This window comes from Pseudonaja textilis, chromosome 5 (genome assembly GCF_049901715.1).
Source record: "Pseudonaja textilis isolate UNSWEBS1 chromosome 5, rPseTex1.2, whole genome shotgun sequence".
NCBI lineage: Eukaryota > Metazoa > Chordata > Lepidosauria > Squamata > Elapidae > Pseudonaja > Pseudonaja textilis.
This window is the reverse complement of record NC_141994.1, coordinates 17,929,755-18,036,597: the sequence shown is the minus strand read 5'-3', so window position 1 is coordinate 18,036,597 and position 106,843 is coordinate 17,929,755. Positions and strand designations below refer to the sequence as shown.

The following is a 106,843-nucleotide window of genomic DNA, read 5'->3' as shown; positions in this document are numbered from 1 at the left end:
ATAGAAACAATAGAATAAAATATAGAAATAGAAAGAACAGAATAGAATAGAATAGAATAGAATAGAATAGAATATATAAAGAATAGAATAAGAATGGAATTAGAATAGAATATAGGAATAGAATAGAATACAGAAATTGAATAGGAATGGAATAGAATAGAATATAGAAATAGAATATAAATGGAACAGAATAGAATTCTTTATTGGCCCAAGTGTGATTAGACACACAAGGAATTGGTCTCCAGTGCATAAGCTCTCAATGGTACATACAATAGTGATAGATCATTATCATAATAATTGTAAAAATACATTCATCATAAAATGTTAGGTGCAACACTTGAGGATACCATAATCTCATGACACCACATGACTTCCCAATGGAGCAGTTACCCTTCTTGCATCCTCCACACACAAAAGAATAACAGTGTTGGAAGGGACCTTGTAGGTCATCTAGTCCAACCCCCTGCTCAAGTAGGAGACCTTACACCATTTCTGACAGATGGCTGTCGAATCTCTTCTTGAAAGCCTCCAGTGATGGGACACCCACAACTTCTGAGGGCAAGCTGTTCCATTAGTTGATTGTTCAGAAAATTCTTCTTTATTTCTAGGTTGAATCTCTCCATCCATTGTTCCTTGTCTGGCCTTCAGGTGCCTTGAGAATAGCCTGATCCCCTCCTCTCTGTGGCAGCCCCTCAAGTATTGGAAGACTGCTATCATGTCTCCCCTGGTTTTTCTCTTCACTAGACTAGCCAGGCCTCCACTTACAACCACAGCTGAGCCCAAAATGTATGCTGCTAAATGGGACATTTGTTGAAGGAATTTTTGCCCCATTTTACAACCTTTCTTACAACAGTTATTTAGTGAATCATTGCAGTTATTACGTTAGTAACCTGGTTAAGTGAATCTGGCTTCCCCATTAACTAATCATTTGTACAATTATTTCATGTATTCTATACCACTGAAAGTAATAATATACAATGGTATTTAGTATATGTATGTATGTATGTATGTATGGCATTCAGCTTTGTTCAGGTATTTTCCCACGTCATTGTAGTTGTGCTTTTAAAGTTGTAGCAACGTTTCGGCAGAATCTCATCTGCCATCATCAGGCAGATATATATATATATATATATATATATATATATATATATATATTGTTTTCTGAGGTTCTCAGGTATTTGTATGTGGATCTTTGGTTGTTCGGGTTTTCTCGCGTAAGATTCAAAGTATCTGAACAGCGTTTGATGAAGTCTCATTCATCATCATCAGGCCTCTGTCTTCGGCTCTTGCTTCTCGGAGTGAGTGAGATTGTACATCACATCACTCCGAGAAGCAAGAGCTGAAGACAGAGGCCTGATGATGATGAATGAGACTTCATCAAACGTTGCCTAGATACTTTGAATCTTACGCGGAGAAAACCAACAACCAAAGATCGATCGATCTATCTATCTATCTATCTATCTATCTATCTATCTATCTATCTATCTGTAGATTTTCACGGGTACAGGTATGCAGGTCTTGCCGTGTTCGGATCTTCCCGTGTAAGATTGAGAGCATCTTGGCAACGTTTCGACGAGGTCCCACTCACCATCTTCAGGCTGGTGCTTTCGGCTTCGTGCGAAAGCACCAGCGTGAAGATGGCGAGTAGGACCTCGCCGAAACATTGCCAGGATGCTCTCAATCTTACACGGAAAAGACCCGAACATGCCAAGACCTGCATGTATATATATATGCGAAATACCACTCACACGCATCATCACAAAATCTCCAAAACCGTAAAGCCTACAAACTTGAAATTTGGCACGTAGGTTCCTCTTGGCTTCTAGGTGCTCACTAAGAAAGGGTTTTTCAAAATGACCATCAGAGCATTAGTATTTCCTATATTATTATTAACATGCTCTGATGCTAAGGAGTTCTACTCCCCCTCCCCACCTGAAAGAGAAATCTATTCCAAATGCAAAACACAAGCGGAAGAGAGGATTTTCAGTTTCAGTTTCACAGCACCAAGCAGCTTTAGTACAGAACAGTTGAGCTAAGCCACGCCCAGGCTCTTTGCTGTCTCCTTGCTCACACAGCAAATACTCTTTCAGTTTCCAAACAGCTCTCAACTCTCTCACACACTGACAGGACACTAGTGACTTGAATACAATGGATGCTGGTAGGCAGAGGCAGATTTTTTTTCCCCCTTATTTTCCTCCCAAAAAACTAAGCCCGACCACATAGTTCATCTGGGACTCGGGAGACAGAGAATAGATGGGGGCGGGGCCAGTCAAAAGTGGTATTTGCCAGTCTCCAAACTATTCAAAATTTCCGCTACCGATTCTCCAGAACTGGTCCAAACCAACTGAATACCACCTCTGATTAAAAGCCAATCAAATTTCTCTAGTAAGTTTTTCATTAAGATAGACTCTGCTTCTGGTGAGTAGGTGGACATGTAAGTACAAAAAAAATTCTTTTGGAATGTGTTAATTCTCTGACTTGAAATCCAGAAAAGCAGGTGCAGCTCAAATAAATGCAAGTATATGTATTGCCCTTGGTGCAAGAATAATAAATGTGACATAATTGTCATATACAACAGGATATTTATTTCTTTAATGAACTATTGGGAAGATATGAGAGCCACATATTGTATGCCTGCCTGTCTGCCTGCCATATAGCTTTTAAATTCACAGGAGAACTGCCAAGAAATACATGTTAAATGTGTTAGAAAAAGGACAAGTTTTTATATGTTCTTTTTCTATCCTTAAAAAAAAGGCTGGAATTTACCTGATGTTCCTAACCCCACTTGGTTCCTGCAGCTTGGCTGTCACTAATATTTCTAGCTTTGAAAAGAACGTGGGTTTTTTTTCAGATTATTCTAGTTTTCTTCAAAAAATATATATTAAAACCTGTCTACTGTTGTAAGAGCTTTTAGATGGAGCACGGTTGTTAGAAATGTTAAACAAACAAGCAAGATCTCAATCAACCTGAAGCTAAATAAACAGACAAGTGCTACGATGACTTCAGGCAAAAGGAAATCTTCCATAATCAACACGAGAAACAGGGATTAGTATTGTGTGAAGGATATGTAGGACAATCATTTTCAGAGTTCATGTTCTTCCACCTCTAGTCTTGCAGATCACCAAATTACAAATGAATAGGCATTTCATTTAATAATACATTTCTTTGTTTCCCATTATATTGAATGCAGTTAGTGAAATTCACAAATAAGTGGCATTGGTTCCTTTGCAAGAGTACAGTATTTCTGCCTTCATTAAAAAGCCGTTTGTCTTTACCAGTTAATTCCTTGAGCTGAAAATAATAAAACACAACATGTCACTCACAACGACTGAAAACGTGACAGCAATGTCACAACACACTGTACGTTATGTCCACAGATTATTGATACAGTTGGTGCTGTAGAAATACATAGAAATGGAACATTGCAAAGCATGCTGTTTCCTGTATAATCTTTTCTGGACAAAGTAAAGTATAAAACTTGGGGAGGGAAATGCTCATAATAGAAAAAGATTGTGGGAGGGAGTTATACATTTTTAAGGGTTTTCTCCTCGTATCTATTTAATTTACTTCATGGTTATATCCACACTTACTCCCACAAAGTTTGGCACGTAATTTTCTCTTTCAAAGTTCTGTGATGTACACAGCATGTAATAATCTTGTTCCACAGTGACGGAGCCTAATGATTTTCCAAACCCCGCCATTCCACCAGTGGTGGTATTCTACTGGTTCGCCCCGGTTCTGCCGAGCCGGTGGCGGCAATGAGCAGCGGAGACCAAACTGGTTCTCTCCAATGCTCAGTGTTGGGCCTGCCCTCCCAGGCTCCCATACTAACCTTTATGTCCTGCTTTTGAAGCACAGCTGCTTTGCGCGACACAGCAATTGCCGCACAGTAGCTGCTGAAGCGTCAGGGAGAGTGCAGGATTGCAGGAGGTGACTCAAAATGCCTCTGCGCAAAGTGTGCGCACATGCAAAGCGCGCCCACCAAGCCACGCCCACCAAACCAGTGGTAAAAATATTTGAAACACCCCACTGCATTCCACCTATGTTCTCAAATAGAATTGCAAACATTTTCTGCTGTTAAGGAAGTATGTGTTAAAAACTATGGAAATTCTAGTCCAGCGCATCCAACCTTGTTTGAGCTAAAAAAAATAAAAACCAAATAGGATGCCAAGCCACCAGGAAATCTGTCTGTTTGTCTGTCTGTCTCTCCCTCTCAGAAGTAGGCTGTGGTGAATTGCTTCTACGTTGCTTCCTGTATGAATACAGGTAGTCCTCTACTTAAGGCCATTCGTTTAATAACGACCTCAGAAAAAGTGACTTACAACCTGTAAATGCACTTATGACCATCACACCATCTTCATAGTGATGTGGGTGCTTGGCAGTTGACTAACGTTTACGATTGGTTGCAGCTTCCTGCAGTCACATAATTGTGATTTGCAATCTCTTTTGCTGATTTTTGGCAAAGAACGCCCACGGAGGAAGCTGGGTTCACTTAACAACCCTGTGATTTGCTTAACAACTATGGTGATTCCCTTCACAGCCAAGGTAAAAATTGTCCTAAATTAAGGCCCAACACGACTTAGGATTGGAAATTCTGGTTCCAATTGTTGTTAAGTCGAGGACAAGCTGGCATATTGTATTCAACATTTCCCAGAAAAATGAATCCAGCCTGGTTTTGCCCAGCTTAGTTACAACAGTTAGCCAACTTTAACGAGCTTTCCCAAACCTTAAGCAAGCTTGAGCTTTATTGGATTATTGGAAATCTTAGGCTTGTTGGCTGGATTGGGAGATCCAAAAATGTTTGTGAGGGGCCAGCTCTTCTGATGCCAGAAGAGCTGCATGGTTGCATTGGCAGGAGCTGACTGCAAGATTCAGAAAACCCCACTGTCTCTCAGAGTAGTAGAGACATGATTTTCAACCAGGCCATGTTACCTATTGAATGAAGCAGTGATGGCTAACCTTTTTGTCATTATGTGCCATAAGTGTGCACATGCATGCGAGAAAGTGCACACGTGCCTGCACCCATAATGCAATGCATGCACAACCCCTGCCCCTGCCCAGTGTGCATGCATACGCATCTCCCACGTGCACCCCACCCCCCATGCATGCACAGCAGATACCCGAAAATCAGCTGGCTGGCAGGAGGCATGTGCGCATGCACAATGGAACTGAGCTGGGGCGATGGCTTGCATGCCCGCAGAGATGGCACTGCATACCACTTCCGGCATGTGTGTCATAGGTTCACCATCACGGGTATAAAGTATATATAGTAGTTGTCAGTTGAAGTTCTTAGTCTTGTCATCTGTTGGAGCGGGAAAATACTTTCTCCTCATTGGTTGTTTGGCAGATCAGTTTCCTATAAAAGGAGCTCTGTCAGCCAGGGAGCTACAGACGCCTCACAGGCAGTATTGATGTCATGCTCTAGGTAGAGTCAGACTCTGAGGGAGAGGAGGAACAGCCAACCGGGAGTGGAGGTGTGGCTCCAAAGGTTGTGGTGGAGGCTGGGGAAGGACAGAGGCCAGCTGGGCAGTCAGAGGAAGAACCAGGCCCATCCCCTCTGCATCCTAGGACATGCAGAGAGGAACGGAGAAGGCAACAACTTGGCTTACGAGAGAGGAAGCGGCCATGATCCTCTTCATTGGTTGCAGCTGGGGAGAATAGCATATAAGAGAGACGATTACAACACAGCGTTGCCAAAAACAAAGCATGTTTTATTTTGGGCTGAAGTTATCTTGGTTGGCGTCCTTCCAACAGACTGTGCTTTGTTATCTCCTTGAATTTGGTAATTACTTATCCTGTTCTGTTGTGGAAATTTCGTCATTGTAGTTTGTTTGGTTTTTTTATTTCACCTCTATCTACTCATTAAGTTCGGACTGTATTGCTTTCCTTTCAAGATTATTTTTGAGCACGTTTTATCTCCAAATGAGAATTACTGAACAGTGGGGCCAAGTTGGAGACATTAAAGGACATTTATTTACGTTTTGGATTTTGTTACATTTGTTTACACTCCAGGTCATCACAATTGAATAAAGAGCTGTTAGAAATCATTCTGGCCTAGCTTCCATTCTTCACTCAGAACATAACAGGCAGTTTCAGCTGTTCACTGGAATGCTGCTTTGATCATTTGCATAGTTTTGCATATTTCTGCCAACCCACACCTTCATCCTAGGTTACATTCCTCGCACATTGCACCTGCTCCTCACCCAATCAGATTTTGCTGCTTGAGCTTGAGTCCAGAAGATTCCACGACGGGGTTTTTTACACATGCGTGCCGTACCGTTCCTCCTCTTTGTGACTTCCACATCAGAAAGATGCGTTCCCCGCTTGTTCCATAAAATTAAAGTCCATCATTTTACTAACTCATAAAGCGATCCAAGCATTGTCAAAGCTGAAACAAAACTCAATACTCAAGTTACTGTCAAAGGTTGATGAAAATCAAATGTTGGCCAGGGTTGGAGCATACTGCCATCTGTACCTGTCAGTGTGGTGCAAAAATATGCCTGTACAAGGTGGATTGGGTTTCATGTCCTTGGAGGAGTCTTCAGCATAATAAAGTGTATTGAGAGGTAGGGCCTCAGTAGTTCACATTTGGATCACATCAAGATGTTGACAGCAGCTGAATTGTCCTTCCTGCTGCACTCTTACTAAAAGCATTTGTCTCGTTCAGGAATGACTGTCAGACAGAATCTGTTGTAAATATAACAAACTGTCCAAAGAATGACAACTGGAAGTCTTTTGGCTCTATGAATAAGAAAAAGGAGTATTGCGATTACATAGCTGTAAGAAGGAAACAAAACTGAATTGTGGAACACTGATAAAGTGGTATAGACTTTGATTTGTAGATACACAAAAAAAAACATCAAATATTGTTGTGGTTCGCCGGCAGCCGGTGCAGACAGACAGTGAGGAAGAAAGGGGACCAGTCAGGGGGTTTGGAGAGGACTTGGACAAGGGTCCTGCGTCCGATGCAGGGATGAGGCCAGGATCATCTAGGAGTGGGGGTGCTGCCTCTGGGGCCTTTGGAGTCTGGCAGCAGCAAGCCTGTTCCCGGTGTGCATCTGCGCAGAGCTGCTAGAAGGCGAGAGCAGCTGAAACAAAAGGGGCGACTCAGGAGTAAGGCTGTGAGGTGATTGCCCCTCCCATAAAGGATAAAAGTCAGACCTCAATGACAAAAGTTTTGCAGGAAGCAAAGTCATTCGATAGATTCCGAGTCCTCATTGAAACTCTGGTTGTTTTTTTCTGGTATTTTGGTTGGTTTCAGTTATAATTGGATGTTTCTGTTTTTGGCAACTTTCCACAGGACTGAAAGGAGTGTGCTTATCTTGGGGAACTGTTTATAATTCGTTCTGTCTGGGAAGGAAAGTAATTCCAGCGTTGCAATAAAATAGGTTTTGCTTTTAAAATAAGTTTGTGTTTAAGTACGTTTGATGAAGCCTGGGTCAGAACAAATATTGACAGCATGTAACTGTTATGATTCTAAGAGATTTAAGAGCTCATTGTCACAAGGCCAGGAGATTATTTTGAAGCGTCACAATACAGGTAGTCTTCAACTTATGGCCACAGTTGAGCCCAACATTCATGTTGCCTTTGGGGCTAATGTCAACTGAATTGTTAATTATGATTTTGGATCAGTAACTCTGTTAAAGGTTCAGGTGTTCGTCTGAACTACATCCCCAGCCCCAGTGAGACTGTTGGGACTGTTCGACCTCCTCAAGTTCTCGCTGGCTTTCCTGTCCTAATGATGTATCCATCTCTACCCTTCCTTCAGCCACAGATTCAAGGCCGGTGCCAGTGAATTGAAGACGGGGAGAGTGCAAGGGCTTTCCAAAAGTCAGCATCAAAAAGGGGTGGCACTTTTAGCTAGTGGACACACCCACTAGCTTGACAGTTTTTAGGCTCTTCTCCAGTGGTGGGATTCAAAACATTTTACTACCGGTTCTGTGGGTGTGGCTTGGCGAGCGTGGCAGGGAAAGGATACTGTAAAATGTCCATTCCCTCCCCTCTCCTGGGGGAAGGATAATGCAAAATCTCCATTCCCTCCCCACCCCACTAACCTGCTCTCCAGCTCCATTCTCCTGTGCAGGGCAACCAAAGAAGTCCCAGCCAATCAGCTGGGATTCAGGAGGCAGAGAATAGATGGCGGCGGGGCCAGTCAGAGGTGGTTTTTTCCGGTTCTCCAAACTACTCAAAATTTCTGCTATCGGTTCTCCAGAACTGGTCAGAACCTGCTGCATACCACCTCTGCTCTTTCCCTCCCCCCCTCCCAGTTATTCTGTACATTACCTCCATCCACCAAAGAAAGCCTTTTTTTCCTCCCCTGCAGCTTGAGAACTTCCTCTTGGGCTATTTGGCTTAGCCTACAGGACTCAGTTCTTGGCAATGAAAGCCAGTGAGAACAGCAACAATTGTGTTACCTGTCTGTCAGGTTTGACGAAGGGTTTCCTTTCTGCCAAATGGTAGCCTTGCAATTTGCTATGCATAGCTCCTTCCTATGCTCTCTCTAGTACAGCCAATTTCCCACATCACCACCCTTTTTTGTGGGTGGGGGAGCGTGAGTCTAAATTGGAGCAAAATCTGTTCTCATATCAGATTCTGCAGCAAGATATTGTACACAGCAACGTATAAAACCAATGGAGTGGACCTCCAGCTGCAGGAAATTAGGGGAAATGTGATCCAGATAATTGGGTCGTCTAAGAATGTCCGGGACTACGTGGCATCTCTTTCTAATTTTGAATTTCTCACTTAACAAAGCTCTCTTTTGGAATTATTTGGATCCATTTTCAATATTCTCCAAAAAGTTTTTAAATGAGAGAAATCACAAACCAGGGCAAAAATGAAAAGCTCTATTCTTCTGTTGGCAATGATGTTGTCCAAGCAGTACATTAGGAATAGCAAAGATAAGTTGTCCTTGGCTCCTCTAACTGCTGGCACCGAAAAATATTCAGCGTTGTCTAGGGTTTCAAGTAAAATCTTACTTACCTTGATGAGTGAAGGATCTGTCAAAGTGGTCCCCGATTCCTCAGCCAATAGCAGAAGATGAGCAAGTTTGATCCAAGAAGCACGTCAGCTTTGTATGTTTTTAAAAATAATTAATTATTTTATTTCTCAGTTTTCTATCCTTCCTTGTTTCTGGTCTATGATCATAATAAAGTTGTGTATTGTTATTATTATTATTCATCACACAGTCAGCCAGATGTTCAAACTGGGTTTGGCATTTTTGTCTACCTATCGAGTCCTTATCATGGATGTTTGATGGTGTTACAGATGTCACCGCAGGATGGAAGCTGTTCCAAGTAAAGCTGCCTTCTGCCATTGACCGATGGCAAATTTGTCAATGCCAATGACGGTGTTCAAGTGGTGCTCCAATTATTTTGGGACATCACCCAAGGCGCCTGTTACTACTGGTACTACCCTTGGTTGCCTTTGCCATAGTCGTTCTATTTCTATTTACACATGTACAGAATAACAGAGTTGGAAGGGACCTTGTAGGTCATCTAGTCCAGTCCCCTGCTCAAGCAGGAGATTTGTAGGTCTTTGTATTTTGTTATCTTCTCCAGTTCTTTCTCTTCTCTTCTGCTCTCTCCAGGCACTGCCACATCCACTATCCAGACTTTTTTTGTCTTTCTTATCGACAACTGCTAAGTCCGGGGTGTTATGTGGTAGGTGCCTGTCTGTCTGGATTCTGAAGTCCCAGAGCAATTTAACTTTTTTCCATTTTCTATGGCTTTTTCTACTTTATGGTCCCACCAGTTCTTGCTTACAGGCAAATGATATTTCTTACAGATCTTGCAATACACCATTGTTGCTACTTTGTCATGCCGCTGCTTGTAGTCAGTTTCTGCAATCTTCTTGCATCAGCTTACCAGGTGGTCCACTGTTTCTTCACCTTCTTTGCATAGGCAGCGCTCACTGTCTGTTGTTGTTATTGTTGTTGTTGTTATCTCTTTTATTCATTAAACATGAAACGCAGTCAATGGAACATTTAAAAATATATCACAAATATCACTGACTGGTGCTAATAGTTGATACGAGTTGCTGCTAGCGTCCTAGGTATCAACGAAGTATTTTCTTAAGATGTACAATGTTCCGAGTAGTGCAGTTTTTTGCAATTCCACTGGTGTTATTGCAGGAAGCTGCAATTTCTTGGTGTATTTTGTAAAATTCTTGGACATGGTACCAAGTGCCCCGATAACAATGGGTATCACTTTTACAGTGATAATGTTTATTTTTATAATCAATTCAAGGTGCCAAATATGCAAAACACTCCTTCCTCCTCTTTTTTATTTTTATTTTTTCCACATAAGAAACAACTCTGTGAGGTGGGTTAGGCTGAGAGATCCACCTATCCATATCTCACTTAACTAATTGCTATATGGGTAGTCCTTACAACCAGTTGCTCAGTGACTTTACCACTCAGATCCAAAGTTCCGATGTTTGCTCCCCACCACAATCTTGTTATGTTCTGGGCAAAGAATGGAGGCGAGGCAAGAGTGATTTCTAACAGCTCTTTATTCTATACTGTGCCTGTGTAGACAACTGGCCAACACAGCTCCTTTTATAGGAAACTGATCAGCCAAATAACCAATCAGGAGAGAGTATTTTCCCGCTCCAACAGAGGATCAGAATGAGAACTTCAACTGACTATATATAACATATAACAAACCTCATGACCGAATTTCAGGTGCTCAGCAACACAGTTACATTGAAGGCCATTTGCCTGCGGTCACATAACCATGTTTAACAAACCATTGGTTGACTTCACAACTATGGTGTTTGCATAACAACCACAGATTTGCAAAAAAAAATTGTAAAATCATTTTAAAATCATTTTTCAACTATTACAACTGGATTACAACTGTGATAGGAAGATTCATTATGTCAAAGACTACCTGTACTCTTCTTGGGACAAGAGAAGGCCCCAAATGTAGATGGAAACTAACCAAGGAGAGAAGCAACCTAGAACTAAGAAGAAATTTCCTGACAGGACAATTAATCAGTGGAACAGTTTGCCTCCAGAAGTTGTGGATGCTCCAACACTGGAAGTTTTTAAGAAGAGATTGGACAACCGTTTGTCTGAAGTGGTATAGGGTAGTGATGGCGAACCTTGCTGGCACCGAGTGCCCAAACCAGAACACGCATGTATGCACATGCATGAGCGTGTGCCAGACCACCAGAAACCTGAAGACCAACTGACTGGTGCCTGGTCAGTTTCAGTTTCAGGCCATTTTTGGCCTGAAAACGGCCTGAAAATTGGCCTGTTTGTGGGGCATTTTTTGGTTGTTTGTGGTCATTTTGGGGGGGCTCTTTTAGAGTGTTTTCAGGTTGTTTTCAGGCTGTTTTCAGGCCAATTTTGGCCCAAAAATGGCCCTAAAAATGGCCCCAAAGCAGCCTGAAAAATGGCCTGTTTTGGGGCCATTTTTTGGGTCATTTTCTGGTGCTCTGGCACCCGCAAAGACCACCTGGCCAATGCACATGTGCACAACTGAAACCAGAGGAGCAGCTGGCAACAGCGTACATTCTCACAGAGAGATGTACAACAGAAAATAATATTTTAATTTCTTACACAGCTAGGTTTTACAAGACTTTTTGTTATGTGTGTTTAAAGTAGTCTAAATGAAACAATGTGATTTTGGGGCGTGTACAACAGGAATTAACACTAGCAAAGGAAAACAGAACTCTACAAGGGTAAAAAAAAAATCCCAACCTAATATATAGTAGACAATGGGCAGAAGTATTTGGACACTGAAGCTATATGAAGTAACTTCTGTATTTAATTTCCTAATATTACATATTTATATATTAATTCCCATAACACAGATCAATTTTTATAAAATCATATGCAAGAGATGGGTACAAATATGTTTCCTTTCAAATACAAGATCAGGTATAACTCATGTTAATATTTAATGAATTAGTGTATCAAAAATAATAAATGAAGTCTAATACATTAAATATAGCCTCACCTTCTGTAAGTACCTTTGAAGATAGGCCACAGCTACATTTCCAAGCTCTTTTCCAGCTAGTTGTCTGAAAATGTTGAATGTCACTAACTGGTCCCAAAGAACCAGAATGGGCCACTGAAAAAGACCATTGTGGCCATCAAGTTTAATTCATGCAGAAATATAACTTGGAAAATGTGTGAGGGACAGCTATCTGACCTCTGTTTGAAGAAATCCACATAAAGGAAAGATTGCCACTTCCTCAGACAAATGGCCACCTTGTTGAGCTGCTATCCGAATAATCAACCAGAATCTACTTTTTAAGACCTTGATCCCATTTCTGGCAATTTAGACCAAGGGTCTTCAAACTTGGCAGCTTTAAGACTTGTGGACTTCAACTCCCAGAATTCCTGAGCTAACATGACTGGAGGAGAAATTCTGGGAGTTGAAGTTCACAAGTCTTAAAGCTGCCAAGTCTGAAGACCCCTAATCTAGAGACTGATGGAGAACAGGTCATGATGCCCTTTGACCTGGGCCTTGACTTATAATCCCAACTGCCTTCAGAATTTATGTTGCTAAGCAGGATGGTTTTTTAAGTGAACTGTCTCCAATTTTAAAACTTTTTTTGGCGGGGGGCATGGTTTTTTAGACAAATCACTGCAGTTATTAAGTGAATCCGGCTTCTCCTATTGGCCTTGCATGCAGGAAGTCAACTGGGAAAGCTGCAAATGTCAACCACTTGACTACAAAATGCTACGACTATCATCAATAACTGGCGGTTGCCAGGCACATGAATTTTGATCATATAACCTTGAGGATGCTGTGACAGTCATAAATGCAAAGACTGGTGATCAGTTACTTTTTTCCCAGTGCCACTGTAACTTTGAAGGGTCAGCAGTGCAGGGGCCTAGAGGTGGAGCTCTCACCTCACATTCAGGAGGCTGTGAGTTCGATCCCAGGTAGAGGCAACCATTTCTCTCTCTGGGCACAATGAGAATATATCTGCTGCATTGTTGTGGTTCGGTGGCAGCAGGTGCGGATGGCTGAGGGGTAGGAGAGCAGGGACTCAGATGAGGGGCCTGTGTGTGATGCAGGGATGGGGCCAGAACCAAAAGGGAGTGGAATGCTGCTTTTGGAGATTGTGGAGGCTGGCAGCAGCAATGAAGAGATCCCTGAGGAGCCCATGTCCAGCGCGTGTGCGCACAGGGCTGCTCAAAGGAAAGAGCTGCAGCAGCACGGGTGACTCGGGAGTAAGGCTGCAAGAAAATGGCCCCTCCCTTAAGAGATAAAAGCTAGCTGAGAAACCGTAGTTCTTTGCAGGAAGCAAAGAAGTTTTTGCACTCACGACTGGTGGACGTTAGGAATATCTGTGTTGGTGTTTGAAGACTCTTTGATTTGAAATATTGCTTAGTAACTTTATCTGGTGTTCTTGGCAGCCTTGCAAAACCTTGGCAAGGCTCTTTCTTATCGGAGCTAATTGGTTTGAAGCAGCCTTTTACACGTGAAGGAACGGGATTCGTAAAGAAACATTAAAAGGTTGTGCTATTACCTTTGTCTCGTGTTTGCTTCCTTGGAACCAGGTTTGGGTCAGAACAGCATTGGTGACAGGAAGAGCATCTGGCCAGTAAACATTCAGCTCCATTTGGTTGGCCAGACTCCACTTTGCATGGGATTGTGGGGTCATTAAAAGAGGATGATTGTAATTTTGAATGGGGCACTAACTGGATGGTGGCAAGTCCAGGATTTACCTGTACTGTTCTCAGTCTGCTCTCCTCTGAGAGGAAAGACATGTCTTCATCTCTCAATGACTCCTTGTAAGATTTTATGCCAATCTCAGGGTCTCCCTGCTCCAAGCCTGGCCTAAATTATCTGAATCGTTATTAAAGGATGGGGTCAAAACTGGTTATGATCCTCAAAATGGAGCCTGAGCAAGGCCGGCTCCATTTATTCCGACTTTACACTTGGCCCTTCCGTCTGTTTTAGCGAAATTTGAACACACTGGTTCTTTACCTTGCAGAATCAGAGACCACTTTGTGTGGCTTAGCCTCCCCCTCCTCAAAACAATCCCATGATGGGTAATTTGCCATTTCAAGAAAAGTGTAATAGGGGAAGAAAGGCAAATGCTGGTTTTTTTTTTTAAAAAAAGCACTGTTGAGTGTTTACTTTAAAAATCAAATAATACCATTTGAAATTCCAAATAAAAAGGAAGTTTGGTATCTCAATCGCTCTACCCAAGCTCCAAAAATAATAATATGAATTAATGATTGACCCGAGGTTTATTCATCTGTTTGCTCTGGTATTCATAAAAATGCACAGTTGCCTTAGAAACCGGTACATCATACAGATTTTCGACTATCCTTGATCTAAAGTGCCCTCTGTTAAAGAAATGCATACAGTTTCTCATGAGAACCCTTTCCCCACTTTCTCCCACCCGCTTGTTTGGAAAGGAAGAAGTAATGAATTGGCTTGACTTTTAATGGGGCCATTTTGATCTTTTCTCGCCTCTGCAAACAGTCTCTGATGGAGAAATGTTGTGCAGTTGCTTTCGGAAGGTTTCTGAAACACCGGAACAGCACCATCCAACGCTTGGTGTTTGGAATGTCATTGGGTTATTTGAAGCATATTTCCCGATCCTTTTACTTGGAGCTGAAATTATAGTGTAAACCAGGGTTCTCCAACCTTGGCAACTTTAAGGCTTGTGGACTTCAGCTCCCAGAATTCCTCAGCCAGCTTTGCTGCCTGAGGAATTCTGGGAGCTGAAGTCCACAAGTCTTCAAGTTGCCAAGGTTGGAGACCCCTGGTGTAAACGGAGGTCCTTCCCTGTTTTTATAGGGTGGGATTTGGGTTGTGTGTTCCTAGCCGCCATCTTGACGTTCCTGATACGCACAAGCCATGGACTGCTCTTGATTTCATCAACGTCTCTTCTCACAGATGTAGTTTTACTTGTGTACGGCAACAAAACTTTCAAGATATGTACTGCACGGCAGTACTGCAGGCTAACTCACTGCCCACTGCCAGCAGTTTGATCCTGACCGGCTCAAGGTTGACTCAACCTTCCATCCTTCTGAGGTCGGTAAAATGAGGACCTAGATCGTTGGGGGTAATATGGTGACTCTGTTAAACACTTAGAGAGGGCTGTAAAGCACTGTGAAACAGTATATAAATTTAAATGCTATTGCTATATGAACTGCATTTACAGGGAAGAATAAGGCAGGATTCAGATATCAGATAACAGATCATCAGAGTTGGAAGGGACCCTATAGGTCATCTAGTTCAACCCCCCATCCAAACGGGAGACCCTTCACCATTTCTGACAAAGGGCGGTCCAATCTCTTCTTGAAAGTCTCAACTGATGGTGCTCCCACAACTTCTGAGGGCAAGCTGTTCCATTGATTGATTGTTCACACTGTCAGAAGGTTTCTCCTTATTTCCAGGTTAAATCTCTCCATCTTTTCCGGAAATACTGGAAGTGACAAAACGGGCCTAGTTTTCATCCTGAAAAGCCTGCAGAAACCTTCCTCAAGCCTCTGGGAGGCTGAAAAAGGCCTCAAACCAGCCAAAAACCAGCTGTGAGGCACAATGCAGGTAAGGGAGTGGCAGGGGAAGGTGGGGAAGTGGAGGATTGCGCGCTCATGCATAGCGGGGCATGCATTGCCTTCTGGGCACTGGCACGCAAGCACGAGCATGTAAGCGCGCACGCAATTTTTGGCACAGGAGCCCAAAAATGTTAGCCACCACTGCCCTAGACCAAGGGTGTCAAATTCAAGGCTTAGATATGATCCGCGGGGCTGTCCTGGAAACAGTGGACTGGCCTGCAGTGCCTCTGCCAGAAAAAACGGAGCTGTAACACACGGCCCTCCTGAGCTCTGTTTTCACAGGCAGAGGCTTGCAGGAGGCCATTGTGGCCAAAAATGGAGCTTGGGAGGGCCGTGGGTGGCCCTCCCGAGCTCCATTTTCACTGGCAGAGGGTTGCAGGAGGCTGTTGTAGCCAAAAATGGAGTTCGGGAGCCTGTTTTTGCTGGCAGAGCGCTCGGGCTGCCATAGGCGCCCCCAAGTGATGTCTAGCTGGCCATGCCCACCCCGCCCCCCTGAGGTCAAACACAACCTTGATACAGCCCTCAATGAAATCAAGTTTGACAGACTGCTCCACTCTTCCTTCTTCTCTTCTCCATCACCTGAGCCAGCCAGATGGGAATTGTTTTACAATCCAACCATCATTTTTGAAGGCTGATCAACTATCATTTTCCCAATCTAGTTACTAAATCACCAAAGAAAAGGTGGTTGGACAGGCTTGGTCCTTTTGATGCAGTATTTCCAAACCAGGAATACCTTGAAGAAAGGTATCAAAAGACCGATCGTGTGTTTCTGAGAAGCTGAGCACCATATGACCCTTCATACCAAGTGGTGTCAGAGCCAACATTTTATTATATATTATTTTTCAAACCCCAGGCGGTTTGTTTTAGAAGGAACATCGCAGGGTGCTTTTCTTTTACAGAAAGGCAAAACATTCTCAATGTTTTTCTAGGACTTTGATCTTACGGCCTAACCATTTGTTTGTTTACACTCCATTTTTATATCATTTTTTAAAATGATTTGGCATTTTATACATTACATTTTACATCAAACTTTATAAATTCCTGCTCTGTAGCACAGAGTGTTGTATTCTTAGATAGAATACACCAGCTTTAAGTGGCAAAACGGGGCATAATTTAGCCAATTTGATGAGGTAATTATGGGAGTTGGGAGTCCACACAGTTGCCAAGTTTGAAAAACACTGGTTTATTGAATGTCCCTGTTTAATTGCTTTTCCTGTTTTTATAGTATTTCATATGATGACAGCTGTTATTCAGCTTGCAGTCTTTTGACACAAGATGTGTTGAATTCTTAGCCATGAAAGCTAGCTGGATGACTTTAGCCAGTTATTCTCTCTCTCAGCCCAACCCACCTCACAGGACTGTTGTTATGGAGGAAATATGAGGAGGAAGGTCTGTTGAATATGTTCACTAACTTGAGTTGTTTGTAAAAATAATAACTATGTAGAATATCAACAAACAAGCAGACAAACAAATAACATCTTTTCAACCAATTAAAAAAATGAAGCTTGTGTCAACATTTGCAAGTGAAAAAGCTGGCTCATTTCTGTTTTTTAATAAGAGCCAGTAGCAAGATTTATTTGTTTGTTTATTGACTGACCAATGGAATGGTAATGAATCTGGCAAGGCTTGGTTTTTATTCAGGAACAGTCATGAAGGGGAGATAGAGTCATTTCAGCTCATATTTCTCTTCTGAGATCCTAACTGTGGGATACTGTGAGGTTGATTTAAATAACCCATCACCTGACATGGTCTTTGAATGTCCTGGTTCAGTAGTGGGATTCAAAAATTTTTACTACCGGTTCTGTGGGAATGGCTTGGTGGGCATGGCAGGGGAAGGATACTGTAAAATCTCCATTCCCTCCCCACCCCAGTAACCTGCTTTCCAGCTCCATTCTCCTGTGCAGGGCAACGAAAGGAGACCCAGCCGATCAGCTGGGACTCAGTGGGAGGCAGAGAATAGATGGGGGCGGGGCCAGTCAGAGGCGGTATTTGCCGGTTCTCCAAATTACTCAAAATTTACACTACCAGCTCTCCAGAACTGGTCAGAACCTGCTGAATACCACCTCTGTCCTGGTTGTATTCAGAGGTGTGCACAGAACATAATCAAGATGGAGGCCACCACAAATGTGATTGAAGTGGTGCAGCATACATAAGAAATATGTGGCGCTTCAAGTGCATCAGTGGTGGGATTCAAATTTTTTTACTATCGGTTCTGTGGGCATGACTTGGTAGGTGTGGCAGGGGAAGGATACTGTAAAATCTCCATTCCCTCCCCATTCCAGGGGAAGGATGCTGCAAAATCCCATTCTCTCCCCACCCCACTAACCTGCTTTCCAGCTCCATTCTCCTGTGCAGGGCAACCAAAGAAGACCAAGCCAATCAGCTGGGACTCAGTGGGAGGCAGTGAATAGATGGGGGCGGGGCCAGTCAGAGGTGGTATTTGCCGGTTCTCCAAACTACTCAAAATTTCCGCTACCGGTTCTCCAGAACTGGTCAGAACCTGCTGAATATCCCCTCTGAAGTGCACCATTGGCATCCCAGTTTGTGGGTGCATTTGCATTTTTGTGAACTCATCTCCAAATCATTTGGCAAGATCAACATGGTTGTCCCTGGTTTCTTTCTTAATTTTTTTTAAGTTCCCAGATTGTATCACGGTCTTTCTTTTTATTCCTGTTTGCTAGCCTCTTACATGTTTTGTTTTCTCAAAAGGGAGATCATTCCAGGAACGCTTTTCCTTGCTGAATGAAGATTGCTGAAAATGAAACAGGAAGAATTGTATTGCTGTGCCTACATTCTTGCGGTCAACATTGATACGAATGGGTTACTTGCTTATATTTTGAAGTATAATTCTGCCTTTGTTCTCCTCTTTCTTTGTGAGCACATGTGAGCAGACAGGAACTAAAATCACCATCGTTGTGTGTTTGGCTTAGATAAAAGTATCTTCAGGCTGTTTGCCATCCTACACTTCAGATTCTTCAACCTCTCGTTGCCAAGGAGTTTCCTCAGGGATATTTTCAAGCATGAGTGTGGCCTCCAAGCCCTACTAACAAAGAATTTAGCAGCCGTCTGTCCTCTGTAAAATGTCTTAGAGAATAATTTGCAAAAAAAAAATTGACAAAAAAAGAAAGAAAGAAAGAAAGAAAGAGAGAGAGAGAGAGAGAGAAAGAAAGAAAGAAAGAAAGAAAGAAAGAAAGAAAGAAAGAAAGAAAGAAAGAAAGAAAGAAAGAAAGAAAGAAAGAAACCTCAGTACTGCTGATCCATAGCCGGCATCCTTGAGTTTTCTTATTCCTCCTACCTAAACTCTTCCATAAGCATCAGATCTCCATGTTGTAAGTTTTCTCACCCTATTCTGCTTCACTGGCTGTTCTTGTCAAAATAAGATACTCATTAGCTAATCACACCATTAAAACATACCAGGAAAAAAAAGAAGCAAAAATTTGCTGCTTTTAGCCAAGGCTACTTATTAGTTATTCCTTAACTAACAAAACCTTCAATTCCCATAGAACCACCTTGTAAAAAAAGAGAGAGAACAAAAGGCTGTATGATTTTTAACGTATTCTCACAATATGATGGAAAAGTATTTTTCTATTTTAAGTTATGAATACATGTTTTGAAAGCCCAGTTAAGATAATTAATACGTTAAAAAAAAGGCCAGGACTTCAGCTGCATAGCTGTAACTGCCATCAACTTTCTTTTTTCCTGCAGGAAAGTCTGCATTATATGTATTTATAGTGATCTGCAGGTTTTGTGTTATTACATGTGTTGCCAAATTATATATTAAGTCATTGTAGGCAGATCAGGAAAAAGCTATACACAAAAATTGTAGTGTTAATAATACAAATAGAGGTAGTATTTGGATCCACAAAGCCGGTATGATTTGTAAACTTCACAATGGCCATATGAAAGCCATTGTACTTGGATTTCATTTAAGTAGTTAAGGATGTATATGTGGAAAAAAATATTTCTAGCTAAAGAACCCAGCTGGAAAGCAATTTTTCTAATCAGATAACTTTGAAACAGATTTTCTCTTTTCCCCTAGACAAGGGCAAGATCTGTTGCAGTTATGGATGGATTAGTGTTCATCAGAATTCAGATTTAATTTTTCAGTTGAAGAGCTTGCATGTCTTTAATTTAAGACAGGATTCTCAGTTTAATTTCATTTCTGAAGTATTAACATTCAAAGGATTCATACCATAAGTGGCATGAGTTTTATTATAGCCAAATGAAATACTTGCTTAAACAAAATATACTTGACATTTCTTCTCTTACCAAATGATCAGTATGTATGTTTTCTTTTAAAAAGCTGTTCACACTGAAAAGCCAAATTCCACTCTAATTTCTAAATATGTTGTAGAAATAACTGCCCACAATGAAGATATCATCTAGTATTTTCTGGTTAAATCTTATTTGAACACATACAGTATTATTAGACATTTTCAAAACCTGAAGTACATTTAAGGAATTGAGGATGTTATCCATTATACTGATGCCTTTTTGTTATTATTACAAAATCTGTTCCAAATTTTGGCAAAGCACTTCAGTTGCAGGGTATAATTTGAAGTTACTCCTCATTTGTGGATAGGTGGTTTTTCTTACCAATTCTGAGGTCAGGAGTGGGACAGTGGAAGGAACGATGTACTCATGTTGGCAATACCTTATCTGTCCAGCTTTGGGATTCATGTGGAATATGCCTCATCATTAAACACAGGGATAAAAGTGACTTTTATTGGACAACCATTCTCTCTATAAATAGTGTTACAGTCTTTGAAATATCCTTCCTGATGTCCATCAGAAGATGATTTGTGTCTTAAACTAGCTTTAATTATGTTTTCTGCTATTTATCTGTTTTACTCACATATAGATTTTTATAGATTATTGTTTTACATATATTAGCTTTTTAAAATGTTTTTTTTTAATTTTGCATAATTTTAAAAATTATTGTTTTTATCCCACCTTCCATAGAGCAGAGTAGAGTAGAGTAGAGTGGAGTGGAGTGGAGTGGAGTGGAGTGGAGTGGAATGGAATGGAATGGAATAGAATAGAATAGAATAGAATAGAATAGAATAGAATAGAATAGAATAGAATAAACAGAGTTGGAAGGGACATTGGAGGTCTTCTAATCCAACCCCCTGCTTAGGCAGGAAATCCTACACTACTTCAGACAAATGGTTCTTCAATCTACTTCCAGTGTTGGAGCATTTACAACTTCTGGAGGCAAATTGTTCCACTGATTAATTGTTCTGTCAGGAAATGTCTCCTTAGTTCTAGGATGCTTCTCTCCTTGATCAGTTTCCACCCATTGCTTCTTGTCCTGCCCTCAGGTGCTTTGGAGAATAGCTTGACTCCCTCTTCTTTGGGGCAGCCCCTGAGATATTGGAACACTGCTATCATGTCTCCCCTAATCCTTCTTTTCATCAAACTAGCCATACCCAATTCCTGCAACCCTTCTTTATATGTTTTAGCCTCCAGTCCCCTAATCATCTTTATTGCTCTTCTCTGCACTCTTTCTGGAGTCTCAACATCTTTACATCGTGGCGACCAAAACTGGATGCATTATGCTGGCTTATGTCTTTAATTAAGATTTGAGTAACTAATGCATATGTCCAATCAACCTTAAGGTGAGTCCTGTAGATCAGGCTCTGCTGCCATCAATCTTCCTTACTGATCAACTCAGCCATTGAAGCTGGAGTATGGTATGAACCAAAAAGAAAGTACAGATAATGTGCCCAAAAGAGTGAGTCCAAGTTCATGGGCATCCCATTGCTAGCAACTATAAATACCCTTCTTTGATTGTGTAATTTATTGGAATGTATAATTATTTTAAATCAAACATGGCCTTGATGCATATCAACATTTTCTTCTTGTAGGCAAGCATGTGTTTTTTTAAAAAAATCTTTTTTTTTTTTTGGCATACAGTTCTATGAAGGCAGAGCTCAGGAAACTTTCAATCGGCCACTATTCTTAGAACATCAAGGCAAAGTTGTTGGCAAATGTAAAATAATATATTAAAACTATATTTATTTTCTAGGAATGTATTATTTTCAATGTATTTTTCCTATTTAATCTAGCAAAGAAGAAAGGGGGGGAAATGGTTGTAACTTGATTATGAGTAACCTCAAGATGTAATAATGTTCCTATCCTCAGTCAAATGCTTTCTAAGTCAAGCAGATGTACATATTAAAATAAATAAGCAAGCATGTAATTTGCAAGTTAAAAAACCTAATGGAATAAGTGAGAAGAGATTTTCCTCCATAAAGAGACCTTTCCCTGTAAACTGGCTTTCCCCAGACTAACGTTCTCTAGAGGTATTGGGATAAACCCTCCTAGAATTCCCAGACAATTACAGAAATTTACATTTTAAATGACAGAAATTGTTTAAAATTGAAAAGCAGAAAGGTTATGCATTATTATTTCAGAGGGTCAGAAGGATCTAGAACGGGGGTCTACAAACTTGGCAAAACCCATGCTGCCTGGGAAATTCTGGGAGTTGAAGTCCACCAGTCTTAAAACTGCTATGTTTGAAGACCCCTGATATAGAAGTTCAACTTGGTTTGGATTTGCAGAAAAGGCTTTCCAAGTTCAATCTGTTAAAAATGTGTTTTGTAGTTTCAGGATCCTTCCAAACCAAATTGTTTCACGGGTAAAGAAGATTATAATTTGCCCTGTATAGATTTTTAGATTGGGTTCATTTCTTCCGGAACACGATTTCACTGGTGAAAATCCACAGAATAATGATCCCCTGAATGCCTCTAAGACTCTCCTCTAGATCAGTCTACTTAAAAATGCAGCAATTTCACTCCCAGAATTCCCTAGCCAGTAGGCTGGAGAATTCTGAAAGAGCTGAAATCCACACATGTTCAAGTTGTCAAAGTTGAGAAATACTTATCTAGATATCTCCTATTTCTTCTAGTTAGGAAGGGTCAAAAACTACTTTAAAAGAAAATGCTGCAGATTATTTTTTTAACGTTGCAATCAAAATGGCATATTATCATGAAAAAAAGTTAAATACGTGTAAAACTTGTGTGTTGATAGGCATTTCAACAATTATGGCCTTGAACTGGAAGCCTTGTGATGGAGTTGTTCTAGCCCCTTTTCTAGGAAACTTCAGGAACTATTAGCGAGAAAGAGCACGAACTTTTAGCTGAGACATTTCCTCACCCTTCAAAAAATAATATATCATTGGGATAGAGGTAAGTCAAGAGACTTAAACTTCTGGAAAAGTTTGGAAAACAGATATGTGGTCAACCTGAAGAAGCCTACTGCTTCATTAGGAACTGGGTGAATTAAAAGGGACTCCATATCTGGCCAGAATAGTGTTTACACTATTGGGCGAGGATATCCCCACAGAATATAATAACAAAAATTTTATGTGCAGAAATGAATAAATTAACATTTGAAATTAAAGAAAACACTGAATATTTTGAGGTATGGGATCTGTTTTATCAATGGTTAAATGAGAGAAACAGGAGTTAGAACCTTAAAAACTACAAGAGAAAAATTAATTTTAATATTAGGGTTGATCACTGTAACTTATTAATTTTAATTAATTTTGATTAGTACTAATAATTAATATGTATCAATATTATGAGGAAAAAGCACTGTTATTATAACATTATTATTAGAGAACACGATTGTTATTGCTATGATGAATATTACTCAAAAAAATTGTAACCAGACAGTTTATATGGATTTTGAACATATTGCTCTTTCTATTTATATTAATAAAAAAATAAAAATATTTTTTAAATAAAAGGGACTCCATGTTTATATTATTTTTTTCATGTTTTCTTGAACATCAACCATTCTCCTACCACCTGTTTCTTGACTTAAGGCCATAACCTGACAGCAAAATTGACCCAGACAGGTTAAGAAATGTCTGCACTTCCCATATTCACACTACTTAGCCATTCCTCTAAAATTACTCATTTCCCATTTGTGAAAGCTTTCTGCTTCTGTATATTGACAAGAATCATTTGATTAAGTTGATCATCCATGGATGTTTAAAGCCCCCAAAAGAGCCGTCTTACCTTTTTAATTTACGAGAAATTGTATTTATGTATCTGGGGTCTCAATATCAAGCTAAAACTTCTTTGGCATCTCACATATACAGCTGCCATACTTCACACAGGTGCGGCAATAAATTTCTACTCTTAATACTCAAATCTGCATTCATTAATCAGCTGACAGCAGAAATAGTAAGATAAGTTGTTTTATTGCAGAAAAGAAGGAAGTCATATATACGTGTGGGCTTCCAGTACTTTAAACAAAGCATGTTCCACACCTAAAATTTCAAGGGAGATTAATTTTTAAAGAAAACCAAAGGAGTCCCTTATGTGAGCTGAAGATTCTGTGTCCTCTTTGAGGAGCAAACCTCCTGGCAGGTAATGTTAATACCGCCAACAAGCCACAATCTTCTTGAATTGAGATACATACTTCAGTCTGACTGCAGCATTAGAAAGAGACTATACTTTTTGTATTGTATGCTGAAGATCCTGGGCACTAAAAGGCTCAGTTTTTTACCATTCTCATCCCTTGTTGTCCAATGTCCCTTTAATGACACTCTCAAATTTAAAAGAAACCAAAACACACAGCCAGGTAAAACAAGGGCCTGAAATTATTACTAAACAATCCCCTGGACTTACTACTGTTGGTCATTGGAATTAGGGGATCTGAAATATTACTAAACAATCCCCTGGACTTACTACTGTTGGTAATTGGAATTAGCGGGCCCAATGCCGGTAAGAAGAAACCCCATTAGCTGGAGTTAGTTTTGACTCCAGATGACAAGATGATTGTTAAAAAATTTCTACAATTTAAAAAAGAAATCATAGCCAAGTAAAACGATCGAGGAGGTGGAAGCATCAAAGACAGCAAGACTCAGATCTGCAAAATCCAGTCTCAAGCACTTAACAAAATAGCTGAGATTAAAACTCACTGAGAGGTTAAAGCCACCAGATGCAAAAAAAACCCCATACTGTATATACAACATAATATTAACTACTGTGAATTTACAGGCATTGATATCCTACTTCTATTTTAGATAGTTTGCTATTTGTCCTGCAGTTAAGCTAGAAACCAGATTACATCCTTGGAAAAGAAGGCTACATGGTCCTTTTTCTCCACATCTTCCCCCCACAACCATGAATACAGAGCTCCCAGATACAGTAGAACCTCGGGTCACGACCGTAATTTGTTCTGTAACTTCAGTCACAACCTGATTTGGTCGTGACCAGAACCAAGACTAACTGAGCATGCACTTACAAAAAAAATGGCATGGAAGGGGAAATCAGTGCAGAAGGGGAAATTGGCCGCGGCCATGTTTGATCGCCACCCAAGTATTTGTTCATGACCAGATTCAAAAATGATGTGAATATTTTGGTCGGAACCCGATTTGGTCATGGTCAGAAGCATTCGTGACCAGAGATTCCACGGTAATATGTGGTGGAGTTTCACTTTGACGCTCTCTTCTCTTCATTAAATAGATCATCAGAACCAATATTCTGAAACAAAGATGTGCACGTTGACAACATTACGGTGTGAGACAACCCCTCCGACAACGTAGTTCATCTCCAACTTCAGGGTGGCATAGAAAGGTCCAATGATGGGCTTCACTTGTCGAACGACCCCTGTGAGTGGAGAAACAGCAACAACAGCAGCAATAATTAACATTTTTAATTGCGGTGACATGATGAGCATTGCTTTGCTTCCTTTTGCTAGATCATCCCTAAACAATGATTCTGAGAAGCTGCTGTTCCATTGCTCTGGTTTTTGGTTTATGGAAAGCTACAAACTCTTTTTCACTTTCAGGATCCATTAAGACTTCTAGATGAGGTCATTGAGAAAACCACTTCTCTGCGTCTCTAGGAAGCAGGAAATTTACACCTGGACTGATGGTGTACCCAGTAAAAATGGTCATATATGTATAAAATGGCTCAGAAAATAGGATTTTGAGGGTATGCATGTCACCTTATTTGTATATGATTTTTTTAGATCATAGTATGTTCAAGAGTGTTTCAGCAGAAATATTCAGTAAAAAATATTTAGATATGAAACAATACTTGGATATTTTAATTGGGATAAAAATGATTGTGGTTTATGAGTAACAGGAATCTAAAGTTTATCTTATTCCCCAGTTAACTAGCATCACATAGTTAACCTTGGATGATCTCAAAAGCTAAACAAAGCTGGACTAGATTACTCCTTAAATAGGAGACCACTTGGAAATCCAAAGGGTTGCAAACTTGTGGGAAAACATCTTCCAAGAATGCAACAGGACAGAAGACCCTTCGTGTGTTGTGAAGGCAATTGAACTGACTTGACTTGAGGGAGTCTTTCTTTGCCAAATATGCTGTGGTTCGCCAGCAGCCTGTGCAGACGGCAGTGGAATCGGACAGTGGGGAAGAATGGGGACCAGTCCGGGAGTCTGGGGAGGACTCGGATGAGGGTCCTGTGTCCGATGCAGAGATGGAGCCAGGACCATCTGGGAGTTGTGTGCTGACTCCGGAGCCTTCGGAGTCTGGCAGCAGCGAGGCAGAGGAACAAGGGGAGCCTGTTCTCAGTGTATGTGTGCACAGAGCTGCCAGAAGGCGAGAGCAGCTGGGAAAAAAGGGGCGACTTGGGAGGAAGTTTTGGAGGTGATTGCCCCTCTCATAAGGTATAAAAGACATGCAACGGTAAAGAAACCTTTGTAGGAAGCAAAGTTGTTCATTCTGTTCAGATTAATCCTTGGAGCTCTGTGTAGACTTTGTACTTTGGTTTGGTTTTTTTATAGTTCATTTGGCACTTTTGTTCCTGGCAGCACTTCAAAGGAGAGAAAGGTGGGTGCTTATCCCGAGGGACTGTTTGGGACTCATTATAGGCTGGGAATGAACATAATTCCTAGCGCTGAAATAAAATAAGAGTTGTTTTAACTAAGCGTGTGCTTAATTACGGTCTCAGGAAGCCTTGGTCAGAACATAATATCCGAGCAACTTCTCAGTTTATGCTGCAGGTTTCTTAATGCTATTTTATTTCTGTGATGTCACATTTGTGATGGTCATAGCCTGACAATTCTCTCTCTCTCCTAATAAATATTTGATGGACCACTTAATTCACATTGAGAATGTGCAGAAATGAAAAGGCCAGCAGAGTGCAGGCAGAGAAAGAGCCACTAATTTCATAATAAAGATTCCTCCCTCCCTCCCTCTTTCTCTTTCTCTCCAGTTTATTCATTCTGCTAAGCGACTATATTTACAGGACTCTTACAACTGTAAAAACAAGGAAACAATACAAGGTGAAGGTGCCTGTGACTGACATTATAGAATCATAGAATAGATTAGGGAAGAATAGAAAGGGATCTTGGAGAATCTCAACCCCAGCCCTCTGCCCAGTGCACGGATCCCCCTAACATCCCAGATAAATGGCTATCCAGTCCTTTCTTGAAAACTCCAATGATTGAGTCCCCACAACTTCAGGAAACAGGCTGTTCTATGAATTAAGACCTCTCACAGTCAGGCAAGTCCTCCTAATTTCAACTTTGGATCTCCTCCCATAAAGCTTCTATCCATTGCTTCATGTTTTACCCTCAAGTCTTAAGGAGAAAAAAAATCTGCTTCCCCGACAACCCCTCATGTTTCGGAAAACTGCTGTCCCCTCTTTCATGACATTAATACGATTATTGCTATTATTGTTGTTACTCCAAATCCAATTAATTAGGACAGCGTCCAAGCACACCATAAACAGGTCTCTGTGGTTGGGCAGAGATATCCAGAAAGTTCTGATCTCTGTGTTCCCCTTTCTCTAGCTAAACCTCTCCGTCTTCTTCCCCATCAGAACCTCTGAGTCCCACAAAAAAAAAAAAAAAGGTTATCAAATTGGGTGGATCACACAGGTGGCCTGCTTTATGACTGCTATGACCTACAACCAGGAGTGGGATTCAAAAATCCCAGCAACCGGTTCGCTGCCCAGTTGCTGGGTGGGTGTGGCCATGATGGGAGTGGCCTACCAGAACTTCCAGGAGGGCCGTTTTTTGCCTTCCCAAGGGTCCGGAGGCTTCCTTTGGGTGCCTGGGAAGGCAAAAATGGCCTCCTCCGGGCTCTGAAGGCCCTCTGGAAGCTGGAAACAGGCCCGTTTCTGGACTTCCGGAAGGCCAGTTTTCCCCCCTCCTAGAGCCTCCATGCAGACCCTGCACTTACCTGCATCAAAAATGGGCCATGTGAAAACTCCTGGGAGAGGAGAGGAGGGGTGGGCAGGGCTGGCTGGTCGGTTCAAATACCGGTTCGGTGAACCAGATGCAAATTTAACATCCGGTTTACCTGAACTGGTCTGAACTGGTTAGAATCCCACCCCTGCCTACAACTGTAATGGACAGAAGGCATTGCTGTCCTAAATCAAGGCCTACCTGCAGATCCTTTAAACACAGGTGTGTCTCTGGGTATGGCCAAAAAAATCAAAATGGCAGCCAAGTCGTTGTAATAGAAGTGCCACCTATTATTTCTTTTTATATGTGCTGCATTAAAAAAAAACCCTCAACAGGACAACTAAGACAAAGCCAGACAAGATATAATTGGGAGGGAGATTTTTTAAAAGCCAAGACTGTGCTTTCTATTAACTCAGGGCAACTGTATCAAAGTTTTACTTTGCAGGAATTAGTGGCCTTGCCTGAATACAGGTGGCATTAGAGAATTAGGCAGAGCTAAGCGGGGGAAAAGCCTTCTAATACTGCAAGCTTTAATAAAACCTTTTTGTACAGGCAGGAAATGAATTCTTCCCTGACAGCTGGTAACGAGAGAGAGAGAGAGAGAGAGAGAGAGATTCTAGTTGAAAATCTGTAAAAGGATTTAAAGAGAACAAGTGGAGGTTTTACTTCTGTTTACCCTAAAAATCGTCCTCTTTGGCTCACTTAGTTTGCTACACCAAACTAATATACAAGGTGGGCTGCAGTCAGCTCAACTCTTGGTCCACCCATATCCCCTTATCGTAATTTCTGGGTGCCGAGAAACCCACCCAGCCTTTGTCTTGGTCCACAGCTTCACCCTCCCCCCACCCCCGGCCTGCTTTTGCAGCCTCTAGATCCCTCAACACAGGCCCCAAAACTTCCCATTGCTTTCTGGCAATTTCAGAAGGTGGCCTGTGGTTGACCTGCATTTCTAAATTCACACCTGGAAGAGAAGGCCCTGTTAGATAAGCCAGTTCCGGTCACCTACCGCCTCCTGGTGGTGAAAACTTACAAGGCAATAATGTTGACTCTTCAAACATCTTTAACGGGGCCCACTGCAAGTGGGTGGCCCCTGGCTTCAGCTGCTGGAGTTTTTGGGAAGCAAGGAAAGGCTTCCTCTAATCTCTGAAGTGAGCCTTCAAGCTGCAAGGAGGCCGTTGGATAAGAAGATAGTCTTTGTGTATAAACACACACACACACTCTCTCTCTCTCTCTCTCTCTCCAAAGAGCGATCAGAAAAGGGTTTGAAACACCTGCTTTCACACAGAAGCTTTCTTTTATACTGCTTACTTCTCTCTTTTATAGCTGACTTTCGGTTCCTAATTCCGATTCTGAATCACGTGGGGGCTCCGGACTCCATTTAATACAGCTCACACATGCCATGTGCCTTCCTATATGTGCACGCAGGGATGTTCACGGGGGATGACTAAAAAAGGAATAGCAAGATGGTAGCCGTGACGATGTCAACAAACCTCAGCTGGGTTTTCACGTGTCTTGCACATAATTGTCTCATGCTGGCTACCATCTTGATTCTTCTTCTTTTTTTTTTTTTTTGTCCACACCCAGTGGACATGCTGGGCAGGTGTCCGGAGCTGGACTGAGGTCTGCTGACCTGGTTCTATGTCTTTTTTTCTGCTTGGCAGATTCACTTGGGCGTCCAGGCACAGCAAAGGGATTGGGCTCCAATTGTACATGCACTGCTGCAGGTGGGCTTTTGGACCCACCCACCCCGCCCCCACAGGCATCCCCACCTGTGTGGAAATATATTTTAGTAGTTTCACCTATTAAATGGAGTATTCTATTAAATGCCAGTGCTTTTTATTAAAAAAAATATGCTTTTTTAATTTTTGCTGGATTGATGCTTTCTGTCTTTTGAAGCATACAATTGTTTCCCGGTTAAGCTGCCCAGTTGTTTCAAGTCTTTTACTGACTCCGGTAATCCCTTGAATTGGGGTGGAGTCGGGGCCACTGAATGGAGCTGAGTGTTTACTGGCCGGATGCCCTTGCTGTCACCAATGTGGAGTTTTTTTTTCAGCAGATATTTGCACATTGTGTCCAGAGACAGAAATATCTGCCACTACCTAGGATCAAACTCATACTCCTGATTATGAGAGCTCCATCTCTAAGTCACTGCACCACTCCCAAATTTTACAGAAATGGTGTGCGTGTGTGTGTTATGTATGTCTGTGTATTATAACTTATCAATCAAGAGCCATACTCCAGTGTTATCTGCAAGCAAAGGGAGTCACATGTGATAAAAAGTGACTTGATTTTTCACAAGTTTGAATTTGGAAGTAAAGTTCTAAAGTCACATCAATAGTATGCTATGTTCACCTTCTTTTATCACCTATATTGTACCAACCGGTGTTTCTCAAAACTTTAGCAAATTTAAGACAGATGGATTTCAGTTCCCAGCATGCTAGCTAGGGAATCCTGGTTGTTGAAGTCCATGCATCTTAAAGCATGTTGGCTGGGGATTTTTAGGAGGTGAAGTCCATCTAGTGTAAAGTTCTCAGGGTTGAGAAACACTGTCTGACAGTGATAGCAATCAACCAATGGAACAGAAGTTGCCTTCAGAAGTTGTGGGAGCTTCACCACTGGAAGCTTTCAAGAAAACGCTGGACTGACATCTGTCAGAAATGGTGTAGGGTCTCCTGCTTGGGCAGGGGGTTAGACTAGATTACCTACAAGGTGCCTTCCAACTCTGTTATTCTGTTCTTCTGCTAACTCTACAGGCTATAAAGAAGGGTGGGGGGGATGTCAGTCTGTCATTGACATGACATCTTGGAAATGTGGAGAGGGGCAAGAAGATAGTTAGAGTGCCACAGGAAGATGGCAACACACAATTTACATAAAAACATGTGCTCTTATACATAGCCCCCTAAAATATGCAGTCTTTCTCCCTGCCTGAGTTTATAATGACCAACCTCTGGGTTGCCTATGTATATATTGATTGTCATTCCTGATTTCATCATTTCTAGGTTAGCAAAACCACTCTTTGCAGAAAATCATCATGCAGACCTTTAATTTCCCAACAGCTCTTCTTTAAAACCCCAAAGCTTAGAAGCCTGCATGGACATGTTTCCCCTTTGGCACCAAGTAACCACTTCTGCGGGAGGAATTTTTGAAATAAATTGGAATGAGCATGACCACAGTGCCATCTTCAGGCCAAGCTGTAAGACGGGTTCTAAAATTACGCATGGATAAGGATGGTTTGTTTCCCTTGTCCAAAATTTCTCAACTTTAGCAACTCTTGTAAGATGTAATGACTTCAAGTCCCAGAAGCCATGCTGGTTAGGGAATTCTGGGAGTTGAAGTCAGTACCTCCTGGAATTGCTAAGGTTGGGAAACACTCCTTAGTGCCCATCACTCAGCATGTTTTATTTTTGTTTTAATTCTATAAGGAACTTCAAACTACACAAGGACACCTAGATTCTGCACATTGCTGGTCCTACTCTCCAATCCAATGATGGGAGGAAATCTCTAATTATTCTTTTTTATTTCTTAAGTCAGAATGCTCCAAGGTCCCTTCCAGCTCAGTTCTATTCAAGAAACCAAATTCTGTTTTTTCCCCCTTCTTCTCTCTCTTTTGCCTATTTTTTTTAGAGCTCTACCCTCAGCTTATATGTCCGAAAGGTGCTTTTTTGTTTTCAAAACAAAACTGACAACTGGATAAAAACATAGTTCAGTTGCCTTTTGAAGGAAAAAAAAATAGCACCTTTGGGGCAAGCATGATCTAGATGACTGAGAACCTCCATAGACCCTCAGCCTGTATGCTCTTTTCAGGTGTTCGGAAGTGAAACACAATCTTTTGAGCCATGGATTCTAGTGCGACATATGCTAGCAGTTTCAAAACATGTTCTGAGGAAACTCTAGCTTTCCTCTGAAACATCTCACCCACTGGTGAAAGAGAAAAGCAAAGCCTTGTGCACTTCGCACATTGTTCACTATTACCACCCTTCCTTCTACAAGCCACAAGAATGAACTGGGGACCTTTCTGGGGTAAAGGATGAAAATGGATAGATGGGTAGATGAATGGATGGGTAGATGGATGGATGGATGGATGGAAGGATGGGTAGATGAATGGATGGATGGATGGGTGGGTGGGTGGAAGGATGGATAGATGGATGGATGGATGAATGGATAGATGAATGGATGGATGGATGGATGGATAGATGAATGGATGGATGGATGGATGGATGGATGGATGGATGGATGGATGGATGGATGGATGGATGGATGGATGGATGGATGGATGGATGGGTAGATGAATGGATGGATGGATGGATGGATGGATGGATGGATGGATGGATGGATGGATGGATGGATGGATGGATGGATGGATGGATGGATGGATGGATGGATGGATGGATGGATGGATGGATGGATGGGTGGATGAATGGATGGATGGAAGGATGGGTAGATGAATGGATGGATGGATGGATGGATGGAAGGATGGATAGATGAATGGATGGGTGGGTAGGTGGGTGAATGGATGGATGGGTGGGTGGGTGGGTGGAAGGATGGATAGATGAATGGATGGATGGAAGGATGGGTAGATGAATGGATGGGTAGGTGGGTGGGTGGATGAATGAATGAATGAATGGGTGGGTGGATAGGTGGATGCTGGAATATCATATCAAAACCATTGGGTTCAATGGTAAAAGCTACAACCCAAAAGAGGAATGCCTTACCCACAGTCATGCCATCTGCATAGCGCTTGATAATGTCAAAGGAATCCCGTAAATTTCCTTCAGTTATATCAAATATGATGTCAGCCTCATTGGTCGCATATGCTGGTGTGATGGCGCGAAGGAAAATGATCTCTGAGGAGAGAGAGAATATGAGGGTCACCTGGAGACAGCAGCAGTGGGAAATAACTGCCCCAAAGACTGGTGTTATCTATTTAACCAGTTGGCAATTGGAGCAATTTAGTTAAAGAAAATAACAATAGGATAGGACATTGGCACTACTTGTTTGGGGAAAAGGAAAAGCATTTTTCCCCCAGATTGTGTTTTACTGTACTTTATTAATTTATTTGATTCTTTTTGTTTGTATTGTTTTTTATTTTTATTTTAAATAAGGTTTTACATTGTGTAAGCTACCTCTATTTGCCATGGGCAAATAGGCGGCAATATAAATTAATTAAATAAATAAAATAAATTTTCTCCCTGACTAGAATATTTGTAACTTGATCCCACAAGGAACCTAAGATTTCAGAATCTCAGTCTGGAACCTAATCAGTAGCCATGCCCAGGTAAGCTAAAAGGAAGGAATATTTTAGGAATTACTTTTTTGGGTCACTGATAGGATAGAGGTTCCTTGTAATAACATAGGACTTTCCTCCATCTTGTGCTTTCTAGAGATCTTGGACTATAAAGACTTCCAATCCTAACCAGTGTGCTCAACAGTCTTATTGGGTAGGAAGGAATCCAAGATACCTAAAACCATCATCATTTCCAACATTATCACCCCATAATAGGTGATGTTCCTCTGGATAATTTTATAAAGCAAGGAAACGCATTACCTTCTGGTCTTGAAAATTCTCGGAAAGTGGGCAGAGAGATGACGGTGTGGGAAATTGTGTGAACAGGGTCTAAGATACAGTTGGCATCACTTGGTCGACAGGATTTAATGCAGCGAATGGTATCTGTTTTCTCATGTCTGATTCTAATGGAAAAGGAAAGACATACAAATTAAGACCAGAAACAAATGTCCCAGTGTATCCATGGAGTAGAGTTAATGGTTGTTGTGATGTGATCAAAACTCTATCTGGTTTTTATGTGGGTTGCAAACCATCTATTGAGCACATCTTCTGGACAGTCCTGCAAATCATCTGTATGGCAAAAATCGAAGATTGTTGCTCAGCAGTGAAATTAAGATTTTGATCTCACTGTGTTATCAACTTATGGAAATGTGTTCAGGCCTTAGACTCTGATCTAGCTATTTGGGAAATTCATTCATGAAATGAATGCAGTCTGAAAAGAGTCTAGGGTACATCCTGCTACAAACTGTTTCCAACAAGGGCAGCAAATCCATAAACATTTTGGAGATGCATTTAAAGTTTTTAGTTACAGCAAAGTCTAGAACAAACCTGCCCTATGATAGCTGTAAAATAACGAACCTTCCTTTAGTAATTCTGTCATTAAGCCATGGGTAACAAGGACATTAAAGGAAGAAAAATAGGAGAAAATTGCTATTTATTTGTTAAACTTGTTTGTTGATGACATGATCCCAACTATCAAATCCTGGATATTTCTGCAAAACATAATTGCAGAGGAATCAGTTTTAGTAGTGATTTTTAGAAGTTAAACTTTAGTCAGCTAAAGTTTTTTTGCATATCCATTTCTGTACAGATCACAGAAAAAAATAGCTAATAAATTAAATATACTAGTGGCATAAAAATATTACAACATTTGGCAGCTTGATGTTGCTATAATTATTCTTGGAAACTAAACTGTCTGGAAAAAAGATATGAAAAAATGGCACAAGAAATATTTGAATACACTAGTTCAAATTGTGGTTGTTAAACTAACAGCAGTTTCAAAATTAAATTTCATATTCCAAGTTTTTTACCAATTGAAATTTCAAAGAAAAAAAGATTTTTTTAGTTTTAATGCTAAAAAAAAAAAATCAAGGGTCAACAGGAATTTTTTTTACAGGTTATATGTCAGGGAATATAAAGGATCCCTCTTTTAAACTATATCATCTCATTTGGGAAACATGACCCACTCAAACTATAAGACACATCTGATATATGGATTCAGAGAGAAGACGTACAGGAATTAGACGGAAACATATATTTGTTTTTCCAAAAGAATCATATAAAAGCATGCAGTGTAAAGAAAATACAAGTAATCCTCAACTTAAGCGAGTTGTGTCTGATTTTGCAATGTTTTGTATCATGGTTGTTAAGGGAAACACCTCACTTGTTATGTGAATCATGTGGTTATTAAGTGAACCTGGTTTTCTCCATTGGCTTTGCTTCTTAGAAGCTGACTAAGCACGTGACCTCAGGAACCTGAAACTTATCATTGTTCTGACCCAAACCTGTTTCCAAGAGAGCAAACCCAAGACAAAGGCAGCAGCCCAACATTTTACTGTTTCGTCTATGAATTTGTTTCTTCACAGATAAAAAGCTGCTTCCAACTAATTAGCTCCAACAAGAAAAAGCCTTGCCAAGTTTTTGCAAGACTGCCAAGACCAACAGATAAGAAATAGTTTACAACACAAGAGTCTTCAAATACCAACTGTAATGTCCATGAGGCTGAGTTTCAAAACATCTTTGCCTTCTGCAAAGGTTTGTTTCATAGCTGGCTTTTATCTTCTTGAGGGAGCCTTACTCCCAATTCGCCCGTGCTATTGTAACTGCTCTTTCCTGTGAGCAATCCTGCACACACATGTACTTGGCATAGGCTTCTCGGGAACCTCCTCATCGCTGCTGCCAGCCCCCACAATCTCTGAAGGCAGCATTCCGCTTCCTAATGGTCCTGGCCCCTCATCTGAGTCCTCACTCTCCTCAGCCATCTGCACCTGATGTTGGCTAACCACAATGATCATCAATGCACCCTGATTGCCTAATTTTGGTCATATAATTGTTGGGAGGCTGTGACAGTTATAAATGCAAGGATTGTTATAAGTCACTTTTTTTTCTCAGTGCATTGGTAACTTTGGTCACTAACTGAATGGTTGCAAGTTGAGGTTTACCTTTTTATTAAAATTATGTTTCAGGTTTGGAGGAAGATAAGTCCAAAATTGATAAAAGAGCACCTCTCCTTTAGCCCTTCGATGAAGCCTCCTGATTTTAATGATCCATTTGAACGTTGTAGAGAGTATGGTTTATAATGCACAGAATAAGAATTTTGTAACAACAATTTCTTATGAAATTGTTAACTAACCAGGATAGGGTTAACCAACCCTCAGTCTCCTGGTGCAAATCCCCCCCTCCCAGTGAAAGGATGGTGATTTCCTTGCTCCCATCACCAAGGAAAGTAAGACATTGGAGGCTGGGCTTATTAAAATTCAATATATTGTGTCATAACAGCCAACATTTCACACCTGAGGTGGCAGAGGCAATACATCCCATTGACTCCTCAGAAGTAATTTACAATTAAAGCCCATTTGCACCCCAAAAATAATAAATAAAAAATATAAGAAGGGGAAGGATTGAGAATACTTTTGTGCAGGCAATCTGAAAAAGACTAAGCTAAAGCTGGATTAACCCCTTAGTTACTTACTTACTGTACTTACTTCTCTCCTTGCCTCCCAGAGGTGGTATTCAGCAGGTTCTGACCAGTTCTGGAGAACCGGTAGTGGAAATTTTGAGTAGTTCAGAGAACCCGCAAATACCATCACTGACTGCAGATTTTGCAGTATTTTTCCCCTGCCACGCCCCCCAAGCCACGCCCACAGAACTGGTAATAAAAAATATTGAATCCCACCACTGTTCCCTCCTTCCTTCTCCTCTTTCCCATCTCTTTCCTTCCTTCCTCCCTTCCATTTTTCAGCCTGTTTTTTTGGCCGTTTTCTGGGCCATTTTGGGGGTTGTTTCTGGCAGTTTTGGGGGCCTTTTCCAGCTATTTTCAGGCCATTTTGGGGCTATTTTGGGGGCATTTTTGGCTGGTTTATGGGCCATTTTCAGACTGTTTTCTGGGGCATTTTTCTCTGGAAAAATGCCCCCAAACACCCCTAAAACAGCCCGAAAAAAGCCCAGAGAGTGGCTGAAAAACGGTCAGGGCCAGGATTAGCCGGTTCAGCAAACTGGGCAGACCGGTTCATACCAGCTGAATCCCACCTCTTCTTAAAACCATTTTTCACACTTACCTTTGTAGCATCCCGATGATCATGTGATCAAAACTCAGATGCTTGGCAACTGGTTCATATTTATGACTGTTGCTGCGTCCTGGGATCATGGGATCCCCTTTTGCAACCTTCTGACAAGCAAAATCAATGGAGAAGCCAGATTCCCCTTAACAACCGTGGTTCTAACTTATCAGCTGCAGTGATTCACTTAACAACTGTAGCAAGAAAGGTTGCAAAATGGGGCAAAACTCACTTAGCAAAGGTCTCGCTTAACAACAGGTATTTTGGGCTCAATTGTGGGCCGTAAGTTGAGGACTTCCTGTATTGATTCTCTGGCCTTTTGCAATTTGACCTCCCCTAAGTCTGCAGTGCCATTCCCTTTCACGCAGCCCCTTGGAATTAAGTTCTGCAAGCACAGCGGTTCTTACTTCTGAAGAAACAAGCTTCAGCTTGGGTTGTACAGCTTTCTCTTGTGTTGCCCTCTCCATATCTTTCCCCTTGGAGAAGAGAAACGGGTGAGCCCAAAATGTTGCTTCGGACCCAGTTGCCCCAATGGTAGGAAGAACAGTCAGACTATTGAGATCTCTGAGAGGAGGTGCAGATTGTTTTGATTGCTTGTTTTAAAGTTAATCAAGTGTTTATGAAACTGATGCCCACTTTTCCATCATTTTCTTGACTATTGTCAGCCCCACAAAGTAGATCCGAGTAGGCAAACAATTCCGCGGGAAAATTAAAGTCATTTTTTAATTGAAATCGTCTATAACAACCAGTCTCTTGCAAGTGGCGATAGTGTGGTGGAATGTAATCTGGATTCCCAGGAGAAAAAGACTGCATTGCATAGGGAAAAGAGAACGTGAAGTACATAGTGTTGGATTTGAAAGAGAGCTAAGAAGAGCTCCTACCCCTCCACAAACTTCTGGACAATGAGATATTCAAGTTAGCTAAGATCAAATTATGGAATTCCAATCATCACCTTAAAAATCATGGTGTTTAGTCAAAGGTGCTTTTTCAACTGGACTTTCTGTTTGTTTTTTTTTTAAGAGGTTTTTGCTTCTCATCCAAGAAGCTTCTTCAGCTCTGAGGAAGGTTCTTGGATAAGAAGTGAAACGTCTTCAAAGAAAAGAAAAACAATAACTAGTTTGCCTCTTGAAAAAGCACCGTTGGATCAGCAGCAGATACAGATTAACAGAGTTGGAAGGGACCTTGTAGGTCACCTAGTCCAACTCACCGCCCAAGCAGGGAACCCAACACCAATCCAGTCTCTTCTTGAAAGCTTCCAGCGATGAAGCTCCCACCACTTCACAGTTTGAAGACAAACTGTTCCATTTGTTCATTATCAGAAAATTTCTCCTTATGTATATTCAGGTTGAATCTTTCCTTGTTCAGTTTCCATCCATTCTTCCTTGTCTGGCCTTCAGGTGCTTTAGAAAATAGCTTGACCCCCTCCTCCTCTCTGTGGCAGCCCCTCAAATATTGGAAGACCGCTATCCTGTCTCCCCTTGTCCTTCTCTTCCCTAGACTAACCATGCCCTGTTCCTGCAATCGTTCTTCATATCTTTTAGTCTCCAGTCCCCAATCATAATAATCATAAAAGGGACCAAAATGCATAAGATAAACTCCTCTTATGTTGAGGCTGCCATCTTGATTTTTATTTATTTTTTGACCAGGAGATACTGCGGTTTGAAAGCGAACGTTGATGGATTTACATGCAAAACTTCCCTAAGTGGAGAAAGGGCAAGTAACCTGCCACATTAAAAAGCATTGAAGGAAAACAGTGATCAGTCTGAATGAAACAAAAGGCAAACACAGCATGCAGGACCGCTGTGCCAATCCAAATTTTATTAAAAGATGCTAAAAACAACAACAAAAAAAAAAACCAAATAGCAACCGCGGAGGCCCAGGTAAAGTCAGCATGCAAGGGGTCAAAGTTGTGCGGTGACAAAGATCCACAGCTCGGCTAGGGAGGTGCTGACCCTTCCATGGCGAGAGACCTGCATCTGAATCCTCAGGAGGAGGTCTCGGGGCTCTGGAATGGGCCGCTGCAAAGTCACGACGCCCCTGTAGCCGTCCACCTTCCTCACGGTGAAAAAGCCGCCCTCGTTCCCACTCAGGATGGCGAAGTGAAGGTGATCCCCGGAAACGACATTGGACGGGCCCATGCGGAAAATGTCAAGGGGGGCCTGGAGGTTGGTGGGGAAAGAGAGGTGGTAGGAAGTGATTCTCAAGGGCAGCTGCTGGCATTCCGTCAGGGCAGGGCAGGGCAGGCGCTCGCAACGGCTGCAAGACAAGGGGATGGGGGGGGGAGAAGAACGGGAAGGGGTTAGCAACCGTTCAGATAGAAGGAGAAAAGCCGCAGGGCCAAGGGGAGCTGGACGCCCACATCCCCGAGGCCTGGAGCGGAGCAGGCAAAGGTCCTAACCCATGCATTTCATGCAGAAGGGGGTAGCTTCAAACTGTGGTTTAAGAACAGCCCAATAAACCATGCAGGCAATGTCCCCAAGCATCTGACTAGTCTTGAAAATCCTCGAGCATGCTCAGTTCATCCGGCCTGGGAAGCTAATCAGGGGTAGTGCTGGGCTGGGAGGCTCCCAGAGTAGAAAACTCGGCTGGCAAGTTGCAGAAAATTAGGGCAAACAGCTTCCCTCTTGCGGCCAAGAAAACTCCATCAATGTGTCCATAACAACATCCAGAACTGAGCTCACTTTGAGGGATGCTTAGGGTTTAGGGCCAGCTTCAAGCTTAGCCGGTTTCATTGTGGCTAGTAAATGAATAAGAGACCACCCGGAATGTAGACTTTTATCCTTCAGAACAGTGTCTCTCATGCTCAAGAACTTTAAGCTGTGTGGTCTTCAACTTAACTGGCTGGGGAATTCTCCGAGTTGAAGTCCACACAGTTCTCAAAGTTTTTGAGGTTGCGAAACTACTCTCTGCAGGATCTCCTGAGGCATTGGTGTCACTCAAGGCCTGGGGCCCAGATCTGGCCCATGGGGTACTTAGACCTGGCCCACGGGGTTGCCTTGGAAACAGCAAAGGATCGGTCCATGGTGCCTCTGCCAGAGAAAATGGAGCTCGGGTGGACCGCATTTAGGGAGGGTTTCATTTTTGCTGGCAGAGGCCTGCAGGAGGCCATCGCGGCCGAGAACAGAGCCTCAATGAGTGACAGCGAGCTGGGTACGTCCACCCATCCCAGGCACACACACACAGCTCCCCAAGGTCAAACACAATGCCAATGCTGCCCTCAATGAAATTGAGTTTACCCCTGTCCTGGGGTATGTTGTTCCAAGCCTATGTTCCAGTTTTTACTTTCTTCTATTTGATGAAGAGAATCTAATCTGTGCTTTTCAGGTTTTTCACTGTTTTTTTTTTTTGTTACTAAATGCTGTTAGCTGCCTTTAGCACTTGTGGAAGCTGTCCAACCTGATGGGTTCTCCATGCCATACAACCACAGAGGAAGTCCAACTGTTTGAATGAACAAAAGCTGGAGCATGTTTCCAAAAGCACCTTTATGTAGCTCCTTTCAGGGCTCAGCAGTGATATTACCCAACCACCAAGCTCAAAAAATAAGTACCAGTGGGTAGAAAGTCTGATTATTTTAGCTGAAAGTAGCAATCCCCCTCCTCCCCAAGAATCAGTATTGTTGGTTTTCTGTTGAGCCTCAGAAGGTACAAATATTTATTCTGTTATTAAGATTTTGTTAAGACCAAAGCAATACAAAATGTAAAAAAAAAATCCAGTTAAAAAAGGGAGATTTTTGCATTCATAGGTACACAAAATAAAAACTGAAGGAGAACCTTTATACCTCTAGGATTTGACCGAATATTTTATCTTGTTCTGGAGCTCATTTGTGGAATGTTTCATAAACTGGGTGTTGAAACAGTGAAACATTGTAGTGAGGAGTTGAGATATAAACGAGACCAAAAACATCTGGGGGTTTAAACACCTTTGTGTTTCACACAAGTCTCATACTCATTTCTGAATCAAATAAATTCCAGGATGAAAAGCCACTAGCAACACATATAAAGATATCATTTATCGTTCTTCTACGGGTAAGGAGATATTATTTTAAAGGATGTATTTTGCCTTATTAGAACATCATTATATTACTAACACTAGCTGTTTTTAACTTGCAAGCTGCCTTTGTTATTTATAATTTATAAAATAAAAGATGTTTAACTGATAGGCATTGCTTCCAGTGGATATAAAAGAGGCACATATATATCTGTGATAAGCCTGCCGGGAGAATTATTACTACTTTTGAATAATAATCAAATAAGTGAGGTTGGCCTCTATGCCAAATCAAAGGACATTTTTTTCACAAAATATTCCCTTTATAATTTGACAATGCTGAAGGCAGCGCAAAAAGTGGGGGAAGTGCTTTTCCCTTCTTTTTTTATATACTAAATAAACCCCCCAATATTTTCACCCATGCATTAAGGACTTCCAATTCACCCCACAGCAAAACTGCAGCTTCTGCAATAAAAAGTGAGGAAGACTGAGCAACAAATGAAGGTGAACATGCGTGTCCTAGGATAATGTTACAAGATCCAGTCTGGATCAGTCACTGGGACCAGAACTTTTGGACTTGTGCTGGAGCTCATCCTCGGGGAACTTCTCTCTGAGCTCTGGGCTGTTCTGTGTTTGGTATTTATAGGGTGGCTGTTTTGTGCTTTTTAGAAATAGATTGGGGTGTTCATGACTGGCTATTAAATCACTGTTTATCATTAATGACAGTCCATGCAATTCCAACTCAAAGAAACACACATACAAATCTGGACCAGCATAGTCTGACTTTAGAAAAGTTAGTCTAATTTGGTTCAGAGTTGAATGGGAGACCATCGGAAACCCCAAGACAGTAGGGCAGGGGTCCCCAAACTTGGCAACTTTAAAACTTGTGAATTCTGGGAGTTGAAGTCCACAAATCTTAAGGTTGTCAAGTTCGGAGACCTCTGCACTTGGGGATAGTAGGAAATCAAAAATGTATCCTCTGAAGAAGGTCATCGTGGTGCCAAAGACATCTCCATAGACAAATTCGACTTAGGGAAGACTTTATCTTTTTGATATCTATATCAATCCCTCAACAGCCTCTTCTTTCCTTGTTCCAAATTCCCAAATAGACATAATTCCAAATGTAGCTCTTAACTACCTGTTTGCAAGCAGGATGCTAACAGTGGGGGTGGGAATCCTTAAGGATAAGCCTGCTGAACCAACCCCATGACAGAATTCCTAGCTAGCTGGAGAATTCTGGGAGTTGAAGTTCACACATCTTAAAGCTGCCAAAGTTATGAAATGCTTCACCGTAGTTCCTATCATCCTTCTGTTCTATGGTCCAGGGTGACCATCACAGTCTAAATTTCATCATCCGGTCTTAATTTTCGCCCTTCTGTTCCAGTGCTGAGCAAACAGGTTAAGACCAAAGAAGGTCACTTGGGCAGGCGGTTTCTTGGTCAACTTTGGTGATGCCACCATCCTCAACCTACTGAAGGGAATTCAGAGGGGCACTTACGTGTCTCCAGATTTGCGATAATTCTCTGGACACTCCAGAGAAAGGCAGCGAAATCCTCCCTGAATATTAAAGCAGGTCTGGTTGTGTGAACAGGTATGAGTTTCAGTAAGACATTCATCAATATCTATAAAAAGGGAGAACGAGACAGAAAGACCAGGAAAGAGAAGTTAGCTGGAGGGCTCTAGCAAGAAACTGTTGATGTTACAGCAGCCAACTGTGATTGGGCGATCCATTTACATTCATGTTCACAGGCTTGAAGGCTCTTCTGCATAAAAACTCCTCCATCCCCATTGGCTGAGGGCTGAGGGACCAATTTCAAACCCTGGGAGCTGTCCCCTTAAGGGGATGTTTCATCGGAAATGTAGTTAATGTCTCTTGGGAGATATCGTTCATATCAGGTGGTCACATCTGTAATCCTGATTGGTCACTGGATTGATCTCTGTTTGGGCTGAGGGAGTTTTTGGGCATTCTTAACTGGACCCCAGCATCATGATGGAGTTTTCCTTTGCTACAACGCTACGGGATGAAGATAACTGTCTTTTCACACTACTGAGGCAACTATTAAGGCAAAGATTGGACATTAGATGAATCTCAACACAACAACAGGCATTAACTACATTTCCCATGAAGCATTCCCTTAAGGGAGCAGCTCTCATTCCTAAACTAACTATATACTGTCTAACCAGCACAATCAATTTAAAGGAAATTAATTTTAATCCAAACAGCTCAGCAGGTCTATCTTACTTCAGTTGAACAGAACTATTTGAGCTGCTTTTTCATATCTGTTTCTTGCTTGGTACAGTTAATCCTCACTTAGCGACCATTAAGCAAAATGGCTGCTAAGTGAAACCACAATCGTGCTTATGATCTCACTTTAAGCTTTCCTTTGCTTTACAAATTGGCAAATATTGTAAATGTGAGGATTGGTTGTAAGTTTGTTTTTTTTAATCATGGTCATAATTGCAAACAGTCGCCGCTTGCTAACCAAGAAATACAAGGTTTTTAATTCTACTCTGTTATTATAATATTGTGATTTCCATTTTTTTTTTGTAGTAAGACACGAATAAATAACAAGCTTGCAGGAATGAAAATATATATGCAGTTCAGGGTTGGGCTGCTGCTGTTCTCTAAGTTGGGTTGTTCTTGTGGCTGTTTCATTATTTTCCTGAAGAACATCAACAGGAACATCAAGCGCAAAATGCTGTGGAAAATGACTCCAAGTTTTACATGCTAGTCTGGAGGACCAGACTCTGAAAGTCAGCAGACAAACTTCTGGGTTCCACTTTCTAGTCTGTCAAGATTCTCAGTCGTCCAGTTCATAGTTGTGCCAAAGGTGCTTTTTCAGGAGGAAACTGGAGTTTCTGGTTTTTTCTTTCTTTAAAGGTGTTTCGCTTCTCATTCATGAAGCTTCTTCAGCTCCCCACTGTCCTGTCAGAGCTGAAGAAGCTTCTTGGATGAGAAGCGAAACACCTTTAAAGAAAGAAAAAGCAAGAAAGTCCAGTTGCCTCCTGGAAAATTCACTTTCTAATGTGTCTTGTTCAGTTTTTCTTATTATTTCCTTTCTTATTTTCTCTCCCCATGGCACTTTATTGGGGGCTTATTTTCTCATTTTTTGTTTTTTTAGTTTTATGCTATTATTTGGAGGGCAGGAAATCTACCCAATCAGCATTTTTAAATGTTTTTTTTTCTTTCCTCAGCAGAGGGTGCTGTGGCACAAATTCCTTTCTACAGATGGAACAAAGGTGATGTGTGACAATCCCTGGGATTTGGCAACCAACCCAAAAGCAAGTGGTGTTTCTTTGGTTTTTCTTTGTGTTTTTTTTTAATTAAAATTGCTTTCTTTTGCAGCTTGAGTTTCTAAGACTCACCCTGACAGTTCCGTGCGTTGGGGGCCAACTTGTAACCCGAAGCGGGGCAGGTGCACTGAAAACTGCCTGCCACGTTGATGCACCGATAAGCACAGATGTGGCCCCCCGTTGGTAACGCACACTCATCAATATCTGAAAATCAGAAATAGAAAGAAGTCTTAATGGTAGATCCCAGTGGTGGGTCTTAAGCCACCCAGTAATAGAGGTCTTGACTTCCAGAAATGGCCCTTTCCCCCAATCTGGCATCCTCCAATCATTTTGAATCACAGTTCCCAAAATTTTATTCACCTGAAAACCAGGTTAAAAAGAAAGTAGACCAGGAATACAAAACCCACATTGGATGAAATCCTGAAAATTTCTGAATACTCTTATTTCGCCCAATTCCTGTGCTCCTGTGCTGGGTTTAACAACATAACACTTAAGGGTTGGTTAGTCATAGCATTTGTATGTATTTCTTTATCTATTTTGTGGTTTAGTGTATTATGTGAATCTATCACCTTCCCTTCGTGCTGTTAGAAATTCCATTTTTTTCTTGTGTTCCTCTGCAAAAAAATGTTTTTACCCTTAAACTGTTCATATTGTTTCTTATGCTTCATTTAAAGGACCCAAAACTTTGTACACTTCCATACCTAGGAAAACTGGTCCAACTTAATGGGCTGGTTTGCAATATATACCTTTTTCTAATTTTACTGTTATATTTTTGGTTGTATCTCATACCGTCTGGTTGTTCTGTTTACCCCATTATATCAATGTTTCTGAAACCTTGGCAACTTTAAGGTGTGCGGACTTCAACTCCCAGAATTTCCCAGAGCGCTTAGCTGGTTGGCGAATTCTGCGACTTGATGCCCACACATCTTCAGAAATGCTGCATGAATGAAATTATAAGTTCAAATAGAGCCCACTGTAAATTTCTGAATGGGACTGGAAGATCTATCGCAGTGGTGGTTAACCTTTTTGGCACCGAATGCAGAAACGGGAGCACCTGCGCGCCAAAAAGGAACCGAGTGCTAAAACACACATGCATGTATGGGCCGGAAGCCAGAAGAGCAGCTCCTGGCGTGTGCATGTACACTGGCCACCTGGTCTTCTGGCTTCTAACGTGCATGCACATGCGAAGACCAGCTGGCTGGCCAGTTTCTAACATGCATGCACACACTGATCAGTCTTTGTGCACTCATGCGTGGCGGCCAGCTGGTCTTCGGGTGCATATGCACGTTAGGTCCCCCAAAAACCTCGAGAAAGGAGAGACAACTGACCCACCGAGGACACAGCTGAGCACCTGGTAGGTTGCCCGCTAAATGGATGCTTGTCTTCGGGTGCATATGCACGTTAGAAACCAGAAGACCAGGTGGCCGGCCAGTTTCTAACGTGCATGTGCGCACTGGCCAGTGGGTCTTTGCACCTGCACGCATGTTAGAATCCAGAACACCAGGTAGCCAGTGCACATATACCTGCCGGAAACTGGTCTTCCGGTTTCTAGCACTCCAGCATGCACAAAGACCAGCTGGCTGGCACACATCACAGCAATGGCCAATGGCTGTCTCTGTGGTGGCTCTGTGTGCCACTTCTGGCATGAATGCCATAGGTTCGCCATCATGGATCTATTGTATCTTCAGATGATCAATGAAGCTATACCATTGGTCCCTGCATAGTTGGCCAGTAATATGTACACTATGTGTAAATAAATGCTAAGGACAAGATTGTGCTCTTGGGTGGAACTGTACATGGAATTCTATTACCATGCAAATTTTCCTGAGGAGCAATGAGCTCTTAGAGAGCAGATGCCAATCACAATCACTCTATCGAGCCAGACAGGTTGATGGTCTGAAATCACTGTCTAAACCTTGACGTGAAAAGGGCAGGCGATGATGGCCACTCACCTTCACAGGTGACCCCGTCTATGTCGCTGAGCTGGTAGCCGCGACGGCAATAGCACTGGTAGGAGCCGTAGACATTGGCACACTCCTGACTGCAGGGGCTGCTTTCGCACTCATTTAAGTCTGAAATCCATAAATATGTATCAATACCAAACAAGATTCCTTCCATTCATACCCCGCTTTGCTCCAAGGGCTGCCCTCACCCATGCACGAACCCTGCAAATATTGGTTTGAATCTAGTTTGGTCCTCACCTGAGCTTCCAATTTCTACACTCACAGGGTATGTTTAAAATACCATAGCTTCTTTTTGATGGGTTAGCTTCCTTCAACCCTAAGATTGGAAAGTCCAATGAAAGACCAGTCTCTCTTGGACACACCCAAGGAAGGAGTATCCATCACCACTGTTGAACTGATCTTGGGAATTTTTTTCCTGATACACAGGGCTGGGCTGCTGGGGGCTTGCAGGGGTTTGCGAGAGCCCCTAGCTAAGATTCTGCACAGTTCAAAGAACCCCCAAGTCCCACTCCTGGGCTGGCCCCACCCAGCCCCTCTCAGGAGTCCCAACGCAACCCGTTTTAGATGCAGGTAAGTGCAGGGCCCCCGTGGAGGCTCAAGGAGAACGAAAAATGGGCCTCCCAGAAGTTCTGGAAGGCCGGAAACGGGCCTATTTCCAGCTTCCGGGGAGGCCATTTTTGCCCTCCTGGAGGCTCGAGGAAAGCCTCCGGAGCCTGGGGGAGGGGGGAAGCACCCCCTCCCATCGTGGTGCAGGAGTCCGACATGGCCCCGCCCACCCAGCAACCAGGCAGAGAACCTTTTGCTAAAAATTTTGAAGCCCACCCTTGCTGATACATAATCAGAACCTGCCTTTCTGTAACTTAAATGTCCATTACAGGTAGTCCTTGACTTAAAACGTTGCCTAGCGACTATTTCAAGTTTTGATGAACTTGCCAAAAGGTGCCTGGATTCAAAGTTGTGATGTCTGGATTACCACCACCGCTGCCCGTCACATGACTACCAATTTTGGGTAGTCAGCAATTCCCCCATCTTTATGGCCTTTTGCAGCATCCCAGAGTCATGTGTGACCATGAATTACCTTTTTGTCACAAAGTGGCATTTCCTTCCAGTTTCCGGCAAGGAGTGCCCATAGAAAACCATGAGTTTGCTTAATGAGTGCCGCAAAAACGGCTGTAAAATCACATGTGTTCATGCGATAACCTGCTGAATGACCGACAAGACTAATGATTATACTTGAGAGCTCAATTACAGTTCTAAGTCAAGCGCTGCCTGTGTAGCACACCCTGCACTTCAGGATAAGATAGAATAGACACATAAACAGAGACAGAGCTTCAATCATAGCCGCCATCCTGACTTCTTCACCACCTTCATGCAGGGATCCCTTTCAGCTATCGGAAGAGGCCTTTTATGTCCTGTCTCACTTGTCTCCTCTCAAGGCTAAACCCACTCAACTCTTTCAGCCGCTCTTCATACAACATGTCTCGAGTTCCCCAAAGTCTTCTTTGTCATTCTTCCCTTCGCCTCTCCCAATTTTTCTGAATCCATTGGAAAGTTTGGTGCCCAGATGAGACACAGCACTCAATATGGGATCTAACTAAAGTAGATTTGAGTTGAACGATTACTTCCTGGAATTCAGAAAGGATTCTTCTGCTCATACAGCCTACAAGTGCACTGGCCTTCTTTGTAGCCGCATAACCCAACTGGCGCATACAGCTAATGTGTTTTCTTTCTCCCTCCCTCCCTCTCTCTCACCCTCCTTCTCTCTCTCATTGAGTCATGGCACCTTACCTTCACAAGACCTCCCGTCTGAAGAAAGTTTGAATCCCATTGTACAGCTGCAATAATATGACCCAGGCGTATTTTCACATTTATGAGCACAGAGGCGACCAGGGTATCGACGACATTCATTAACATCTGAGGAGATGAATAAGCCATGGTCAACTGTTTTGTGCCTAGGTAGCAAAACCGGGTGTCCTCAAACATTAATTTATCCATCTCATCTGAACCATGATGTTACATTGACTTAACTCCCACTTATACACAATGTGCACTCTTCAAAGGGCAGCACGGTGTTGGCCCCACAAATATGAAAATAATATGGGATAATTCTGAAAAGAGGCTTTTGTGAGGCAGGAGGTGGTTATAACAGAGCAAAAAAATATGGCTCCTTGTCTATTTTCCAGCCAATTCTCATAGGGACAAATAAGACACTCATAATAAGATGGTATCTCCAGACAGATGCACATAGCCCAGGGCTGTCGATCTCGCGGCCCTTAGGCCAGATGCATCACACACTGGCCACGCCCACGCCCGGTTCAGCGAAGGGGGAAAAAGTCCTGATACGTCACGTGATGACGCCATTATGATGCAAGTTTGACACCCCTGATATAGCTTGATTCCTACCATGTCCCAAGGCAAAAATAACCCTATGTCAACTCAAAAATATTTCTCTGGTCTTTTAGAGTTGTCAGCAGAAAGGGAGTGGGGAAAGTAATACATTCCTTAAATACTTTCATAGATAATTGCTAGGCAGCCTAAGCTTCTGGCGCTGAAGATTACAGGAGAGCATGATTGATGACTCTTGGCTATGGATGTGTCCCATTGGAGAGTATACATCCAGGGGGTGTGGGGAAGACCAGGGTCAAGGGTGTGATGAATGATGTGTCTCAGAGTCAGCTGCACCCAGGTAATGCCAGCATGTTCACTCCTAATAAATGATGTTTTTAAAAACTCTGAGACATGTGGCTAGAGTCTCATGATTTGAATAGGGATGGATGCTGGAGCCCTGACACCCTACCTGGATAATCCAACACCTTGAAACACAACCACTGGATACAGCAAAGTTGACAACCAAATGCCCATTTATGGGCTTTCAGTTGGGTTTTTTTTCCATGCTTGATGAAACTCACAGGTGACCCCTGGCTCTTACCTGTGCAAGTTCTGCTGATCCCATCAAAGTAGTAGCCCAGCTGGCACTGACAACGATAGCTTCCAGGGGAATTAATGCAGGTGTGACCCTTCCCACAAGGTTGGGAGGTTCCTGAACACTCGTCTATATCTTGGGGAAGGGAAGAGAAAGGTTGGAAAAGTCATGGGAGAGGAAGGTCATCAAGCTTCATCAACAACGTATACGAATTTGGATGATGATCATGATGACAACGACGACGACGCTACAAAGAAAAGCAAAACCAACTGGAAGGGAGGGAAACCAAGTCTAATTGTAATAACCTGTGGCTAATTCTGCACGGCCTTCATAGTTTTCATTCTTTTCAGCCCGGTGGAATGCTAGAAAGAAAGTACAGGTAGTCCTCGGCTTACAACAGTTCATTTAGTGGCTATTCGAAGTTACAACAGCTGTGAAAAAAAAAGTGACTTATCGTTTTTAACACACACAAACATTGTGGCATCCCCAATTAGAGCGTGTCTAATTTTTCAACTTTCACTTTCCAAACATTAGGGGTGCTCAAAAGTTGTGACATGCCTTGGGGGATGGTAAAGGTATTTTGGTTACTTCAGTATAATTTAGATGTGCTTGGTAAGGAACTAAATAAATATCATAACTTTTAAACATTTTGTTTGATTCATTTGGTCACACGATCAAAATTCAGATCCTTGGCAACTGACTCATATTTATGATGGTGGCAATGTCCAGAGATCATACGCAGGGGTGGGCTTCGCACTTCTTAGCAAGGGGCTCCCTGCCCTAATGATTGCCTGGGTGGGTGTAGCTGGGTGGGGGTGGCCAACTCGACATCGCTTCTTTGCCCTAATTATCTCAAAAAAAATATGCTTATTATTTTGTGCATTTAATACTTAAAGAAAAGACTGGGTGAAACCAGACTTAATAGCAATGACTGTGAAAGGAATCTTGGAGTCTTAGTGGAGTTTCTGGTGATTTACATGATTCTTATTTTTTGGGAATTAATCCCCTCGGAGGCTAGTGGCTATGTTATCTGATTTTCTCAATGGCTCTCCCTGACAAGTGCTGAGTGGATTGTTCATCTAGCTTGCAACACTTTTACGGGGTGTGAAATGCTCTTGGCTGAACGCCTAGAAGTTCGATTAAGCCTATTAAGAGCTTTCCCTTGCTGCTTGTCTTTCTGAGGTTATTGGGGGCTCTTTGAGCCCCGCAGAGTCTCAGCTAGGGGCTCTCTCGAGCACCTGCGAGCCCCCAGCAGCCCACCCTTAATCATGTGACTCCTTTTGCAATCTTTTGCCAAGCAAAGTCAATTGGGAAGACAGATTCACTTAACAACCGCGTTACTAATTGAACAATTGCAGTGATTCACTTAACAGCTGTGAATATACTTCCTAGTACCTCTAGAACAGGGGTCTCCAACCTTGGGAACCTTAAGACTTGTGAACTTCAACTCCCAGAGTTCCTCAGCCAGCAAAGCAAAGCTGGCTGAGGAATTCTGGGAGTTGAAGTTCACAAGTCTTAAGGTTCCCAAGGTTGGAGACCCCTGTTCTAGAGGAAAGCCATGTTAGAGGTACTAGAAACAACCTTCTTAAGAGTAACACATTTACAAACATTTGCAAATTTACAAAACCCTTGAAACATTGTTTTTTAGTTTTGAAAAGTGCTCTTTCTGATTCGCACATCTCCTTTTTAATAACCACAGAATTGAATTTAGGTATCAGCATCCCAGTGCCATTATTTACATGAGAGAGGAAAAAGGTTTAGCTTTTAAATTAAAGTTACCCTTATCTTTTATTCTAGCAGAGTGATTAAATTGGTTGTAGAATGAATAAAAATGAAGCAGAATTCTAAATAGAATGTAAATACGGTAGTAATACCTAAAGTGCTCACCATACAGTACATTACCATCAATAATGAAGTATTTAATCTAGCCCAACAGAGAAGTCAACTTAAAGTATGAATATTGAATATTGATTTGTTTTCACTTAGAAAGCAACGGGGGTCAGGATAAAGAATTCCTGACCCCTTTTCCAGAAAAATCATGAAGTTTCATCAGAGATATGAAAAAAAGGAGCATCACCAAAAAATAGTCAATATATTCTTAAGACAGCTGTTTGTGTTTTGGCCATGGAATGTGACACAATGTGAGTGGAAAATCAGACAGGTGGATTAAAATCACACATTATACTGCAAGTTCAGGAAAATTTCTGCTGACATGGTCAATATTCACTTGTCTGTAAGCTCAGTTTCTTAAGTTAAAGCCAGCAGGACTTTTCTGGAGCAGAGAGAGCTCAGGGGTTTGGAGAGAGACCATAAAAAGCAGGAATGCTTCTACAATTAAGCTTTTTGTGGTCAGATTTTCCTGGATTTCCTTCTGAAATATTCAGATATTTCATTTAACCTCCTTGGGGAAGCTAACCTCGTGAGCCCACAACTCAAATATTACACCACTTCCTGGATTCTTAAAAAAAAAATCTTGGAGGTTTTAGATCACTTCTAACTTCAGATGGAATGTTTGGAGCTCACCAGAGAAACGGCTCATCAGAGGAACAGAAGGAAAAATGACCAACAGGAAAATATTAAAGCTTCAAGGAATGTAAAGTTAAGAATTTCATTGCATAATACGTAATTCATATGAGGCTCCGTAATGAAATTACAGTGGTTCAGAATCCGTTCTTTTTCTGTTTTCATAATTTCCAAACATCCCAAGGGAGACGTGCCTTCCCTGTCAGATGGTCCCAGTTCCAACTCCTCCTTCTCCTCTGAACCAAGCTCTGATGAGGCCATGACACTGAACTCTGAGGCATAGTAAGGGCCAAAGGAAAGTCCTCTCATTCCCAATCAAAACCAACTGGTACCTACCCCATAGAGAGAGAAAAAAAGAACAAGTCCAATACTGTGCCACTCACCCCCAAACCATGAAACCAATTCAGAACCATGCCATGGCTGATGCCTTCAATGAAATCGAGTTTGACACCCCTGCCCTAAACCTTCCTCTCAGCATAGTTGTGAACTGAGGGATGTCAACGGAAGAGAAATAGAAGCAAAACATCAGAATAAATGTGGATGGGTGGGGATGAAATATGGCTATCTCGGTACTGACCAACACATCTGGTCTTCTCTTCATTCAAGCGGTAGCCTCTTCCACAGTTTGGGACATTCCTATGGCAAGCAAAGGAGCCGTCTGTGTTGATGCAGGCCTGCCCAGCAGGACAAGGAGCAGCAAGAGTCAAACATTCATTAATATCTGCAAAAAATACAGCCATGTGTTTAAAAGGAAAAGGTGAGACCGAAGAAAAGAAAAAAAAAAAAAAGAAAGAAAGAAAGAAAGAAAGAAAGAAAGAAAGAAAGAAAGAAAGAAAGAAAGAAAGAAAGAAAGAAAGAAAAAGGTCTACAATCCACTGCTGAAAACATTGCTTGAAAATCCAAAACACCTTCAGTGGGGATAACTTCATAAGTGGAAGGCAGCTTACAAATATGGTCACAAGCTAGGATCAAAAATCTCAAAATGGCTACCATAAAACAAAACAAAAAAAGACTCCATTTTATGTGTCCTATAACCACCATCTGGAGTTTTTTTTTTTTACCATAGCTCGAGGAGATCCCCTAGTAATGCAAGCAGCAGAGTCTTACCAATACAGTTGCCGAGAGCATCTTGTATAAAGCCGATCTTACACTGTTGTTTGGGCCGGCAACGGAATGATCCTGGCGTATTCTGACAGATAAAATCGGGGAGGCAGTTATGAATACCAGTCTCACATTCGTCAATATCTGGCACATCACAAAAGAAAGAATGAGTTAGCGTGAGCTCTCCCGGAGCCATCTTGTCATGACCGAGATAAAAAGCAGTTGTTGACAGATTAAACCTATATCTAGACCAGCGGCCCCCAACCTTTTGGCGACCAGGGATTGGTTCCTTGGAGAGGTTTTTCCATGGACCGCCGGGGGGGGTGGGGGGCGGCATGGTTTTGTGTGCTGCCTGCATCCGATGGATGGGGCTTTGCTGGTTTGCGTGGACCGGTTTCTGGCATGCAACACAATGGGAGCAAGGGACCCCTGATCTAGGCCAGTGTCGCCAGTCAGTGGGCCCAGGACCACTGGTGGCCCGCGAGAAAATTTTGGTGCTCCGCAGAGAAATGTCCTCCCCAAAGCAATTAATCCAGGCTGCACAGGAACACAAGGCCGTGCCGCCCACATGGCCCGTCCCATCACTGGCCCCCACCCTTCGGTTGAGCATAAACCTTACCTTGAGTAGAGCCATGTGAGCTGGAACTGGAAGGTAAGACCAACGGCGGGAGAGGAAAATCCTCTCCGGGTGGCTTGCTGACGTTGGTGGGAACGTTGGTCCCATATTCCAGAGGTGCCGTAGTGACAGGACTGGCCCTTTGGTCATCCTGGAGCAGCTCCTCCAGTCCACAGCAGTCCAGTGCACCCAGGTGGAGGAGCAGCTGCTCCGGGATGGCCAAAGGGCCAGTCCTGTGATGACTGCAGCTCTGGAATATGGGACCGACTTTCCCACCAATGTCAGCAAGCCGTTAATCAAAATTCATATTAGCAGTCCATGGGATTTAAAATTATGAGTTTGGTGGTCCCTGAGGTCCAAAAGGTTGGCAACCCCTGATCTAGACTACATTGATAGCATTGATAGGTACAATGAGTGCACTTTACACTCCTTAATTTAAGAAGAGTTAGAAACGAAATTCAATTCCAGTGACTGAACTAGATAAAAAGTAATCCCCTCCCTTCTTCAGAATTATAGATCCTCAGATTTTCTGCATCTGAAGCTATAATATCTGGATTTTATGGGGGAGAGGGAGACTGGAAGGCATGAGGAATATGTACACATCCGAGGTATTCATTTACCTAAACTTACTTCCCGCCTTGGAACCTATCTGGAAGTGAATTCTAGTGAAATGTTACTTCAGTACTGTAAAAAAATATCCTTTAAAGTATTTGTCAATTTATTAAGAGTTATGGGTTGTTGAAATATAACTGAAATGTATTCTACAAGATTGCAAAGATAAATCTGTTTTGATAGAACAGATTCTTGAGGCATGTTTTTTTTTCATATGCACTCTTCAGATTTACTGTTATGATTTTGATGGGTTTGAAATGGCCTAGAATTCACACCTGGATATAAACTCTGTCTTGAACTTTTTTAAAAAAAAAGAGGCAACAAGGTGCTGCCTTCTCCCTTATACTAGCACTGCCCAATATTTGCTATGGTACGATGGCTCTTTGCAGTACTAAAGGAGTCCGTTCGCAAACACAGATGCTTCTGTCTCTCAGGAATCCCAAGACATCTGCAGGAGGAGGGAGTCCATTTTTTTTTACTACCGGTTCTGTGGGTTTGGCTTGGGGGCAGGGGAAGGATACACAGGTGGTATTTTCCAGGTCTCTGAACTACTCAAAATTCCCACTAGCAGTTCTCCAGAACTGGTCAGAACCTGCTGAATGCCACCTCTGGAGGATACCCTCCCCTCCTACAACAATCAAAATGACGTCTATTACTTTTTCAAACTCCCCCGCAGATAATCCCTCTGGGAATGTTTGCAGACAAGCCTCTATTTTAATCACTGCAAACTTGAGCTTACACTGGGCAAATACTGTACGAACCTAATACTGTGGCATTCAAGAGAACAGAGATGGTTTATACCCTCTGCAACGTTCTGTGTTTTGATCCATCTCTGCCATTTCTGGGCAATTGTGAATTGTGAGTTGTGGGTGCTCCAGCAATAGCAGTTTTCAAAAATAGACTGGACAAACTATTTGACCAGAACGGTATATACTGTCTCCTGCCTTGAGTGGGGGTTGGACTAGGGGTTTCTGCGTTCTAAAACGTACCTTTGCAGAAATTGTGCTCTGTCAGCTGATAACCTGTCCCACAATTTGTCTCCCGCTGGCAACGAAAAGAGCCCAGAGTATTGACACAGATCTGACCGATGTTGCAGGCGTTGGCAGAAGTGATGCACTCATTAATATCTAGCAAGAATACAATCATTTTTGTTGTAGCATACCGTTTTCTATACAGGTAGTCCTTGACTTACAACCACAACTGGGATCAGAATTTTGGTTGCTAAGCATGGCAGTTGTTAAGTGAGTCATGCCTCATTTTACAGCCTTTTTGGTCATGGTTCTTAAGCGAATCAATGCTTTTTTTTTTTAAATTTTAGCAAATCAATGCACTTATTGACTCACATGTTTCTTAGGTGAATATGGTTTCCCCCATTGACTTTGTATGTTGGAAGCCAGCTGGGAAGGACATAAATAGGGATTACATGGTCCTGGGGACTCTTCAACAACTGTCCTAAGTAGGAGGGCTGATCATGTCAGTTTTTTCAGTGTATCTGTAACTTTGAAGGATTGCAAGTCAAGGACGTAGGCTTAAAAACATTTCTTTGCACTGATCAACATTTATGAGTAGTTTCTCAAGGGAATAAACACTTCTGAAATCATTGTTACGTGAGAAAGAAATCGAAGTTGAAGAAAATTTGACAAAAGATCAAATTACTCTCTGCTTAAAGGAATAATCAAGAAAGTTAGATTAAACTAACAGCAGTGTTTTTCAAACTTGGCAATGCTGAGATGTGTAGACTTCAACTCCCAGCTGGCATGGAACTACTCAGAAGTTCACACATTTTGAAATTCCAAGTTTGGAAAACAATGACCTAAAAGAACCAGATTTGAGCAACAATATTCATAGGGCTATAAGATGAAAGACAGAAATTTGCTCTTGTTCTTTAATATTGTTGACTCCCTGCTCAATTCATGGTAGATTGTCCATACATAGCTATGAGCCAGCTAGGGTTTCTCAACAACTTGTGAACATCGCACAATACAATGATTTGATCTGGACAATAGATAGGTCATAAAAAGTCAAATCTTCCTTGAAATGAACCAGACTTCAGACACACGCATGTAGTTTTGTAACCTCTTTCTGGGGTTATTTTTCCAACTTCCTCTGTTGGAGATTATGAGTCGTGTCTATGTAGTTTTCTTGTGACACAGAAGAAGGTTGGCACCAGCTTCTTTGGGAATGTTTGTTCAGCTTATCAAACTATTTCCTAGTATTCCCCCATCCCAAGTCAAACCTGCTTAGATTTTCAAAACCAGTCAATTCATAAGGTGTCAACGTTCCAGTAACCCTCCATTCCAACCAATAACTCCGAGACAGACATCTTTGAAAGGTTCCTTTTATTTGCATAGTAACTGGTATATCTGTGGAATCCCGAATCTGAAAGTTTCGGGCTTCCTTGCAAAAGTAAAAACTACAAATCCATCCCCCATACCCATCACCACATCACATGGCCCAATCACTATCCGTCCCAAAGTAAGACTTCCTTTTCACTATGCGCAACACTACGTGACCTTGAACCAGCAAAAGAATTTTATTTTGTCTAACTAAATATACTCAAATGAATCCCACCCACCCCCCACTTTCCCAGGCTCAATTGTGGCAGCGTGGGAGCTTCGGATCTCAATATGGCTTCCAAAGATGACATAAGGAGGGCTAGTTAGTTGACAATATCAAAAATATAATTACTCAGTTTGGCACAGATGGTACGAGTGGTTAAAAAAGGGAGATAAGAATTGAATGACCATGCAGGAGAATTCTCAAGAGAGTGATACATAGATATGTAGATGGGTAAAATAGACAAAGCTAGATATTAATGGTAAATATAAGTAAAGATAATAATTATTCATGATATGTACGAATAGATGATAGAAATATAAGATAATATTGAATGTTCATGCAAATGCTGCTGAAAATGTAACTACGATTTGTACTGGTGGAATATAATAAAAATCATTTGAAAAAAAAAAAGAAAGAAAATATCAAAAATATAAGGAAATCAAATGTTTCATTACCTTCACAAGTAAAGCCATCTGCTTGAAGCTGGTAGCCCATGAAGCAAGAACAGAGGACACTAGTTCCTGTATCCCTACATTGTTGGGTACAAGGTCCTCCACCTAAAACCCAAGAATTATGGCAGAATATAATCCTTTCTCCAAAGATTGGCATATTTTCCATCTTTCCAATTCTCCCAGCCATATTTTCCAACTTTCCCAGCCATAGTGATACACTCCTACAAAGGTCTTGCTCACGCAATCCACTTCACCAAGTTGTGAAACCCACTCAGAACTGGCAGTAACCCACCCAATGACAGCAAATGTATCTAGTAAGCAGGTGGGATTAATTCCATGGACCCTGTAGGGGCTGCCAAGATATTCCTCAATATGTTTCAAGGTTCTAATTTTAACTTAAGAAGTCCTTCAAAACTTATGAACCATCTTCAGGGCTGCTACCTCCAACCAGGTTTCATCTGTCTAATGCAGGGGTGTCAAACTCATGTCGCCATGGCATCGTTATGTGATGTATCATGACTTTTCCCCCCTTCGCTAAACCACGTGTGGGCGTGGTCAGCATGTGATGCATCTGGCCTGTGGGCCACAAGTTTGACAGCCCTGATCTAATGGAACCTCCCAGGAGAAGCTCTGGAAGTGAGGGGAGCTGAACTTGGTGGCATTGTTTCAACACGATGGCCCTGCCCCTCTGAAAAGACCTCCACTTATAGATTACATACAGGGCTCTGACAGGTTTAAAACTTGTGGACTTCAACTCCCAGAATTCCTCCTCCAGTCATGTTAGCTCAGGAATTCTGGGAGTTGAAGTCCACAACTCTTAAACTTGCCAAGTTTGAAGACCCTTGGATTAGAGCCTTCCAAAAGCTGATTAAACTGATTTATTCTGGAGGGATTAAGTTCTGCTGTACATAATTTTTATTCAATAACTTAACACGAGTGTCAATGGAGTAGAGATCAGAAAAGTTAAGGCAATATCTACAGGTACTGGAATAGTTGTACTAAAAGGTCTTTGGATCAGATTGCTCCTAGAAGTGTTTCCCTAATCCACCATTTTAGCCACTGGACCAGATTGGCTCCTTTAAATTGTAAAGATATTTCACAATATAATTGTGAAATTCAGTTTAGTCCATAGCCCTGGGATTTGGTGATGCTCTCTTATCCAAGAACTAACCAGCCTCAAACCTGCTTAGCTTTCCAAGATCAGACAAGGTCAGTTAAGACTTGCCAAATGGAGAACTGGCATATTTTATAAGGCAACATTGAATGAGAACACTGAATAAAATTCACGCTGCCTCTACAAACTCTCAAGTTTATCTAACACCAATGCTCTGTTCTTTCTGATGATCCCTTGCCACAAAATGAACTAGCTTACCTCTGCAACGGTCATTCAGGTAATGATCCTCAAGGTTAATTTCCACTGGATAAAGCAAGCCAGCATTGAGGAGTGAAAGAGAGATATGCTGTTAGTCATACTGACCTCTAGCTCGAGAAATTGGCTGGTTCATTCACAGTTAAAACAACAATATAGGCAATTGGGAAGGTTTCATTTGAAACTTTTCCAGTGACATCTAGATGTTTAAAATCAACTCTGGCAACTTTAAGATGTGTAGACTTCAAATCCCAGAATTCCCCAGCCAGCCATGCTAGCTGGATAATTCTGGGAATTGTAGTCCACACGTCTTAAAGTGGTTATGGTTGATAAATACTGGTCTAAATGGAGGAATGAACTCAAAATTGACATGGTAAATGATGGTACTCCTCCCAACAACAACTTTGCTTTTCTGGGGACAGAGAGCAGCATTCAGCCTTTTTAACTTGTGAAGCAAAAATGTTACAGGTTAGTCTCAGATTCCACAGATCCCTACACATTTTAAGCCATTTTACAAACAGCATGCAACAGGCCTCCTGCCGTTCAAAACATGCTGTTCCTTCATCTCAGAAAATATTTTTATTTGAACAACTTACCCAGTTCTTTGTTAGGACCGTCAACAATCCCAGCATCCGAGTTTTCTTGCCCTTCGACACAGCAAGCTCTGAACACCAATCCACACTGATAACCCATTAGGAGGCTCTGTTCACAGCTATGGCCTTGTTTCTGGGCCTCTTTCCCCAGAAAGCAGCAGTAACAACATTTCTGTGTAGCGGAAATTAATTGATTACGTTATCATAACTGTCCTTCAAAAACAGAGACCTAGCACACTTTTCTATGCTACCTTTTTTATGTTAATCCAACCTTGGCAACTTTTAAGATGTATAGACTTCAACTGCCAGAATTCCTCAACCAGAATGTCTTATAGTTGCCAAAGTTGGGAAACCCTGAGGTAAGCCTTTCAGAATATTTCTGAAAATATTTGGATGTTTAAAAAATTTGGGCAACAACTACTCAGTTGCAAGCCTCAAAGAATATCTCAAGTGTTTGACTGCTGTCCTGGAAGTGTTTAGAGATTGAAATGTTTCTAGGAAATTAAGAATAAGTAACCTGTTTTGAATTTGAGACATTTAATCTCTGAACACATTCAGAATGCTCAGTGGCAAAACTGCAATCTATAATTGAAGTATTAGAAGAAGATTGCTTCAATTAAAACAATATAACAAGTAAAGACAGGAAGGGAAAAAAATTAAAATAGCAAGGGTCAAACATGGAGCAATTAAAAGCAATTAAAAGAAAAGTCTTTAAGACTCATTAATAGATCAGTTCTTGACAAGTAGTTTTCCAATCAATTGTTCCTTTTTTCAGTTTTCCTGCTCTCTAATCTGAACCAAGTCTGTCCATATTATCTGAATTATTTTTGGAAAGATGCCACTGATCTTAGTAAATATCTCATTTGACAATTCTAGATTAAATGCAGCCTGAGAACCTTCCTCATTATGGAGTTACAAAGTTCTCCATCCCTTAAGATGAAAATTCAGGCTTTCAACATTCATGAATAAATTATGCACTTTACAGCAATATCCCAGAGAAATTATACCCGGTTTGGCAAGATTTTTTTAACAATTCATTTATAGTTACTACTTTACTGGAATCCCATCCATGTGCAAAAAAAAAAAGGCAAAGAAACAAAGAATCCTGATCCTTTCCTGCCCACTTCCTCTCATTTTATCTTTTTATATCCATCTATTAATTTAATATGCTCTCATTATGATAATATATCATAATATTTCACAATATTTTTTCATTTCTAGCATGAAATGCTTCGTACAGAAGTTTGTAATTTTCGCACCTAACATTATGGCCCATTGTGAAGTATGCATGGTTTCAATGGTCTTTCCCGTGTAACAGTCATCAAAGAAATGGCCCCACAGAGATTTCCCCCATCTGAAGACCGCCATGCAGATTTAAACACATGTAACAAATGCAAAACAATCATTAAGGGTGCTGTAAACAACCTTTTAAGGGATTCTCTGGTTTTATAGGATGCACGTGAGGAAACACTGAAAACACCCAATATTTGCCATATCCTTTTGCCCATTTCCTTAAAGAACTGCCCAGGAACCAGCAAATTCTGCAACCAGAATGTGAAATGTACCAAAGTAGACCAGCAGCATCCAGCTCTGCTAACAAAGAAAAATTCCAAATTGCTATGCAGTCATTTCAGCGTCCCCTCTACAATTTCACCTTAATGATCTTGTCTTCACAGGTGGAATTCTCCCTTGGCAAGTCACAATTTTCTTGCTTACTAGCAATGGCCATTCCAGTGGTGCAATGCAACACCTCCAGCTGACTGAGGCAGCACTGTTCCTGGGCTATCCTACAAAGAGAACCAGACAGAGGATCACAGATTACAGATTAACAGAGTTGGAAAAACTTGGTAGGTCAGCTAGTCCAATCCCCCGCCCAAGCAGGAGACCCTACACCATTTTTGACAGATGGCAGTCCAGTCTCTTCTTAAAAGCTTCCAGTGATGAAGCTGCCACAACTTCTGAAGGCAAGCTGTTCCACTGGTTGATTGCTCTCACTGTCAGAAAGTTTCTCCTTATTTCTAGATTGAATCTCTCCTTGTTCAGTTTCCTTCCATTGTTCCTTGTCTGGCCTTTGGACGCTTTGGAATTCTCTCTGCCACCTCCTCAAATATTGGAAGACTGCTATCATATCTCCCTTGGTCCTTCTCTTCACTAGACTAGCCAAGCCCAGTTCCTGCAACCGTTCATCGCATTTTTAGCCTCCAGTCCCCTAATCATCCTGGTTGCTCTTCTCTGCACTCTTTCTAGAGTCTCAACATCTGTAATGGAAGCTCTGTAATGGGTGATATGATCACACAACATGCTTGTCAAAACATAGAAAAAGTTGCAACTTTGAAAACAGTAGCGAACAATCAAAACAACATTTCCTCAGAAGAGTCTGACTCGCCGGCAGGAACCAAAATTGAATTAGGCAAAGAGGCTGAATTAGTAATGAAAGGGGACGAATCAAGGGCGTTGGGGGAAATGGGTGCAATTTGGGAAATGGACACCAGCAGCATCTTAGCAGGGGGCAGGTCGTGGATAATTTGTCTTGAGCTTGGAAGATAAGCAAGATTGGACCTGGTTCATATTTGGATGGGACGTTACCAGCCTATCCTAAGACTCAAACTTGCCTGGAAAGTAAAAATGAAAACAATGGCAAGTTATTTCCATACTGCCGCCAAGAAAAATCACATAGACATTCAAAAAATTACAGAGAGATGCCAATCAAAATCTCAGGAAGTCACCTTGAAGGAGACAAGGTTCATGTCCCGAATGAGGAGCCAATTTGGTATAGTAGTTAAGGCACCGGGTTAGAAAGCAGAAGATGGTGAGTTCGAGTGCTGCCTGAAGAAAGGAAGCTGGCTGGGTGACTTTGGGCCAGTCCCTCCCTCACAGCCCAACTCACGTCACAGGGTTGTTGTTGTAGGGAAAATAGGAAAAGAAAGGAACATTGGATACATTCATTGCCTTAAGTTATTTATCAAAATAATATAGGTAAAGTGGAAAAAAAACCTGGATGGTCCAACTACACACAAGCTAAACACTTTTACCTGCATTCCTTGGAATCCCGATCTGAAGAGAGAAACCTACAGTCTTTCTTTTGACTCGCCCATTCATATCCACGGGAACAGCAGGTCTCCACCGAGGCTTCTACAGAGTGAAAAAAATATATATATATAGTTTGCAGCCTTAGGAAGCAGCATTGACAAAGTCCAGTTTCAAGGTGATTCACCTTCTTGGAATGAAAGGAACCTCCCCAACCATCTTACTTAATATCTCCTGCCTCGGATTTGACCTATGCTCCCATACTTCATATCCCATTTTTTTTTATTTTATCTCATAATTCTTTCATTTGATTGCACCACTGAAGCTACCATCTTGCCTCTCTGTTAATCACACCTGCAGATACCCTTGTTTGCCTATATTTTGGGATGGATATAATTACATGTGCATTCAAAACATAGAATTTACATTTAGATGTAGATACATTTACATACACACATTTACAATGTAAAGTGTAAATTTTCTTCCTCTGGATTATAGGCAGTCCTCGACTTATAGTATGTGATGACCCGGAGCATGGCACAAAAGCAACAAAGTCACAAAAGTAGGTAAAGTTCCTTTAATACCTCCAAATTTCCCCCCAACGTCCAGTTATCATCAGCTGGAGAAAAAACTCTCCCAAGAACAGTTTTTAAAGGGAAGAAATTCAGTCCCAACCCAAAGTACATATAGATTATAAATAAAAACCAACACAAACCACAGCTGCAGCAATTAACGAGACAGGGCAGGATAATGAATTGCAGACTTCAAAAGATAATGACACACACAGAGTTGGGAGGATGCTGGAATCCAGATAAGACTTGACAAACAAAGATAATTCACACTTTGCTTCCAGCAAGATGCTGTGCACAAACACCCTTTTCAAATCCTGTTTTCTCAGCTGCAGCTAATGAAGGGAATCAGGGCCCTTTTCTCCCCCGTAACTCATGTTGCTCCCTTCTCCATTCCTCCTTGCGTGCCCTAGAATGAAGAGGAGGTGGCCCTGGGTCTTCCTCTGAATATCCATCTGGATTGTGCCCTTCCCCAGTTTCTTCCACAGCCTCCAGAGTCACACTCCCACTCCCTGTCAGCTGCTCAACCTCCCCCTCAGAATCAGATTCCAACAGGGACATGACACAGTAATTCACTTAGCAACTGTTTGAAATTACAACAGTACTGAAAAAAAAAGTGACTGACAACCAATCCTTGCACTTCCAACCATAGCAGGATGTCCATGGTCACATGATCAAAATACAGATGCTTGGCAATCAATATGTATTTATGACAACTGCAATATCAATAGGACATGTGATCACCATTTGCGACCTTCCCAGCTGGCTTCCAGCGAGCAAAGTCCATGGGAGGGGAAAATGAATTGACTTAAAGGCCACATGATTCATTTAACAACTAAAGTGACTCGGTTAACAACCATAGCAAAAAAGTTCAGGCACAACTCACTTAACAACCACCTCGCTTAGCAACAGAAATTCTAGTTCCAATTGTGATCATATGTCAAAAGCTATCTGTAAAATATGAGTTTCGCAGTCATAAATCTGTAACAAAAATGGATCCAGACAAGCACACACATTTGAAATGTGTTTCTTGTTCCTCTCTAATTTCTTCTCAACTAGATCAAAATTCTTCTGGAAATCAACTTGCAATCTGATCAACTCTGAACAAGAAAAGCAGTCTAAATGAGAGATTCCCTTATCACAGGCAAATATAATTACATCCTTAGGACAATCTTGAGTATCATCTTGAATGTTCATCGTTCTCTTTCATAGCGGACATTTTGAGGGTCAAACATGTAAGATTTACTTAATTTGGGATTACCAAACTATGTGCATCCCACACATGGTAATTTATTTAATAATTCGTATTAGACAAACCAGATTTTGGTGTCACCTAGTGAGAATGTTCTGTTTGCTAAGCTTGGGAACAGCTAGCTAGCTGCTAAGACCCTCTGGAATTAATTTCAGTTTGAAAAAAGTGGGGGAAAATATTTAAACCAATATTTATAGTGGCCAAGAAAGTAATACTGCACAGTGTTAAGTTTTGAATCCAATTAGACAATGTGCTAATGGATGGAATTTTAAGAGCTGAAATTTTGATATATTAAAGTTGCAGAAATTGAGGAACACTGAATTGAATCAAAGGACCCAAAGGTAACAAACCGATGCATGGGGCAGGGACACTAAAAATAAAGGTTAAAAAGGGACAGATAGTCTTTCTTGCAGCCACATTTCTTACATTATGTTTCACATATGCAAACACACACGGACCATCTTAATAACACAATAGAAATTCCTGTGGAACCCTAACAAATAGAATATATTTATGATTTTTAAAGACAGGTGCAAAAGCTTAATAAAAAGAATTTATATAAATGGAAATGACAAAAAATGGGCGAATTAAATATAGAGATCATACAGGTTGTCTTAGAGATATGTCCACATACAGACGGGAGGTTGTACACAGGGGTGGGATTCTACAGAACTGGTTGTTAACATTCTAAGCAGTTTGGAGAACCGGTTGTTAGAAGAAATTATTGGCCTAATCCTGTAAGGAAGGCAGGAAGGAAACATTCTGGTGTTGCTTACAGAAACTGCCTCTCCGTTAACCCTTATTACATTCTTGGCAGGACTAGACTTCCTGTCTCAGAAACTTCTCTGGAGTTTTTTCCCCCTCCTTTGCTGGTACTTTGCTTGTGTGGAGTGACCATTCAAAGTTACAATGGCACTGAAAAAAGTGACTTATGACCATTTTTCACACTTACGACTGTTGCAGCATCCACACAGTCATGAGAAGCCAGGCGAGGAGATGCATGCCTCGATGAGTTAGCTACGCCCAGCTAGTCACATGATCACCAAGCCATGCCCACCAACTAAGCCATGCCCACAGAACCAGTTGTTAAAAAATTTGAATCCCACCCCTGGTTGTACAACTTGCTTCATGGTGTAACCGGAAAATCTAGAACTGAACACGTTCAAAACCGTAGAAATAGTGGTAGACTTTAAGAGAAACCCTCCCATACTACCACCTCTTACAATACTAGATAACACAGTATCAACAGTAGAGACTTTCAAATTTTTAGGTTCTATCACATGATCTAAAATGGACACCTAACATAAAAACATCATCAAAAAAGCACAACAAAGAATGTTCTTTCTGCACCAACTTAGAAAGCTCAAACTGCCCAAGGAGCTGCTGATCCAGTTCTACAGAGGAATGATGGAGTCTGTCATCTGCACCTCTATAACTGTCTGGTTTGATTCTGCCACCCAACAGGACAGGCACAGACTACAGAGGGTAATTAGGACTGCAGAAAAAACAATTCCTACCAACCTGCCTTCAATTGAGGACCTGTATACTGCACGAGTCAAAAAGTGGGCTGTGAAAATATTTACGGACCCCTCACACCCTGGACATAAACTGTTTCAACTCCTTCCCTCAAAACGATGCTATATAGAGCACTGCACACCAGAACAACTAGATACAAGGACAGTTTTCCCCCGAAGGCCATCACTCTGCTAAACAAATAATTCCCTCAACACTGTTCAACTATTACAAAGTCTGCATTACTATTACTATTAATCTTTTCATCATTCCTATCACCCATCTCCTCCCGCTTGTGACTGTAACTTTGTCGCTTGTATCCTATTTATATTGACTGTTTCCTAGTATGATTTGATTGCTTATTTATAGCCTATGACTATCATTAAGTGTTGTGCCTTATGATTCTTGACTCTTGACGAATGTATCTTTTCTTTTGTGTATACTGAGAGTATTTGCACTAAGACAATTCCTTGTGTGTCCAATCACATTTGGCCAATTAAGTATTCTATATTCTATTCTATATGACAGGTCACTTAAATGAACGTTCAAAGTTATAACAGACACCCCAAAATAACATACAACACTATTTCAAAATTATAACAGATGCAACATCCCTGCAGCCACTGATCCTTATGACCAGACCTCAGGACGTTGCAGAGCTCCCTCTCCTCCATCCCACCCTGCCTGGACCCTGCAGCACTTGGGCCTTTTCCCAAAACATCCATCACCCATCACCCATCCATCTTGTGAAGCCCTCTGGGCCTCATGTTGGGGAAGGATGGAAGGCCACTTGGCCTTAGCTACGCAGTGACAACCTAAACACAGACGCCATTTTCCCCCCGTCTCCCATTGTGAGCTGGGACAAAATGGCAGCCGCCAGACAACCTGCTTCATTTTCTGCCTTAACAGATGTTTCTGAATGCTGCAAGAAGCTATTCTGCAGCTCTGTGCAGGTCTTGTTAAAACAGCAAAATGAAGTAGTGTTTGTCCCTGGGATGCACTGCTGTGATCCCAACACAGCCGTCATTTTGTGGCTAGTGGACATAATGGTGGCCAAGCAGCTATACAAAATAGTAAGTCATTCCAGGGGTCTGGAAGGCCTGGGAGCGCCTCAAAAGATAAAAGAGGAGGAGGAGGAGGGGGGGGAGGAGGAGGAGGAGGGAGGAGGAGGATTGGTCTGGTAGGCTGGGAATCAGGCCTAAGGATGTGGGGGGAGCAGATGAAAATAGGAAAAGCCCTGCGGGGCCTGGGACGTCTCAGGAGTGGGGAAGGCCCTGGGAAGACCAGGGCAGGTGAGCCTGGAACCGTGGTAGGCCTCCAAAGGCTTCTCCCACCCCTGAGGCATCCCACGCTCCACTTACCGACCCATTCATTTCACAGTTCAGTGGAGTGAGCAAGGATGGACGGTTGTTAGGTAAGATGCTTCACCTAATGACCATTGTAACATGCAACCATAATGGGCAGGCTTCAAAGCAGTCATATCTTAAGGTCTGCCAATGAATGAATGAATGAATGAATGAATGAATGAATAACACACACATACACACACACACCAGAAAGGCAAACAATATGGTTAAAAAGTAAACAAACTCCACTTTAGCACATAATCGTATTGCTAAAAACAGCCACACCGAAGCACTAAGCTGCACATATACTTTACCAAACCCATTTATTCAGACTATATATTTTTGGCGGACAATGTCCAAATTAAAGCAAGGAAGACTATGTATATATTTAATTTTTTAACGCACCAAAGTTCTCCACACAACAGAAACACTAGAAGTAGTAATAAACAAAGACCTCCAATTGGTCTTTGGATATTGCCAACTGACATCTTCGTGTCCATGCAAACAAAACACGAGAAAACCTCCTTCTTTTAGTCCGACACATGTCCCCTGGTGAAGAAGAAAAAAAAGCAAGATCTTTTGTTTGAGGAAAGAGTGTGCAATGTTAAGCCAAAAAGGAGCACTTAATGGCTCAAATCCATAAGCAGCATTTTTGCTATACAGCCAGTTCTCAACTTACAGCAAGTCGCTTAGCGACTGTTTGAAATTACAACAGATTCCAAAAAAGCTACATATGACCCTGATTTGAAGTTCTGACATTCATTCTCCCTCTTCCCCTGTGCTTTCACATGATAGCATTTTGTGCACTCAGCAACTGGCCCAAATTCACAGTCACGTGACCATGATTTCCAGAATTTTTTTTTCCTGGAAAATGTTTATTTTTGGTTTCTGGCAAAAAGCACACCATGGTGAACTATAGGTTTGCTTAATGACTATCACATTCACTTCACAATTGCTGCAGCTAATCTTTTTTTTTAAAGCAAGCACAGCTTCCCTCATCAAGTTGAAGGGGCTGACTTTCAGTGACGGCTGGGAGAAAGGAGAATTGATTTATACAGTCACCCAACCTGAACCAAGTTCTTGTAAAGCAGGGGTGTCCAACCTTGGCAACTTTAAGACTTGTGGACTTCAACTCCCAGAATTCCTCAGCCAGCAAAGCTTAAAGTTGCCAAGGTTGGACACCCCTGTTGTAAACCAACAAGAAGACAGACCATGACGCTAACATGGAATCCCTGCCCTGTAAAAAAAAAAACCCAAAAAACAGATGTCTATTTTGCCCCTATATTACCATCCCAGGTTCCAAACAATGCTGAAGGTAGACTAGAGGGGCCTTCACATATTCTTCCTCTAACCATCGTTTTATATCATTGATCTTGCAATGCTCCTCTGAATTCCACATAAGATAAGCAGGACAATTTTTGTGCAGCTTAATTGGACACCAATTCACCATTGTGAATCAAAACAAGAACAGAGCAATATCATAGCATTCCGTTCTCCTCAAAATGACGGTTTTGAAACAAAGAAGAGTATATTGACAGAGAGATTGCCAAACATCAAAAAGTTTCACGCTGCCTTAGAAGTTCCAGCAAGTTAATTGATTAGATCGCAACTTCCATAAAGAACCTTCCTTTCCCCCTCCATTTCCTCCTCCTAGATGCCAATTTAAATCCTACCTGAGTTTAGTCAACCCTTTAGTCAGTTGTGGGATTCAAAAAAAAAAATTATTACCAGTTCTTTGGGTTTGGCTTGGTGGGTGTGGCAGGGAAAGGATACTATAAAATCTCCATTCCCACCCCACTCCAGGGGAAGGTTATTGCAAACTCCCCTTCCCTCCCCACTAACCTGCTTTCCAGCTCCATTCTCCTGTGCAGGGCAACTAAAGACCCAGCTGATCAGCTGGGACTCAGGAGGCAGAGGATAGATGGGGGTGGGGCCAGTCAGAGGTGCTATTTGCCGGTTCTCTGAACTACTCAAAATTTGCACTACTGGTTCTCCAGAACTGGTCCAGAACCTGCTGAATACCACCTCTGCCTTTAGTCACTCCATGCATCTGGTGAAGTTGTAGCTTGCTAAATTTTCTGCCTTTGAGTAAAAGCATGATAGACCAAATAGGTCCTTTTTCATTTTGAGGAAGCTGCTCCAGAAAGGCTTATATCTTGTGGGGATGAGAAGTTGGCACTTGCATCTAGTTGTACTTTTGAACTCACGTCTTTTAGCTTGTAGTATTCACCTCCCAAAATATTAATCTTTCAGGTACTATAATAGGAGCAATGTCTCCCACTGTATATTGGCTACATCGTTTTGGTTCTTTCCTACTGCAGATTAGAGGAGGGAATCACCTGATGTCCTACTTTTCCTCTCTATACTATTGCTGTTATATACATAAAGGGGTAAAGCTGAAATAAGCAAAGACAATAAGCAGTTTCCCTTTGGAAATGTCTCTGCAAGTTACTTATTTCCAGTGTGTAGAAAGTTAGCACCCACCCCTCTCCTAGAAGAATGAAATATTCTAGGAAATATTAAAAAGGCAGAATATTATATTTCCCTGGATGAGAAAAGGAGAAACATGTTTTTCAAGACTAGGCAGCTTACTCCAGCTGCCTGCCTCCCCCCCCTTCAGCTCCAGGGTGATGGGATTAAGACATGGCCTTCAGGACATGATAGGATTAGCCCTCTACCCATCTCACACATGGCACCTGGGAAGATTACATCACCCAGCAAGATTCAACCAAGCTTGGGACTCAAGACAACCTACAAAGTTATCCCTGCATGGTCCCATGGGAGTCTGACAACCAATCAGGATACATTTCTTGCCACAGGAACAGGAAACAAGTTCAAAGCCCGACAGAGGGTATAAATCTCCCTCCCTCTCTCATCCATGTGCTCTTTTTGCCCAGGACCTCAATGTGGTCCTGTCCACCATTAAACCATCTTTCCAATCAGCTTCTATTTTTTTCAGTGTCTTTCCTCCCACTTGGAACTGAACCCAAATGGACATTTCTTCCAACAAATGGTTCTGGAAAATTCATTAATATATTGGCAATATATACTAGTTTTTCTCAACCTCAACTACTTTTAAGATGTGTGGACTTCAATTCCCAGAATTCCCTCGTTGGCTAGGGAATTCTGGGAGTTGAAGTCCATACATCTTAAAGTAGCTGAGGTTGAGAAACTCTGGTGTAGGTTATTATTAGGGACTTGCCTTCAGCTCTTTGTTTATCTCTTTCTGTTTTTGCCTTTATTTTTATCCCATTTTATCAGTTAATCTTTTGATGTTTGCCAATGTTTAATAAACAGACATTCAAGCAAATTTTGCTAACTAAACAAAGCAATGATACAGGGATTCAGTGGGTGTGCACTGGGTAAACTAAATTGGCAATTACGCACTGGAATTTTCTAACTCTGTTTATCTGAAGAGATCAGATTTACAGATACACCTGATTACTTCTGGGTTTGGGTGTCTTTTTTGGAGAATGTTTGACAAGTGCCAGCCAGCCCACAAAAAGTGCTTTAAATAATTTGCAATAGTTGAGCTTATATGCAAGAGGCAAGAGAGGAATTATAAGCTACTGAGGTTTTTAAAAACTATTGAAGTTTAACAAGAAACATAAAACCCTGTAGTGTTTGGAGAAATTTCAGTTGGCAGTAATTCACCATTGGTTTAAGGGATCCAAAAAATAACACAATAACTTAAATCAACTTGATGGTTGGGATAAAACAGTCATCAAATCAGCACGGTCTTCTCTTCTTGGTTATAAGATTATGACTGTTTCAATACAAATCTTATGTTGACTTTTTTCTGGACTGTTCTTGTTATAAATCAGATGTCAAAATAAATCAGCTGATGAGGAACTGTGGTCTAGACTGCGATAAAAATCTAGACTTGGGAAAGAGCAGCCAGTTCTACTTTGCAACAACCTCAAGCCAAGCCAATGACTTCACAGTTCTGTATCATATAGTCCTGAACCCGTCTAAGGATTAAAAATAGATTTAAACATGGCTCCAGTTAAATTACCTCCTGCCACTATACACCTAAACTATAGGCCAGTTATTATAAATTGTTATTATTATTGCCATCTTCTATTTGTAGGAGATTCCTGACCAAATTGTCTAATGTCACCTTGAACTTTTAAATAGATACAACCCAGAAAAAAAACCATACACAGAAAATGGGAAAAATAGAGAAACAACTACCTTGTAAAATACTTATTGTCTTCAAAGTATTCCAGATATCTGTCCAAGCGTTCATATACTTCTCTTAGAGCCCTTCTGCCTTTTTTTGAGAGAAGAAAAGCCCTATTAACATGCCCTATTAACACTTCGCTTATTTTAATGAAAAGTTTCTTCTTTTAACCTTGACGTAGATTTTCTCTTACTTAAAAGGTCTCTGTAATCATGGTCCAGTTTTACCAATCTAACGATTGTGGGTCTTCCATTCCAAGCATAGGTTGGACTTCATTTTTATTTATTAAAGTTTCATGCCGCTCATCTCCCCTATAAGGTGAGGCTCTGTGGTGGCATCCGTTCTCTTTCATTCATGACTACAGGACATGGAACCCTGGATTTAATAGAGGGAAGCAAATTCCCACCGAAGAAATTTTTCAACGGTCACAGCAGTTCCACATATCAACACTGAGATAAAGAGGTGTGGTAAGCACCGAACATGCAATGTCATTGAGCTTTCACTTGGCAGGGCGTGTCAGCATTAAGATACGCTTTCTACATTGTGCTAAGAATCTCCATGGACATTTAGCATCCATTCTAATCACAGAGGAGAAACTATTCCTGAGTCCCATTTTGGACTCAAATGTTTATTCCTTTTCTCCTAGCAGCCCTTTAATTTAATTCTGTAGTCCCAACCCTTCACTAAGGACTGCACACCCTGGGAACTAACAGCTTCACCATTTGGGAGTGTGTTTTTAAAGAATTTGCAAGGGATGGCTAAGGGAGAAGCACAGGAGCACGGTACATCAAGTGTACCGACTCCCACTCTTCCTTAGCTCACTTTACTTAGTGATTATCCATGATCTTCATTTTGGGCCTAGGCCATCTTGACTACTGTGAGATCATTTACCCAGAGTTTGGAATTGTACCTGGTGTAAAAGGCAGCGCCCCAGATAGTACCCTGGTGTAGCGTGAAGGGATTAAGGGGTTCTGTCCTGAAAAATCTGCCCTGCTTGTAAATTGCTTTCCAGCACATTTTAAGGTGCCCCAGTGGATCTTCAGAGGAGCTTCTCTTGCTGGAGTCAGTAACTGGGAGAGTCCTCATAAGAGTGGAGGTCCTGGAAATAATGAGATTTCCAGGGATGGAAGAATTGATTTCCCCCCATTATTAACTCCAGCAAGAGAAGATCTTCTGAACATGGCTCCCTGCCCCTTCCAGTATGTATACCAAACAAAGAAAACCCTTCAAGAAGGCTCAGGCAGCTTTTAATGTTTAATATACAGGCAGTCCTCAATTTATCATCGTGCCTGGAACTTGTCACTAAATGGTGCGATCATTAGGTGACTCATTGTACAATCTTTTTTCTGTGGTCATTAAGCAAATCACTACGGTCATTATGTGAATCACCACAGTTGTTAATCAAATCCAGGTTATCCCATTGACTTTGTTTGTCAGAAGCTCCCTGGGAAGGTTGCACCATTCCTTTTGGAATATTGCAGCTATCATAAATAAATGCTGATTGCCAAGTGCCTGGATTTAGATCACATAATTGAGGATGTCACAATAGTCATAAATGCGAGGACTTATAAGTTATAAGTGACTTTTTTCAGCAGGGTCATAACGTTGAATGGACATTAAAGAGATGGTTGTAAGTCAAGGACTACTACCTGTAGTAACATACTCTTGCAGATCTGACTGTATTTTCGGCTGTCAAAAAAGCCAGTGCAGTCCTAGGCTGCATCAACAGAGGGATAGTATCAAGATTACATGAAATAATAGTACCACTTTATACTTTATTGATAGGACCACACTTGGAGTAGTCAAGAAGAGACTAGATGGCCATTTGTCTGTAGGTTCTTCAGCTTGAGTAAGGGGTTGGACTAGAAGACACCCAACCTTGTTATTTTATGTTCTATGTTTCTCCTCCTCACCCTCCCAATACCCATATGAATTAGCCGGTTGCTTGCACATACTCTATCTTCTTCTCGTTTTGACTTAAGCTAAGTTTTTCCCTTCTCACTTTGGTAACAAATCTAGTCTATTTCTGCCCAAATCATCTTCCTTTCCCTTTACATCTCTGAGAGAAGCTTGATTATCGATTAGCTAGGAAAAGAACATCTCCAGGCTATGGAATGAACTTCCTAAGATGATGTGTTCGACTCACGCTCGGCCACAATTGGTTAAAATCTTTCATCCCATTTTTTCACTGCTAATGACTGAGCTTAATTGTATTTTGTATTTTAATTGATTTGCAGAGAATGTTCAACAGATTATACGATGCAACCACTAGTATAGACCTGAAAACTAGTTATTTTGACAAAAAAAAATGGAGTGAACAATTGCACATTACACATAACCAATGAAAAACTACAGGGACAATAGTTTTAGAAGAGAGTACAGTAGAAGAATTTGTGTATTTTTAAAAAATATTTCCTAAAAATAGGAAAATGGATGGAAATATTTTTTAACAGTGGAAATGTTGGGAGAAAGGTAGTAGGCGGTATGTGATCTGTGGCCAGGAATGTTTGCCAAAAGTTATATGGAAACTCTATATATCATTAAAGTAAATTGAATGCAGTGGGAATGAGTTACTTAAGAAGAGGCGTGTGGATAAACACAAGAAGAAATTGATTCAAGAATGAATGAGCGCCAAGTAGTTGTGGGATAGATATAAAAGTCGAGGATAAAAAATGGAATTGGTCACAGAGAGTGAATAAATGAGGATCAAATTGCAAAACAAATATGTGAAGGAAGAGTGAATGAGTTGAACGGGAAAAAAAGACAAGAAAATCATCATTGATAAGGAATCAATGTGATCCTGAAAAAGAAATTTTCTTTGATAAGTTCAGAGAACAAAGGAAATGTGTGAAGAGATGTATGGGCACAGCACATGGAAGAAGATCCAGGAAAATTAGGAATGGTATTGTTGTAAACTAGTCCTATTTATATCATGGATTTCTCTGGTTATTTCTTACTTTTTCTACATAAGTATACAAGAAAAGTGGGGTGAGTGTGTGTGGATATAAGGATGGATGTTTTGTTCTCTCTATGAAGGATTGATGCAGATTGAAGTGACTTCACTGATAACAAGGATGAAGAATAAGTGCTATCATTTTCAAGTGTAGCCTTTCGCTCAGTAGAACTACATTTTATGTAAAAAAACTAGCTCGATACCCGTGCTCCGCTACGAAACTATGTGATCGGGCTTAGTTTTGGGGGAGGAAAATAAGGGGGAGAAAATTATGCCTACCAGCATCCATCAGTATTCATCTGGCTAGCGTCCTGTCAGTGTGTGATAGAGTTGAGGGCTGTTTGGAAACTGAAACATGGAAACTGAAACAGTATTTGCAGTGTGAGCAAGGAGACAGCAAGGAGCCTGGGCAGGGCTTAGCTCAACTGCTCTGTACTAAAGCTGCTTGGTGCTGTGAAACTAAAACTGAAACTCCTCTCCTCTGCTTGTGTTTTGCATTTGGAACAGATTTCTTTTCAGGTGGGGAGGGGAAATAGAACTCCTTAGCATCAGAGTGTGTTGTTAATAATAATAATAATAATAATAATAATAATAATAATAATAATAATAATAATAATAATATACAAAATATTAATGCTCTGATGGTCATTTCGAAAAATCCTTTCTTACTGAGCACCTAGAAGCCAAGAAGAACATACGTGCCAAATTTCAAGCTTGTAGGCTTTATGGCTCTGGAGATTTTGTGATGATGCGTGAGTGGTATTTCACTTTTGCAGTATATATAAAGATTGTGAGGGGACACTTTGCAGATAGTATTCTCCTTCCTAATCTTTTTTTTTGATAAGCAGTCTGTTGAAACATTAAAGATCGCTGGAAGTTTTCTAGATTGTTTAGTCTATATTCTTTTCTTCTCTTAGCTTGGAAAAACAATAGGTTACCGATTTCTTAACTTTAGATGCCCCAAGCCAAATACAGGAACCCTAATATACAATGTATTACTGTAATTAATATATAACTAGTCATTGCCGTTAAATGTGTCTGTGCACACACACACACGCACACACACAAATGCACAAGATTTGGGATTTGTTTTTTGCTGCTAACAACCCGTAAACTGACTTGCTGAGCTCAAGGCACAGGTTTCCAGTTTCTCGATGCTACTACTAATCTGGCTATAGTATTATGTACCCAGATGCAATGAAAGCCAGCCAAAGAATGAATCTTGCAAGCATCCATCCAAACTTATACAATGTGAAAGAGCTTTTTTCCTTTTTTTGTGTGTGGAATTATACCAAGAGGTATACCTCATAGTTACCACAAAGTTATTTCTTTTTAAAAAAAAATGTCCTGGAAGGAAGAATTACCTCCCTTCAAAGGTATAATCCAAGGGTGTCAAACTCAAAGCTCACCGGCCAGATTCAGCCCACAGGGTGCTTAGATCTGGTCTGTGGGACCACCCTGGAAACAGCAAAGGACTGGGCCGTGTTGCCTCTGCCAGCGAAAACACCATACAAGGTAATCCATACCTTTCCACTGGGAAGAAAAAAAGAACAGCTGGAACAGGAAAACACGCAGAGACACCCACTCCTTTTAAAAGGAGAATGGCAATGTTGGTGAATTTTTGGACGGCCTTTGGTGAGCAAATTCACTCACACTCAGTGCAGAGTTAAGAAGAGTTATTCAATGCAAGTGTCCCTGGAAGGCAACCAAAAAGACCAGGAGAGAAAAGGAATCATGCAGAGCTACAGTAAACAAACTCCTGCTTAAACACAAACACACAAGCATACTTTGGACTCACAGAAATCTGATGGTAGAACTGACCCCAATGCCCCGAGTTTCCGAATTGTCGGGCTTGAAGAATCAGGACCACACACTAAGTTCCAATTAAGGTGATTTATTGCTCATGGCTATACACAAGAGTCTACTCAACTAATGGTCAGCGTTAAATTGGCATAAGAATTAACAGAATTCAAAAGTGGCTGGACTTGGACCGTATGTGGCTGTGTAGAGATTCTAGGCTGATTCCTTTCTTAATTCCACCCTCTATGATTTGCTGCTTCTCCTTCTCCTACAATTATTATACTACCTCCCTTTCCTATTCACTAGTTTTCTGTAATTTGGATTTGTTCATCAGAATGCAAACAATCGAATTATAAGGTAATCTACCAACTTTCTATGGGCGTGCACTTGTGAGCAGGTGTATGCGTATGTGCAAATAAATATACTCAACACAGAGTTATTATTGCCCTTTTACTATTCATTTGGAACATACAGTATACTCTGTACTGACAATTTCAATAACTTTATAATTTCAATGGTACGCACTGGTACTTTTTTGCACGCCCCTGAGTGATTGATGCAGAGAAGTACTCAATTCAGCAGCTGTGTGAAATTACAATGGTCCTGGAAAATATGACTCATGACCAGTCCTCACACTTATGACTGACAGTTCGCTGCAATCACATGAACAAAATTCAGGTGCTTGGCAACCGGCGTGTGTTTACAATGGTTGCAGTGTACAAATTGCCATTTGTAACATTGCCAAAGGGCTTCTGGCAAGCTGGATCCATTTAATGACCATGACAAAAAAAGGTCATAAAATCAGGCATGACTCAGTGATGGAAGTTCTGGTCCCACTTGTGGTGATAAGTCCAGGACTACCTGCATTTTAACGTGCTTAATATTTATGTATCAACATCCTTTGGAAGGACAAGCACAGCACCCCTAGGCAAACCATTAAAGCAGCCTAGGCTTTTGAAGAAAAAAGTGCTAATACTTTGAGAATAATAATACAGTAGGCACTTACGTTTTCATGGCTCATACATGAACCTGAAAACAATGTCCTGTTGTATGTAAATGGTGTAAAATACAGACTTGCATCAGACAAAAAAACGATGCACGAACACGTGGTGTTGACCGACACAAGTCATGTCCCTTTCATTTCCCCCAGGTCATGTATGAATCCTGTTTTCTTGAAATGATCTTGAGGCGGCGCAACGTGGGGTCATGCTTCCTTATAACATCCTAGCATCAAGTTTGTGAAGTAGGCTAGGTTTAGAGAGAGCCACTCAGAGGTGATATTCAGCAGGGTCTGACCAGTTCTAGAGAACTGGTTGTGGAAATTTTGAGTAATTTGGAGAACCAGCAAATACCACCTCTGACTGGCCCTGTCACCATCTATTCTCTGCCTCCCATTGAGTCCCAGCTGATGAGCTGGGTCTTCTTTGGTTGCCCTGCACAGGAGAAGGGAGCTGGAAAGCAGGTTAGTGGGGAGGGGGAAGGAATGGGGATTTTGCAGTACCCTTCCCCCAGGAGTGGGGAGGGAAGATTTTACAGTATCCTCCCCATGCCATGCCTACCAAGCCACGCCCACCAAGCCATGCCCACAAAACTGGTAGTAAAAAAAATTGAATCCCACCACTCATTGAGTAACTAAGCCAAGTGAAATTTGAACCCAGGTCTCCCTGATGCCAGACCAATGCTCTTACTACTACACCACGTGGGCTGACATTAACTTTCTGTCCCACTGAAGTTTCTCCAGATGCCATAGAAAGCATGTAGCCTATACCAAGAGGACAGATTGCCTGCCTTATCCAGTAGTCGACAGCTGCCCATTCTTATGGAGGGGGAAATGGTTGTTTTTGAAGTGCCTCAACTATTATAGCATCAGAGGAGTTTGCTAGCAGGGAAGGACCATTCATCAAACTGGAAGTAGATGTCTAGCCAGATCCCTGCTCAGTACATCAATTCAGAAATTATAAATCTGTCAGATAATCATAACTGGGGTTATGTGATATTATTCCCACAACAATTAACATTAGAAGTTACTAAAATCTGGCACCAATTTGCTGGCACAACAATCAATCATTTATTTCATTTCATTTATTTAAAATTCTAATAATCAAAACAGATTCATATTTCAGAGGCTTTAGAGCAGGGATGTCACATTTCATTTCAATGAAGGGTTGTGTGACTTCAGAGGGCCGGGCAGTGGCCAGCATGGCCGGGGATGGGCGTGGCTGGGGGTGGGCATGGCCAGGGATGGGCATGGCCATGGCAGGCATGGCACATGTCAGAGGCACCTGTGGTGGCCAAGTGCTAATGCAAGGCTTCCCTGAGACCCTCCCTCACTCTTATTATAATCCCCTTCCTCCCTCTCTTCCCTTCCCTTTTCATTCTTTCTTCTTCCTTCCCCTCTTTCCTTATCTCCAATTTTTCTTCGCCTTTCCTCTTTCCCTTTCTCCTTTCCTGTCCCTTGGATGCTGAAATGCAAAAGGAGAAACATTTCTCCTTTTTGGTTTTGTTTTTAGTTTGTTTTGATAGCCTGTTTTCGGCCACAACAGCCTCCTGCAGCCCCCTGCCAGGAAAAATGGAGCTCCTTTGCTGTTTTCAGGCCAGGGATTGAAGCACGCTGTGGATCCAGCCCCTGGACCTTGAGTTTGAAACCTCTGCTTTAGAGTTTTACAGAGAAAATTAGCCCAGGGAGGCCCATAGAAATAACAGGCCTATCAGTTGATTACAAACTGGGCAGGAACAGATGGCAAAACAGTGTGGTTGCAAGGACTTGGATAGACTCTCTACTATTAATAGGAGCCAGCACCAGTTTATTATAAACAAATCATACCAGAGCAACCACATCTCCCTACCAGGGTTTCTCAATGTTGACAATTTTAAGTCCCAGCCAGCAACTGGAGTTCATTTTCCCCATTTATTTGTAAACTGCCTTTATAATTTGCAAATAATTCAAGGCAGTGAGCATATCCAACATACCTTCCTCCTATTTTCCGCACTATAACTCTGTCAGTGACTGGCTCAAAGTCATCCAGCTGGCTTTCCTGGCTAAAACAAGATTTGAACTCATGGTCTTTTGCTTTCTATTCCGAGGCCTTAACCACTAGACTAAACTGAAGTCCACACAGCTTAAAAGTTGCCAAAGTTGAAAAACACCCAACTCTTACTTCGATAGAGTCGCTAGCCGAGTAGCTCAGATGAATGGCCATAAAAGCTGGACCCCAAGGGAAAAAAAGGTTTTATTCAACCCAGAATCTCATAATGGTCTGCTGTTGAAATGTTGGCTATTAGGTGGACTTACAACTGGGTGAATTTTGGCACCTGAAGGAGGCAGCTTCCTGAATGGAGGGTCAGGGGACTCATCACTGAACAGGATGACAGAGAAGACATTTATATAAGTTTACAGGTGACCCAATGCAAAGCAAGCCACAGGTTGATGAGGCCTCAAGAGGAATAATTGGTCTTCTATCTTGATGCAGCTTGGCTGTTCACCTCTTTATGAATACCTGGCCTAGATGTAAATTAAGATGTAAACCTACGTCTAACATTGCCTTTTGGCTGTCAAAAATATGTTGCCTTTTGGCATGACCAAAAAAGGGGGGAAAAAACACCTTAATCCTGGCAGCCATCAGGTTTTCAAATATTTATACTCAAACATTATATGCCACAGTGTGGTTACAGCGGTATGAAGTACAATGAGTTTAAAGAATGGAAGCCAGAGAAATGTCCTTGTTCTACTGGTTTTTCAAAATGCCACAACTGGCTATAATTTCTGGCTTTCATTTTTCTTAGTGTTACACATTCTTAGCAAATGAGATTACTGAAAATGGAGGAGGCTGGCAATAGCATCCTTAAGCCATTGTTTCTCAAACTTGGCAATTTTAAGATGCGCGATGGTGCAAGAGGAATTCCTGGAGTTGAAATCCACCCGTCTTAAAAGTTGCCAAGATTGAGAAATACTGTTCAAAGAGACACCAAGTCCTACAAATATCCTCGATAACATCTGTCCCAATGTCAGGAAACGGGTGGATTGATTTCAGTAGAATTCAAACACAGGGTGTAAATGTATTTATAACTACTCAGATTCTTGGCCTCAGTCTGAATACTGACTGATATGTCACTATATTATTATGAAGAAAAGCACCTTAATACCTCTCTCAGACAGACCATCATGCTTTAAAAGCATTGTGCCAATTTTCACGTGGTTCTCAACCAGATCTGCATGAAGACTGGCAGCCAAATACATTTGAAAGAATAAAATTAGCAAGTTACTTCTAAGCAAGCATTGCCACTTTATTCCCTTATCCTAACAGAAAACAGAAAACTTAAAGTTCAGTAACAGCCATCTTCATGATAAATAGCACATATCTCTTCCATGACTAAGGCAATCTTGTCATAAATACATATGCTACCTACAATGTATGGATAGTCCCCATTAGTAACTGTTCCAAGTTATAATAAGCACTGAAAAAAAAGTGACTTTTGACCAGTCTTCACACTTAAGACCATTGCAGCATCTCCTGTCGCATAATCAAAATTTGGGAACTTGGGAACAGGCATGTTATTTAGGATGCTTGCAGCATCTGAGGGTCAGGTGATCACTATTTGTAATCTTCCCAGCCTGCCTCCATCAAGCAAAATCAATGGGGGAAGCTTAATTCTGGTCCCAATAGTTTGAGCATATATTATGTGTGGAGGGAGGGAGAAAGACCTGTTTTCACAACAAAGGCAGTGATGTATTAACTATTAAGCAGACTGAGCACCAGGGCCAAAGTTGACAATATGGCTTCGTTTGTACAGTATTTACAAAGGGGGGGGGGGAGGCACCAAGATTTGTCAGTGCTCAGGGCACCAGTGAGCCTGAATCTGCCACTGAAGACATGGCTCCATGCTTCACCTCACGTCAAAAACGAGGGCTTTCTGGAACCTTCCCCAACCGGGTGCCATCTGCACAAGCTGCCCTCCCATTCCCACGCCCCTTTTGGCTACAAAAAAAAGAGGACTTTCAAAGTAGCCCAGATGTTGGGAGGGAATCTCCGTAACGTCAATGCCAAGGGCACTTTCAAAACCGCACCTGACTCGGATCCCCTTGCTTTGCCTCCCGAGATGGTTGTTTTGAACGTGTGAACCTTCTCAAGCCACCACAGCTTTAGAACAACGGTGCGGGGTGGAGAACGGAGAAGGGATCTCACCCGCTCCTTTTTTCCCCAGCGGATCCCGGATTACGCGGTTGGGGCCTGCAGGACTCCGCTCGTCCTCTAGAGGGTGGCAGGAGGGAATTATCTCGCCTCCCTTTTGCTGCCCTCCGGCGGCGGCTCGGCGTTTTGCAAGCCCGACGAGGCGGCGCGGCATCCCTAGGCGGGAAGGCACAAACGGGGGGGCCTCGAGCTCCTGCGCGTACGCCCCGTCCTGGAGCTTTCCACGCGCCCGGGCGGCTCTCCGCATCCAGAGAGCCGGGTTTCCGCGCAACCCTCCCTCTCCATAAGCCCGCCGCGAACTTGGCGCAGCGCCTTTGCTCTTATTACCTTGCGCCCGGCCGGAGGGCAGCAGGAGCAGGAGGGCGAGGAGAAGCAGCGGGGACCAGGGCGGCCGGCGCGGAGGGTCCATGCCTTGGGCTGCGGGGGGGGAGCGAAGAGAAGCCGTGGAAAATCCGAAAGCGCCCCTCACGCGGAAAGCTACTCTGCTCTCTCTGCTCTGCTTTCTCGCGCTTGCCGGTGCCGCCTCCTCCTCCTCCTCCTCCTCCTGAAGTTGGGGTTGTTGTAATCACTGGTTTCAAAGGGCTCCCAGCCGCCCAGGACCGGTTGAGAAAGAAGCCTGGCGAAGGATTTCCCGACCGCCGCCCCCCCCTCAAACACCACCCCCGCCGCCAAAAGTAATTTTAGAACGAGTTCACCCAACGCCCCCTTTCCCTCCCTTCCTTCCTTTCAATTATCCCGCTTGCGAGAGGGCTCAGCATCGTCTGGAGGCAGGCCCTGTCCTGAGTGGTATGTTGAATCCAGGGGTGGTCCTTTTTTCCCCCACCCACCCACCCCCTTTTAACCAAAAAAAAAAAAAACACCCTTGTGACTTAGAAAGCTTTGGAAACAAGGCAGAGGTTGCCTCAGCTTTCCTCTTGCAAAACAGAAAGGGAGGATTCTCTAAAAAGTGGGGGGGGGGGGAGAAATGCCCAAATTTCTCCGCATACTATTCTGCACATGCAAAAAAACAAAAAAACAAAAACCAAACAGAAAAATAACGCAGATCGAGGAGGTTCGGGGAGAGTGGGGAATTAAAGGGAAGAGTATCCTCGTTGCAACGGGAGGTAGTTAACAGTTTAATCTTTGGAAAGAGCAACGCCTGAAACAAACTAATAAGGGGAGAGAAGTAGGTCGCTTTTTTGTCCTAAAGTAAGCACGTTGAGATCTGGTTTTATCTTACTCAATCGTGGCTAAAATCCCTCCATCTCCTTCTTCTGCCCCTTCAACAAGCAGGAGATAAGAGAGGTCAGATGTCATTTCGGGAGCCATCCTGGTTGTTGTTGCTTGGCCACAGCTGGAGAATGTATTCCCACCTCCTGGGTCAACTCCCCTTCAAAACTTAAAAGCACATTATTAGTCCTAGGCCGGACATTTCATGCTCATTTCATATTCCCTGCCTGGGGATTATTAATATGCCTTAAGGGAGCAGAAATGTGCAAGTGGTAATTTCTGCATTCATACCTTATTTTACTACTTTAGTATTGAATGCCTGTTATCCAGGTTGCAGCATCTAGCCTGCCTTGGCTGGTTGCAAACAAGCAGAATATAAAGTCACGAAGAATTTAGCTAAATTCCAGGCAGCTTATTTCATTTTCATGTGAGGTGTATATATGTGGAGGTGTTTCTAAAAAGGCTTTACTCGGCCTGTTGCAGCTTCCATTGGACAAGGTGTTCAGAAGTAACCCTTGACAACTTTTCTAGCGCAAATGCGCTGTTTGATAGCAGTCTTCCAATATTTGAGGGGCTGCCACAGAGAGGAGAGGGAGTGAAGCTATTTTTCAAAGCACCTGAAGGCCAGACAAGGCATAAAGGATGGAAACTGAGCGAGGAGAGATTCAACCTGGAAATAAGCTTTCCAACAGTGAGAACAATCAACCAATGGAACAGAAGTTGCCTTCAGAAGTTGGGGGAGTTTCATCACTTGAGACTTTCAAGAAGAGACTGGACAGCCATCTGTCAGAAATGGTGTAGGGTCTCCTGCTTGGGCAGGGGGGTTGGACTAGATGACCTACAAGGTCCCTTCCAACTCTCTTAATCTCCAGTTCCAGGATCTCGGCAGGTATTGATGTCAGGCTGATAGGTCTGTAGTTTCCTGGATCCACTCCCTTCCCCCTTTTGTAGATTGGAACCACTCTAGGATGGTCCTGGCAATTTAAACTCATTTAACATAAATAGGTGTTCTCTTCCAATTTCTTGCCTGTTGTGACTTGCATTCCTATTCTGTCTCCTACAGTGCGGTTTTTGGTAGGTTGGACTATTTTTCCCCTTTTGCATGAAAACTGATACGAAGAATAAATTAAGCAGTTCTGCTTTTTCCCTGCTACTGGTCCCTTGCCATCTTCTCCCATTAGTGAACAGATGACTTTTTTCCTTGTCTCGTATATTGAAATAAGCTTTTTAAAATTGCTTTAACGCAAAACCTTTGGACATCTGATTCAACTCAGCAATCCAATCAGCAAACAGTGTTTTATTTCATTGCCCCTTCTATTGTGCTTGGCACACCGAACTCACCCCACTGCTTATTTGCTATTCAGGCTGCTCCTAAACTCAAGATTATTTGCTTTTAACTTGCTGACTTCTCCAGTGACATTTCCAGGAATGGAGCCAAGTTTTGCTCAATTGCAGGTCCTGTTAAAAGTCTCTTACTCTAGTTAAAGGCATTGAACCTCCGTATCTATGTATTACCTTTACTTTTCATTCTAGTCTATTTTATTCTATTCGTATAGAGAACTGTTTAACTCCTATCTCTATCCTTCTGTAAACATGTTCTTCCCTTGACTCTAAGCCATAAATCCTGTTAAAGATTAATAATAGGAACACAAAAAAGAAAAGGCAGGAAGAAAAAGTTTTGATAGTTTGCAAAAGTTCTAAGAGAGATACAACTGTTCTTTGGGCTGCTAGTTACACCCCTAGCCAACTACTGATAAAAAAAATACTCAAGATATTTATTGCAGTTGTAAATCTTTCACCAATGTAACACAAAGCACACTGAAAAACAAAGATTTCTGTGTGCAAAAGAAGCAGAAGACCTTATCCAAAGAATTCAAGTGACAAGCTGCAATTTCAGGAAGATCCAAAGATGGTCCATTTCCTGTCCAAGGATTCAGGCAACCCAACCACAGAAGAGAGAGTCGCAGGTAGAAAATCTGATCCTCTTTTTTGTCCATCTCTGATGCCTTGGATATGAGCTTCAACCAACCAGAATAGGGCTGGAAGAGATCTTGGAGATCTTCTAGTCCATCCCCTGCTCAAGCAGGAGACCCTATACAAGGGGTCTTCAAACTTGACAGCTTGAGAGGGCGGAGCTGGCGTCGTGGCGGTACAGCATGCGATCTTGAAGCTCTAAGATCGCCGCTGATATCTGCAGGACAGTCCCACCGGATCTAAACCACCCCGTAGAGATGGTGACTGAGGAGGGCGCATCCTGTCGATCCCAGGAACATTGCAAAGTCCCTGGTAGATCCAGGAGAGGCAGCCATTAAAGCTGCTGAAGCTGGGACAGCTCTGGAACGGAAGAAAGCTGGAAAGAAAGTGTGTCAGTTTGGCGAGATAAATTTCGACTTATTATTTTCTGGAGAGAACACTCTAAAAGACTAAAAGTTCAATTTAAAAGTGAAGATAAAAGTGGTCAAGCGGCGAGATTAAGCACAAATTAAACCTGAAAGTTTTTTTTTTTCATTTTTTTGGGAACTTTGGATTTTTGTAAAAACTTTTCAATTTTTAAACTGGACTGGTCTTTCCTTTTTAACTTTTATTTTTTCCTTTTAAAATAACTCTTTGGAAAAGTTTTTTTTTTGTTGTTTCTTCTTTTTAACAACTTTAGACTAGTTTTATTTTTTTTATTCCTGACTTAAATATTAGAGGGGAAGAGAAAGGAAAGGGAAATAAGTAGCACTGTCCCTTGGAGGCTTGGATACACAATTGATAAATGAACAAGAACATGTATGCTGTGGAAATGCAGAGAAGAAGAAAATTATTCAATATTATTATGGAAAATTGTACCATCAAGAGAATGTTCAGGAAGGAAGAATTCAACAATACCTACAGGAAGCAAATTTGCCCCAGATACCCAAAGATATTGAAATAATGTTAGAAAGTAACATAACAATGATGGAATTAACAGAAGTTTTTAAAAAGCGAAACATTGGGAAAGCACCAGGTCCGAACGGTTTGCCAGTGGAATTTTATAAGATATTTCAGGAAACATTGAATCTTCACTTATTAAAAGTTATGAATGAAGTTATGACAAGAGAATACCAAAAACATGGTCAGAAGCATATACTACACTTGTACTGAAGGAGGACACAGACCCATAGCAAGTTAAAAACTACAGACCTATATCACTTTCAAATTCAGATTATAATTTTTTTGCTTCAATTCTGGCAGAAAGACTGAAAAGCTACTTAAACAATTTTATTCATCCTAATCAAAATAGATTTCTGCCGAAGAGACAAATTAAAAACAATATGAGAATAATTTTAGATACACTGGAATACTTTGAGGCACATCCTGAAAAACAAATGGCTTTGATGTTTTTAGATATACAAAAAGCTTTTGATAATGTGAACTGGCGTTTTATGCTGCTACAATTGGACCAAATGGGCTTTGGTAAAAAATTTACTCAAGCCATAGAAACGATTTATTGTAAACAAACTGCAAAGGTTATGATAAATGGAGAGTTAACAGACTTTATAGATATAAGAAAAGGGACTAGACAAGGCTGTCCACTGTCGCCTCTGTTGTTTGTGTTAATACTGGAAGTGCTGAATAGGAGTATCAGAGAGAGAGAAAGAAATAAAAGGAATGAAAATTTAAAAAGAAGAGTATAAATTACAAGCTTTTGCAGATGATCTGGTATTCATATTAGAGGATCCATTGGAGTCAGCATCTAAACTGATAGAAAAGATAGAAGAGTATGGGAAAGTAGCAGGTTTGAAAATAAATAAAGATAAAACAAAGATTTTAACAACATGTTAGCAAGACAATAGAAAGAATTGGAGGAAGTTTTGGGGATCCAGGTCACAAATAAGGTTAAGTATTTAGCGATACATATAACACCAAGATGTAGCACACTTAAAGAGGATAATTATCTTAAACTCAAACAATAGATTGCAACAGACTTGATAAAATGGGAAAATTTACAATTATCATTGATTGGGAGAATATCTACAATTAAGATGAATGTATTGCCTAGAATTTTATACTTATTCCGGACAATTCCAATCAGAGTAGGGAAATAATTTTTTTAAAGATTTAAACAAAATAGTGCCAAAATACATTTGTCAGGGGAAAAAAGTGAGAATACAACTTAAATTGTTACAAGATGCAAGAATAAAGGGAGGATTTGCTTTGCCCAATTGGGAATTATATTACCAGGTGACGAGTTTGATGTGGGTAAAGGAGTGGATAACACTAAGGAATACTAGACTTTTGAATTTAGAAGGACATGACCTGCTGTTAGGGTGGCATGCCTTCCTCTGGTATAAGGGAACTAAAATGCAGGGGTATTTTAGATGTCATATTTGAGAAGCGTTCCTGAACTGCGAGAAGATAAAAAAGCAATATTATTTAAAAATTCCACTATGGTTATCTACTATTGAAGCTTTTTCCTATTCAATAATATATAAAAAGGAACAAACAGACAAGATGAGATATTGGTTTTCATATTTGCAAGTACAATCTAGATTTGATAAAGATAAAACAAGGTATTTATGATAGGTTGACTGATTTAGATAAAATTTTGACAGGTACTGATGAAAAAGTAATGACAAAACTATGGACATTTGCTGGAGTTTAAATTAGAGGAAGAACAAGTAAAAGAAACAATGATTGCGTAGGGGAAAAATTTGGATATGGGATTGATCTAGATCAGGGGTGTCCAACCTTGGCAACTTTAAGACTTGTGGACTTCAACTCCCAGAATTCCTCCTCCAGTCATGTTAGCTCAGGGATTCTGGGTGTTGAAGTCCACAAGTCTTAAACTTGCCAAGGTTGGACACCCCTGATCTAGATAAATGGCAAAAATTGTCTCAAAATTATAAAATGACAATGTCAACTGCGTATAAAGAAAATTCATATAAGATGTTTTACAGGTGGCACTTACCCCGATGAGAATTGCAAGGATGTTCAAGAATAAATCAGATAAATGTTGGAAATGTCATCAGATACCTGATTCATATTACCATAGATTACTAAGCCTTACAATAAAAGTTAATAAATTGATATAGAATACAATATAAAATATATAACCATTGGATGAATGTATAAGATTAAACCATAATGAAATTTAGAATATCTCGTATAAAATGATGGAAAAATAGTTTAGTCAAATGAATGTTTAATAATTGATATTACATAAGCACAAGCTAGATTGATAAGGTGAGAATTTATAAAACTTGTGAGTAATGATTAAAAAAAGGATAGCACAAAAGATTGTAACCAACTGACACACCGTATGTATATAATTGAAATAGGGTTTTATGTTTCTATGTTTTGTTTGTATGTTTGTTGTAAAAAATAAAAACTTTAAAAAAAAACTTGACAGCTTGAAGACTTGTGGACTTCAACTTCCGGAATTCCTCCTCCAGTCATGTTAGCTCAGGAATTCTGGGAGTTGAAGTCCACAAGTCTTAAACTTGCCAAGTTTGAAGACCCTTGCCCCATACCATTTCAGACAAATGACTGTCCAGTCTCTCCTTAAGAAAACTCCAGTGATGAAGTACCATCCTACAACTTCTGGAGGCAAGTTGTTCCACTGGTGAATTGTCCTCACTGTTAGAAAGTTTAATTCCAGGTTGCTTCTCTCCTTGATTGGTTTCCATCCATTGTTTCTTGTCCTGCCCTTCTGGTGCTTTGGATTGAACATGCTTCTTTCTTTCAAGTAGATGGCGTCTCTTCCTTTGTTCGTCTCTTCCTAATTTGTGACATGTTGTTGGCCCTGGGATCTTGCATCCTTACTTCACCTGATTCAAGGTTGGTACCTGTGTGGCCTCAGGTGTATGTTCTTCAGTCAGCTCCTTCAGTCCTGGGGCCTTCTTGGGGGAGTAATGAATGGTAGGGATGACTAAAGATGAGACTTTATGAAAACAAGCCTCCTTGCTGTGGAGAACCTGCAGGAACGAAGCCAACAATTGTGGCTGTTGGTCAGACCATGAGATGTTAGGAGTTTATCTGTTTCATTTGTGATGCCAACCAAAATAATAAATGTCTGGCTGCTTGTTTTTAACCGAAAAACAAAAAAAAATGCCTTTACTATTGAGGGCACATCTTACGAACAGCTGTTTTCCAGGGTGTAACTGCTGTCTCAATCCCACTATTTATAAGGTAATGTTGGAGAAGTCCAGAAAGAAGAAATAAAAATAAACTTTCAGCCAGGAGGATAAGTTAATGGAAAAATCCTTCATTACATTTTCATTTGCTTTGGTATTGTAATCTTTTGCATTTTAGGTAGCTTATGAAGTAGTAGCTGATAAATACATGGAAACTTTAAAAAGCATCTTGCGCAGTATGTAGTGGAAACGCCAATAGTACAGGTAGTCCTTAACTTACAACAGTTCATTTAGTGACTGTTTAAAGTTACAATGGCACTGAAAAAAATGACTAACAACCAAATATGGACTAGTTGCCAAGCATCCGAATTTTGATCAACAGGGTCATAAAACTTGCAAATGTGACGGATGTAAGAAAATGTGCATAATTAATATAGAAATTGAATAAGAATATGGATAATATTGTTAAATAAGCCTTGAGAATATTTAAAGAAAAGTGAAATAAGCTATGAGATGAAATTGTATAATATAAGAGTAATGAATATAGAAATTGAATAAGAATATTGATAATATTGTTCAACTATTCATGAGTATATTTAAAGAAAAATGGAATAAGCAATAACATGATATGAATTTGGATATGAAAGCTGAGTGTGTAATCATGGTCACGTCTGTACTGAAATGTGAAAACCTGGTACCACATTGTTCACCTAATGAGATGTTTTTAAAATATTAAAAAATTACTGTAAAAAGAAAAAGAATTTTGATCACAGGATCATGGGGATGCTACAAAGGTTGTAACTGTGAAAAACGGTCATGAGTGGTTGTTAGTCAAGGACTACCTGTATGCCTATTGTGCTATTTCCTTTCAGGACTAGCAACATTATGAAGAGCATGGGAAAGGCACAGCAAATAGTAAACTGAAAGACGTTAAATGTGTGCGATCAAAATCTGCCCTATTTCTACATGTATTTCATTGTTGTTGTGGTCACCATCTCAATATTTTTTCTTTAACCATTCCCCATGGGCAGCTCTTCTGGGTTGGCATCTAACCACTTGGTAGGACAGCAGCAACTACTTGTGAAGAGAAAGAACTATTGGTGGTCTCCAAGGAAGCTCTTTGACATGAATAGAAGCAGTGGATAAGTTCATAAGCAGACAAGGCCATCTCAGCGCAGGGTTTGGTTGATTGGCTCAAATTTTAGGTCTGGAAGGAGGACAGGAGGTGATAGGACCACAATCTAAGTTTTTGGGGGAAAGAAGTTCCAAAGGGCAGACACCACAGTAGAAAAAGTTTTCTTCCTGGGTCCCATCAGATGATTTTCCTTAGTAAATGGGACCCATCACATTCCTGCCAGATCTGATGGGAAAGGTAGGTGTACCTGGGGAGAGGTGGTCCCTCAAATAGGGGACAGGATTTGAGGGACTAGGGGACTGGAGGATAAAGCATATGAAGAACGGTTGAAGGAACTGGGTATGTCTAGTTCCGTGATGGCAAACCTATGGCATGCGTGCCACAGGTGGCGCGCAGAGCCATTTGTGTGGGCATGTGAGCCCCAGCCAAATTTACCTGCACTGCGCATGCGTGCTTCCCAGCGGGTTTTGGGCCTGTTTGAGACCTTTTTTGCCCTCCCGGGAGCTCGAGGGAAGCCTCTGCAGCCTTTGGAGGCCGAAAAACAGGCCCTCTGGAAATACCAGAAGTGCCGAAACCGGAAGTGGCAAAACAGGCCCGCTTTTCGGCCTCCAACGGCTGCAGAGGCTTCCCTCGAGCTCCCAGGAGGGCGAAAAAGGCCTCAAACAGGCTGAAAACCAGCTGGGAGGCACGCACATGCACAGTGCAGGTAAGGTGGTGGGGGGAGGTCTTGCATGTGCATGTGCAGGGGGCGTAGGGCACATTGCATTGTGGGTGCTGGTGCATGTGTGCTTTTGGCACACCACAACAAAAAGGTTCACCATCACTGGTCTAGTCTAATGAAAGACAAGGGGAGACATGATAGCAGTGTTCCGATATCTCAGGGACTGCCACAAAGAAGAGGGAGTCCAGCTATTCTCCAAAGCACCTGAAGGCTGGACAAGAAGCAACGGGTGGAAACTAATCAAGGAGAGAAGCAACTTAGAACTAAGGAGACATTTCCTGACAGTTAGAACAATTAATCAGTGGAACAACTTGTCTCCAGAAGTTGTGAATGCTCCAACACTGGAAGTTTTTAAAAAATATTGGATAACCATTTGTCTGAAGTGGTGTAGGGTTTCCTGCCTGGGCAGGAGGTTGGACTAGAAGACCTCCAAGGTCCCTTTCAGCTCTGTTATTCTATTCTAAATATTTTTTTAAATCAAAATTTCTCAGTTGTATTTCAAATTTTGTTGGAAGTTACATGTGGAGGGACTTTTTTTTTCAACTAACTAGAGAGGTTGCGTCATCTTTGGTCCTCAATGTGAGGAAAAAAATTCCTGAGGGAATGTGGGCTGATGAAAGAACTGATAGCCCATCTCCCATGCCTTTTATGGGTCAAAATGTGCAAAATGTACAACAACAACAAAAAAAGAACCAAAGAAGGAGAACATTTTCTTAGAAATGCCTGAGTTCCAACATAGTCCATATGCAGTCCCTTATCTTCCTTTGGCTAAGGATGGGGAAAGGATTTTATATTCAAAGTCTTATGTAGTATGCCTCCCACATCCCTTCAAGGATTAGTTAAGAAGATCAAGGATTGCTCCAGTCTGAAACAATTTAAAGGATGTCTGTTCCCCCAAGAAGTGGGTGGAAAAAGCCTCCATTCTGATCCTGGGTGTCGTTTCCAGAGACAACATTTGGTTCTTATTTTCAGAAGATAATTGCACAAAGTCTAGCAGTCAAAAAAAAAAGAGATGAAACAAAGAACAAGACTTATCATTATGCCACAATATTTAGTCAGACATGCACCATTCCAAAACTATGTGTTACTAAGGTTCTCAGAAATTCGGGTTATCGTTATTCAGCATGCCCAACTAAAAGTTACTGTTTGGTTTCCTCAGTGTTATCAGAATGAGCTAAACATTACCCTTTTTGTAGTAATGGAAAGCTAAGAGGGTGTGTATGTTTGACTCTTAGGATTATTGCAGAAAAAAATGAATTGCAATCAGTCTGCCTTCCATAGAAGACCTGTATATTGCACTGGTCAGAAAGTCAGCTGAGAAAATAACTACAGACCCTTCACATCTCAAACATAAGCTGTTTCAACTCCTCCCCTTGGGACGCAGGCAAGTCAAGGACTATCTGTGTTATGTAGATGCCAGTGGTGGGATTCAAAAAAATTGTACTACCGTTTCTGTGGGTGTGGCTTGGTGGGCATGGTTTTGTGGGCGTGGCGGGGGAAGGTTACTGCAGAATCCCCATTCCTTCCCCACCCCACTAACCTGCTTTTCAGCTCGGTTCTCCTGTGCAGGGCAACAAAGCAAGACCCAACTGATCAGCTGGGACTCAGGAGGCAGAGAGTAGATGAGGGCGGGGCCAGTCAGTGGTGGTATTTGCTGGTTCTCTGAACTACTCAAAATTTCCGCTACCGGTTCTCCAGAATTGGTCAGAACCTGCTGAATATCACCTCTGATGCCAAAACAACTAAACACATAGTTATTTCCCTCATGCCCTCACTCACCTGAACACCTAATCCTCACAGCACTGTCTTATTTCAAAGTATATTCACCCATGTTGTATGGCTGTAGTTTCTCATCTTCTCTACTACCTCTTGTTGGTATATTATTATGATTATTATTATTGCTCTGTTGCTTTGCATGGACGTAAGAGCTTCTGTACCAGAAATAAATTCCTTGTGTGTTTAATCATACTTGGCCAATAAATCCTATTCTATTCTACTCTACTCTACTCTTTCTATTCTACTCTACCCTACCCTATCCTACTCTACCCTAGTGGTTTAGAGAATTTTTTAAAGCTACAACTGCTACTGAGAGGGAGAATAACAAATAGTGTCAGATTTGCATTCCTCTCCCCCACCCATATTTTCTTTCAATTATCACATACACTCAGTCCTGGCCATATTGTGATCAATTGAAAAAAAACTTAAGACTAACCAGCCAGCAATTAAAAAGAAAAATAATCTCCGTATTAGTTCTCAGTGGCATTTATCTATCAGGTGGGTTCTCCAGATATCGGTGAACTTAAGTCTCAGCATCTTTCATCCTTAGTCATCCTTACGTTCAGCAATATCTGTGTAAATCCATGATGTCCTTCTTCTCTCCTTTGCTTCCTACTGGTAGTTAGATTCTATAGAGCAGGACTGTCAAACTCCCGGCCCATGGGCTGGATGCACCACATGCTGGCCACACCCACACCCGGTTTAGCAAAGGGGAAATAAGTCCCGATACATCATCACATGATGATGCCGTGACGATGTGAGTGTGACACCCCTGGTTTTTATGGCACCCATAATAATTGCCCCAAGAACTTCCAAAGTCATGTTGACCACTCTCTGTGGTCTACATAGTCCCTTAGAGTTCTGTTTGTGATGGCCTTCCACTGGGTTAAAAGGACAAAACCATGTTGAAGGTGGTAGAACTTCAGCTTGATGCAGCATGTGTGACTGGGGAATTCTGGAAGTTGAAATCCACACATACATAGTTGACCTGGATCATGGCAAAGGAACCAATATTTCCAGTGGATTGAGGAATGCTCCCAGATTTTCTGGAATTCCATGGAGGAAGAGACGGCTCCAGGGAATCCAAAACTGATCCGAGGGGATTAAAATGCACCACACTCATTGACAAAGGCCAATTAATTTAAGCCCCCGTGAGTTGGAGGCTTTTCATCTCTTGCGAAAGAATTTTGATCTCAGGCAGCCGGGAATTGTGCAAAGCATATGGTACCCGTTAGAAAAGCTTTGAAAGCTCTATTGCAAATACCGTGCAGATTGCAGGGAACATATTAGAATTACAGCGTTAGTCACCATATGTTTTATTAGTCAGGAAGTGGGTTGAGAGACCTGGCAACAATCAGCTAATTAAAATATGCAGGCAAAAAGCCCACGCTTTTTTTGGCACTTCGGGTTAGAAATATGCAGAGTGAAATGGAGAACTGCTGTTTGTGGCATGCACATCTGTTACATCATTTTGCCTGTTGTTTAGATTTTGATTGGCATTAAGTGCAGATGTACAACGACAGGGTCAAACTGTTTAATCCCAGAAAGAATTTTAAGCTGCTTTGGGAATATCATTTGCTGAATCTGGGATTTGTTTCTCACTGAAATAATAAAATATCTATCACCATCATCATCATCATCATCATCATTTTAGCCCAGAAGTCTCCAAACTTGGCAACTTTAAGACTTGTGGACTTCAACTCCCAGAATTCTCCAGCCAGCATAGCATGTTTCCAACCAATACAATCCTGATTTTTTTTTTGCCAATTGGGCCTGCAATACTTGATAATGCTGTTAATCCATCTTATTTTAGATCTCCTTAGTGGATGCTTTGGATCAAGTGGGATCCATTCTATGACCGCCTCAGTCCACCTGCCCTCAGTTCCTCTTGCTACCTGACCTGCCCATTTTCATTTCCATTCTTTTACTCTCTTTGATGATATTGTATAGAATTACAGTAACTTTACTGATGGGAGAAATTTCTATAAATGGGTGGGGGTTTTTTTTATTCACGGGCTTATAAATTTTTTTTTAATGAGAATGATACCTTGTTGGAATTGAAAAAGATTTTGGATGAAGGTGATACAACTGATTTCTGCACTATCAATCCAGCTTTTAAAATATCTATTTACTGTTTGAAATAAAGCTCATTCATATGATAAAAAAAAAAAATTCTAGAGAAAGAAAATAGTAGCAGTCCCTCTCAGCTGAAGATGCTAATGAGCATTTTTTTTAAAAGATAACGTGTCTATGTTTACAATGATTAGTTTCCGTTTAAGTTTCCTGTTCTGCATCTAAAGCTGTAGACTGGCCCACGTTCTGCCTTAAATTAGCAGAAGACATCCCTAGACACAAAGCCTATTTTTGAATCTGCAGCACTGTTGCTGGAATTGGTTGCAAAATTCTTTGGGAAGGGAATGGACCTGGAGGTGTTCTTTCCTTCTCCAGGATGACCTCAGCCCCCTGGAAAGTTCTCCTTCTGGAGGTGACAATGGATGAGAAGCTTTTTTTCTCCCATGTGTGAATCCCAGTCTCAGAGGGGCACAATATATTCCCTGGGATAGAGAGAAACTCAGAAGGGTTTTTCAACCTTCATTTCTGAAAGGGAGAACCCAGGGGATTCTGGAGGCAAAATACCCCCCCGACTCCCACACTTAGACCCTGACTCTTTCCCATTGCAGCAGGAGTACAGCGTCGTCCAGGGCTTCTCTTCCATCACCACTCTGTTTTAGCTGAAGCAGAGCGGGCAAATGTCAGTCCCAAAGCCAAGAAACAGGAACCTCTACAGCCTTGCGGTCTTGGGAGGGAGGCAGGTGGCAATTGAAGGGAACTAAAGCAGGACAGAGAGACAGGAGCAGTGAAGGGAGGAGAGAAAAGCTGCCCCTAGACTGTCAACATGCGGCCTGTGCAAAGGGTCCTTAACTTGGGGCTTGGTTTCCTTTCTACTGACAGGGAAGCTGGAGGAAAAGAGCAGGTCAACAGGGGCTGGGAAAAAGAAAAAGGGAAGGGCTGGAGCAGCCTGGCTGACTTTCCCCTCTCTCCACTCTTGTTCCCTGCCAGACTCTGATGGAGGACAACAATTTAAGCAGCTTCACAACAGGACTAGCTGCATTACTTGCTATTTATGACGTCAGGTCAGCCTTTTCTTCCTTTTGCCTGCTATTCTCTTGGGAAAAATGAACCCGAGGGCTGTTACCCAAGATGGGCACTGACGCCTCTTCGTTCCTTTGATCTCACAGCAAGGTTCCCCCAGCCATGTGCCCCCACATTGAGCCTCCCCTCCTGGAGATCTCTGGGTTCATGTGGTCGTCCTCCATGTAAAAAGGAGACAAGAATGTTTCAGAGGTACCAGCAACTCAGCAACTTTTCTGGGACTTCCTTTCTGGTATTGGAACAGCTGGGAAAACGTTCCACACATCATCATCTCTGTCTTTCATTTCAGGGAGAGAAGTTGTTGGAGGAGGAGGCCTTTGGCCTCACGCTCCGAGGCCTTCTTCAGCAGTCTGCAACAATGGGGCATTTAATTTTTATTGTGAAGGGAAGGGTGTTAAGTCTTAAAGTCCCAGGGGAGCTTGAAGGAAAATTGGGCCGGTACAAACATGCACTGAATTGGGTGCTAAAACTCCAGTAAAATGCTCCACTGGGAACAATCTAAGTGAGGGATTGTTTTTGAGGACAGGCATCAAGTAGCATGGGAATTGGGCTTGTCACAGGAGCTGTTTCCCTTCATGCCAGGACCTCTTCACAAAGAGGCCTCTTTAACTGTAATGCTCAATGGCCACAATTGCAAATGAGAGACCAAAAATGGACTTCTTTGTGTCTCTTCCAGGTCACCGAAGCCCAGTAGGCGTTTCCACAATTTCCAGTGGAAATTGCGCTGGCTGCAAATGAGAACAGATTCATTAATGAAGGTAACTTTCTTTTGAAACATTAAGGTGCATGCATGTGCGTGTGAAGGTATCATCACATGAAAGACAACAAGCTCCCGCATTGTATCCCAAGTTGGGTTCAGGTACTCCTCAACTTTCAAATGGCCACTTAAACACTGTTCAAACTTGAGACACACTGGAAAAAAGGTACTTATGACCCATCATCAAAGCTACGACTGCCGCACCAACCCTGTAGTCCTTTGATTGCATTTTGGGTGCTTGCCCATCACTCCACACTTATGAGCAGTTGTAGTGTCTTGTGGTCATGTGATCATGTTTTGTAATGTTCTTTGTTGCTTTCTTGGCCAAAAAAAGAAATTGCAAAATTGATCTTTGGATAATCTGGATTTAGACTCATGACCAGATTATTTGCTTTAGGACCAGGTGATTCACTTAACAACTATTATAAAAATGATCTTAAAATTTGACCAAAATTCTGGACTCGATGTTGTCGTAATTGTTGTAACTTGAGGACGACCTGTTTGTGGTTTCTAGGAGTGTAGCCAAGAGATCAAATTGCAACATCTCTGTATCCCTCAGGTGTTCTCACTTTGTTGATAGGCAAAGGCTTCCCTTCTTTTACCACCGTCTTTCCTTCATTTTTTTCACCTTTTTTCCCATGCAGGTGACATAACAGTAGAGGAGCTGTGACTTCTTCTCCCCGCCACTGTATAGCCAAGGATGAACAATGGATGAAAAGGACTTCGACTCTATCTCAAGGAAAGTCCCTTCGTTTCTCCCATCTACAATTTTCAATTATTAAACATAATTTTTGTATTTGCTCTGTCCTTCTCTTCTGACCTTAAAATACAGAAAGTTCTGATACGTTTGCTTTTAGATCCATGCAACATCAGTGATTTGAAGAAAGGAGGTCTCCGCTACTGATCTCCACCTTTGATGTTTGAAGATGGCGCTGAGGCCATGCGGCTTGTGGAACAGATGCAAACTGTGGTCAGTTTTATTGTGCCGCAGCATGTTGGTGGTGTGGAGGGCTGGACTAAGAGACGCTTGCGTTTCTACAAATCTGGGGTTTTTTTCCCCTCTATCGAGCATATGGTTGAAACTGCTTTTTGTCATGTGGTTTGCCTCTCTTTTTAGGCCATGCAGCAGGTTGGGACAGGAATGAACGTGGTGCCTGTAACTCACCTGCTTTCTTCGACTGTTGTTCACCGGACCATCAGGCTGGAAGAAGGATCAAAGACCCTGTGAATCCACGGACTCCACTGACGGATTGACTCGGAGACTTGATGGCAAAGGATGACACCGTTCAGCTGCTGTTTTCTTGTATCCGTGGGACATTTATATGGCTTCCGTTATATGCCACGCATTTAAGGAAAGCACAAGACGAAGGAAACAGAATTTTAGCAAAAAGGACTATATTAACTACCTTGCAAATCTTAAAAAAGTTCCCACCGCTGGTTTTCACTACTGCATCTATTACAGCAGCGGCTTCCTATGTTTCTTCCTCTGACTGTTCAGTGACTGGCGGCTCCTCCTGCTCTTGTTTCATGGTTCCCTAGGCAGCATCTCTTCCCCTCGTTCTCCAGGGTCATCCCCACATTCCATTACACTACAGATTGTATGTACGTTTCCAAGACAATTCTTCATTTGAAACGGATGTTCTTCCAATACAGCTCTGTGGGGCATGATTAAATTGATGTTTTGAGTATTGTATTAGTTTATCAAAGTATATGATACAGAAATAAAAAGAAATGAAAATAATGAGAAAAGAAAGGAAGAAAAGGGAAAGAGAAAAAAAATCGTAGGAAAAAGGAGAAAAGAAAAAGTATTGATTCCGACTCATTTGGCATCAGTAAAATAAAGTAATAACATACAACCTCAACGTTTTATTTTATATGATGATACATACTAGGGGGCAAAGCCATTTATTAAAGGGGACAAAGTGATTCATATGTCGCAGCAAGCAAAGATTATTATTAATGGAGACTTATCTAAGCCATGTAAAAATCCAAAAGGGTATGAGGGTTGACACTGACACAAAGTTTAAAAAGATAGACTCAAGGTCCCGAAGGATCTTGACAGACTTGAGCATTGGGCCCAATCCAACAAAATAAAATTCAGTGGTGAGGAAAGTAAGATCTTACACTTAGGGAAGAAAAAAACCAAATGTACAAGTGCAGAATAAGTGATACCTGGTTCAACAGCAGTAATTGTGAGACCGATCTAGTTGTCTGAATGAACCCCCAATGAAGTCAGAGCCAGCAATGTGGTGCAGCTTGCTGAATCAACAAATAGATATTATCAGGATGTCCTGAAGTACCACTACCACTTTGTATTGCACTGCTAAGACCACATTTGGAATACTGCACCCAGTTTTGATCACTGTGATTCAAAAGAAGATGTTGAATCATTGGAAAGAGAACAGAGAACAGCAACAAATGTGACTGGGGACTGGAGGATAAAGCATTTGATGAGCGGTTGCAGGAACTTGATATATGTAGTCTAGAGAAAAGGAGGAGTTGGAGTGACATGGCAGGACATGAAAAAATGGAAACTTGAAACTAAGGAGAAATTTCCTAGCAATGAGTACCTGTATAATTGTTTTACTTGTCTATATATGTTATAGTTTTCTAAGTAGGAGCTTATCAACATTTCTTTATTTCTTTCTAAACAATGACTTCTACATTTTACATTACAGATCCAAAAAGACAATCATACACACTTCTTTCATCATATAAATGCATAGATAAAGTTAATCCCAAAGGAAAATCTTTTAGTGTTGGCAACTCAGAGTATTAATATTATTTTAGGAGAAGCTCTCTAGGTTTTCTTGCAGCATCCACAGCCTGATTCCGCAGCCAGGCAGGGAAGGGCAGCTGGGGCAGCGAGCTCAGGGTGGCAAGACTGGTGAGGGTGGCTGTGGCTGTGGCCGTGACTGGGTTGGAGCAGTGGAAGTTCCTGGTTGGTGGCTGAGAGAGTTCAGGCAGTCAAAGGAATAGATGGGGGGAGACAGATGGGGTGGGGAGCTGGAGGCAGTCCCGTAGATTTTGGAGCCTCAGGGCTAGAGGGAACCAAGATCGCTACAATAAAATGTGAATGTGCCCAACGAAGACCGGTAAGCTGCCACCTCTCTCTCCTGCTAAGCTTCTTGCTCCATCTTCTCCCAAAGGGACAGTTGCTTGTCCATGAAAGATTCCAAGACCCATCCAGCCTGGATTCTCCAACCCCTGGTGCGTGGAAATCCAGAATCCCGCCCGGGGCTTTGTGGCGAGGATTGCAGCAAGGGGCATCTGCTTCTCCAAAGGCTTTGGTGGCTGAGTCGACAAAGACACAACAAGTAATGACATTTTTGCCAAGGCTGTGATTGTGGCTTAGGCAGATGATGGGATGAAGGTTGGATGGTGTGTGTGAAGGCAACAGTGAACGTTCTTGTACCCCAAGGATGAAACGCTAGGACAGACTCCATCAGCTTTCTCTTTAGTTTGGAGAAGCTGCCCTTTTGCCCAGCTCTTACAGGGTATATAATGCTCGGTTATCTTCGGCTTTTCCTTGAATTTATTGGCAAGAGGCTCTTCAATGAAAGGGATTTTTCTTCCCATTTAGGTGATTAAGATTTCCATGGGGTCTGAACAGAAGACATGGCTGCCTTGAGGATTGGGCCCTCTTGTCACACGGATCCTGGATCTCTTGGATAAAAGTGGAGATTCAGGATCGGGACACTTCCTTTTAAGGCCCTTCTTGGGGGGTGGGGGGGTCTTCCAATGGAGAGGCTCAATGGAAGAAAAAGGCTGTTCGGTGTCAGCAAACTCCGTCAGAAGCTCCTTCAGCATATGGCATTCATCTTGGAAGTCTGCCAAGGGTGGTCCTTCATCTCCTGCCTGGGAAGGAGGTGACTCGTGGTCCTCCTCCTGCCCAATATGAGCGCCCGGCACTGAAAGAAAGCAAAAATAGAACCTATGATGGGCGGATTCCAACCAGTTTGCTGAGACAAAAGCCGAACCACTTTTAGGCTCCCGTACTTCTCTCACTTCCCCATTTGCCCCCGCTCTTCTATGAGAAAAGGACGGAGGATTCTCTTCGGCCTCTGCAGACTATTCTCCGACGAGCAACTTCATTCCTGGACCACAGCGTTAGAACAGGCAATCGACAATGTACGAGCTTGTGAATTCTCTGCAAAGTTGGTTCAGCTGAGAAACACAAGGCCAGCTGGCAAACACGGGCAGGAATGAAGCAGAACGACTTTGGAGAACGTCGGAGTGACACCAGGATGGAAAGGTGCTTCTTCTGCCAACCCTTTGCAAGAGATGAGAGATGTGGTGAGGAAGCTGAGCTGCCTCGAAGTTCTAACTGTCTCATCACCTTTACTTCAGGATTAGTTCTGACCTGTAGGTGGTGATGTAACTAAGTTTGTTGCCTACTTTTTTTCTGACAGGTATCTGGATTGGTAACCATTATTGATGGAGAATAAATCCCCATCGTTCTTTATTTTTTTAAAGCACACCGCAACATTTCACGCACATTGGAAAAGCATGAGGAGGGTTAGGGGTTATTTTGATTTGCGGTAGGGTTTGGGTTAGGGATTTAATTTGATTAAATTCAATTAAGTTGTGGAGCTTGCTTTCCTTCATTTCATGTACTGATATCTTACCTCCCCCCCACCTCACCTTCAAGTTATCTTCATTAATGAAACTATCCTTATTTTCAGCCAGCTGAATTTCAATCGGAAATTGTGGAAAGGCCTACTGGACTTCAGTGAACTGGAAGTGACGGAAAGAATTCCATTGTACTGTTGCCAAAGTGACTTGCAGAGTCATTCCCTGTTCTTCTCTTGGCCTATTGACGCCAAAGGACGTGAACTCCCAAGATCTCCAGGAGGCAAGATTCAACGTGTGGATCCATGGCTGGGGGGAACCTTGCTGTGAGATCAATGGAAAAAAGAAACATCAGTGCCCACATTAAGCGAACAGCCCTCGGATTCATTGTTCCCAAGAGAATAGCAGGCTATTAATAAAAGGCTGACCTGATTTCATAAATAGCAAGTAATGCGGCTAGTCCTGCTGTGAAGGTGTATAAATGGTTGTCCTCCATTAGAGCCTGGCAGAAAACAAGAGTGGAGAGAAGCAGAGAGAGGAAAGTCAGCCAGGCTGCTCCAGCCCACACATCTTCCTTTTTTTTTTTTTTCCTCAGCCCCTTTTGACCTGTTCTTCTGCTACAGGGTCTCTGTCAGCACAAGGGAAATTTAGCCCCAGTATATAAGGATCCTTTGCAGGGCCAGGTGATGACAGCTGCATTCTGTGCCTCTGATGGAGTGGTTGAACTTCCACTGACCCTTCTGGAAATGCAGGGGCAGCTTTTCTCCCTCCCTCTACTGCTCCTGCCTCTACGTCCTGCATTGCTTGCTTCCAATTGCCACTGCCTCCCTTTTACTTACCAAGACAGAAAGGCTCTAGAGGTCCTTGTTTATGGGCACCGGGACTGCCATTAGCCCACGTTGCTTCAGCTGAAACAGAGTGGTGACAGAATAGAGGCCCTGAGCCGTGATGTGCTCCTGCTGCAACGGAAAATAGCCAAGTTGTAAATTGTGGAGGCTGTGGGGTGTCCTGCCCCAAGGATCCTCCATGTTCTCCCTTTCAGAAGGGAAGTGTGAAGCTCTTCTGGGCCTCCCTCCATCCCGAGGAATCTTTTGCAGGACACTGAGACTAGGATTCACTCACACCTGGGGGGAAAGCCCAGCCATGGGAGCCCCTAATTCTAAAGGGTACCTATTGGTTGGCCTGTCTCCCTGGTCCTCTCGTGGATTTCTTGCCACAAACGTTAGTTGCTCTGTCAGTCCCTTCTACGGCAGGCAGCTTCATGTCGCACATTGTCTTCTTTTTCAATGTCCCTTTTCATGAAGGGAACTTCTTCTTCCTGGTGCTGACCCTTGTGGAGAAATCTGAAAAAAAGAGAGGCAGTTGCTGGGATCCTCCGCAAAATTTTAGGTCTCCCCCAGACGAAGAAAACCCTCCAAAATCAGGCCGCCCTTTGCAGCATTCTTCCCCTTGAGACCCCATTCCATATATTGGAAAGCTTTTTCTGGTTCACAGAGCTGGGTGGGTATCCTGGCCATGAGAGATCTTCTCACTGGGGCCTTAGGCAAATCCTGCTCTATGTATTCTCTCTCCTCACTTCCCCATATAAATAAATATAAATATAAATATAAATATAAATATAAATATAAATATAGGCTTGTGTCTTCGGCTCTGTGGTGAGCACAACCAAGCCCCCACCTGAACAGAACACACCTCCAGCCAATCAGAACACGGTCAACCCCCAACCAATCAGAACACAGCCAAACCCCCTACCAATGAGAACACACCCCCACCCAATCAGAACACAGCCAAGCCCCCACCCAATCAAGTCACACCCCCACTAGCAGTTAAAAGGAAGAAGCAGCTGCAATCTCACATCACTCTGAGAAGCACAGAGCTGAAGACACAAGCCTGAAGATGATGAATGAGACTTCATTGAAACGTTGCCTAGATACTTCCAATCTTACGCGGGAGAAAACCCGAATAACCAAAGATCCATAGATAGATAGATAAATATTCCTATTCTATTCTATTCTGAAGAGCCAAATGGAAGCAGGAGAACTTGTGGGGAGTCAGTATAGACAGAAGAGCTGCAGGAGGAGGGGGTGCTTGATGGGTCAGGAGCAGCTTGGCCTCTGACTCTTCCCTCTATTTGACTTTGAATCTTTCACCCTAAATGCCCCAGCACAATTCTAAGCATCTACTCACCGCATTGCTCCACGTTTTGGAGTTCCATGTCAATAATAAACCTGACTGCTTCACTCCCGGGAGTCTTGGTCCTGTCCTTCAGTCAGCAGGTTGGAGAACTTCGAGCACCAGCTCCTTCATTGCTCATCTTCCTTCCTTCTTTTCTTTCCAAAACACGGAAAAAAAAAACACTTGAAGAATGCCCTAGAAGAGAGAAAAGGGAATATCAGGAAAGGAAAGGATTCTATTTTCTACAATCGCTTTGATTCGATTGAACACATGTTCAATCACGTATCAACACCCTGTGATGAAAGAAACCGGAGCAGAAAACTAGTACTCCTGGCTTGGACTCTTCACTTTTAATTTGGGTTTGGTTTAACATTACTGGACATGTTCCATAGGAACCTGAGTTGATCAAATTTCAAAGGATTTTCCTCATTCAGAGGTTAAGGATGCTAAGTGATCCCCATCAATTGGAAAGTAATCAGTCCTGTCTTTTAGCACCAATCAGGTATGAAAGGTAAAACTGCTCTGGAACACCTTTGCCTCTTATTTATCTTTCCTAAAGGGACCCCAAATGGCCAAATTCCCACCCCTGGAATCTCCCAATCCTCTGAGAAGTTGGCTTAATGGGGAAGGTTATCCAGAGTCCAGGAGCCCTTCTGAAGACTACTTACATCTTGGAAGCCATCTTCACTCAGATCACTGAGAGCTGACAGAAACTGACAGTTGAGCTGGATAGATGACATCATAAAGTCCGTAGAGTCCTCAAGGATAGGATTTTGATCTTCTTTGGGATCCTATCCAAGATCATCATCTTCACCTTTTCTACACACATGAATGCCAGAAGAAAGTCTCTAGGAACCTACAACAAATCACCAAAGCTGACTATTTCTCATCTTTTGGCACAGAAGATATAGCTTTTGGTTGTAGATTGCCTCTTTATATGGAAGCCCCACTCAGCTAGCTGACTGAGCAAGAGGCAGCTTCCCGACCAATTCCCTTTGTATTGCCGTGCTGTGTGCTTTTTATTTCCCCCAATATACATGAGCCGGCAGTGTGCAGCAGCAGTCAAAAATGCCAACTTAATCCTAGGTTGCCTTAACAGAGGGATAGAATCAAGATCATATGAAGTATTGGCACTACTTTGTAAAGCCTTAGTAAGACCACACCTAGAGTACTGCATCCAGTTTTGCTCACCATGTTACGGAAAAGATGTAGAAACTCTGGAAAGAGTGCAGAAAAGAGCAATAAAGATGACTAGGGGACTGGAGACTGAAACATATGAAGAACAGTTGCAGGAATCGGGTTTGTCTGTTCTAGTGAAGAGAAGACTAGATGCGACATGATAGCCGTGTTCCAATATCTATGGAGCTGCCAAAAAGAAGAGGAAGTCAACCTATTTTCCCAAGTATCAGAAGGCAAGACAAGAAACAATGGATGGAAAGTCATCAAGGAGAGAAGCAACATACAACTAAGTAGAAATTTTCTAAAAGTGAGAAAATGAACCAGTGGAAGAGCTTGCCTTCAGAAGGTGTGAGTGCTCCATCACTGGAGGTTTTAAAGAAGTGATTGACTAGGTATAGGGTCTCTTGCTTGGGTGGGGGTATTGGATTGGAGGATCTCAAGGGTCTCTTCCAACTCTATTATTCTGTTTTGTTAGTCTCTTATTCTTCTACGATCCCATCAAGCCAAAAGGAAGTCAGGAATGATATAGGATCTCTTGCCATGGGCAGGGGTTTTGGTTTAGAAGACCTTCAAGGTCCCTTGCAACCTTATTATTCTATATTTTAGGTTCTATCTTCTATGATATGATATCTGATTTGTACAGTACATTTTTAAACATAGTGTTTTAGTAATACTGAATTTTCAGGCGAACTGTTTAATGCGGATCAAAGGAGCAATTCCCATTCCGATTAAGAGCTGTGTTGATGCAGTGGTTAGAATGCATTATTACAGCCTAATTCTGCTGACTACCAGTAGTTTGATTCTCATCGACTCAAAGTTTATTCAGCCTTCCATCCCCCTGAGGTCAGTAAAATGAGGACCCAGATTTTGAGGGCGATATCCTGACTGTGTAAACTGCTTACAGAGGACCGTAAACAGGGGTGGGATTCTACAGGTTCTTACCTATTCTCTAGAACCGGGTGTTAACTTTCTAAGCAGTTCAGAGAAGGGATTGTTGGAAGAAATCTTTTGTTTTTTTTCTACCCTTCGTACATTCTTGGCAGTATGCCTAGACTTGCTGTCTCCGAAGGAGGTGTTTTTTTTTTCTTTGCTGGGACTTTCTTAAAGGGGAAGGGTTGTTTTAAGCTTTTTACACTGCTGTTGAGAGGAAATACTCCCCTGTTGGAGTTAGCGCTTTGAAGAAATAATTGAATAATGAAGCAGAGCTGCCAGGAAGAAGCTTTTAATGACAAGGAACCAAGATGAGTGACATTCAGCCAGGCTTCTTGGCTAGCTAGAAAGATTGACATTCAAACGTGAGTTTACATTCCCTTTCTGAGTTTTGATCTAAAACTGGTGACCATTCAAAGTTACAATGGCGCTGAAAAAAGTGACTTATGACCATTTTTCACATTTGCGACCACTGCAGTGTCCCCACTGTCATGAGAGGCCAGGTGGGGAGAAGTGCCCCTTGATGTGAGTGTTGTTGAGTTGGCCATGTTCACCTAGTCACATGACCAGCAAGCCTCGCCCACCAACTAAGCCACGCCCACAGAACCGGTTGTTAAAAAAAATTGAATCCCACCCCTGGCCATAAAGCACTGTGAAGTAGTATATAAGTCTAAGTGCTAGTGCTACTACAAGAGTATACAAGTAATTGTGACAGACTAGCAAGTAGGAAAAACAAAAATAGGAAAGTGGACAGCATTATTACTTAAAGTCCATAACTTTTTATAATTATTAGCATTATGAAAAGGTACTTAGAGGTTCCCCATCATTAATCAAACATGCTGTACTCATCTGACCTATTTTCTTAGGTGTACATTCATGTTGTGGCTCCGGGCTTGGATTCAGTTCCTGTGACTGATATGAGTTCAAGTGAGGAGGTCATGGCAGAAAAATATGAGCCGGCCTGGCTTAGTGATTGGACTGATAACCAGGATGAGGAGATGGACGTGACAAAGGACGACAGACCTGATGTATTAGAATTGTCAGGACCTTTGACCTCCTCTGGTTCCTTATCTGATCAACAGCCGGGAATGGCTGACAGGGAAGTTTTGAGAGAGTCTTCTAGTGGAGACGAGAACTTGGAAAATTTGTGGTTAAATGTAAAAAATAGAAGACGGTTGAGAAGGCAAAATCAGCTGGAGCGAATGAGGAGAGCGAGTCAGTAAATTAGCACGTTGCCTCAATGAGTATAAAAGGACACAGCTGGGCTGGTACATTTTGCCAGGAACAAAATGACTATTTGAGTGAAGACGTTACAGCAAGAAGCTCTGAGACTGGAGATTTATTGCCAGGACTGGTTTGCCGGACAGAGTAAAGATTTATGCTGTGGTTTCTGCCAGCCGTTATCTTGTAAGACTTCTTTCCGTTTGATTTAATTGTGAAACGGCTGCTTTCTGTTTTGTTCATCATAACACATTCATATCCCACCTTTATCACTTTTACAAATAACTCAAGGCAGCAAAAAAAACAAAAAAAAACAACGTACCTTTCTCCTTCTCTTTTCCCAACAGCAGCCAAACTGTCAGGTGGGTTGAGCTGAGAATGACTGGCCAGCTGGCTTTCATGGGTAAGTCTCCAACTTTTCTAGGCTGGTCTCTTCACCACGAGGCCAAAGTTGAGTTTCTACAACACATGATGAAATATAGGTGTTTGGCTTCCTTTAACAAAAAGAAAACAGATGAAGAGCACTTTACTATTGCAGATAACTTATTATCTGCAGGATTCACACAAAAGGCATAAATTATGATTCAGAAACTACAAGCTACCTTTTGGATTAACCAGTTGCATCTGAACAACGTAAGAAATCCAGGGAGTAAAGTAGCCCACGAGGCACCAAGGAAGGCAAAGGGCTTGCAAGAAGGATTTTCTTTCCTCATCTCCTAAGCCCACCACATCTGGGCTGCAAAAATCCCGATGCCAGTCAGTTAACGGGGTCTTGTCTCTTCTAGATACAGCAGTCTGTCAAGGGAGAAGAAGCCTTGGGGCTGCTGACTAGTCTCAGGTCAAAGAAGGAAGCCCTTATGTCTACGCTGGGCCTTTTCCCCTCATATTTTTCAATGGAGATAAAAGCAGCAGCATTAGATAGGCTTTTCTGCCTCATGTTTGCTTCAAATGGGCTCCTGCAGGCCCAGGCAGGATTCGGGCAGTTTATAATAAATAAATTAGACCCCAAGTCAGTCAGTCAATCAGAGTAGAACTGGAAGAGACCTTGGAGGTCTTCTAGTCCAACCCCCTGCTCCAGCAGGACACTCTATACCATTCCAGACAAGTGACTGTCCAGTCTCTTCTCAAAAGCCTCCAGTGATAAAGCACCCACAACTTCTGACGGCAAGCTTAATCATTTACCTTAATCGTTTTACTCAATTGTTGAGAAAAATCTGTGTCTATAGGTGATTCTGAAAAGAGTGTGGAATATTTTTGTCACCACAGCGCTTAACCTTTTATGGGATTAAAGTCAATGTCCTCTCTGGGTCCTTCTCTGGCCTGCCGAGCCCTTTGCTGCCCCTCTGGCCCAGCTTTCAGGCTGAGCCCTGCCATTTTCCTTTGTAGCCAAATATGTAGCCAAACAGCAAGGCTAACAAAAGATACAAGGCCTAAAAGGGAGCCATCTTTGAAATGGCTGAAGAATTGAGGCCTAGAGGGAAGAATCCAGGAGCCCAGCAGTGAAGTAGAAAACGCCTCATCCGAGGGCCAGAAAGTCGACCT

General features: G+C 41.9%; 1 protein-coding gene and 1 long non-coding RNA gene across 3 annotated transcripts; one reads left to right on the top strand and one right to left on the bottom strand.

Moving 5' to 3' along the window:
* Positions 1-23,728: 23,728 nt before the first annotated feature.
* FBLN1 (fibulin 1) lies at positions 23,729-81,165 on the bottom strand. 2 transcript variants are annotated; one of them, XM_026702451.2, is made up of 17 exons: positions 80,703-81,165; positions 61,577-61,676; positions 60,199-60,331; positions 58,548-58,716; positions 57,955-57,999; positions 56,586-56,687; positions 54,561-54,698; positions 52,350-52,487; positions 51,820-51,963; positions 48,726-48,854; positions 47,585-47,710; positions 45,785-45,904; positions 43,905-44,036; positions 42,037-42,160; positions 33,259-33,401; positions 32,426-32,557; positions 23,729-25,161 (listed from the first exon to the last, which is right to left on the bottom strand). In XM_026702451.2, the coding sequence occupies exons 1-17, from the start codon at positions 80,782-80,784 to the stop codon at positions 25,022-25,024; spliced, it is 2,097 nt and encodes a 698-aa protein (XP_026558236.1). In that variant the 5' UTR covers positions 80,785-81,165; the 3' UTR covers positions 23,729-25,021. The 2 variants fall into 2 exon arrangements, with proteins under 2 accessions (XP_026558236.1, XP_026558256.1); XM_026702471.2 differs by lacking the exons at positions 23,729-25,161; positions 32,426-32,557; positions 33,259-33,401 and adding an exon at positions 38,353-38,810 and having other exon boundaries at positions 80,703-81,160.
* LOC148125552 (uncharacterized) lies at positions 81,098-96,901 on the top strand. Its single transcript, XR_015743778.1, has 7 exons — positions 81,098-81,161; positions 87,299-87,386; positions 90,774-90,922; positions 94,375-94,448; positions 95,144-95,249; positions 95,869-96,194; positions 96,342-96,901. It is a non-coding gene; the product is annotated as an uncharacterized LOC148125552 (long non-coding RNA).
* Positions 96,902-106,843: the final 9,942 nt, after the last annotated feature.

What these genes read in the sequence shown, in the direction of transcription:
- FBLN1 (XM_026702451.2), bottom strand. Translation starts at nt 80,784, where the DNA reads ATGGACCCTCCGCGCCGGCCGCCCTGGTCCCCGCTGCTTCTCCTCGCC. An exon ending in AGATGGCTTTACTTGTGAAG is followed by an intron (nt 54,699 to 56,585) that starts GTAATGAAACAT and finishes TATTCTTGCTAG; the next exon opens with ATATTAATGAGTGCATCACT. An exon ending in CAACGCACGGAACTGTCAGG is followed by an intron (nt 42,161 to 43,904) that starts GTGAGTCTTAGA and finishes CCCTTTTTATAG; the next exon opens with ATATTGATGAATGTCTTACT.